Source organism: Drosophila obscura, unplaced genomic scaffold (genome assembly GCF_018151105.1).
Source record: "Drosophila obscura isolate BZ-5 IFL unplaced genomic scaffold, ASM1815110v1 contig_200, whole genome shotgun sequence".
In the NCBI taxonomy this organism is placed as follows: domain Eukaryota; kingdom Metazoa; phylum Arthropoda; class Insecta; order Diptera; family Drosophilidae; genus Drosophila; species Drosophila obscura.
Window position 1 is genome coordinate 5,849,559 of NW_024542791.1, and position 120,556 is coordinate 5,970,114.

Consider the following 120,556-nt stretch of genomic DNA (forward strand, 5'->3'; position numbering starts at 1 on the left):
TGCCAATAAACACAATTTTACGCTAATTGGGTAACAAATATAATTGCCAAGAGCAGCGTAATAAACCACAGACAAACACAGGAGAGCCCACACACACACAGATACATACATAGATACGCACAGATACATAAATATCACAATTGGAGTAGCATTTGTAGCACACTACAACTGTTTATACAAATGAGCAAGGGTATTGGAATAGAAGAGCCCATCGAAATGCCTGCCAACGCATTGTTTCTGGCCTGATGAGTGACTCGGAATGGTAGCGGGCTGTGTCTCGGGCACACAGGAATCGACCTCAACAGGTTCATTAACTAAGTAGCTGTACCGGCGTTGTCCCGGCAACTCGACAACACTCCTGCATCCTGCACTGAATCTGAAGGGCCTCCACTCACGGAAAACGATGGGGCCAGGAGGGCAATGCTATCCATTGTAATTAGCTCCAAGCTATCGCAAAACGCTTACTCAGCTATGGGGAGGCTCATCAGCGAGGGTGGATTGAAAAAGAGCAAACATAAATCTCAGATAAATCTATGAAGAAGATAAAGAGACTCTATAAAAGTTATAGCAGATCAGTTTAAGGAAATTTGTGGAATATTCTGTTCAAGATAATTTTAAATAATTTAATTAATAATTTCAAATCACCAACTTATCTTTGGAGATTTCTTTATCTATTCCCACTTGTTCCCGTATAAGATATATATTTATATTCTAATCGATTATTCAAGTATTCACCTATAAATTGTTCTCTCCACCCTCTTACCTGCGTTATTCCGTTTGTTTGCCGCCACGTAATGAGTTTCTCAATTCATTATTAATTAAAGCCTAAATAAACTCGGGCTAAATTATTATCAATCCAACCCAGAGCCATCCACAAAGTGAAAAATTCTCCCCCCTTTTGGACCACACCCTACAACATCCTGACAACTGAATGGATACGGAACGAAACCCAAGGCAAAGGCAAAAGCAAAGAGCGTAAATGTTTGTTTGCTTAACGCGGTTCGATTTATTTGCATTTGGTTAATTGAAATAATTGTCCTTAATTTGTTTGTGCCTCAGAGCAATGACAAGACCTCACTTTCTACACCATCTCCTGCCCCTGCTCCCTCTCTATCAGCGAGTCCTTTCTTGCGGCCTCTCTCCGCAATTGATTGTCTGCGATTCGCGTCGCTAATTTCAGGGAAATCAATTACTGGTAAGCACGCGGGAGGGGTACAGGCCCAACCCAAAAAAAAATTGATTAAAATTGATTTACAGCCGAGAAACCGACAAAAGTTAAATGCCACGCCAGACACAATCTTCCCACTCTACTCTGCTTCTGTGCTTCATTGCTTTGTTTGCCCCGACCCCCCATCTGGAACTGAAAGTAAAGATCTCACAGGGAAAGACGACATACTTTAAAAAGTTGAATTTTGGGGATGACCAATTCAAGGGAACCAATTCTTTTACTCAGACTTACTGTATAATTGGAGGCATATTTTCATTAAACAATGATGTTATTTTTGTTCGTTTCCAATATCCACGCAATCAATTTTTATTTCAGGTCACACAACAATTTTGCACACATTTTTAAGAACTGAAACAACGTTTCAAATGTGTATCATTTAATAAATCTAATAATCATGCCTTTGTAATTTAATTTACGCTTCTAAAATGCTCTTATGTATGCCATAAGTGCTGCATTATTGGCACCTAAAAGCAGGAGCGCAAAGCAAACAATTGATGGAATTTTAGATACCCAATAAGTTAAGTGGGCAATCAGTGCATTTCAATTGATTTGAGGGAAGTGGTAAAATCTGGAAAAGCTTCTTAATAGATCGCTTGAGTACCTAAACATTGAAAAACGCTTTGAGAGCTCCCCTTAAAATATACCCCTCCAAATTATGCCATCATTGGTGGACTCAGCCCATTCAATTGACCAAAAACATTTTCATTTAATTTCGCTGACACTGCGTCGCCCAACGATGTGTGCAAAAAGTATATTTTTCGTTTATTATTTTCAGAAATTTTCATAAGCGTGCATTATGAAAATATTTGCGGTTATTAACGAACGAGCAAATGAATCGAATTGAAATGAATCGAGTCGAATAGAAACCATTGAATGTGGCCAACGCACTGCACCCACGAAGGGCGGGAGGGGAGAACAGATCGAAATAGATATAGAAATTTGTGCTATCTAATGCATTTACTCGAAACGACTTAAAATCAATATTCATATTGATAATACTATTCGGTAGTTTTAGCTGCATTTTGTATCTGAATATCGTCATTTGTATGTGTGTCGATTTAACCGGGCAATGTCACATGCATTTTAATGTAGTGTCCCATGTTCGGGGATCTAGCAAAAACACAGCCCCAGCTTGGGACATAATTGATGCATTAGCCAGGGAGGTCGCTAAACATAGCCACCACCCAATGGCAAAACTGTCAACTGTCGCGTTCTATTTTCCATAAATCAAATAAACGAAAATGCGTTTTCAATGTTTTTTGCTGAATGTTGATTATGACTATTTGATATTTGCTGCAATTGAGTGTAAGGGGAGGTGAGACATTCCGATGGGGAAATGCTAGCCTAGCAGCATCCACAACATCTACACAGCAACCCCCTCGAAAAAGCTAACAAAATATTCATAATGCGGCTTACATGTCGCATGCGTGATGTGTTATTCTTTTTGCGGTTTGTGGGCTAATCTCAGCCCTGGATTGCCCATGCCGAGAAGGAGACTAGTGCGGTGCGGTGTGTGTGTGGGCTGCGTGCTTAGCGGTTTTGGTTGGCCACCTCTTTTTTGCTCGTCCCTGATGTCCTCCCATTAGCACTATCTCTCGTTCTAGCTCTCTCTGTCTACCTTTCGTGTGATTCATATCTATTTCGTGCATTTTTAAATTGATATAAATTGAAATGCGTTTTTGATGTTTATGCCATGTTTGTTGGGTGGGAATTGTGTGTGGGCGTGGGTATTAAGTGCGTCTGGTTCATTTGCGTTGAAATTTCAGGAGTTTTATTTAGTTAAAGGCAAACTTATATTTTAGTTAGAATATCTACCTGGTGGAAAACATATGTTACTCATTCCAACTTTATCGTACGTACATAGATGCTTGCACATTTGGTCATTCCTCTCTTATTTCATTAACTTTCTCTCAGATTAACTTAAATTTCAATAATGATTGTAAGCTTCTACAAAATAGTAATTTCGCAGTCGTTAGTGATTACAGACCAGTTTTGGATACACTTTCATCATTATTAAGCATGTTTTTTCAACGTAAATAAAAATCAACCAGTTTTGTTATTCGATTGCACCATTCACCAATACATTTACCTCAAATATTATTTTGCATACTATCCCTTTGCTGCAGTTCTGGCATTTATTCGCTTTTTATCAACTTCAATACAAATTCCTGTGCGCCATGCCAAGTGAGCTGCATAATGGACTTGCCATAGTCATATCAATGCTCAGCCATCGGGTGCTATAGTACCTAAAGGAGACCGAAGGAGAGACAGGTGGAGAGTGAGAGCAACAGTAGCAGCTGTCCGGCCGTGCCACGCCTCACTGGCTAGACCTGAAGGAGCCCTAAAGGATTCGAGGCAACCAGCTGCACAAAAATCGTAGCATACTTTTCAGCGATTCTCACTCGACACACACAAGCAGCCATGCACACACCAGTATGTGTGAGTGTGTTCGACATATAGTTATTTTCAGTATTTTGTTTTGCATATACCTAGATGTAGCTTACTAGTTCAATGTTCGCTTCCCATTTTTTTGGTTTTCTACACGGTACACGGATCTCGCAGGGGTGTGCTGTAATTGCGATATTGTATGAAGCAGGTGGAGTAATGCATTTCCGATCCCATAAAGCTTATACATTTTTGATCAACATCGCTGGCGAATCGAAATACCCACTTGCCTGTTTATGTTTGTCTTCAATTTAACAAAAGCTCTTCCTTAAGATATGATATTTTCTTAGAACCGGATTATTGATATGAATGTAATTTTTGCTATTCATCAAATATTACATCATAACTGAAATTATTATACGACCATTCCCAGTATAAAGTGTTTTTAAGTGTTTTAAACTAAAAATAAATCCGAGTACCAGGTATATGTTAGTCGCAGCATATCTTCATTGAGTTATTCACATGTTTTTTGTTTTCTATGCAAACTTTGCATGTGCTTTTCAGAATGGGAATCGGAGGGTTGAAGAGTTTCAGGTTAAAATAACCGCGGCAATCATGAACATTCAGGTGCACCGCAGCAGCAGCAGCAGGAGCGGAAGCAGAAGGCAGGAGCAGCAGCAGAAGCTACAACAAAAGCAACAGCCACAAAAACAATGTAAAGTAATAATAACAACAATGCCCCCAAAAAACAATAAAGAAAAACAAATGAAAGCAGGAAAAAAATCGGATATGAAACGAATATTTATACATAGAGAAAAGTGCAAATGGAAAACGGGATACTGAATTGTTTATTGCCGCGCTGGAGCACCGGCAACCCTCCACTAACAACAATTTTTGTTTGTCTGGATGTAGTTGGCGTTGGTGATACATACATATGTGTTGGTGTTTCCATGTATGTTGCACAATCGATTCATTCAGCCAAACGTAAAATTTTAACTGGAGTTGAAGTAGCCAAATTAATTACAATTATAAGGTTTCAATGAAGCGATGAACTATTGAAATACATATAAATTCCGAGTGTACAGCACAAGTTCTGAATTCATTATACTGGCACGATGTAGCTTTTGACTGAGTAAGTTGCATGCAAAAATCGTTGTAAAATATGTTCCTGCTTCCGATCAATCCGTGAGTCCATTCATTAGCTTCCCCCAAAAATCACTCTTTCATCAATCGATGTCAATACTAGCAAGCTTCCGATACACTTTCATTGTTTTAGAGGTAATTTGTTCCAAAATCACACTATTTTCATATTCGGTTGAACACTTTTAATTAACTTTTGCAACTGTATTTTCTGGATTTTATTTTAACTTTTAAACAATCGCCATAAGATTGAGACCCAAAAAATTTGAATTAGTTCCTAAATATTCCATGAAAACATTGCTCCAGCTGCAGCAAATACAAATACTTCATAAAGGCAGTCAATTCGTTTCATTTCATTTCAGTCCAATTGTTCTCTCGAAAAACTACACACATGGCGTATGCGTAATTTTGCTGGCTAGCGCTAGCTGGCAAAAAGCAAACAGAAATGCTGCTTAAAAATTAATTAACAGCCAGGGGAGCACACTCACTAGCCCACCCAATAGGCGAATAGTTTTTAAGCCACAAGCGGAAAGGCATTACCCAAAAAAAAAAAAGGAAAACAGTACCCCCGGAAAAGGAAATGAAATCGGAGCAGGGACTCAAGTAGAAGGCAAAGCAAGTACCCAAAAATTGCATTCAAATGCTGCAGATTGGATTGGATTAACCAGGGAGCTGAGGTACGAAAACTGAGGGAAAACTTTGCTGGTAAAGCACACACACACACCGAGAGAGTTGGGAGGTAGTAAATCAGTTTTAATTGATATTTACCAAAGTGCTCGTGTATGCAAACACTTTCCAATTTGCGTCTCTCTCTCTGTTGGGGGAAATTTTCCACGCTTTTCCTGCACCGCTTTTCCGACCAAAAGAATAACGAGGGGCAGTCGGAGCGGAAAAGTATAAAATGATGCAAAAATAATTATTCGTTACTTTGACTATTGTTTTGCGAGGGGATTGAGCTGCCTAAAGGTATATTTTATTTGTTCTATTCTGATACTGTTTAGTGGGCAGAGTCTGAGGGTGTATTAGTTAAGTGTCAAAGTATGTAACAGGCAGATGGGAATGACTAGGAAATAATATGAGATAAACCCATTGAATATATTATTATCTATAAGCGTTAACTTGTTTTCAAATGCACTGAATTTACTACAAACATTTACATATGAAAGTTTTCTCTATAGATCCACTAGCTGTCTGTGCTATATGATTGGGTTTAATTTAAAATCCATAAAGTGATACACTTAAGTGATGTCTTACCAAAGATTGTCCAAGATACCTTTCAAGGCAATGCTTCAAGTAACATCCAAGTACAGGCTATCTTCTAGTCGTAACACCTTCAACATTTGATGGTCGCTGCACGGTTTCATTGTTGGAATTGGTAAACCAAAGCTGGACGCACTTGGCCAGATTCTGTTGACAAACTGTTGAAAAGTGGTCGCTGGGAAATTAACGTTTCACCGCAAAAATGTTGGCCAGCGTGCCATTCCTGCTGGCAGCATCAGTTCGGGACCACTCCAGCTCCGGCTACTGTCCTGGTCGAGCTCCAGCTCCATTCCCAACCAGGTGAGGCGGGCTTGGGCCGTCGCGTTCAAGCTGCAATTTCAATTGCAATTGCACTGCACTTCACGCAGACCCCCCACACACAGACACACACACAAGCTGTTAACCGAAAAACTGCAGGCAGTTGAGTGGTTGTCAGTGGTTGTCACCACCACATGGTTGTGTCTATATGTGTGTGTGTGTATCTGTGAGTGTACATCTGTGTGTATGCGTGTGGCTTTTGCGGTATTGCCTTTGCACACACATTCAACGTTAATTGATCCAACAGCAAGCGGCAATAAAGGATTTGATTTTCAGCATCACAAAAGGCACTGCTCCTCGGACTCTATTATTTGCTGGCTCACTCGCTGGCCAGTACTATCCCTGCCTCTCTTTCGCACTCTTTTTTGCCATCTCCCTCTTACTCTTTCTCTTGGCATTTCTCTGTCTTTTTCTCTCCCTCTTTCTCTTTGGTGGCAATCAACTTGTGAGCCATTGCCTTGTAATTGAATTTTAAACTTTATTTACTGTTTGCTTTCTCTCTCGCTGTGTGTGTGTGCCTAAAACTGTAAGAGACAGTAACGCCCACCGCCAAAAAAGGGACAAGCTATGGAATAAAAAAAGAAAGAAGATTTGGAGGCAGTGGCAGTAAAAAAAAGAAGAATGGAAGGGGAGTTAAACCACAATCAGGCAGAATAAATACCCCTAGATAAAAAGCATGCTTCACATTAGAAACAAAGTTAATCATCTGATTAAAATATTTAAAGAAGAATCCAGTGATAAAGTGATATGATATGTAGTGTAGAATAATGTAGAAATGTTATGAAGGTTCCGGAATTATTTAAAAATAAAAAAAGCGTAGGTATAAAGGCACAATATATCTTGGCTATTAATGCCGATAAAAAATGTACGAGTTTATATTTTAAAAGGTCGGAAATGCAAGCTTCTAGTCAAAATCAAAATACCTCGTGTAAGTGTATAAGCAGGAGTGGCTTCGGCACTAGAAGTGGCGATGCCAGAAGAAATCCGTGCTGCAAATGTACTTACAGTTCAATTACCCAAGCAAAAAACACCAGCATGCAAAAGTATGCCCCCCTTCTGGAACCTACACCCCTGTCTATCATCTGTAGCCTTAGAAAAATACAAAACTCGGCAATTTTCGACTATTTCGCGCTGTTCAGCCTGTCAATCAGAAAAGCGCACAGCCAGACAACAGACGAAGGCTCAACAGAACTTCAAGCTCTCCTCGAGTGTGGGATCCAGGGAGAGTTCTGGGGGATATATGCACATAGAAGAAAAGGGGATCCATGGGGAGTGCTCGGGGATAGATATGGATGTTAGGGGGTTGCAAACGGAGGCAGTTGGCAGCTGTTGGTCGTGAGTGAGTTATGGCTGTCTACTGATAGAGCTGGGGTTTTTCCGCAGAGAAGTTGCTTATCCCTGAAACCAAAAAAAAAGATGAACTCCCCAAGTAGCGCACAGTGGAATTTCAAACAAATATTGAGTTAAATAATGATTAAAGAGACAGATGCAATAGTTAATTGATTGACCAAAATATATTCTGACTTGTTTCTGTATTTCTTGAGTGTGTTTATTCGAATTTTTATGAGTTATATTCTACTTTCTTCCTACTCGTACTTTTACTATGGCATATTCAATACATAATCTTAATCTTCTGCAGACCTACTGGCACATTTGACTACTTTGGCTCGTAATTGTCTCATTTCACAGACTTGATACATGAGGCATTTGTTCAACAATGCAAGCAGCCGTATACAATTGACAGACACTGTAAGCTCTTTTTGACATTATGCCAAAAAATAGAAACAGACAGAGAGAGATACTGTGGGAGATGCTCATAAATGTTTCGCCCTCTTTCGACATCGATACAACATAATAATTTTGTGCTGACTTCTTGTTGAAATTTGTAAATTTACGCTGAGCCAGGCCCAAGCTTCATGGAACATGTGTCAGCCAATCAGACGGAATCAGACATTGTCGATAATCGCACAGCCATTGACAGCTCCGATTCAGATTCCGAATCGAACAATAATAATACTCGTAACAATAATGGGGAGAATGGAAATGGGAATGGCAACGAGCAGACATAGACAAAATATCAACAAAATATCATACAAAGAATATTTAAATGCTTGTCTGGCCGATTAGAGAACCAAACTAACGCTAAATGGGAACGGATGGTGGGTTGGTCATGGGGCATGGTAGAATGGGATGGGGCTGCGAGTGGTTTCAGTTGGTTGGGAGCAAAATGTTTGGCCAAGCGGAGTCAGCGGGAATAATGCATTATTAATAAGTTGTTAAATTTGCCGAGTAAACAGAACATGGCAAATAAATAATTCACCAGGACAGAGAGAGAGAGAGAGAGACAGATAGATAGAGAGTGGGAGGGAGGGAGGGGGAGTGAAGCATCCACGAGCAGGAGCCAGGAGCAGAATGCATCGAACTGAACCAAAACTGAACTGCAAATTATGCACCATCGACTGTCGACTGTCGGAACGATGAAAGAGCAACTTGCCTTGGGTTCGGGACTTCGACGAGGTTCGAGCACTACGCGCCGCATTTCTGCGATTACAATATTTTGAATATTTTATGCCGCTCCGGGCATGCCGCCCCCTCTGGCATGGAAAGGGAGCGCAGCACCACGGATGGACGAGGGATGGGACGGGACGGTCGGGTAACCAAATGTTCGATGGCTATGCAACGTTCTCTATTTCTTTTTTAGCTGTCATATCGCTGTGGATGTGCAGGCGGCTGACTCTAATGCAATTTGCCCAGCATACGATGTGTTGCTTGATGTCAACGTGTTGTCCTCCCACTCTGGGTATCCTTTTTGGGTACCCTGTACATTTTGAAGATTGGGGTACATGTTTTAGTGCCGTTAAGAGTTTTCCACATACTCAATTATTTTGACAATAATTAACCTCAACCACGTATATCCCATATTTCATTCTCTCCGTTCCCATCGTCATAGTGTTGCATATTGAATATTACTGAATAATACTACTAGAAATACGAATCACTTATAATACTGCAAACGGACTTAGTATGCTTTTATAAATCTTATTATCGGGTATCCTGCAGTCGTACTCCTGAACTTTATCCTCTTTACATGCATCTTCTCGGAGAGGAGGAGTAGAAGTCGCCGCATCAGGATTCAATGCGCACAGCTGGCAATGGAATAATATCAAACTGTGTTTATGCATTTGCAATGCAGCAGGAAGAAGTGGGCGTGGAATATTCGGATGGATGACAGGAAGTGGAGCTGTGGCAGCTCCTTGATGTATGCAACTTGCCTCACTGCATGACAAAATCCCCTCTAAGACCCCGTCCACCCTGTCCACCCCTTCTGCGAGCTCATGGCTGTGTAACTCTTTATTTCCGCAGGTTTTAAAAATTCGATTTTTTTCTTGCGTGTTGTTTCTATATATGTTACATTTCCCTTATTTTTTGCTTATGTAGAATCTGTAGAATCTTCTAAGTTATAAGGTAATTATTTACGTAACTAATTTGTTTGTAGAAAAAAGGAAACTCAAGTGATATCTGCTTAAGGAAAATAGCTAACCCCCTTAAACCCCATGATCTCCGGCTGAAGAGCTTTCAATAAACCCCCTTAATTTTGATGGCAACTTCCGAACGAAAGCCCGCAGCAGGACAAAGCGAAGAAGCAAGTGTCAATTACGCCTTAATGGTCCAAGGATGACCGAAAAGGCCGCAGCAAAGTGGGGAAAGTGGTCAAAGCTTCTGCTCCCCACACTCCTGCTGCATCGTCATCCGCTTTCTATTTCGCTTTTCCTCCACGATATTTTTTGTTGCCACTGCAGCTATCCGCAGGAGGATAGAGTGAAAGTGTTGAAAAGCGAAGGACAATCAACGCTCTGGCCAGACGACGATATTATGTAGCTTTGAAGTGGCCACACCACCATCATCATGTCGATTCTGACGACGATGACGATGCTGATGATGCTGATGATGATGACAATGGTGGTGGCGGTTTGGTCTGGCTTGGCTTCTCAATGGAAGCGGGCACAAATAAGAGGAGCAACAGACACAACGACGGGAGCAAGTGCGAAGCGGAAGCCGACAAAAAGCAGGAAACAGGAAATGTCGCAAACACTAAATCAGTGAAGTGCATTAGAACATGCTCACACACACAGCGGCGGGAATAAAAATAGTGTCAGTAGAAAACGAAGTGAATCAAGAAATGCATCCAAAAATATACGAATAATAACACCCAGAGGAAAAGATAGATAGACAAGGCCTAATGGCAGGAAGCTTCTCCTTCAGAACTATGCTGTAAAGATAGTTCGATTTGAGAAAATTCTGGATAGTACTGCATAACAATTTCATTGTGAAAATTTGCCTGACATACCATTAAGTTGACCCCAAGTGTACCTATTTCGATGTGTATCAGCATGTGTGTGGGGGAGTGTTGGTCAGGAAGTGCCTTGGGTTTGACTCTTTGGTGACTCTGTTGCTGCTGCTGCAGCTGGCAAATATTGATTCCATTATAACAAATGAAATGAAAACATCCCGAACGCTTGCCTGACAATTGACATTTTATGGTGACAAGCGATGGTCATAAATCAGACAGGGATAGGATGGGTTGCCATTGCCATTGCCATAGCCATAGCCATTGCTCCCCAGTGTATTTCAATTAACTTTCTCATTGTCTTTGAAGTTGAAATTAGCTGCGGTAGAAGGAATGGCAGTGGTATGCAGTATGCTGTATCGTGGTATGGGGTAAAAGCTGTGTGTGGGAGGGGTGTGTATGCAAAATGTCTGATTACGTGCGACCAGCAACTCGTTCGTGCATCAATGCCAGAAGGATGTACCCAGCCAGTCATCCAGCACCATCATCATCATACGAGTACAGCACCAGGCTCCATCCGCACTTGTCGCTCCTCGCTCCTCATTCCTCATCAGCCTTGTCAGCGTCGTCACCCAATGTCAAATTACCCGCAGACAACGCGGTTTGCTATTGTTGACAATTTCCTGTCGCCGTTGTCGTTGCTGTTGTTTCTGTTGCCTTTTCTTTGGCATGTGTGTTGCCAAAACTGCTCCAGGGTGTGGCAGTTGCTCATTGTCATGCCCCATGCCTCATCAGCGAGTTGCAGAAGGGGAGCAACTAGGGAAAAATACAGCGAAATCCAAAAAAGTTAAAGAAACCGCATGCGGCATGCTGCCAAAACAAAGCTGCACTTGACTGTGCGGTTGAGATGTGTTCGAGGGCAGAATAGAGGCTGAGAATAAGCGTCTTTAAAGTGAAGAATATTTCAATATCATTCAGCATTCAAAACAAATCTTACAAGCAGATACATTTATGACGATTTCCTAAACATCCTTTCGACAATAACCCGTTTAATATCGGTGGCTGTTAGTTCAAGTTACAGCTACCCATGCCAGAATTTTTCGCAGAATTAGTTTGAGAATAGCTTGGCAATACTTTACACTATTAAATGTATTTCAATTAATTAAACACAATTAATTGATGCTATTTTTTTTAACATATTCTCTATTGATCTTTCCCAATTTTTATCCGAAGCTGATGTGGTTTCGGGAACCACACATTCCCTGTTAGGGAATAGGCTTATAATTAAGAAATATAAAATCTAAAAGGTTCCTTAAAAAACGTAACAAAAACGGAAAGTTCCAACGAAATATGCAGCTGAAATAGAAGGTACAAAAAGTGAGAGGGAGCACTTGCAGTCTGTAATGGTAGATAGCTGCCAACATCCACATACACTCAGAACTTTGGGGAGATTGAGAGACGAGAAAAGAGAAAGCAAATGACAAAAAGACAGTAGAGATGGTCATGTTCTGGGCTCTTAGGGCTGCAGGATGTGATTTAAAAAACCAGCACGAATATTTACTGAGGAAATTAACCTCCTAAAATATGGATAAATCGAATCAAACTCAAAAGTGTAAATTGAGAGAATTTGTGTAATTTTGGTCACACTTTTTTGGGTTTTTCAACATCCGCAAAACACGCAGCGAAAAATTGAGGTTTGCAGCACGGTCTCATCTCCAAGAGGAAACTGGCAACTTGATTCCCCTTTGTTTTGTGGGCTTCTCTTTGAGTTCAACTGCTGCAGCACGTCCCTTGGGCTGCATGTCTTTTGACACGTTTAATGGACTGCGCCTGCTGTGCTGTGTTGTTGGGCGATGGTCCCCTCTGCTTCTGCTTCTGATCCTGCTTTTGGTCGGTCATTCCTTGTCCTGCCCGTGGTACTGCTTCTGGTGCTTGTCCTGCTTCTGCTTCTGGTTCTGCCCCTGGCTCTCTCCTCGTGTTGCGGCCGCATTGCGGCTGGCAGCGGACAGCTTACAGCTCAGAGCCCGGCAGCCCAGCAGGCCAGCAGCCAGGTAGCTCCATCACACTTTGATTTTGCATTCCCTTTTACTTGCTGCTGTCTATGGATCTCCTTCTCTCTGGCTCTACTTTCTTGTGCACTGCGTTTTTTAATGGCATTCTCTGAATTCGTCTGAAAATTGGCAAAAGATTCCATCTCCTCTCCCTCAAACTTGCTTTTGGTTTCTGCGTAAGCGTAAGCAAGTGATTACTTAGCGGTTTCTCACGCGGTCAACAGAGAATGACAAACTAGTAGATGGCTTAAAGGGAAGCATACCCGGGATAAAATGGTCAGGAGGAGAAGCTTTTGAACGGGAACATCAGCGGTTAGAGCTTATTACCTACTCTGCTGAGCTGAAAGTTTTGTCGAGTGAAACTCAGTGTATCAAACTAAACATTTAAGGCTCTAGTTTTCTTTCCTCCGCCTATGAAAATTTAAAGTATTTCTACCACGAAATAAAAGATCAATGTGCACAATTTTCAACAATGCTTAAGACGCTCACATCACCATGTGCAGGGAGAGATTTAATCCTTAGCTGGTCTACTGTCTGCTGCCATCTCACGAGTCGTTTGGTTCCGCCTTCGCCAGACACATGGAATGGCTCGTTTGCGACTCCTTCCAACGCCAACAACAGCTCCTTCCGACTCCGCCCAATGCACGAGGACGAGGACTACCCTGTTACCTGCCAAGCGAAATGGCAGTAGTAGGAGAACCCAGAACAGAACCCAACTAATAATGGCAAACTAGCCGAGCAAATGGCCTGACACATAAAATTCAAGTGTGTGCTGGCATTGGCCGTTTGTCCGTTTATCCGTTGCTTTGTTGGTTACCGTTGTTCCATTGCTACTCCTTTCCATTGTACAGTCGCCACATAAAATCAAATAAATGAGCGGCAATTTAGTAAAGGGCTCCATTTTTATTTTGAACTCTGTGCTCGCTCTCCTGCATAATTGCATTATTTTGTGTGCCCGAGAGTGGGAGAGGTAGAGGGAGTGTGTGATGATATTGTTTGGTGATTTTTAGTGTTATGCTAACAGTGATTGCCCCCCACCGACCAGGCCATATGTCGGGGCGGTGGCTGTACAACAAGTTTATTGAGCAACAAAGCAGAAACGACAGAGATGGACACCAAACAACAAAAAGAGATGAATATACACATGTATTCTGTGGACACACGTGCTTGTATATGGAAGACAAAAAGGCATAACAAGCGCCCATGTAATGATGTCCGCAAAGAACACAATGGTAGGTACTGTACAGAGAAACATATGTATGGCTGTGTCGATTAGTTGGTACTCATTAAAGTATATTAGCAAATAGGTAGAACTAAACTTCTATGCATTGCACTTAACTGTACCGAAATAGATTGGACTGGACTAAATAAAATGATTAAAATTACTCCAATAACATACAAAAAAGCAATCTATTTCACTTTTAAAGATTTCTTAATTTATTACAAATTTACAAATTTATTCACATAAAAGACAGAGAGAAATATCAACTCTAACCATATCCGAATGATGATATGGTTTAATGTGTAACTAAATTTTTAAATAAAAAATAACTTTCCTCTATTGAGTTGTATTCTACTAAAATAAACTAAACCAAACGCTAAAAAACTTTACTAGTATTTTTGGTTAAGCTCGCTTAAAAATAACTAAAACAAATTTGATTGCATTAAAATTAGCTTAGCTTGATTTAGTTGATCTGTTTTGTACGGTACTTCATTGCTTAAATGAAAAAACTTTTTAATTCATGCCAAACTAAATTTGAATGATTTAAGCTGATATAATATTTATATAAATTTTACTCAACTTACTTATTATTTACTTTAATGAAGGACAATTTACTTCAGTCTTGTTCAGTCTCTGTGCCAAAACTCTTCACACAGCAAAGCAAACCTCTCTTTTGCATCATTTGATGGCAAATTGCAGCGAATGTTACATTTGCAACATCAGGAGGGGTGGAAAACAATGTGGAACAAATGCATAACTAAGATTTCCTATTTCAGTTAACAATTTGATGGCAGAAACTGGTTTTTGTGTCAGCAGAGCGACAAACGACCATTTTCTCTAGACTTTTCAGTGTGTGTGTGCATGTCTCTTGAAGCATATAGTGGTCCTTCGCCCTCTCCTGCACTGCTGCACTCGGGAATGCACTCAGGCATGACGAACAATGGCCCAGCAATATGCCGTAAAAATGAATGAAGAAACAGACGAAACTCCATTCTAATTGTAATTTTTTGCTCGCTTTGCCTTTCTTTGTTTTCGTCTCTCTTTCATTCTTGTGTGTTGCGCTTTTGCTTTTGCTCATTCGCCCGGCAAACGATGACAAAAATCAAAGCCCTGAAACGTATTCAGTTGAGAAATGGATATTAGCAAGCAATTAGTAGACTTCAACGGGTGTGTGTGGGGCCCACAATTGTCCTACATGCTACATACATGCATACATATATGACTCCCCCTGTTCCTACAAGCAAATGCAATTAACGCCTGGATGGGGAAATTGATGTGCAAAATAAATGAAGGATGAGGGGTTTCCTAGAGGAGATCGAAAGTTTTATACTCTATTTTATTCGTATAATAATTAACATATAATATAAGTGAAGGGACACCTACAGTTCAACTCTTTCTATTTATATTTAATGCAGTCAAAATTCACTTAAGTGGAGAGTATTGATTGGGATCAGAAAGAGAGTTAACGCAGTGATGAAATCACACAAGGTACTTTTAAGGGAAAATTCAATCTTTGCTATTTTTTTTACACACCAAAGAGAAAACTTGTGGAATAATGAATATGAATTGAAATTCTGATAGAGTCAAAGTTCTCTTTGCTTCCAGAATATTCTCGACAAAATGGCAGTCTCTTTATGGGAGATTTCTGTGCGCATGAAACATTCGCTTAGTTTTTCTATCGACACACTTCATTGGGCAAGCTGCTTCCTGATGGGTATGTTTGCTTGTGCCGGACAAAGCTCTCCCCAAAGCTGGCATACCCTCAGATAGGTTCTTAAATGGTGGAACAGGATAGGGTGGCGACCCCGAACTCGTTAAGTTTTAAATTCATTTCCGTACACGCAGTTTACTTCTCTGATTCCCGATGTTGTTCTTTCGTCTTCTTTCTCTTTGGTTCCATTTTATTTTTTTCGCTCTGCTTTTTTTGGCGTACACGCAATTGTCATTTATCACTTTTTATTGATTGCCGTGAATTTATCAATATCCGCTTTTGCCAAGTACAACGACAAGGGCCGCCCGCGGTGAGTGGTTTGTTGGCAGTAGGGTTTTTCCTTGAAAACCCTCCCAGGAACCAGCCACCATCCATACCATTGGCATATACCCACGCAACAATTTTTAATGCCTTTCAATGGAGTTTTTCTTTATTTTATTTTCTGTGGCTGTTGGTTCCTTCTCTTATTCAAGGCATAAAATTGATGCGCTTTATGTATAGTACGCGTGTGTGGGCGAGCGAAGGAGAGAGCGGAGGTAATATTTAATGTGATTATTTGGAACATTTTTATTGGTTAAGCGTAAGCCGGATATCGGTCATGATATGAAGAAATGCCGAATGACATGAACAGGTGCATTTATTTTCCTTGAGTGGGGCAAGAAATAACGGCCCCTTGCGGTTATTTATAGCTCTCCTTTGGCTGTAAAGAAATCCCAATGTCAGCGAAAAGTGCTAAAAAATGTTTGCCAACCTTCAACGGAAATGAGTGATAGGAGCACCAAAACACACACAAAAAAACATGCTGAAAGCGGTTTAAATTATTTATAACGAGTCTGTTGTAATTTCTATTTGAGAAAAGGGAAGCGGTGTATTCATGGGGAAGCCCTAACAAATTCAGTTAGAGTCTGAGAAAAACATTCCATTTCTGTTAGAGCAAATTGCATCAGGTTCTGAATCTCAGAAAATTATTATTTTGCGTCTTAACGGAGGAATTCCCGTACAAATGCTTTCAGCAATAGATAGTCCTATATTTGGTTTTCTTGTTCCTGGAAATGAATACAGCTGCTTAAAAATTTATAGGCTCCACTCGTATCACCCCTACCATTAGTTAATACGACAAAATCAGCTACCTGTAAAGGTAACCGATACAAAGGGTCTGCCATTAACCGATTCAACGATCGCCGCTTACAGCTGATTTGGGGGGCGGGGGTAGTACAGCAGTAAAGAGCATTATCGTAATGCCGATTAGCATTATGTACTCGCACATAAGCTTTTTTGTAGGGGTGCTGCTGCTCGTAAAAATCCCCACCCAACCACTGGAAATGGCCACAACATAATCATAAGTATCAACGCTGCTTGCGTTACCCCGTTGACCTTTTTGGGGTCCATATATCCCTAACCCAAAACCCAGAACCATACACAGACCCAGCCCCAACCCAACACGAACAATCGGGGAATCAGCAAAGAGTCACCATGCCCACCCTTTGGAGCAATGGCAGCTTAAGTCAGCTGGAATCCCAAGGAATTTACGCTAAGACCCGACTCGCATGCAATTTGGGGAAATGTATTACATTCAATTTGAATACTAAGCCGCTTACCAACACTAAAAGTTTGATGTGCACACAATAAACAGGATTTTTGGTTACAATTAGCATGTAAGCTCTCTCCCAGATAAAGCACGGGCCTCGGCCTCCCATCGCTGCTTTTGCATACAAAGGGGTTTTTGGTAAAAAAAAAAGGTCAAGTCGGGGTTGACTTGGGCACTGACTTTCCCACATCGATGCTCGGCTAACCAGCGCAATTAACACAAAGAGAATTTCAAATATACTCGAAAATATATATGTATATATCTATGTAAATCCTTTGAGTGCACGGAGGCGGAACGAGCGGCGAAAAGAAACGAAACGGATACTTATTTAAAATTTATGTAGCGTAATTACAAGCGATTTAACCCGTTGCCGAAGGGCTCCCGGAACCTTTCTGCTTCTCGGGTGCGTCTCCTCGTTTTTTTCTGGAGTCGCATCAAATTAAAAAGTGAAAATAAAATAGAAAAAACGCTGGCAGTACGGCATGAAGTGGATTGTAGGGGACAATTGCGGTCGGACAACTTTCGAGCTGTGTATAATTTTTATCGAAAACAATCTCACACGGAGTGACCCTTTGGGGTACCTTTAATTAGTTGGATGTGGTCGGTCCCCAGGGCTAAATGACGATGAAACAGCTTGATCTTTGGAAAGTGTAGCACTAGGAGATAAAACGGGATAGTCCGGAGGACCCAATGATTGTCGACCTTAACTATTTTGCATGCTAAGCTTTGTTTAACTCAAATTAGCTGAAATTATTTACATACAAGTGGGTATACAGTGCGTTTCAGGAGCATAACAAAGGGCTAGCCGATAAGTAGTTTGAATCCTCTATAATTTTATAGCTACCTAAATATTTTTATTATCGATAAACTGACAATTTTTGAAAACATTTTGATAATTTTTTGATTTTTAATGTTTTTCGATTCAAAATCTGACTCCATCGATTATTTCTGTTCCATGACTGTTCAGCAAGTAAGAACTTAACCATCCTACCAGTGTGAAACGCACTGTATGCGTGTGAGCAGAGGGCTTTACAAAAGACAAACCAAAGGCGAGTAAATTTATTGCAATAGAAGCTCTTTAATTACACCTGCGGTTGGGACAAGATTTAGTCTTGTGATGTGATGCCCTCGGCCTCAACCAGAGAACTGATTGGTGGTGGTGGTGCCGCCAGGAGGTCGGAGGCTGTGCCTCTGGTGTCCGCCTGTTATGTATATAATTTAATTAGTGACACCCACGGATGCAGAAGGAGCCCGAGCAGAGCCCGGCTAGAACGGTTTGTCTTTGGCCTAATGATTTTCATGTCTTGGCATACTAATTTCACTCAGGTAGCTCCGCCTTTGCCTCTGCCCAGCTTCCAGTTCCAAGTTCCATGCACCCATTCCACATCCTTATCGTTGGCCCTGGCTAAGTTATGGTGGCACATTACACCAGCAACATAAAGAAATTACTCACCATTTGATGCTCGAATTTATTGCGTGCGGTTGTCAAGGGAGAGGGAGGAGGAGTGGCCGTGGCCCCCAAACAGGATGACTGCTGTAAGAATGGTTGCTGGCTGGTTGGATGGATGGATGGAGGGAGGAGGACACTCTGAAGCATAGCCAGATAACGAGATTCAAATCGAATGCTGATTAATGCGTCATGCAAATTGAAACTGAAATGGTATCGTATTACCCCAGGACGGGATGCTTGTTAATGTGGCCTGTCAAATGGTTGACAATTTGCCACATTTTCCGCCACCTTCTATACAATTGTGGGTGGAAGACAATGGAATATGCAAGATGAATGTCCCCCATGGGGCAGGGACTGGGAAATCAACTGATTGGAGAGCCATCTACAGGTACTCTGGCCAATCTTAACCCGTTTAGGCAGTTAGTTTACTTATTCAGCTGAAATAGGCTACTCTACTCAAACTATTACGAAGAAATGATTCGTATAAGTATGTCTGTATATATTGTTAGTCATTCTGAAATACCACAAAATATCTGTCCCACAAAATGAAACCCTTAAATGTTTATTATCGCCTTGAAGTCCAGTGTTGGGTCACTCTGTCTTGTCAATTCCTGGAAGTGCTGGGGCATAAATACTTTTGATTTAATAATTACGCAGCGCATAAATTAATCTGTGAGAGGTCGCGCCCCAACATAAACCATCCCGTAAGCCGAGAAGAGAAGGCTCTGGACCGGGTCATGAATAAATTCCTGCGGCCGCCTACAGTTCGCCTTCGGTTATCAGTCACCCGGAGTCGTCGTAAAACCCGTGCGTCCCCAGCCGCAGTCTCAGATTCTTAAACCAAAAAGCTTGTAATCTTAATTATATATTACAAAGTGTTGGGGTCTGTGTCCTAGGGACGCAAGAGGGGATTGGGGAGGGAGCCAGGGTTCGTTTTGTCGTGAAAAATAAGCAGGAAATGAATGAATTTTTCAGTGGCATAATCCCGAAATGTGCCAATGTGTTGCCACGCCTCCCCCCGCGCAGTAACCACAGCCAACACCCATCCTGAAAGCTAAAGACGCACCACCGCCTCTTAGGACAGACCGCCCCGTGCTCCTAGCACTTGTCATAAAATATTGTCTGGCTGGGAAAAGAAAAACTTTTTCAATGCCCAGCCCCAAGACGACAAAGAGCTATACCGCCGCCCCCAATGCCGTTCCTCTTACCCTCCCCTGCACCACCTCCTGCTGTTCAGCAGCAGCCCCACAGCCCCTTCTAGTTTCAAGACATTGAAGTGTATAAGAATAAGTGTTGGGATTAGGCGCTTGACTTGAAAATTTTATAAAACAAAATTTTTGCATAAGCTCTGCGCTGGGGCTGCTGCTCTCACCAAGAGGTTGTGGGTGAGGTTTCGCAGGCGGCAGGGCTTGGGGTTTGGGGTTTGTCGGTTAGGAGAGTTAAGCGCGTTAGCTGTTCAAGGATTTAATGGAAAATCGCGTTGCTGCTCGCCCGCTGAGGAGCGGAGAACGAGAGAGCAGAGAGCACAGCAGAGAAAGCCACTTGGGATGAAGTTGGTAAAGGAGGACCAGAAGCAAGTGGAGCTGAATGAACAGAACAGAAGCCATAGGAATATGAGAAGCAGGAGCGCGAGCAGGGCCTGGAGGGCAAAGAGAAGCACGAGCAGGGCCTGCAGGAACAAATGGAGCCGAGGGAAACAGCACCAGCAACGGGGTAAATCACGCATTTAATTCCAAAACATTTAACAGTTTTTTTTTTCGTTCATGGCCTTATCTAATATTTTACAAACCATTTATATGATGATTAGCGTTAAGTGTTTTTTGTACAGCAGAATCTGAGCAGCAGAAATGAGCGAGAAAAATTCAACAAAATATTTCGAGGAAAATGTGTGCTAATGGAAGTTTTTGAAGGATATATACTAGAACAGTAACCACAAAAAATATATTCCTAAGGTATAGAAAGAAACTTAATGAGGAAAATTAAATGAGCAAAAAGAATTTAGAAATTGTTTTGCAAAATTAACGAAACAATTCCCAAAACTTATGTTGATATTGATATGAAATGGTATCTATCTTGATTCCATAATTAAATTGTAACTTGATAAATTCTTAGTTCCAAGCCAAGGCAGACATTTCATTTTATTCTTAGGGGTTAACTAACGATGAGATTAAAGCGTTTTATGTGATGAGAATAATGTCAAGTAAGAAGCATGAATAATATGCAACAAAATTCTGAAAAGTTCTTCGCTTATAGTAGTAGTACCTTCTAATGGGAATTCTCGCGGACTTAAGTTAATGCATAACTTTCCTTTCCCTTTGCTTGGGAAAAGATGTGGCGCAAAAAATATGAAAAATAATTGCACACTTTTGGACCAGCAGAAAACGGATGTCACGCCCCGGACCATGGAAATTAAGTGAAAAATTACAAGGCAACAAATAATTATACACTTCTCGCTGCTCTGCACTTGAGGCTGTCCCCTGTATATAGAAGTACGAGTATATACTATAATACGCGAGTGGTACGAGTACTACATATATGTGAGGGGTGGAGAGGTCAAACAATGGCATTTGTGCCTGCATAATTATGAAATTACTCTGCCACAGCCGAGTGGCGAAACTGTTCTCTGTGTGCACTTCCTCAGCCATTCCTGATTCTCCTTTCTCCTTTCGCACTTCTCTGTTCTTCTTTGCTTTTTCTTGGCCTTTCTTTTGTGCTTTGCTTTGTGCAATTTTATGTAATTCAAGGAGAGATTCGAGGTTATGTCTTAATGTACCGGAATATCCAATTCTTTGTGCAGGACATTGGTGGAACTATGAAAGTGTTTAAGCTTTCCATGGATCATGGATATGACATTGACATTTATCGATGTCCAGAAACATTAAATACAAGTGGATACCATCTACCAATACCAATCCACTTGACAGCTTTTCCTGCTCTATGAATTTCAGTACCAAATCTTTTCCTAAAACTTTATGCATCTTTAATCTTTGCGAAGAGGTTTCTTTTCCTTTTAGACACCATTTCAGTCCATTCTGTTCCTTTCCATAGAATTCCGTTGGGGTAATGTTCACTTTTAATTCCCCCGTTCCGCCCCGAACCACTCATTAGTCTTACAAACTATGCACATGCGAGAGTATCCCTGCCATTGTCCTGCCTTGGTTCTCATCCCCCGCCACGGTCCTGAATTCCACTCCGTGCAACTCCCATCGTGATCGCCATGAATGGCCGCCACATCCTGTTGCCAGGACCCAGACGACGACATTCAAGGACTGCGCTACGCTATGGAAAAATCCCTTTTTATGAATGAGTCGCGGTGCCATTTGCATATTAACGGCTTGTAGCCCTAATATGTGCACACTCCCAGTCCACACCTCTCCACAGTCCTTCGCTCCACCATTCTCCTCCTCCGCCGTACTCTTCTGTGTATTTGCATAATAATTTTATGGTCCGCTGCAGTGGAATGGGACTTGGAAAAGCCAAAGCCAAGACCAAGAGCCATTGTTGCCGGCCAAGGAGCCAAGGACCATATAAATGGGAGGACTTGAACTCTCGCATTCCTCCAAATGGTTCTTGAATGGCGGGGGATACTGCTGCACTCACCAAATTGCCCAAAACGGAGCAAGGCGTAGTTTATGGTAGTAGGATATTACTTTAGAATGGTTTAGGATATTACATTGGATGGGTAAAGGATATTACTTGTTAGTCCTTTATTACCGATGAAGCAATGCATTGAATCAATGCTCTCTTCAAACCCTACCCTATACATATCCCATACATCACATAATGATGAAAAATCTACTCCAACACCTACTCAAAACAGTCCAAGTGGGAGATATTCCTCCCGGAACTATTGGCCTTCTAAAATATATAAATCTATCCAAGGGTATAAAGAGCGCTGAAAATTTAGTAACTAAATAACAAAATCATTTCAATTGAAATCAGTAATTTCTAAAAATATTCCTCGCTTTTTTTAACTTTATAAATTGCAACTTAATACGAGTATACTTTAACTGTAGACACATTTCCAAGCTGTTCCCAATGGAGTGACTTCAGGAACCATCATTATATTTGACAATTTTCCTTTACTACTCGGACAGCAGTCTTTCTTCCAGGACATCCCCCTATATAATTGAGGAATTGCTGCGACGGACAATGGATGGACCAAGACGCGACAGCAGATGAGTGTGGGAGGCAGGAGCCACCCGGGTACATGCCACAAAAGTGCCGCATCAAGTGACAGTCATTTACATAATTATTAGAAACAGTTAAATGTCCACAAATTGTACTTCAGTCCCGGACACGGGGGAGTCATTACTTACTGGGCCATGGCTTAAAAGAGGGTGTTGGTAATGCGAATGGGAATGGGAATGTGGGAATGGAGGAGGATGTGCCCACGCTATCTGGTAACCAAATATCTTGGCTGTAATTTAGAGAGTCCCGGCAGACCTCTGTTCGGCTAAGAGACTCAGAGACTGAGAGCCTGGTCGGTCGGTCCCCCTGTTGACGTGCGTGCCTTTGACTATTTAAAATTGTTGCAGGACAAACACTGGGAGCAGGAAATAAAATAAAATGTAATTTTTATTAGGCTTCGTGGTTTTTATTGTCTGCTTTATCGTTCTTACAAGTTCTTCGTTTGCGCTCTCCCTTGTCTTGTCTTGTCTTGCCTTGTCTTGTCTGATATTTGTCTATGGCATGTCCTGGTCATGCCACAGGTCACAGATACACGCACACACAGATACACGGAAAACACACACACACACACACACATAGATAAATAGACTTGGCCACAGGACATGGCCCCGGACGGCCTTTTGTGAAATTTTCGGTTCGGTTTTCTGTTCTATTTTTTTATGACTTTTTTATTGACTTGATTATTATGTTGTTTGTTGTTCTCGGCCCGACGCAAGCCGAAACTTTCCTTAAGTCGTGCGCCGTGGCTGAACTGGGACTAGGACTAGGACTGGGACTGGGAATGGGAGAAATTAAAAAATAATTTAGAGCCCCTGGTTCAAGGGTTGCCGCATAAATTGTGGCCCACCGTCTGGAGCGCAGCCTGTGTCTGATTGCCTTGCCTTCTTCTGCCCTCATAAATATCACAGGAGTGATGCACCTCACGCACTTGAGGGTATCGAATTTTTGACACCTCCAGCGGGTGTGCAATAGGTACAGATAGAGGTTGGATTTGTTTGGAAACATTATGACTTCATTTTTGTATAATTTTCGTAACCATTATAAATTAGATTAACTTAATTTTTGATTCTTTATTCCCAATGAAAAAATAGGTAGATATTTTCTATCTTTATACCATTTCGATTACATACCGCTCTAGAATCCATATACCCCAGAGAGAGTGTGTATATACTGCCACTGCCAATACCACGTCAAATACGTAGAGGCCCATATGTGTACAATATATCCCCTGTGCGATTGTTATGACAGCTCGACTAATATTTCACAGGACACCGATGTGAGAGCAAATCAAAAATTTGCCAAAGAGCGTAATTCGAACCTGTGCTGCTCAATAAATTGTCAACTGAAAAAAACAAATAAAAACAAATAAAACAGCAGGGAATTTCGAGTTTTAGTCATTTAATTGGAAAATGTGTCCAAGACACCTTGACAACAGGCCTTGACAATTTATGGAATCCATTCCCAAATGAAAGTTTTCCGCTGTCGAGTATTTCGGGGGAAAAACTAATAATGAAAAGTGTATCGGATGACCATACATGGAAGGCAATAGCGAGGAACAGAGATTAACTTCGTTGGGATTATCTTTCCAGTTAAGTGGCTTTCCTTAAAGCTGATGTTTAAGAACCCATTTTCAGAGGCCATTATGCTGACGGCGGCTTATATTAACTGCCACCAAAGCGTCAAGGGCGAAGCGACCCACAAAAATGCAAAGGAAATCAAAACAAACTGAACCCAAAGACAAAGACAACGAAGAAAAGAAACCACAAAAGAAGAGCAAGTCTCATAATTAAAAATTAAGCCATTCGCCTATTAGTTTTAACCCTCATTAACTTTAGATAAACTAATCTCCAAAGTAAACCACTCGCATTCAGGACCCGAGCGGAGCTAAACTGACACGACCCTTGCCACAGGGCCCGGCCCCCATGCACAGCATCAGCATCAGACGCTGGGTTTTTATTCCGCGCGCGCCTACAATGCGTGAAAAGCTCATCAGCTCGTGGCAACTGTTTCGGGGATGTGCAGCGGCGAGGAGCCACACAAAATGATGTAGAAACAGAAAGAGCCTGAACCTAATATGCTAAAGAAAAGAAAAAAACGAAAAGAAAAGAAAATAAAAGAGAGAAGCCGAATGAACCCATCACATCGAGCAACCAGAGAAAGGAAAGATAATTAAAAACGCAACCTTGATGGAAAATGAAATGTTTACAAAGAGACACAGGCCCCAGCCCCAGTCGTAGTCTCAGGCTCAGCCTCAGCCTCCGAAAAATGTAAAGCACAGTGACAAGCTCAGAGAAAAAGAAAATGTTGAAAGGCCCCCAGAAAAGACGAGAGCAAAGCGAGGAAAACATTTGCATTGCCGCTCAGGCAGCACCAGAGAACGAAAACAAAAACGGATACACGCAGCGGATCCAAAGTTTACTCAAGCAACACACAAAAACACACAAAAACTGGGCAAAGTTGTGGGCGTGGAAGGGTCTAAGGAGCCGGATCCGGCAAGGCCAGAAAGGAAGCGGATTGGTGGAGCGTTGGAGCAGGCAAAGTCAAGCGAAAATTAACTGGAGCATTTTTTTTTCCTATGCCTGCTGTACAAGGGCATAGTGTAATCGTGGAATAATTAGGCAGACGGAAAGTGATTCCGTTCCTCAGAAGTTCAGTAGAATTACGCTAAAAAATGTCTGCTATAATTAAATATCCAAATATGTATTTTTGATTCTGCTCCGATCGTTGCTATGACATAGCGATCCTTTATTAGCATTCAGCCTTCAACCTATACATGTGGATACACAACAACTTGTCTCCCTTTTAACTCAATTAGGGAGCATTTTTTAAGCATCTTATAGTGGTTATTAATTTATCGGGCGGGCAATGCATGGCTTAGTCCCAGAAGAGCGAGTAAGACCATCTGCAACAGTACCAACTTGATGTTTGGGGGATTAATGAATAAGGAATTATATTACTTTATAGCAACATATTGTATAGCAGATGGTATCATATTTAGATTACGTCATTCAGGGATCATTATTAATGTAATATACTACGATATTTAAATTAGTTTCGAAACAACAATAAGCATTATACGGTATTTAAAGTAAAACAAAATTAACTTGTTAACTATTTGGATCACTGACGATCTATCTGATTCGATAACATAATCGACAGGTAGTCCTTTTTGTAAATGTGCTTTTATTATACAATAAAATCTAAAAGACGGCGGTCTGAATTGTCCAATCCAAAGTCACAAAGTTCTTTACTTACTTGGCTTAACGCCAGGAAAGCAAGAAATACCGTCTTTAACAGTACCAACTTCATGTTCGGGCGATTGGAGAATACTATTGGTTAATAGCCACACAAATTTTGAATATAAAAAGATCACATCCTACTATGGATCCAACCAAGATATTTTAATTGATTCAGGAACAACAAAGAACATTATACGGTATTTGAAGTAAAACCAAATCATCGTAACAAATGAAATATGCTGGGAAAACGAGGTAAAGATATATTAAGACATATCTATTTATTTTGTTCCCCACATAGACTTTTTGCTCGTGCGATCGTTAGTATAGAAGCTACATTACTATCCCTTACTCCTTGCATTCGGTTCAGATGAGATAAAGCGAATAGGCTGAATGATGGCTTGGCTAAACGATAGGTAAGCGAGGAAGAGCAGCTGCAACAGTACCAACTTCATGTTCGGGCGATGGATTCATGATAAATTCTATTCAATAACATTTAGTGTACCATATCAGATGATAAAAATAATACGATTACACGGATCATTGGTTATGGATCAAACTAAATGCTTCTGGAAACACACAATAAAAAAACGAGAAAGAACGTCTGAGTCGCTTCTGAGGACGCGACTCTACTTTTATACCCGTACTCAGTCATTATCTAAATTTGTGAGCTTATGATTTATGTAGAATGAGTAGCGGGTATCTTGCAGGTCTCTTGGGGGAAGCATCTAAAAATTAATTTCTTCATTCTGGCTATAATTATGATCCGGGTATGGATATAAAAACTAGATTCCACAAGAGAGATTGATGTCAGGATATCCTTGCAGATAATTATTTGGGGGTCTGCTTAAATCTGCCACGTACATCCAGTGTATTTCAATGGGAAAACTATAAAATATTCTCATGTTTGTTTGGTTTGTGCCCAACCGTATCGTGTCATGCCCTATTAGGTTCTGGGAGCACATCATCAAATGAAAAATAATAAAATATATTCGCAGTTTTCTGTTCGCATTGTATATTTCTGTATAATCAATTAGAGCTACTTATAGTTTAAACACAATTGCTTTGCTCATTGTTGCCTGATATATGTATGTATGTACGAGTATCTATGTATGTAGATCCTTAAAACAACAAAAACCTGTAATGATAATTACAAAGCGCAAAAATTGAGCAAATTACACGAAAGCACTTGACTTTACACACACCTATAAAATGAGTATACTATTACGCTTAAACAATAGAGATGGGGAAACGAGAGCAAACCATTTACAATACAAGGATATACATATGTGGGTAGTAGTAGTAGAAGAAGCCGCCTTATTGGCCAAATAAAAATAATACCGCGAGTAGAAAGCATACCAAGCCAGGACGAGAGATAGCCGGGACAATAAATTATGTAAAACTTTACATGGGTGAAGAATCTATACATTTCTACTTAACTTAAACGAACGAACGACTTGGATAATTGTCACTTGTCATATATAGACGCCATGGATGCTAATTCGTTGGTGGTCGATGATTTTGCTGTTGCTTGCCGTTGGCGCTGCCACTGCCACTGCCATTGTCCCGCTCCCTCTCCCTCTCCACCTTATTCTCCCGCACCATCAAAAGCAACTGGAGCATCATGAGGGCCTGCACCTTGTCCAGGGGGTCCATGAAGCCGCGTTGCAGCCATTTGGGTATGGTGGTGCGGGCATGACTGAAGCCCAGCTTATTGAGTATGTAGTCGACGCCGTAGGGCTCGATGGACTTGCCCGCCCAAGAGAGCAGCCGAACTGTTGGCTCCAGATGCCACGTCTGGCACTCAAAGTGCCGCCAGTCGCGCACAAACGATTCCAGATCAAAGCTCGGCGGTGATGCCTCCAAGCCACCAGCTGCTGCTGCGTTTGCCTGCTGCTGTGGCTGTGTGCCTCCATCTTTGACATCGTTTGTAGGTGCCGTCGCTGTCGTTGTGGTCGTCGTCGATGACGATGCTGATGATGATGCTGCTGCGGCTGCGGCCGTGTTCGCCGTCGTATTTGTTGTCGCTGACACATTGGTCGTTGAGTTCGCTAGGTTCGTGTGGCTGCCCTGCAGCGGCTCCAGGCTGCTCTTGCTGGCGCTCATTTGCCTGCCCTGGGCAGTTAGGTTCGTGTTGGAAGAGCTCCTCTTCTCTTTGAGTATCTCGTCCGTCAGATACGGCTTCAGGTTGGTCTTCTGCGAAAGATTGGGCGAGGCAGCTCTCGCCGATTGAGCTCCAATCTGGCAAAGAAAGGAAATACAAATAAATAAACTGCTAGACCCAATGTAAAAATCTCCCTAGGAAAGTCTTACCACCTTCTCTTTTTCAGTCACATAGGAGGTGATGAGATCGTGCAGGAAGAAGAAGGCATCCGCATCGACGGTCACAAAGATGTGATCATCGAATTCGGTTATGAAGCTGCACAAAACCTCTGGCTTCGTTTCTGTAAGAAAGATAATCGAGTTGCCAGTTAAGGATTCATATCTGAGGATTCAAAGTGGATGCTTACCACTTGGCTCTGGTGTGGTTGGTCCCTGTTTGTGCTCAGTCTTGAAATGCAGCTGCAGGCTGGGCAAAGCGAAGATAACCTCCCGATTGTGATTGTGCTCCTGTGCCTTGGCGGAGCTGTTGCTGCCAGAGGCGCGCGTTCGCTCAATCGAATTGGATGCTATCTCCCGCTCGCATTCCATGATGGGGAAGCGATCCACAGCTACAAATGGAAGAGAAGACAATCAGAAGTGAGTGACATTAATTTGCGAGGGCACTCGGCACTCACCATCAATCTCACTGTTGGCAAACGCATAGTGGAACCACTCGTTGAGCGTCTTGAACTGTGGCGGGAAGATGATGTTGCGCGTGATGCGACTGACGATGGCCATCGAGTGGTTCTGCTGCTGCTGCACCTCGGTGCTCTGGCCCAGGCAGGAGGTGAGCGTCTGTGTGACCAGCACCTCATGGGAGCCCGATTCCTCCATCTGTCGCGCCTCCGTGGCAAAGTTAATCGAGGGAGACCTCAGGCTGAACAGCGCCCAAGACTTGGACTTGAAGTTGATGCCATGGAAGCAGGCCAGCGAGATGTTCTGCCCGCGCAGCTCCACTGTGCCGCCCAAGACGTTGCCATGGCGGGGCAGACGGGTGACCAGGGAGGGCACCACCAGACCCACAGCCTGGGCCAGGGGTTTCTGCCAGTGGCGGTGGTGTCGGGCATCCGTGTTTTCACCAATCATGCCCGTGGGCACGCCCTGCGGTGCTGCCAGCTCCCCGTTGGGCTTCTTCTTGTGCTGCTGCCGGCGCTTGATGCTGGCCGTGCGATCCTGGAGCCGCGGCTCGAGGCTGGAGAAGACCCGCTTGGAGGACTTGAACTGCTGCGTAAAGAACTCCTCCAGCTTGAAGTACATCTTCAGCATATCCGCCGTCGTCGACTTGGAGATCATGATCTGCAGCTGATCCCAGCTGAGATCGCCGTGGATGAAGATCAGAGCCCGCGGCTGATCCTTGCCATGAGCGGGTGCTGCCGCTGCCTGGGAGGCGGTACGCCACTCGTCCTTCATGGCCGCGGAGAAGCTGCTGATGCGCGTCATCAGCACCGAGGTGCCCATGTAGTCGAGTCGCAGCTCCAGGGCCATGAAGCTCAGTCCCAGCGTATGGTAGGGCTCCATGCCAGCCTCCTCCTTGATGTGGAACCGCTTGTTGATCTTGTTCACCTCGAAGCTACCGCCCACAATGCCACCCTTGGCATCCAGCGCTGATCCGCCCAGGTAGATGCCCGCGTACATGTTCTTGTAGCCGGTGCTGCCGATGGACAGGCGTCCGTCCGACTGGAAGTCCTTTGTCAGCCACACCACGTTGCCGCACACATTCCCGATGTTCATCTGGACATTCAGCTTCGTAAAGTTCACGGCAAACAGGACGAGCGTCTCCCAGGACGTGATCTGGTTCTTCTCGGAGGGAGGCGTGCCCGAGGACTCGGCACTGGAAGATTTCCCCAGATTCTTTAGCTTGCGCACAGCTCCAAAGTGTCCCAACTGCTGCTGCTGCTGCTGCGTCGGCTGGGCATCAAAGTCCAGACGCATTTTTTCCTTCGCCCGCCCTGCATCATCGCTGGGTGTGGGCGTGGCTGGCGCACAACCCGTGGGTGTCTCCGCTCCACCTCCGTTCGCCTGCTGCTGCTGCTGTTGCTGCTGCTGCTGCTGGTGGACACTGAGATCGCCCAGGAAGAGGCGTCGCACAATGCGGCGCCTGTACCATGCCTTGGGGAAGGCCAGGATCTCCGTCAGCCGCCGCATGTCGTACTTGAAGCTGGCACTGCCAATGTCAACGATGGTGGAGAATCGAATGACGGCGCGCGAGTGGTCGAGGCCTCGCTTGGAGCTGGGCAGCGGCTCGATGTAGACCTTGCGGCAGCGCGTGATATGGAACTTGACAAACTCCACATTGATGCTGAGCGAATCCTTGCGCTCGCTGTCGCTCAGGGGCGAGAACTGGGTCTCCTTGGAGGTCTTCTTGCCGCCGTACGGATGGAAGATGAACACATTGAAGTCAGCCAGACACCCGGTGACACTCAAGCCGCCCGTCGGCAGCGGCTCCGGGTGCGTGTGGGTGCCAGAGCTCTCCTCCTCGCTGCTGCGCTTCGAACTGAAGACAATGTCCAGACTGGGCAGCTGCAGCATGCACTCCACGCGGGACACAGGCAGGCAGCTAAAGCGGAAGGTGGAGGGCTGCATGTGGAAGTAGACGATGACATCCACTGGGAAGGAGGCATATGTCACATAGTTGGCTGGCAGAATATCCAGATTAACAGCCGCATTGAGGTTGGGCGTCTGGGGCACACTGCTGGGCTGCCGGGCGGGTATCGGCTCCAGTGTCTGCTCCAGAAACTCGAGTATGTGCGGCGAGATGATTGTCTCCTCGGGTATGCTCTGCAGGGTCATCCAGGCGCAGAGCGTGGCCCGCTTGCTGCCTATCCGTCGGGGTCCGTGCGGCGTGGCTGCTGTCGCTGGATCCGGCTGATGATTCGCCTGCTCCGCCAGGGTCTTGGACTGGTAGTGCAGCTTCACGTCCAGTCCGGGTATGTGGAAGATGGTGAGATCCGCCAGCAGCGCATTGGCATTGTAGCGCAGCTTGCTCTTGTCCCGCTGTCTGCGCGATGGCGTCGGACTGCCCCAGTCGTTGCCAATGCTGCGCTCCCGCTTATGCGACTTGACGCTCGAGGCAGCCGCTCCAGCAGCTCCGGCTGCTCCTGCCGCCGCATAGCCCTGGCCCTGGCGCTCCTCTCCCGTGTCCTTGGTGTGCAGCACACACTTGCCAGAGTTCACCAGCACCTTGACGTCCAGCTCAAAGTCAATGTTCGGCTCGGCCTGCTTCTGGCCGTGTCCGTGCTTGCGTCGCATCTCCACGGATATGCCATCCACATCCATCTCGCTGGGCGTGCAGTCGCCGCGCCAATCCAGCTCGTTGTCCGCCGTCTCCGTGTCCGTGTCCGCATTGGGCAGCGATGTCTGGCGCATGGCCTCTGTGAAGGTTACTCTGCCCAGCGCATTGACAATACTTCCTCCTGCTACTCCTCCTCCGCCGGCCGTCTTGAGGGAAGCGCTGCGCGAGTGACAGGAAGCGGGTGTGCTCTGCAGGCTGGAGATCTCATCGTTGGAGGCAATGGTGTCCAGTCTTCGGCCCGCATAGCTGTGGCTGCCGTTGTCCAGCGTTGGGGGCACTCCACCCACTCCGGGAATTCCCACTCCCCCGCCAATATACGAATGCGAGCGACTGTAGTTCTTGAGGGATCTCCGCAGCGAGGGGCGCTTCCACTTCTGGATCATGTCGCGCCGGAAGTACTTGTAGCAGATGGCCTGCAGCTCCTGCAGCCGCCGCTCCTCATGCGCCACCGTATTGTGGGATGCGCCCAGCGTCCTCAGATCATTGATAATCTTCAGCTGCTCGGCCATCTCCTTCTCCATCATGAACGAGCGCTTCTTGGAGTCGATGGTGGGATCAAATACGAACGCGGGCAGGTTGTCGAACTCCCCGCGACGCCTCACGTACGTGTCACGGCAGCTCTGATCCCCCTCATCGCTGTCCGGCGACTCCATCTGCGTGTCCTCCTCCTCGAAGCCCGTCAGCATTGTCAGCGTGTGCCCCAACGAACTCAGCTGCTTGCCAATGTTCACGTCCAGATGGATGTCCACGCCCTCCATCTGCCACTTGACATTCAGCAGCCACTTGGCATTCTCCCCCTTCTTGGCGGCGGTGGTGCGGGAGCAGACCTCGAAGGTGCCCTCGGACACCACGCACACGTTCATAATGGGCTCGCCGCTGGTGGGCTTCCAGTCATCCAGATTGGTCTCAAAATCATCCGCAAATCGGAGGCACAGTCCCTGGAACTTGCCCTTGGACACCAGTGCGCCCGAATTGCACGCCGAAATGATGGTGTTCTCCAGCGTGATGACAACGGCTCCCTTGGCATCGAAATCCTGATACGAACGGGAGCCAAAGGACTAGAAAGAGGAGTTGAATAAAATTAGGAAATGCTTGAAATGTAGTCCGGAGGGAACCCACCACAGTATTCACTTGTTTCAGGGGCAAGCATATGCCCATATCCTCGACAGTTAGCTGCAGGAACAGCGTGGACAAGTTCGATCCTGCTATCTGGCCAAAGGCGACGCGATCAAAGACCTGCTGCTGCTGCTGGGCCGTCGCCTGGCTGTGCTCGTAGCAGAGATTGGCCCGCTTCTCGGCCCAGTACTCGTAGGCGTTCTTGTAGTTCAGCCACACCAATATGGCCTTGTCCACGGCTATCGGCTGGATGTAGACCAGGGGTCGCTTCAACGTGAGCAGAATCAGCTCCTTGTCCTCGTTGAGCAGCTCGTCCTGGAAGGCATTGCGCAGGCCGATGGTCGTGTGGAAGAAGGCATATTGCTGGAACTCCGGCTCCGCCTCGTCAAAGATCACATTGCGGATGATCTGTCCCAGCGACAGATTGAAGTCAATGTGCGCCTTGAAGAACAGCTTCCGATTGCTCATGTCCCCCAGATTCTTGACGCGATTCGACAGCTGCAGCTCCAGGGTGCCCGTCTCGAAGCGCACTGCCGACGAGCAGGGCGTGGTGGCCGTCAACTGAATCCTCTTCATCGATATATTGATGGAGAAGAGAATCCTCTTGAGCGTAGATTCCTGCACGCTGGCACTGTCGCCACTCTCCTCGGTCCACAGCGGCACGGGCTTCTCCCCGCCGTACACCTTCTGCAGCACCTCGTTGATCTCGCGCATGAAAACCTTCTGCACAAACACCAAGTGGTTCAGCAGATCCGTGGTCAGGCAGCGCTCGAACTCGCCAATCTCCGCACTGGCATTCACATAGCCACCCTGCCGCAGCACAATACCCTCGATGCTCTCCGTCTGATCCTGGCGATTGTCTGGAATGTACTCGGCCAGCACATGGACGGGCGGCAGCCCAATGCAGGCCTCCGATGGCAGATTCATTTCGTTCTGCAAGGAATTTCAAATTGTTATCGACGATCTGAGCACAGAGCTATCCCCCGCCCTCCCACTCACCTGAATCTTCGTGTTGAAGCTCAGCGTATGCGTGGGCAAGTCGATGACAAATTTCGCCCTCTGGCCCGTGACGCCCATGGAACTGACATGATTCATGCGATACTGGGCCTGCAGCGAGGGCAGCAGAGCGGCATTGATGGACAGGCTCTGCAGGAGTATATTGAACTGCATGACCAGCGGCTGGAGCAGCCCATTCTGATGCTGTGCCGCCGCTCCACCCGCCCTCGATTGGGCCATGTGAGCGGCACGTCGTGCCGCCTGCTGCGGCTGCTGCTGTGCCCCCCCGCCGCCGGAGACGGTGCGTTCGCGCATTTCGCTGGCCACACCCGCGCCACTGCTGGCGCCACCCGAGTTTCGGGCATGGAATGGAGACTCTGGCTCTTCGGCCGTAAACGAACGCAGTGTGGAGCGACCCGAATTGCGTTTTACTCGCAGCTCTTGGATGGTGGACGACAGCTGCTTGGAACTGCGCGTCATCATGCCGTGCAGGGCCACCGGATGCTGCGGGATGTCTATGTTAACAGCACCGATCGAGAGCAGGCCGCTGTTCTTGTCCTTGCCACGCTTGGAGAGGCTCGAGTAGAGCGTCTGGCTCTTGCCCACCGTTACCTTCACCACCGTTCTGCAATCGAAACAAGAGTTAGCCATGCCCTACAATAAGGGGGTGTCCTTTTGCTATACTTACTGCTGACTGGGAGCCACACCTTCCAGCAGGACAATCATGGCGCGTCCCACTTGTCCCGTGAGTGAGCATTCGAGGCTGACGGGACGCGCCTTCTTGCGCCACGTGGCCGTGCTGTTCAGCGTGGTGATCTCCGACTCGAGCTTGAGCCCGGAGAGGGTGGCCAGCAGTCGGGTCTTGTGGATCTTGGCCACGCCAAAGACAATCAGACGAGTTCGCTCCTGGGACGGCCCATCGATGATCAGCATCTCGCGATGCTGCGGCAATGGAGTGGGCGCACTGGTCAAATCATCCTCATCGTTGACAAACGCCGACGGCTTCTTGTGTTCATTCAGGGAGCTCCTCTGGACCACAGTCTTGGTCTCTGGCATCGTGCCGTACAGCTCCAGCAGATGGTAGATGGTCTTCCAGCAGTTGGGCGTCTCCAAGAGGGGCGCCATCGAGGACATGCCCTTGGTCAGAGTGTTCTGGTAGTCGCCGCTCATGCTGGTGGCACAGCCGCCGTTCAGCGAGGCCTTCGATTCGGTGGCCAGCTTGAGGATGTTCTGCTCGTGCAGCGACATGGTGGGACTGTCCCGCAGAGGCGACGAACTCGACTCATTGAGATTGGTGTAGCCCAGCTTGCCCTTCACCGACTTGCCCGTGGAGCGCAGCTTCTGGGCGAAGCTCTGTGGACGATTCTTGGCATTTGGCGACGGAGTTAACTGTATGATGGGCGCGAGGCCACCCGGACGCGTACGAGCCGCTGGCATTGTGGGCATCGTCTCGTTGAACTTGTCGTAGCGCTCATCCGAATAGCTCTCGCCATGGCCAAACCGTTCAGAGACTGAATTAAAGCCGAGGATATCCGTGGGCTCCGAAGCTGCAGGAGAAGAAGGAAAACTCTTAAGGAACTGCTTTAAATGTTATGTGCATAATGAAGGCTCACCCAAACTACATTCATCCTTGGTCTGACTCTTTTTGCTCAGCTCTGGGTGATCGTGGAACTCATTCTGGGCATCCTTCACATTCTGATACATGTTGCAGATCTGATGGAGCAGCCGCAGCAGCGGCATGTTCACCTGCTGCGAAATGAACCTCACATTGAGATTGAAATTGATCACAGTACTCGTGTGCTTCTTCAGCTGTCGCCGCGACATGTAGATGACATTCTGTCGGGCCTGATCCACCGCTCCATCGGACATTTTCAGCACCTCCAGCTCAACGCCCACGCGCTCGCACAGGAACAGCGGTGTGTCCATCATAATGGAGGCCCTGCCATTCGATTTCTTGTTCAGTTTTGCTGGCTTCTGGGCTGGATTCTTCTTGTCGCCCGCCTCGCTCACGACAATGTCCACGCGAATGGAATCGAAAGTGCCGATGAGCGAGAGATTTGTGCCGAAATTCTCCAGCGAAGAGATGTCTGCATTCGAGAACTTGTTGATCATCTGCTGGGGCATCACGCCCAGGCAGGTGAGCAGCGGCTCAAAGATCAAATGAGCATCCAAAAGCTTGATCGAATCCTGCATAATGCCACTGCGCGTATGGGTTTGTCCAGGGATCTTCGGTGGCGCGGGACGAGCGTGCTCTTTCTCGGCCAAGTGCTCTTTCTTTTTGTTGTCCTGCTGCTTGGCCATCCAGAAGTAGAGATCCTCCTTGTGACTCTCGGCACCCAGCCAGAATTTGTTCACCGAATTGGTGGAACTGAGAGAACCCTCCTGAAGCGCTCCATACTCTGCAGAGGGATTTATGTATATATTAGCAAGGAATCCCTTGGAGGATGTTCTTTTGATACATACCAAATTCAGGCACTTGCTTCTCCACCAGCCCCGAGATAATGGGCAACATTTGTATGCTGGAACGAGATGAATTGCCGTGTGAATAATTCGAGGCTTTGCTGTGCACTTTGTTCAGCCTAAAGCGTAGCGCGGATGCAGCAGGAATGCAGGGTGCAGGGGTGCAGAGATGCAGCGCAGAACAACAAATGGCAGGCATGAGAAGCAATTGTGAGTAAGCAATTCCCGATCATGTACTGGGAAAGATGAAAACTTACCCACGACGCGGGTTATGGATGTTCGGTGAGGTTGAGGTCGAACGCTGGGAGGCAGCTCCATGGTGGCCTCCCGCTTCATGGCTATACGAGAGTCCGCCATATTGATTGTTTTCTATGGATGTGAAGGATATAGGGAATTTGATGAGTAATAATTTGGCACACATTTCCGATTTCTGATATTTTTCTTCACTTTTGTGTTTGGAAGGTTGTACAGTAAACGAACGTGTTAAAAGAGCACACATACATATATCACATGTACGAGTATACGATTATAACGCCAGTGTACCAAAACATCTGTAACAGTATCGGTACCATTCGGTATATATATATATATATATATATATATGCACCATTGATAGAACTAGCTATAGAACTATATAACTTTCTGCAAGGCCTTTGGCTAGGCTATGTTCGAGTTGAGCCGCGTCATGAGTGCATTTGACTGGATGTGTGGAGACCTGCTCTCACACATATTAGCTATGACTGCTGGCGGTGGAAACTGAAACTAAATTTCATTCTCAGTTTCTTTGCTCACATGCCCTTTAGAATTGTTTAGAGAATTATGACACATTCAGAAGAAGCTTGCCCCAAAGGCCTATGGAAGGAAGCTTTACTAGAAAGTTCTGTTTTACTTTCCGTATATAAACTGGCACATCTACATGCTGCATACTTGGTGGCGAAACTGAAACGTGTAAAAGTATCAAAAACTATCCGAAAACTATAAAAATATTAATCAATAGTCGCTGTTCGCAGGGAAAGTTAAGCTCATAAAAGATTTTTAGCGATATATGTAAGTGATATCTCTATGTGAATGCGCTTCACTCTATGGAGGAAGAAAGCACAAACAGTGCCGCCTCACAGGGTCGTATTATATCTTTAACAAAACTATTCTAAGATTGTAGCCACATATCCCACGTTTTAAAGATATTTTTCAATAATTTAGCGAGACGTTAGTCGTCGCTTGGTTTTTTGTTCGCCTAATGCTATATTCTGAGTTCGTTTGCAAAGTTTTACCCATTTCAAAGTCCTTTTACGAACATTTTACGATAGTTTAGTTCGTTTTTGTGTCCACTGAGAAGTTCCGTTTAGTGTACAACACATTTATAGTTATAAATTTAGTTCTATATAGAGGATAGATTATAGCCAGAAAGGATAGAATAGAGTATAGTTTGTATTGTAGTACGAGTACGAGTACGAGTATAGTGCAAACGCAAAAGCATCAAACAACATATGAAGTGTGAACACTTAAAGCATTTGACAACGTGTGTGTGTGTGTGTGTGTGTGTGTGTGCGAGAGGGGGGAGTGTAAAAAGAGAGAGAGATTTAGAAGTAAGGAAAATTGAAGGGAAAATAGTGGGCAGAGTAGATCAAGGCTAAACAAAGGAGATATAAACAAAGGGAGTAACTAGAGAGAACACACATTCAAAAAAAACGTGCAAAAAGAGTGGAAATAGGAAACAGGAAAAGGAGGGATAGAGATAGAGGGACACAGGTTAGAGAACTATACATATAACTAGGTTAAGAGGAGAGAGAGAGAGTAAACCAGAGAGAGAGAGAGCGTTAATCAAAAAAATACCAATGTGAGTTCGATGATGCTGTGTTTGCCCAAGTAATAAAGCATTCTCACTCTCTTCCGGATTCTCGCCGACGCCCGCATAGGCGCCCATTTCAACATCACCTTCGCACTCATCATTCTCCGCCTCCTCCTCGTTCTGCGGAAACGAGAATGTCACATTGATGGGACGCGCCAGCTTGTTCTTGTACTGATGCTCAAAGAGTATCGGATTGTACAGGGTATTCTTCCACTGGCGACTCAGCACAATGATGCCCTGCAAAGGAATCGTGTCATAAAATTGCTCAGAGAAAAGAGACACTTCCCATTGAGGGCGGCTCTCACCTGTCGCAGGGTGTTCAGATGCGGCACATCTCCCTGCTTGAAGATCGGCTCAATGCGCTGCACGCCCTCGTCCAGGACCAGTTTCTGCATAATGTAGCACAGCTGGCAGCTGGGATCCTCTTGCAGCGTCTTCGACAGCAGCGTATAGTTGTTGGCATAGCGACTCTACAGAAGTATTGTTGCAGTTTCAGGTCAGTCTCAAGCATAAAAAAATGTTGCCTCACCTTCTTGATCTTTGGATTCCGTTGGATCTTCTCGTTGTCCATGGCCTCTGCCATGAGGCAGGCAGCCACTGCCGTCTGTCGCGTGTGCAGCGCCTTGAGCACGGCTACCACTTTGATGGCCAGCCGATTGCTGGGATTCATCCAGGCGGTGATGGCGGGCGAGGCAGTGCTCAGCAGGTTCCAGTCGAGACGCGTCAGATCGATCTTCCGCGTGATAGGCACACACGGCGGTGCCGCAAAGTTGAACCACACGGCCTTCAGTTCGATCACACAGGAGGAGGTCTTGTCGGTTTCCTTGACGTTCGAGAGCACCTTGTCGTAGGCATCCTTGGAGTTGCTGCCACCGGCTGCCCCGCTCTTGGGAGCACCCGGATTGCCTGTCGTCGTGGGTCCCTTTTCCACATCCTCGTCTGGCGGTTTGGGTGTGGATTTCCGCTGGTCAGCCCCAGAGGTGGAGCTCTCGCCCGCTATGACGTTGTCCAGGCCGTGGTGGAATTTCTCCTTGGGGGTCTTTGGTGTGGGTGGCTTTTTGGTGATCATGCGCCAGGCGGCCTCCGCCTTGGATGTGGCACCAGCATCCGAGGAGGCTGCTGCTGCCCCTCCCTCGTTGCCTGACCCACCCTGACCCACAAGATCGTTGAGGTTGAAGCCGCCGCTGGCGGACACACCCTCGCCCCCTGCGCCCGCCATCTCGGCCAGCTCTTCCTTGCTGTTCTCGGACTTTTCAAAGTGCGAACGCTTCACGATCTTCACGCCCACGCCCTCCAGGCCGCACTCGAACATGATGTAGCCGATGCTCTCGATGCCCGTGCTCTCGGGCATCTTCAGGCACTCGAAGAGCACCTTGCTCTTGTGCTCCGGAATGGCAGTGACAATGATGGGTGAGTCCTGGGCACAGGACTGGCCCTCCGTCTTCAGGCGACGCAGCTGCGCATGCGCCCGTCCAATGTCGAGGGTGATGACGAGCTCCTCCAGCTGCTTCTCGGATGTCTCTATGAGAATGGGCTCCCCCTGGACATTGTCCGGACGCGTCTGTGAGGAAAGGTGCGCCAGCAGGGCACGCGTTCCCTTCATAATGCCGCCCTTCTTGTGGCTGTTGCCCGACTGCACCGTCTGCTGGATGTACACGTTGTGCATGGAGGCACGCGTCGTCTTGCCCAAATGGAACTTGGTGGAGATCCCCTCCATGTAGAAGGTCAGCAGCGAGACGCAGCTGAGATCCTGCCAAGCAAATGTTTAATTTGTTTAATTCTGTTTTCGTTTCGAGAGCGCAAAAACTCTCACCTGAACATTGTCCAGAGCTGCCACGGATATCACTTCCTCCACAATGGAGGACTGCAGCATCGTAATGCTGACTTTTGGCAGCACAATCAGCCCCTGTGTCTTGGTCGAAATGCTCTCCTCGTACACATCGCTGAGGAACGAGTCTCCGGGTCCCTGCAGATGTCGCTCTGTGGTGGATCGCTTCGAGTTGGAGTGCACCTGCGACCAGTAGCTCAGGCTCTGGTCTCTCTTCAGTATGTTGTCGTTGTTCACCTTGGCAATGCACGACGTGTGAATGAAGTTAACGACTGAGAGCAGGTGCATTGACTGTATGGTGGGTATGGCAGCCTCAACCATTCTGGAAGGGGATATAAAAATAGGATAAATATTTTAATACATTTAATACATAGGAAATAGCTAATGGCGTAGCCTGAAGTAAGAACCGAACTATTGTCACATAAGAGTCCTGTACTTTTATCGTTCGCTTTCAGCTGGCAGCAGCATTCCAGCTGCTCTGGCGCTCTTACTTTTTCTATCTTTTGCTCTCATTCTAAGCTTCGTTTGCATTGAGGATACGCGTAGGCCATCGGCTCGCCTGCTCTTGCAATTAGCCTTGAATGACTTTGTCTTGAATTCGATCGAAACCTTCATCTGTGAACTAATTCTGGAACCTATCTCGATACCTAACAATAAACTGCAGGTACTGTAAATATATTCAACTGAACATAAATCGAATATTAATAACTAAAAAGGTTTACTAACTGAACCGTAACTTTTTCAACGCACAAATAATAAAATGAAATCCCAAGTAGGCTTTGCAATTAGTCATAAGATATATAAATTCAGGTTTCATAAATAGAAAATGCTTTTATTGCGCATTTATTTGCTATATTCCATAGTTCCTTTTTTATTACTGCACGCGTATCCCATGGTGAGTATCCATCCCATGTTTGGAGGAATCTCTGTGCCCAAACTAATCCATGGACTCAATCACAGGCACAACATGCTCAGCGATACTCTGAACCACACAACTATCCTGATCTGACAGCAGGCCTAACCGATGGCGAGGTTCAGGCTGCCCTGGACGGTCTATCCCTGGAAGATCTGAACCGGCTGGACAGGCTATTGGATGAGCATAGCAATCACGATGAAGATGCCAACACGGACTCGGAGGGTGAGTGTTTGCAGATGAGAATGAGATTTTATCACCTGTTGGAGAGGCCTTTCAAAGCAAGCAAGTCAAGGAAACCAGTTCAGGCAAGCTAAGGGCTCGAATGAGCAGGTCTTTGACGATCTTCTGGCCTCGGAGGACCATCTCGATGATGGCTGCAAGGACGAGGACGAGGGTGAGGAGAAGAAGCCCAAAAATCTCTGCACCAAGCGACCGCCTTGCCCAAATTCCACACGCTTGAAAACTGGGCAAACCACCTGTGAACCCCCCGATTCAACATCAGAGTGCCCCCATAAGAAAACTTCCTCCAAGAACAAGCCGGACGACGAAAACATGGATTCTCCCGTCGACATGTCCAAGTGCCAGAAGACCAAGAAAAAGCCGAGCAAGCCCAAGCCGACGGTCAAGAGCGATGAAGACTGCAACGCCGATGATTTCGAGTGTCTGGAGAGATTCCGCGAAAGAGATTACCCCAAAATGTGGAAGCACTCGCCACTCGACTACGACGAGGAGAGGGCCGATGGGTCCTCGGCTTACGTTCCCCCCCAAGAGCTGGCCGGCATCGAGCAACTGGATGAGGAGATTCTCATGCCATTTCTGGATGGAGAACTAAAGGAAGATCCGGTCGAGCAGGGTGAATGGAAACCTATGGCTGCCGAGGGGGAGGAGGAGGCGGAGGCTCCATTGGAGCATACAGAAACCTACGAGCGGCATCGTCTCTCGCGAATGGCACACAGAAAGCGAAAGCATGCCAAAGCACAGCAGGAGAAACCGATCCCTTACGATCCCATGGAAGAGAGACCACAGCTCACTGCTGCCGACAGGTTGGCCATTCACACACGTTTCCATTTGCATTTCGGTACTAATTTTGTTGCAGTTTCCTGGCCAGCAATGAGCGGGAGCCGATGCGCTACCTCATCCAGATGGAGAACGGCAACATCGAGAGCCCGAACGAACTTGGCGAGCAGAGGCTACGGGAGGATCACAGCCAGAGCGAGAATCTTACACTGCAGAAGCGTACACAGGAAATGAACAGCGACAGCCAGGGGGGACAGGATCCCAATGAATATTTCGACTTCAGGCGAATGAAGCGAGAGAACAAGCGAACGGACGATGCGCCAGATGTGAGTTTTGATCCTATATCTGTCCATACTATAGACCACGCCTCTTTAGAACTCTAAGGAGACCTATATGAAAAAGCTAATGGACTCCTTTCCACGCGATCAGGGCGGTCAGAGCAATGACGATATGGAGGCCCTGCAAGAATCGATTTCCGCTCACTTGCGCGTCAAGCGAAGTTGAGTTTTATGTTGATGTTTAAAACCGTGAAGCGTAATTGTTTTTATCACGATAATTATAAATGTGATTATATTTTTTAACCCATAAATTGATAAAGCAGAAAGCTTGTTTGTTTGTCTACTCGTGAATCGATTTTCCATGTGAATAATGAACCAAATGATTGATGTTCTCTGTACAACATTTCCTCAATATACGAACCTTTGCAATCCCTCCAGCAGAAGCGGCGTGAGAAAGATGTTTAGTTGTCCCTTTAGCCTGGCCACCACAGATGTACAGGCTGCGCCTCCTTCCGCCTGCAGACTCATAAACTCGCCATCATCAAAGCCATTTGTGGTCTTGTCCGCCTCCTCTTCCTTCAGCAGAACACTGGGATCCCAGGGATGGGACTTGGGTCCACCCATGAATGTGGCCGAGCTGTTGCTTCCCGTGGCATTCTCGTAGCGTGGCACCACCTTGATCTCACGCCAGCACGAGTACAGATCGAAGTGGGGCAACATTTTGCTGCCAATGTAGGTTAGACCTCCATCTTCGTTCTCGCTGAAGAGCGGCGTGGAGAAGACATCCGGGCCGAGCGGAAAGGAGCAGGCATTCCAATTGAAGCACTTGACCTGCGACAAATGATTCAGATAGCTGGCCATCAGCAGCGGCGAGTCAATGATGGGTCGATTGACCTGCTGATGGAGATTCACCAGAGCCACATCCTCCTGCGATGACATGGCAGAGATGAAGGAGTTGGACGACAGCGATGGAGTGCCCGACGAGGAGCCGCGAGAGTCCGCCTGTGGAACAGTCAGTGGAAAAGAGAACGTAGAGATTACTAAAGGAGTTCGCTTTGTGGTTAATCTACAACTAAATAATAGCCAGAAGGCAGAAGCCAGAAGCCAGAAAGTGGCGCAAGCACAAGAATTATGGAAAGAAAATTTCATGTAAGGTTGCGAAAAAACTCAACCTAGGACTAGTTAGGATTAGGATTAGAGATTAGACCAGAATACCAATCGATGCATGCACTAAAACTGTCTGACAGACATTCCATGCAAATGTCCATCACCTGAAAATCGTATGTAAATTTTTTCGGAAAATCTATAGATATGAAAATCTTGCACCAAATTAATAAACATCTACAGATACATTGAGATTTTGTGGCTCTACTGTCTAAGAGGTTTTCTTTTGTTTCTTTGTTTGTTTCAGTTGGAAACTAAGAACTACTCACATCATGAACAAAATGTCGGTACTCAGGTCGTGATGAGATATTTGTTATTTGTTTTCTTATTGGTGTGGCAAGACCGTGAATGCGTCTCGCGTCTTCGTTCTGGATGAGTTTTTTTGTATTTGTTTTTGGTTTTTATTTTTTGTTTGTTGGTTAATTAATTTTTGATTTAAGATGAAGATCGAGGAATTTTGAGGAGAGGAATAGAATTTAGGTGTGTTTTATAGTTACAGATTTATGGCACGGTTTCTCAATGTTCAGTTAAGAGAAGTAAGGAGATTGAATGTTAACTGAACATTGAGAAAACGTCACTTAAGAGTTATATACCAGCCCTGTTCCACTGAGACACGCACATTCGTTGAATGACATTGATTCCGTGTACAAATTTCCACTAAGTGAAATGCTACACAGTTTTTGTACGCTGAGTTAATCGAAAGTTATCGGAATTATCGCTGAACGACTTTTGTTGTCTTAGAAAATTTCCCATTAGTGAAAGGATACATTCGACACGAGCAAACCCCATGAGTAATTCTAGTATTTTTACGATGTAGTACCGATGTAGAATGACGTTGATTTGCAGTAGAAATTTCCCATAAGCGAAAAGGTAAATTTGCAATGAGTGATTTTGGTATTTTTCGCAATGAAATACTAGAAAGTTTTGAATATAAACATATAAACATGATTTTAGATGAATATTGATAAAAAATTTCAACAGTTATAGCAGCAGTCGTTTTATAAGACACGAACAAAGAGCACTCGCCTCGAATAATAGTATTTTACATAGAAAAGCTCGATCGAAATGATGCATAGTTGATTTTTCGTTTCTATTAATCAGAAATATCAAGTATTATAGGAAAAGTACAATTAATAGGTGAAAATCTATCTTTCAAAAGGAATGAACCGAAAGTACTGCTTTGAACCAAAATCATCCACGAATATCCAGTGTTCTGCTAATGGAACTGTGGTATTAGATAAATATAATAATACTAATAGATAGATAGTTAAGATAGATCTTAGGTTTAAAGACCAAAGCATGCATTGGACAGAGTTATTCAGAATCTCTTTTTATGCCGCTTTCTTTTGCCGAGTGAGATTTTTGGAGAAATGGTGACACAGAAAGGCAGATACAAAACTTGGCTTCAAAAGCAGCAAAGCGAAACGCGGTTCGTGTATAAATGTATGTATATATTATAGTTAATGAATAAATCTCCCTAGCATATAGGACACATAAACGCTCTTTAGTTTTACCAGTTCTGTGGTGCTCTGCGGCCGCTTGGGCAGTGTCTTATTGCCATCGGGGGGTGCATGGATCTCCAGATCGCTGCGATATGTGGGTAGCGTGTGGCTGCCATTCTCGTTTTGAGCACCAATGCTGCACGAAAAGGAAAGGGAAAGCGGATTACATTTATTGATACATGATCCTCAAGTAATCCTCGTAATAATCAACCTCAAATCTGAAGAGAAACGCTTTCTGCCAGAGAGCACAACGGATCCGCTGTTGGCACTGTTTCGCTGCTTCATGGATCCACGCTGCGACATCACATTCGATATGTCCTCCTCGGCGGAGAAGAACATCTCCGAGGGATTCTCCGACGTCAAAGATATGGTGCGCTGCACCTCTCGCGGCAGCTGCTCGCCCAGTGCCTGGCAATGCAGGGCGATGTCGGCAATCTCAAACTCCAGGGGATGCGAATGCGGTGCCGAATGCGACATCTCATCGGGCATCTGCAGGGGAACAAACTCAAGTTTTAGTTTCTTTTGTGTATTGAAGGATTGACCCACCTCATGCTCATCATCCAGCGCCTCGCCCGTCAGTCGCGAGTCCGAGATGCTAGTCTTGGGCGGCGACACTCGCAGCCTGTTCGAATCGGAGCCGCGTCGCTTGATGTTTACGCCTGCATCGCCTGCAGCTGCCTCATGCTGCTGCAGCTGTAGCTTCTTGGAGGGGCTATCCAGCAGGCGGGCATAGGGCACTTCCACGGAGGTCTGGCGCGTGCAGGGATACCGCTTGCTGCGCCTCTCCAGTGTGTTGGGGGATCCGATGCTCTCCCGTGACTTGTGGCGGCTGCTCAGCTCTGGTTTCTCCACAGCGGCACTGGCACAGCCTCCGATCTTGAACTTTGTGCCGTCTGGCATTGAGCAGTGCTCCGATTTCTTGAGGCTTCCGCCATTCCGCAAATCCCCCCCAGCGGGCCTGTACAGCCGACCCTTGCCATTGAAATCGGCCGCATCGTAGAGTGAGACACAGTGCAGGCTGTAGGGGGGCGTGTGGAAGACCAGTTGTCCTTGGTGGAGTATACTCTCGCCGAAGCCAAAGTCCTTGTTGTTATTGATGATGCTGTTGGGGCAAAGGGAAGTAAGTAATACTCTGGCTCATTCTTTCGATCTGGTCAGGGACACTCACAAGTAACGCGCTATGTTGTAATTGTCATGGACATCCTGTGCCGTGGGCTTAAAGAACTTCTGACCATTCCGATTGCTGCCAAAGAAAGCACAGCCTCCGATGCAGCCACAGCGTGAGATCTCTGTGCTGGAGGACAAGGCACTGCCGTTGTTGGACCACAAGAACCACAAACGCTTGAACTTGGCATCGTGTTCGCGCAGGAAACTGGACGAGCGAAAAATGAAGGAAAGGCTTAAAAGGATGACCACTAAATGTAAATTTCCCACTCACTTGTGCTGCACCAGATGCAGCTCATGATCGGGTATGGGCAGTGCCGATGCTCCCTCCAGCAGTATGGGTCCCAGGGAGGTGCAGCCCACTTCCACCCAATTCTCGGACAGATCTGCCGTCTCTGGGGTGCGCTTGGCCTGCGGCTCCGAGAAGCTATCCCGCAGCCTGCGCGTGGCCTCATCTCGTGAGTCGCGACGCGACTGGGAAAACGAATTGGAGCTCCTTTTACCCGCAGCCTTGGCATGCGGCGGCGCATGATCCTGAGACTTCAGCGAGTCCTGGTCCGCACGACGCAGCTTGCCCGAGCGATTGCTGCCCGTGGTGTTGGTGTTGTACGATGGCGTGGTAGCATGCAGCATGAACAAACGCAGCAGAATGGAGGGCAACAGACCAGAGATACCCGACTTTACCCGCTGGCCGTGCAGATTGCAGTTGGCCAGGCGAATGGGCGATATCCAGGCATGCAGTGCCGTGCCGCTCTCTATCAGATAGACATCGACGGCATCCACCGACACCCTCGTCATCTTGTACTTGATGTCCTCCGAGGAGGGGCACTTGTACTTCTTCTCCTCCTTGGTTTGGGGACACAGATTGCTCGGCACTCCGTGGTGGCAGTTCCGCACCGTTTTCGGCGACTTGAGGCAGTTCTCGGGGTCGATGGCGAGCAGAATGAGCGTCTCCAGCCCCGTTACAACATTCACGAGCTGCGGAAGCGTTAGTTTGCCGGTAAGCTTGCCCAGTTGCACTTCGACCAGCCACGAATATTCCAGCGTGTCCTCGTCCAGGGCGCATCCCTCGTTGCTGAACATCGCATGGCCACGCACCTGAACGGCCGAGAGCAGCAGGTGTCCCTGATTGATGTGCTGCTCCCGCTGCGGCCGCTGGACACTGTCGGATGCCAGCAGATAGGAGGGGCTGACGAGCACCTGGAGCGTCGTCTCGTGGTAGCGTTTGTTCATCTCGAAGCCGAAACGCTCGATCAGCACCACCGGGCAGGGGGGATCGTCCTCGTTGCAGTTCTTCATCACATGCGCCTGAATGTCGTGCACAATCACGGACACCATCACCTCCAGCGGCCGATAGAGACGCGGATCGAAAGGTTTTCGCTTCTCCTCGGGCACCTGCACCTCCGAGATGGACTTGTTGGCCAGCTCCTTCTCTTTGGCCAGCAGCTGATCCTTGGGATTGAGTGCTGGTGGCTCCTTGAGATTCACATTCGACTGCTCCATGTCCGTGAAGCTCTGATCCTCGCCGAAAATGTTCTCCTTCAGGCTGATAAAGTTGCGCAGCACATTGCCGTAGGCCATCAGCACAGAGCTGCCGATCTCCAGCTCCACGGTGACATGATCCGCCGGAAGGGTGCCCGGATCGAATTTGCTAAACTGCTCCGGGGGCTGCTGCCAGCTGCTGACTGGGGACTTTCGCACCTTGGGTATGCGCATGGGACTGAGGAGTATCTCCTCCTTCTCGGGCGTGGTGATGTCCGCCTGAGGATCGGGTCCCAGCGGTGGCACCGGATGATACACATACTGAATGGACAGCGCCAGGATGGGCACCGCCCAGCAGTCGATCCAACCAGCGGACCGCTGGCAGATCTTGCGCCACTTTTTCGTGTAGAGCTCCGGCCGACGGCAGAGCTTACCCTCGCGGGTCAACAGTCTTGCATTCTCGTCTATGGCTAAAACTATGGGACGCACCGAGGAGACCTCGGGCACGTACAGACTCAGGTCGAGGCCCTCGCCGTGGATCCAGAACTTCAGCGTCACCGTCTTGGGCAGGAAATCGTCAAAGGGCAGAGCAAAGCTCATCTCGAAGACATCGCCGCAGAAGGCCAGATGATTGTTCTCCTGATTGGCGCTGCTGCAGTCGATCCAGTTGTACTCGTTGCACAGCATCAGGATCTCGAACTCGTGCAGGCGGATATTCAAATTGCACGTGTACGGCACAAAGCTGAGGATATCCGGCCGCGCCTTGTTCGCCCAGTCCTCGATGAGGTCCTGGAAGAAGCACTTGTGCTTGTACACAATAAATGCGCTCGTCTTGCACCCGGCCAGCGATACGCTCCAGTCCTGCGGTGCATTCCACTTGGTTGGATAATGGATGCGCACCTTGTACTCCAGGGATTCGAATTCCGCGAGACTCCGATACTGCAGCGAGGTGGTGGCCTCCACATGGAAGAGCTGTCCCTGGATCTTGGATGTATATCCGTCGGGCAGCGTGATCCAGGGGATGGTCACCTCCACATAGGAGGCCGGGCCCACAGTGATGTGCATGGCATTCGTCTCCTTTTCCTTCGAGAAGAGTATGTCGATGGTGGCCTCGTTCAGGACACACAGCGTCACATCGAAAGACTGATAGCTGCGCAGCTCCCCCGGCTGGGGTGTGGGTGTGATCTCCCCCTCCTTCCAATCGGATGGATAGAAGTACTTGTACAAATGATCCCGCTGTCGGTCGGCCCATGGGCCGTAGCTAAAGTCCGTGCCCTTGAGGCAGTGCGCATTGATGCCCCAAACAGGCGGCGAGGGCTCCACCACATCGCCATTGGGCAGCATTATCTGCACGGGCTGCTCGGGCACCACACCCGGCTCATCCATATAGAAATAGAGATCCATTTGGTTGGACATCATCACCACAAAGCCCTCGCCCATGTACCGTGGGGGCTCGTCAATCAGGCCCGTGTACTTGGGACTCGGACAGAAGAGCACCTTGGCGTTCTCCACCTTGGCCTTCACAAAATGCATGAAATGATCGAGAGGACACACAGCCGGCTTGGTGCTGTACGTGCAGTGGGCCTCCTCCACGGATATGGACAGTGTGGTGGGCGTCAAACGATTGCCAAAGACAAAGCGACCCGAACAGATGTCAATCTTGATGACCGGTATGAGATCCCGCCACGTGGTGGCCTGCATAGCCTCCGAATTCTTAACACTGTTCACCCGCTGACTCTGACGGGCATTCTCCAGATTCATGTTGTGCTCCTTCAGCTTATTCCGCTCCTCGTTGCTCAGCACATCCGTGGGTATCAGCAGCGACGGCTCCAGCCCGAAGGTCTTCTCCAGCTTATCGTAGAGATCGGATCGATTGTAGATATGCAGTTCGTAGCCATTCAACTGAACGGACAGACGTGTATCGGAATGCGAGAGATCTGCGGGAAGGCGGAAAATAAATAAATATATTTAAGACATTTTTGGACTCCTTTGCTTACCCTCGGACACATCCTTGGGCACATAGGAGCGCCACCAGCGGAATATAAAGTATCCATCCTGCGCCCGCACCGTGTAATCGTAGCTGATGTACACAAAGTCCCGGAACATTATCTTCCCCGCCAGCGGATTCAGTGACACGGATCCGATCTTAAAGTATGCCCCCTTGATGAACCATCGATTGGCTATCTTCGTTATGAGCATCCCGATCACACGATGGTTGTAGAACGTGATGTACGTCACCCAGGTGATGGTCGTCAGCAGCGAACAGAGTAGCCATATCTAATAGAAAGGATCAGAGGAACGATCGAGGCAGTTTAAATAAAGAAAAGCAAATATATATTCCTGAAAGAATATCCTAAAAGAATACCGGCGAATGCAATGACTGAAGCTGTGCGACATGCCAAAGGTCAACCAAATCGAACTAAGAGTATGAGAGCGTCCGCTTTATCGTTGATGTCCGTAAGACCTCTGAGGACGTGAACGCAATAACGACCACATAACACGGCTGACCCAATAAAATAATTTAAACATCGCAAATTCTTTTTCAAAATATTTATCTTCAGTAATTCATATATATTTAATTTCCTTTTAATTAAATCCAAACTTGGTTGATTCCGTGGTTGCGCTCGATTTCAAAGATAATGGGTCCGAACAGAATGAGAGGGACTGTGGCTATCATCCATGAGCCACTGCACACTTTCTGGACGCCCGTCACGGTTGCTTTGGCGACTTTGGAAGCCGTGTTACGAACCGACTCTGGAAACAATTCTGTCAATCCCCAGAGCCGCTCACCAGCCGACTCGTTGGGCTCGTCGTCGTAGTTCGAATCGGACATTTTCCTTAGTTTTAGAATTTTTTTTCAGCCTGGATAAAATATTCTCAGTATTTTGAGCAAAACGATAGCACACAAGTGCTTGAATATGATCTAAAACTTAAAGGCAACTCTTTATTCGTTTTTTGTTTATTATAACCGAATTCGAAGAGTTAAGTGGTATATTAGATTTGTGGTAAAAGTGGATGTGTTTAATGCACAGAAGGAAACGTTTCCGACCCCGTAAAGTATACATATTTGATCAGCATCAGTAACGGAGTCGATACAGCCATGTCTGTCTGTACGAGGAGGAGGAGATGTAGATGAAAGATGTAGCAACAAACATTTTAACAGATAAAATATTTAAAGATTCCACACAAATCATATGATCACATATATATGTGTATGCTGCTGATTACGGGTATAAAAGTAGAGTCGCGGTCACTGCAGCTACTCTCAACAGGGAACGTCGTTTTTTGTTTGTTTTTTGTTCATAAATTTGTATTTTACTGGACATATGTACGTACATAAATATACGTACATACTGGTAAATTTCTTACAGTCACTCGGCTTTTAGTGATTCGGGGTGATCTGAATCTGACTGAAGGAAGGACTCATGATCTTCCTGCAGGGGTCTAGTACGCACTCTCGACGGTCTCACCGCCAGAGTGTGGGCTTGACCAGAGGACACACAGAAATGAATATAAAAAAATATAGGTAAATAAGATCTTTTTTGAAAATTTTGCGAAATTTAATTGACAGAAATTGTTTGAATTACATTTGTGTCTTCGAAGGGCTACAATCAATTATCAAGTCCAGGTGAGCAAAACGAGAATACCTAACCATACTCCTAAATATGTCTGTTTGTTAAAATCAAACTTACAGATTGACCAGATCTTTCAGATCAAGATCACACTTAGAGCAACACCATTTCCGTATGATATGTATGGGGGCATCGGTGTAAATGGTGCCCGTAAATTCATTCTCGAAGCCGTCCTTGATGATGGTGCAGCCATTAGCAATCTCGTAGTTCCAGTGCTGGCCCGCCAGTCCTAAGTTGTGCCAGTTATAGAGTTCCGGGGCGGCAGGTGCATTGTGTGCCCGTCCCGTGTACGGATTCACAAAATCCACCCAGTAGTTGGCCTCTGCGAGGCTCATCGATTCTTTGATTGCCAGCTCGAGGAAGCTCTTGATGGCTAGGTCCACATCGCAGTTGAACTTAAGGCTGATGGTGGTGAAGTTCATGGAGTCCCTGAATCCCTGATAGCCCTCGCAGTTGCGGTAGAAGATTGACTTCAGATAGGAGATCAGCAGCTTTGGCATCGGCTGCACCGTCAACTCAAAGTCTCTGCACAGGCGCTGCCCATTGCGGGACATCACACCGTTCTTCTTCAGCAAGAACATCTGATCCGTCTTATTGTGGTCATGGTTAGCCGGCGCCACCAATTGCGGGAACAGGAACATCTCCGGACACTGAAGCGACGGAAAATTGGGATGACATGGACCGATTTTCTCCTCATCCGACAGTTCAATCTCCCGCGGATCGTCCACCACAAAGGTGGGTTCTGGTAGGCTGCTTTTTCTGCTGGCCAAGCGGCAAAGATTTGTTGAGGACTTGCTGCTGCTGCAGACAGCACGGCCCAGCATACCCTTGGCGTTGCAGTGCACAGCCCACGATGAACCTCAGTGACATCATAATTTACAATGAATTTAGCAAACAAACAAAAAACGTTTAAAGGTAAGAAAAAACCAGAAATTTAGGCGCGTTCTTGAATGAAACGTAGCGCTAAATTAAAAGCGTTCGTTCAGCGTTCGTTCTATTGTTTGTTACTCGATTTTTGACATTCGAATCATACTTTTTTGATTGTAAATAAGGGAAAAAATTTTGACGAATTAAATGTACATGAACATCAGACGGGGTTTGAGTTGAACTGAGATTGAACTGAGATTTTTCCAGCCTAGATATTTCGGAGTTGCTAGCTGGCCCGTTTGACAGTATTTAGTCTATAAACTGAAAAGGAAACTATGTAACAAAGTTTGAAATTAGGAGGTGGCGTTAACCCGCATCAGACGTGGAGGCCAAATAAATCTTTCAACTAATCACGGTTAAAAGTAACTTAATATAAAAAAAAGGGAATATCAACCGCTATGGCTGTTATCTATCCTGTGCTTAAAATAAATAAAATATGAATAATACAGATCTACCTTCATTTAATCATCATCATTCTGATTTTTCATAGGCAGAGCCTACAAGTCGCTTTCAAATGAAAACATTTTATGTTATTCATAAAACTAGATTCATTTGGACATCTTTTACGGGGCAAGTAATTTCCTTTAATCGTGGCCAGAATTCCTCATGACTCGGGAATGTTCTCTGTTTGTGACCGTATGTAAATGGGAACTTTTTACAGCGAGCCAAACGAATGACGCCTAGGGAAACATGAACTCTAAACAGATATCTTCAGAAGTGAGGCACTAGTTTCCATAGAAAAAATCATCAACTATATGGCCATATAATTTTGAAACCTGATCTACATATATTGTATGCATAAATAGACATTGATATTGTGCTAATGTCCAAAGGAAAATATGCTTCGTTTTATAGTTGGAACAAAAGGTTATGACTGGGCGGGAATATGTACATATATTCTGAATGACTTATCAGCGAGCAACGACTGGGTTCTGTTCTGGGTCTTCTGGGATCTATACAGCCAGTGGGGATAGTACGAACAGAGAAGCAGCAAGCACTGTGTGTGTGTGTCAATGACCAAATCACAATGATTGATAAGCCCACTCGCCGGGGCACAAAGTGAGAGCTCCAACGGCCTAAGGGACTGCCGACTGCGGCGGGGAATGTAACCGCTGGAAAGTGTGACTGTGACTCTGACGGTCTGACGGGGTCTGGGACTATTAAACGGCAGCAATCAGTCCATGAGCCGTGCAGATAAAGCCATTCGTCGGTTGATTCATATACCCATACCATCGTATATTAATCAGATTACATACATAAGAATACACATATTATTATTATTCTGTTTTGAGGTGTGTTTGTGTGCAGTCGACCTAATTGAGATGTATGTAGTGTATTGTATCTCCCTGTATATGAGAGTGACAGTGGCACCACCTTATCCTGTTCGATAGATTGCTGGACTGAAAGAGATCTTCCATGGTATGGGCGCTATCAATTCTGAATTCAGCCTAGCCAGCAATCTTTCAAATTCCGACAATCCCTTGTTCATCTACCGAGTTTAACCATCCAAGACTCGCTCATATTGTATACTCTACTATTCATAAATCTTATTTTTATACGTAATTCCATACCATTCGCGCATCCAGATTCATGTCATTGAAGGCAACATTGTGGGTGTTGTTCCAGGTGCCGACTTCCAGAAATCCCAGCGGGAAGACATCGTCGCTTGTTTCCTCCACTTCCATGTTGTGTGTGTGTGTGTTCTGTGTGTGGATGGATCGAATTACGACCTCTCTCGTTGTTGTTTTTGTTGCTGTTGTTGTTGTTTGTTAATGGAATTTTGCACTTATCGCTGTTGATTGCTCATCATCATTGTTGCACATTATCGATTCACACTATATGTACATATAAACACATATGTATAAGCAACATCATATCATATTTAGTGGCTAGTATAGCATTAATGGTGTACTGCAGTGCCATGCATTTGATTTTAAATTAAATTTATTATTTCTATGGGGGCACGCATATACAAAAACACACACACACACGCACGAACATATACTGTTCGATTTTTCCCACTTTGTATTTGTATTGGAGGTCGTTGTCGCAAGTGTCTTAAATTTTCCTTCGACTTTTTCGTGCACTTTCATTGAATCAGCGGTGCTGACGTTTTGTTTGGGATGTGTTTTAACTACTCAGATCACGTTATAAACTAGATTTAGTAATAAATGGCTAGCTATTTAGCGCGAAAGTAATACAAATTATTTCGCCTCAAACGAAAACACTCCCATCTTGTCGCGCTTCTTCTTCTTTTTTGGAACAGCTGTTCGTTAGCAGTGTGACCGCGGACTTATCAATAAAATATACCGTTTGACGCCCAGAAATACCGAAATGAAATATACTTTGTCGAAAGATACTAGAAAAGTAACCGTTGGTATGTTGCTTGTCTTGTCTGATGGTGCTAACATTTGTGTCCTGACTATAGATCCCAGATCACATTGCAAGCTAAACACTTTTCATTTCAAGGCGCTCTGGAATCCACATTTCTGAATTTGTTTACTCTTTGTACTGTTAAGCGCCAAATTTACTGCTGTTATACCCAGCTCATACAAAAATGCCTCTGTTATGTTTAACAGAGATTTATCGATAGCCAAATCGGGCTGCCAAAGCTGTTAAGATGAATTCACTTTTTGTTCTTGCCCTGACCAATTTGTTCAGATGCAGGTTGGTTTAAATAAAAATTATTTATAATAAGGGCACAAGCTCAATTGCCCAGGGAATGGTTTCAAATTCATGTCAATGCATCATTAGTCATAATTTTTTTCCTTTTACAATCAAGAATTACTTTTCAATTCGGCGAAGAATTTTTTGCCGTTTTAAAAACGGAAAAGTCTTGCGTTTTACGAGTGCGGGAGCGACTGACTTTTCGTTTTGAAAAGTAAATCACTTTTTTTTGTGAAAGTGAAAACCGGAGCCTGCCTGATACAGGCGGTTAAAATCAGAGTCTGAAAAACATTGCACAAACAATTTATTATCAAAAATATTATTGTAAAATAAAGAATGTACATTAACTTACTGGTTAGGCAAGCCAGAATCGGTATCAGGTATCGTTTAAAAGGATTCCTCGACTTTCGCCTGGATATCCCTTCCGCGGAATTCAAATAGACCTAAATTAAAAGAGTTTTTGCACTGATGTTGATGAAAGCCCAAGACGACGTAAGTTTTATTATAGTAGTAGTTATTGTAACTTTTATTTAATGTTATTGGAATTGGCTTATGATTATGTGTATTTGTATGCGTGTAGTTTGTGATTTGTGTGGATTGATGGTAGTGTTTGTGAAGCTCGCGAAACTCTGGCACCGACTGACGCTGACCACTAACCATACAGTATATACTGTATACTGTATGGTTAGTGCCCTAGCGGAGGAGATGTAGAATCTAAATGGTACATGTACAATCTACATGTTAGATGTAGAATAGACATTGTAGATGAGATGTAGATAACAAATGTAGCAAAAAAATGTAAAATGTCAAATGTTTTTTTTTTTTTTTAATTCTAAATAATTATATGCTCAAAAATGTAAATGCTGACTGAGTACGGGTATAAGTAGAGTCGCGTCCCCAGAAGCGACTCACACGTTCCTTCTCGTTCCAACTAAAATTACTCTTAAACTCTTCCAATTACAGTTTATTATTTTGCCAACTACAATTGCTCCAAAACTCTGCTGCGCGTCGCTTCTGAATTTCACAATTCCACGAAATTGTCGAAAATTCTTTTGACGCTCCTTCTCTGTCGCTGTCCAACAATTGTCCATTAACACTCTTGACTTGGTTAATGCAATTTTGAGATTTATGACCCGAACTCCACTACAACACAACACAATTGACCACAATGACGACACTTTTTTTGGTGTTTTTATACACGTTTAATCAAAATTCAAATCCCGGTTGAGCCCCCAAATATGTGGCCCAGGGTTTTTGCACTGATGTGGATGAAAGCCCAAGACGACGTTAGTTTCTACTGTTGATGGTCTTGGGGCTGTGCCTTGTCGAAAATGCAAAAATATTTTTATGCAACCCACCCACCCTGGCCATTCTTCATTTATGTTACGGCAGGTCAGGTCCATAAGCTGAAACATAAAAACAAAAGCGAAACGAGTGTGAACGTTGCCCTACGTGAATGAAATTCAATAGCTTCCACCGATTGAGTAATATAGATTTTTATATTTGCTTGTTTATAATTGGGCTTGATTATGTATATATGTATGTATGTATGTATTTATGTATATATATTGTATATGTATATAGTGTTAAAGTGCATTCCCGAATAGGGGGAAGTCCCTGGATTCCAAAAATCACTATAGAACGTTTACATTCATATCTGCCATTGTTATTTCGCCGCGTAAATTGTACTTCATGAGCTAAAATCCATATGGTTAAACGAGTATTCTATGAGTCGCTATCAATTGTAGCTTACCTCCTTTTTATGATGGTTCGACACATCAAATGCCAGGACATAGGCCAGCTTGGTATATGCTGCCACAGAAGTCATATCCGAACCGGATAAAACGCCCACATCGTCAAGCACTGCTCCAGCATCGTAGATTGAGGCTACGGAGCCGGACAGGCACTGTGTGCAGTTGACGATGATAACTCCGCGATCAACAGCATTCCGTAGAAGATCAATTATTTCTTTCCTGTTTGAGGGTATATTACCACTACCATAGGACTCCAGGACAACGCCCTTAATAGGCTCCGCCAGAGCCGATTCAATCAAATCCAGTGACATATCCGGAGTTATTTTCAAGGTGGCCACATTCATCTCCAATACGCCTCCCACAGTGAGTAGCTTACCACTGGGTCTTGGGCGTATCAGGGAACTATTTATATTTATGACATTATTAAACGTGCCCAGCAGGGGAGCGTTGGGCGAGTCGAAAGCTTCCAAAGTGTTGCAATTGACCTTGACCGTTCGATTGCCACGAAGCAGCTTGTTGGCAAAGACGACGCACACTTCCGGTATATTATAGCAGCCAGCAATGATCAGTGACGAGACTAAGTTGATCCTGCCGTCGGTGCGTGTCTCGTAGATGGGTATCTGCGACCCAGTAACGACCACCGGTTTAGCCAAATTATCCAGCATAAATGACAGGGCAGAGGCAGTGTATGCCAGCGTATCGGTGCCGTGGAGTACAACAAACCCATCGAACAAATCGTACATCCTCTGTGCGTTAACAATTTCTGTGAGTTAAGGTTATTTCCTAATTATTTTTAATACTTACTTCAATGTCTTCGGCTATGCGCTTCCAATCGCTCCCAGCCATATTACTGGAGTCCAGCAATGGATCGTACTCCATGAGTTTGTAAAGAACCCGGCCTGACTCACCCTTTACTGGGGGCAGCGCAAAGAGATTCTCTTCCGCCGGGACCTGTAGACTGGCGACATGCAGGCTGGGTTCAGTCCGGAGAAACACTCCTAAAGCATTTTCCACTGTGTCCAATGCTAAAATATTTCCAATGATATCACTGAACTGGGGCTATTTGGATGTACTTACCACCTTGGTCGTTGGGCTTCATGCCAATGGTGCCACCAGTGTAGATGACAAGAACTTTTTTAAAAACTTTATAATCAGACATTTTTTCCCTTTTCTGAATTTACTCGACCGATGTCAACTAGGTGCAGTTCACAACTAAATGTGGTATGGATTTTGCATTTCTTTTAAACACTAATGCTATGAAAATATGTATGTATATTTTCAATAATTTTGTGCTTTCCCTTGAATTCGCTATCATTTTTGTTGTGTGCGCTTTCTTTGGACTCCGATAAGACCGTGTTATAGTCGTTGTTGTTATATTATCTCACTCCACAAAGAGTTTTTTTTTTTTGAGAATGAAAACCTATAGATCAGACTTTTTGGTCAAAACGAACGATTTATTCGGACCCCAAGCTTGCTTGCATTCAGTAGTTGTTCTATTTCATATTTTTCCTTTTACACTTGGAAACTTCTCTTACTTTGGGCGCCTTTTGGCCAGAACATTTGGATTTCTAATTTTGGCATCGTCGAGCAAGAAGCGTGCGATAGTATCTTGAACCCAAAACAAAAAACGGGGAAACTTAATTAACTTTCAATCGCTGTTGTTCTGGCTTACTTCATTATTTCCCACTTTAAAAGTCATTGCATAATGTGACTGGCTGAAAAAATATTTTTATTCGACAATTTTTTTTTTTTTTTTTTTTTTTCCGGCAATTAAAATATACTCGTATGTACATACATATTTACGTAGACATATATTTTATATATGTATGTATGACGTCTTCTTTTTTTAGGCTTTTTTGACCTTGCAATGCAGTGGAAGTTCGGAAATTAGAACCACATTGTTCTTGGGGAAATCTAATTTCTGAAAAGTTATAATTGCTGGACATTTTTTTTTTTGCGCAGGAAATGATAAAATGAAAAGAAAAAGTAGTAGTAATAACAAGCATCATTTCAACACAAAAAAGTTTTTCTTTATTTATATATAAATACATTGTATATATAATATATAACATTAAAATTCACGAAAAAACATTTTAGTTATTTTTAAATTTTTAATATTAGTTTTTTAATTTTCACTTTGACCTTCAGTCATCAACTAACAAAAATTTCTACAAGCGAATCAAATGACACATGCACCAAACCACTAAATTAGATTCGCTAAAGCTCTGGAAAATGTTCTACTAGATGAGTACATTTATTTTATTCACAGCGTTCATAAAATATTTTTTAATTTTGCCACCTCCTTCCGCCCTGAGGCCCAATGTAAATACACACAGAACAAACAAATAACAACTTTAAATTTTAAAGTTTAAAACAAAAATCGACCTAGAATAAAATAAATGTACACATCTAGTACAACATTTTCCAGAGCTTTAGCGAATCTAATTTTCAAGATAATATTAGTTTAGGAGATATGAGCAGAGATAACATCCTTTATTTTTATATATTGTATTTATTTCCCACACCCACCCACTCTGCCCATTCCTCATTTATGTTGCGGCAGGTCAGCTCAGGTCGCTACATCAGCCCTCAAAACAAAACGAAAAACCAATTCAAGCAGCCAAAAATTGTAGAGCCCACACACAAGCACAGTATGTGTGAATACATGGCACACACACATTTACGAAACTGAAATAAACTGAAATCTCAAGCAAAGTCGCTTCGGCTGCTAAAAATTATTCTATGCATACAATCATATATTTTGGAGTGTTACACGTACACATCACATGCATGCTTGCTGCCAGTCGGCTCGTGAGACGTCATGAGCCAAACGCGGCCATTCCCAGAGCCGAAGATCTGGGAACATACGCTGCAAACTCAGCTGCGCCCCTTTCGTTGTATGAACTGGCACATCTATTATACTCTATGGTTAGTGTACACACCGCGAATAACTCGGGGACTCCCATTTCAATTTTTTAGTCAACCGAAAAGGCAAAACTGCAGATAGTAAGCAAATTCTTCCAGAAAGAGAACCACAGGTTGTAATTTCAGTGTCGCCAATGCAATAAAAAGCATGATTCTAATTTCTGGATAGTTCTAATTTTTTGGGGTTATAATTTCCGAGCTTCCACTGTATTGTAAATTTAACAGAAGTTTCTAAATACATTGTACCTACTGTACTCTATATCCAAATGTATGTACATTTTATTTAACTATATAGTTACTAATAATGGGATTGTTTATGATTACTATATAATTCATTAAAATGATTATAATTTCATAATTCGAAGTGATTACTGACTGTTTCTGTAATTCCACTGTGCCCTTAGATAAAGCTGAGAACATTGATAAAGATTCACTTTTTCACTCAATGAGAAATAACATTTGTCGCGGCCTTATCTGCTAATGCAATAATCGACGTAAGCGATAGCAATACAAGAGTTGAAAAATAAGCCTATGATATGCTAATAAAAAATGTAATATTATTCAACCCCACAAAGTATATATGTAAATATTTTCTTGATCAGCATCAAAAGCCGAGTCTCTGTCTGTCTGTCTGTCCCAGAGACTACAAGAGCTAGAGCAACCAAATTATGTTTCCAGAATGTAATGTGATATCACACTGTTACACTGTTTCGCCCCGCCCCCTTCGGCGGAGAAAATGTATAATCTACATTGTAGATGACAGATGTAGCAAAAAAAATGTAAACTGATAAAATATTTATGTATGTATGTATACTGACTGAGTACGGGATTCGTACTTATAAAAAAGTATATATCTAGAGTCTGTACCAGCAGTGCTTATGATTATGCCGGTGATCTCATTGTTGGCCAAAAGAAGCAGGCGTGCAGAATTATGCAGAATTTATGCTGTATAATTTGGCTAAACCGGTGGTCGTTACTGGGTCGCAGATACCCATCAACGAGACACGCACCGACGGCAGGATCAACTTAGTCTCGTCACTGATCATTGCTGGCTGCTATAATATACCGGAAGTGTGCGTCGTCTTTGCCAACAAGCTGCTTCGTGGCAATCGAACGGTCAAGGTCAATTGCAACACTCCGGAAGCTTTCGACTCGCCCAACGCTCCCCTGCTGGGCACGTTTAATAATGTCATAAATATAAATAGTTCCCTGATACGCCCAAGACCCAGTGGTAAGCAACTCACTGTGGGAGGCGTATTGGAGATGAATGTGGCCACCTTGAAAATAACTCCGGATATGTCACTGGATTTGATTCGATCGGCTCTGGCGGAGCCAATTAAGGGCGTTGTCCTGGAGTCCTATGGTAGTGGTAATATACCATCAAACAGGATCGAAATAATTGATCTTCTACGGAAAGCTGTTGATCGCGGAGTTATTATCGTCAACTGCACACAGTGCCTGTCCGGCTCCGTAGCCTCAATCTACGATGCTGGAGCAGTGCTTGACGATGTGGGCGTTTTATCCGGTTCGGATATGACTTCTGTGGCAGCATATACCAAGCTGGCCTATGTCCTGGCATTTGATGTGTCGAACCATCATAAAAAGGAGGTAAGCTACAATTGATAGCGACTCATAGAATACTCGTTTAACCATATGGATTTTAGCTCATGAAGTACAATTTACGCGGCGAAATAACAATGGCAGATATGAATGTACACGTTCTATAGTGATTTTTGGAATCCAGGGACTTCCCCCTATTCGGGAATGCACTTAAACACTATATACATATATATGTACATAATCAAGCCCAATTATAAACAAGCAAATATAAAAATCTGTATTACTCAATCGGTGGGAGCTATTGTATTATATTTCATTCACGTAGGGCAACGTTCACACTCGTTTCGCTTTTGTTTTGTAACGAACCATGGTTCTAGCCGTCACAAACGGCGGAGTGTCAGCGCATCCACGCTAGTCGGTAACAATAATCAAACTGATATACACACAGCCAACAAAAGAGGCCAAGAACACAAGACACTGCACTAGGCAGTCACAAACGCAAAACACCACAGTACGCAGTCCACCAGCGCACCACAGTACTGAATAAACCAAGAACAACCAAAACCAAACTCTCGCGTCATCATTTCTCCGTTGCCTACTGCATTTCAAGCCAGCCCGACACCTGAAGTCACCTGCGATCTACAAATTTTCTTGTAGCGGCCCCTGGACAGACTGAAGCATACCTCAGCCTGAGAAAGGACCTCACAGTTTTTATGTTTCAACTTATGGACCTGACCTGCCGTAACATAAATGAAGAATGGCCAGGGTGGGTGGGTTGCGGTTAAATATTTTTGCATTTTCGACTAGGCACAGCCCCAAGACCATCAACAGTAGACGACGAAGGCAGCAGCTGGCAGTGGCACGGATGCGGATTCGTTTATTTGTTTTAATCTATCTATCGATGAGGTGCACTTTAGCTTACCTTGTAATTTTGCTTTAAGACGTAACGCACTCGGCTTTCAAAATCCAACTTATTTAATGAACTTCTCACTAACTTTGACGCTAAGATCCAGAAACACCTAATAAAATAAAAAGCAATAAAAGCTGTCCAGTGCCCCCTCTCTTCTATCTTTCTGTTCAATGGAATTTTCAAAATTAGATAGACTATATTCGAAATTTTGGAGTGTAGGCATGGTGTTGTCTGTATTCTGTATTTTCGACTACAGACAACCTAGGTTCTGCTGTCACCAATGCGAGACTAAAGCTTGTGCTGGAAGCGGTCCTTATTCACGGAATGTATGTCCGGATGCTGGCGGTCATGTCAGACCATTGTAGGTCGAACCATTTCGCATTGGACTTTGCGGCCGTCATCTGGGATATTAAATATTTAAGGGACCGGATGGTCCGATACAATACCTTAGACGACGCCTAATTAATGTATTAATATATGATGATTATTTTCTATCTGAATGCTACTTGTTAAAGGTGGTGCCTGTGTTTTTCACCTGTAGGTACCGTTTTGAAAAAGCATGTCCTTAGTGTGACTTTTTTTCAACATCTGACTGTTATAAAGTTGTTGCGGACTCTTTAATTTTTAAGTTAGTTAAAAGTTTTAAATTTGTATAATATTATTTTTTTTATTCTTATTTCTTGAATGAGATTGATTTGAACAATTTTGTGTTCATTTTGACGAAGGTTATGCTTTCCACGTACTAAAAATAAACATGACCATCTAGGGGTTAATATTATTAACTTAATAACACGCTCTTTTCTTATCCCTTTGCCCAGGGTGGCGGCACAAAATATGAATTTATTATTAGATTTAAAAAAATGTTGCTACTATTTTGGTTTTGTTATTAGTTTATAGAAAACAAATAAACTAATTGGAAAAAATTTAGTTTGGGTTGTAAAAAGTCGTTTTTTTATTTTTCATATTTTTCTTTTGATAATTTTCGATATATTTTTTCGATACTTTTGTGCGATAATCTCAACGAATTCGGCGGAAATTTACCTTGATTTTCTAAATTATATAAAATAATAACATAGCTTTGCAATCGAATTTCGAAATCTTTAACCCCAGATCCCAATTATACAAATTTAAAATTGTTCACCAACGTAAAAAAGAAATAAAATAAATAATTTTTTTCCTTCATGAATAAAGAATGAAATACAGTATATTCTGTAAAATTAGAACCACTTTGTATCTAGGGTGATTCTAATTTCATAAAAGTTATAGTTTCTGTCAGAAACTTTCTGAACATATTTTTTTGCACAAAAAATGATTAAACAGCCGGAGAAATAGTTACGCAAAACATAATTAATTTAACACATTAAAATTCATAGAAACATTTTAGTTCTTTTTGAATTATTTTATATTTAAGAAGCGTATCAAATGACTTATGCTTATGACCGAAATGTGGAACCCACAAATAACTCGGGCATTCCCATTTAATTTTTACTTCAACCGAAAAGGCAAAACTGCGTAGGTAATACAAAAAATCTTCCAGAAATTGGAACCAACGGATATAATTTCAGAGTCGCCAATGCATTAAATTGGAATCTTCTAATATCTGGACAGTTCTAATTTGTGAGATTTTACTGTATATATTTAAAATTTCCTGCGCAAATTCAATTTGTTTTTTTATTGAGAGTTGAACTATAAAATAAAAACCTTTAACATAAAAAAAAAACTTTTTATAAAAAAAAAAAAATTTTGTGCTCACCATAAAGATGGTTTGTATGAATGGGAAAAAAATCGCACAAAATCAAGCGTTTTACAATTTATTTTTAAAATAAGTATGTACAGTAAGTATTTAAAATATAAAGGGACTCTTGCTCATTAAATGACTTCGAGCAGTGAGAACATTTATATGGTCCATCAGCTCTGTGCGTAAGGGCGTGTGAGTGAAGATTGGAGGAAAGATGACTTAGGGCACAGCTCACACTTATACGGTCGCTCTCCAGTATGAGTATGGATATGTTCCTTGAGATAGTATTTATCTGCAAAGGATTTTTCGCAGTAAGAGCATTTGTAGGGTCGTTCAATCGTGTGCGTACGGCTGTGATTCCGTAGAGATGCTTGCAAGCTAAGTATCTTTGGGCACTCGGGTCATTTAAAGGGTCGTTTACCCGTGTGCGTACGGGCGTGAACTTTAAGACAGTATATTGTTGTGAATGACTTTGGGCAATCGCTGCATTTGTAGGGTCGCTCACCAGTGTGCGTCCGGATGTGAAGCTTTAGAGTTCCTGGCAGGCTAAATGATTTTGAGCATTGGGAGCATTGGTAGGGTCTTGCATCTTGTGGCGAATGACTTTGTGCAGTCGGTGCATTTGTATGGTCGCTCACCAGTGTGCGTGCGAATGTGAAGCTTTCGAGATCCTAGCTGGCTAAATGATTTTGAGCAGTGAGAGCATTGGTAGGGTCGTTCACCCGTGTGCGTACGGATGTGGCTTTCAAGATAGAATTTGTGTGAGAAGGTTTTAGAGCAGTAAGAGCATAGGTAAGATTTTTCTTTTTCTTTTTGAAGATGGGAGCTTTGAGGGTTGTCCGCGTGAATTCGCGTGTGATTTTTAAATGATTTTTTTTGCTTAAATTACTTCGAGCAGAGGGAACATTGGAAAGATCGCTCGGCGGTATGCTCACGGATATGATACCGAAAAGATGTGATGTCGGGAAAAGTCTTTGGACACTGAGAACACTTAAAGGTTCGTTCCCTCGTGTGAGTACGCATGTGCTTTCTGAGTTCGTTTTTCTGTTTATATGTCTTCGAGCAAGGAGTACATTTATGTGGTCGCTCCGTCGAGTGAGTCCGGATGTGTCTACTGTGTTGGTATTTAGTTTGAAACGATTTTGGACAGTCTGGGCATTTGTGGGGTCGTTCTAGATGATCCGCTTTATCGGTATCATTTTTATTTATCGTTGCATCGGATTTTAAATGGTTTGACTGCTCACTTCCACTATCCGACGGTTTCCAATCAATGTCTTCCATATTATCACAGATGTCTTCTTCTCTATCCTCCTCCATTCGTGCGAAAAAGAGTTTGTGGCTCTGCTCGCAGGATTTCTTCAGATTGAATGCACTCACTGCATCCTCCAGGCAGGGCGGACATATGTTTTCTGGTAGTGAATCCCCTCGCCTAACCACATATCCTGTGCAGTCCGATATCATGTCAGCAATGCAGGTGTCCCATTCTTGTGTCTCATCAAAAATGTTTGTGTATGCTGTGGGCGTTCCCATGCAAACCCTGCACAATTCCTCCATTGTCCTGTGATTAAATTAATCTTTATAAATATTACACATTTGAAATGAGTGGAATCAAACCCAACACCAGCAAAATTTCTTAGTTTAAAATTTTGTTTGTTTGCTTGAATATTGGGATGTGAAACAAGCGATAAAAGTGTGTGGCTTGCTTCATGCGATAGCCATCGATATTTCGATAGCGCTAAGCTAACTTAAATGAGAAAATAAAATAACAACGCCAGGAAGATAATTTTACACAAACTTTAGTAACAACAAAAAATAGCAGATACAAAAATACTATAATCCAATTCTCATTCGTCCAATTTCCAGCCGTCTTGGTTGCTTTCCTCGTCATCAAGTAAACAAATCAGCTATGTGCAGTACACAATATCTTGCGTCTGCCAGTGTAAGCGACTACATCAGTACTGCATAAAATATGAAACTATCGCTGCTATCGGTAGTCGTATTGATTGGTTCCCCATCTCTGTCTGATTCACTTGAAATATTGAAAGCAGAGCTGCACTAAAGCTGCGGAAATATTAGTTAATACTTTGCATTTAACAAACAAACAAATCTCGCCGAGCTCTGGTGATGTCACAGCTGCGCTCCAAAGTTATCAGCCTCTACAAGCACGTAAGTTCGCTGCAGCAACCGCCCATGCCGGCCACGTGCATTCCGCCGCATTCCAATGGGAAAACAGCGCAGCGCAGCACCCCCCACCCCGCCTAAAAAAACATTGCGTAAACACTATTTTTCTTCCAGTTGCAATACCTGGGACGTGAGTACCCTGGACCAAATGGGCCTCAAAAGTTCCGCAAGCAAATCCATGACGCATTCATAAATCACAAGGATGAGAGCGATCCCAAGAAGATTGTGGCTCTGTTGGCGCAAGGACGCTACCTAGCCAAAGAAGTTGAGGCACTCTATTCTTTGAAGAAGTATCGGACTTTGAAGAAGTATAGCTACAATGAATAGATATGCGAGACTACGTTGGCGGTGTTTAAGGTTATGCGGATGTTGAAATTCAAGGACTGTCGAGAAGAGAGAGAGAGGGATATGATATGCCTTTTGCTTTCAATAATATACACACACGCACACCCATAAATAATGCATATTCTTTTGCCAAAGCAAAGCGACGCAACTCCTAACACACCGCACACCCTATAAAATGTTTGCACACTCCCATATACCCTACACAAAAACTATTAATTCATAATTTCGAATGTCTTGTCAATGTCTAACTTAAAGTTTGTGATTGATGCAAAAACCCAACAAAAAACAAAAAAAGCGAAAAACGGACGTAGCGAATAAAAGAAGCAGTCATTGAATAACCAAAAACCAAAATAATTGTATTGCGACCTTGAACTGGCGGCGCTCTTTTGTAGAGGGCGGGGAAGAAGGCCGGTCGCGCATGTGATGTCGTTATTGATGTACCCTCTGCAGGGGTTAATGCGTTCTTTGCAACAATGAAGAGACTGGGCTTCATAAGATACATATATATATATATATTCTATTGTATCTAGATCCCAATAACTGTAGAAAATGGCATATTGACATGTTTCTTTATAGCTTTGCCAAACTGAATACAATTCAAATGATCATAATATATAGCCATAGCCGTAGAAGCGATCCATATGTAAAGGGTATCAAAAGCTTCGGCTTAGCTGCTACCTTTCGTGTTGATGATATGTCGCCCGGATAAAAATACACACGAAATAATAACACGAATGCGTTTGGGCGCCATCTCCGTTTCTCTTATTGACAATATTGCGTATTTAAATTCATCAGACGGTGGCTGATCATGGGGTCGCCTTCAAGGCGATAAACAACTTCCGACGCCATCGGGTTGATTGAGCTTTAATTTTACGCTGATGAAAACAAAAAAGCTTGCGCGCAATCAAGGGGCAAAAGCAATGCGATTTTCAACGATCAATGCAGTACGGGTAGAAATTTTAATGGTATTACTTTCCGAGTGTTATCAGGAAACTTACCACTGATAAGTGTACCCAGGGTTCAGGTGATGTCAATGTGAAAATCGTATAAGCTCATTCAAATGTGATCGTCATTTGCAGGCATTTCATTACATGATTCCATTAAAGGGAATTTTCAGATTGACGTACTTACTACTTAAAGGGTTCAAGCTAGATTTATATAAAACGCTTATACGATGGATTGACTCAACTATGGGACACTTTTTTATCCAATCATTCTTTCCCCTCTTACTTATTCATTCTTCCTTTCAATCGAATTCAATAAAGAATCGCTTAATACATTTATTTACGCTGTAACCCACGGAAACTACATTTAAACTCGAATCGGTAATCCATTAAGAACTTGGTAGAATCGGTACAGAAAGAAGAAGAAGAAGGATGTTGAAGGATTTTTTTCCCAAGAAAAAAAATATACAGAGTATCCTACACACCATTTAAGAACAGAACTATACCAATTATAAGACTCAGTAATTATACTATTTAAGAAACACCATATAAATAAACTAAAAAATATAATTAAAAAGTTCGTTTCCCTCGCAAATGTAATGCGAGGATTCAAATATTTACAGAATTATTCCACACACCATTTGAGGATTGAACTATCATAGAAATAAACAGGTCCATTGAGTCCCACAATGTAATTCTTATAGAATAAAATATTCACAGAGTACACAACATAAAAGTTGCGAAGTATAATAATTTAAAGGTCGTTTTTCCCCCAGAAAGTAATGCTTACAGAAGAAATTATGCAATAATTAAGCATCTAACTACAATAACTTTAAGGATTTCTGGGCTCCACAATCTAACATGTAAAAATTATAATATACACAAGGTGCCCAAAGGTAATGCTCAGTGATTACCATATTTACAGAGTATTCGAGACAGATAAGCTTCGAAAGTTTATAATATTTAGTGTGCTCGGGCCTTAAAATTTAAATTGATTACCATATTTACAGATCATTCGAAGCTCTAATCATCCAACTGAAATAATTCCAATGTAATGCTTAAGCATCAGACTATAATAATAATTCTTACAAATTAAAATATTTACAATTATCCTTCAAACCACTTAAGCATCCAACTAAGACTATAATCTAGCCCCATCAAATACTATTCTAAAAATTATCACTTATTTTAATTTAAAGTCAAATTTCAATGGATTTTTAAATATAACCGAATACATTTAATACGTTTATACTACATTTGGTGTACAATTAAAATCAAATAAAATAAAATTATATATTTTAAAATATGTAAACGTGTAATTACAATATGATTTCCGTAACAAATTAACACTTTGATTGCTTTAATAATCTCTTAAACAAAGCAAACACAATTACTACAAGTAATAATCGATGAATGTTGGGGGATATTTGTGTGTAGAGGGTGAATGTAAAATAATATTCGCATGGCGCTTCACTAAACGTTAACTAAAAAAAATATTTGCTAATACGACTCCTATGATAAAATCACAATCTTTTCCAGTGGAAAGCGTTATGGTAGTGACTCGGAAATAGCAGAGAGCATTCACATGACAAATTCATACATTCAGCCAAATTCGAAGCCCAAAACATCGTCCATGCCGTAGTCGAAGAAGCGAAAGTCCTCTTCGTAGATCTCATACAGCTTGCGTATGGCACCGATTGGAAGGGGATCAAAGTATTTCCGGAGATTGGCACGCGTGCTGGATGGCTTGTGGCCGGTGGGGAATGTAAGATTTGTGGCACCGGCCAGATACAAAGCCAATGCGGAATCATCCAGCAAGGTGTCGTATTTGCCTAAAAGAAAAAGAGAGACACGTTCAAAAATGGATTTCAAATGAAGGATGAGCTATCCTTATACGCACCCACAACATTATATTTCATCACGCAGGGATTGCACAGCTTGGCTATTACCTCCCAGTGTTCATTGTACGCCGATTGATTACTCCTGCTGAGCTCTGGAGTAAGCAGATAATCCACGAATTCACCAAACGTGACATCGTCTCCGTGCTCCAGTGACTTGTTGTTGGCTCCCGGACGCAGTTCTCGTACAATCTGCCGACCTACTCGTGACTGAAAGTACCGGGCACTTGGGGAATCACCCTCTAGTTTGTTGCGATATGCGGAAAGCAGCCGCTCGAACGGATGCCGCACCAGGATGAAACGCGTATAGTCTTCGCTGAGCACCTGCTGCTTCTCCTGATCGCTCAGGTCGTAGAACTTTGTGAACATACCCACCGAATGGGCTAGAGAGCCAGGTATCTGCAGGGGATCGGTGCCATTATGCCACTTCCCCGTAAGCAGCATCAGCACGCGCTTCCAGTTCGTGCACGCAACCTGGAAAACGGCATACAGGAAAGCGGCATTAACATTTGTTCAGTTTCAAGAGGTATTCAGCAATTTAAACCAAATAAACAAGAAATATAAAGTCGAAGTGGCCACAAGAAAAATACAATTATTCGTTTACATTTTTCTTATGAAATATTTTGCCAGAAGGTCACGGGGTATTTTTGATATTTCTGAGGAATGGTTTCTTTGGTTTTGGAATGAATCATCGAATTCTGATACATTTCACAAAATCACTAAATTCATAGGAAAACTTAGATAAGCCTATAGCATATCTTTCATTCCTTTCCGGGGAGTACAAATACCCATGAGTGATAGATAGAGGTCGAATAAATCTATTTTGTGCCATCATTTTGAACACTCATTGGGTAACTATTCGAAAAAGATGTTCAACAAAAGGGAAAACAGTATCATTGTCATTATTATCTTCGATATTTGTGTTATCGAATTAGCTTTATTAAGTAATTTGTCTAGTTTATTTACTTTTTAAAATAATATAGCTTATTTCTTTAGCATGGGATATATTTTTAATTAACTATAGTCATGGAACTTAACGCGATTTCAAATAGTTATTTTTATGGACTAAGGCTGACTATTGCTGTACAAATATCATTTATAGCTTTGATAGAATTTAAATAGAATAAGTTTATGCGACTATAAGTTGTTGTAGGAGACTAAGGGACTATTTTATTTCATAATCGATTCTGATTGTGATTTGAAGTGTTTGAAATTTCTAAATTCAAAGTTTAATAACTTTACTATATATATTTTTGTGTATCTTTTCAATTTTCAAATATTAAGAAACCATCTCCCATTGACACAATGAACTTTGAGCAGGAAATTCTATACTTTTTTATCTGTTCTCCTTAGTCATAATATCAATTTCTAAAAGTACATATAACAGTCGCAAGAAAATTTCGCTCCACGAAACTCGAACTAAATAACCCAGTCAGCGATTTTCGTAAAGGAATACTCGTGCTGTTGTTGGAACGAGTGTATGTACTCGCAAAAAAGATATCATATTCTTGGGATCGAAATTCAGAATAGTTAACCCTACAACTGTCTGTGTGTATGGCATTTTCTTGCAATTCCGCAAGTGTTAATCGTCAAATGAAATCTCTTTGGAGACCTCTGGTCAGTCAAGTACTTTAATTTTAATTGCCAACTGCAATAAATTATAATTTTCGCCAAGAGGGAAAGAGATCTGCCTGGGGGATAGCTGCCGGCCGAATGGGACACACACATTGGGCAATAGTCAAGTCGTTGAAGTCAACTAACGAAAACTATGCACAGCCCGAAAGCAGCACATAAACACACACACACACACACACAAAATACGTATAACCAGAGGTAAACGGGTACTCGCGTATAGCTCGAAAAAACAATTGTATATAAACAATTTGGTTGGTCAGACAGATAATGCCGACAGCAATTAAACACCGCAAAAACATTGCACATTACAAAAGCAAACAATTCCCGTATAGACAGTGGAACTACTATCCGAAATAAAATGCCGGATGGGGTTCAAAAAGATCAGATCGGTGGAATAACTGACGCGTACATATGCCAAGATGTCTGATGAAAGTGAATTTACTGAATGCTTCCAATAGTCAATCACTATTGCTTCAGTGTGTCTGTTTCAGTTTCATGGTCCAAGTCCAAGTTTTGGTTTGTAAGTACGGTTCAGTCCGAAGTGTCGGATGAAAGAATGTTTACTCAGTAATTGCAGGAATACGAGTACTCAGGGATATGTCTAGATGTCAGAGAAAAACGAAATGGAAACTTTGAAAAATGTTTAAGCATTTTAAACACACCACTTGATCAAGTCAAAATAAATGTTTGGAGGAACTGCCAAGTAGAAGTCTAAAAAGTGAAATGTGAATGTTTTCCATCAGCCTTATCTTTTTGGCCTTTCTACATATGTTTCACTTGAACCAGCCTGAAGGCTTATAGTGTTAGTGTTCAATCAGCACTCAAGAAGTGAAATTTCAACATTTCTTGTCATGTTTGCAAACAATCTCGTCCCACTGTCATGTTCGCTCTCAAACACTGAGGGGATTCGAGGGGCCAAAGTTCGGAGTAATGCTGAAAATACAAGCAAGTATAAGTATACTCTCAATACGTAAGCAATCATAAACACAACTATGCGAACTTAACGCAATTTCTTTATAGCCGTTCAAGTAACACGCGTTGGCCGCATACTGGTAATGAGTAGCTGCCTCTCTGGTCGAGCCTCCTCTCCAGCAGCAGCAGCAGTGCAGGTGAAGTATGGGGGGTATATGAGTATAAGTATGTGGAGAGGGTTTATTGGCCAAGGGTAAATATAAACAATTTACGACTTCATGGAAGAACGAGCTGGGAAAATGCTTGACCAGCGCACGCGTGTGGCAAATATGAGAGAGAGGAGTCGAGTAGAAATAGAAGCTTGTAATTATATGATTTAAGAGATCCCCCCTCCTATTGTACGCCCCTGACAGATGATAGACTTGGCGTGGAGGCAATACCTTGATAAGGGGAACGTGTGTCTAGGCACTCAGGTGGCATGTTCGCTGACACGACACAAACTCCCTCAATAGTCACATTATAGCCACAAAGTTATTCAATGTCTAACTAAATATCTAGATTTAACAATGATTGTTGGTCTTTCATCTCGGATAATGATCGGATAATGCGATCTGTTATACATATATACTGAGGATATCAATGAACTAAAGTTAAACTGTATTATACTCTATTTGGTACAGATACAACTTCATTTATTATATTCTTATCAAAAATAGAATTTATTTTCAATAATCCAATCTTTTCTAGCAATCATTTTTTAGAGGAATGTTTAAACTCTTATCGGGCTTGTATTATAAATAAGTTGAACCAATGAATCTATGATCTTTCCACTCTCAATCGAAGGTCTGCCATATTTTTGGAGGGTATACGGAATATCTGAATTCTTACTGGACATTCAATTATTATTATTTGTGTATGGGATATGAAATTTTGTGTCCTATAAATGTTCTAAGTCGTTGGTCTATTAGAATACAAATTATGAGCCTTTTAAGTTTTGTTTGTGATGAAAGAATAAATTAATTCACGTGAGATTCTCCCAAATGATCTGAAGAGACCATCGATAATTATCTTTAAAATACTTTGAAGTTGATTTTTTTTTTTTTTGATTTCCTAAACATCCATCAGTGAACTTCTATAAGTAGGTACTACAGCCATATCTCTCACACATTTAAAGGCTTCAATTGTATCTTGTAGAAAAAACAATATAATTCGAATTTAGACAACATTTTTAAGTGTGTGTTTGAGATGACATTTCCTCCACTACCCCAATGAGCTGATACTGGTATACCAGAGTCCACAATCAAGGTTTGTATCGCATTGATAAGTCGCATAGAATTCCCGCTCTCGTTATGCCGCATCATTCATTGGCCATTACTCAATTGTGTGTGTACTGTGGAGGAGCGGAAAGAATTTGTTTAAAGAACTAAGAAGGGGTTCAAAGGTACACCGGCAACATGAAACACAAATCTATTTTTATGTCAGGAACCTCACACCATCACACGCTTCACTGTTTCCCAAGCAACCGGCATCGAGGGGCCACCTATGACAATCTAATCTTATAGTTTTGGTTTTAATGTTTTCCAATAACTTATTGGCCTGATAAGCGGTTGGTTTTGAAAAGGCCATTTCCTTTCGTTAATTTCCACTATAGGTAATTCCCTAATCCAATTAGTTAAAGCAATCAAAGGTGCATAGAGCTTAAGTTAATTAATTATTTTTAATAAATTTATATAGATTGGATTATCTCTGAGGAAAAGACGTCACAGAATCACATTCCACAGATAATCGAAATATATTTGCAAGTATTTCTAAATTAATCTCTAAGCTTGGGTTTAGGTCTTATCAACTAGAGAATGAGGACACTGGCACTGAGCGAGACCCATTAAGACATTGACATTTGACTCCCGATCTAGGCTGATTATACCAGTATGAGTAGTTGTAAGTAGTTTTGCAAGTTAATGCCAATTAAGTTGGCAATTCAGCTGTGGCTTAGATCACAAATTACAAAAGTTTTATATTAGTGCCTATCATTACAAGCCATTTAACTGAGTTACCGAGGGTCGGATGTTGATCGAGAACACAGTCGTTTAGAGCTATAGTAATTGAGCATTTAATTCCAGTGTAACCAGCATTTTATTAAAGGAAAATACTATATACGAATATATCTTCCATATATATGTATATAAATCTCGTGATGCATTGTGATTCAAAGAAGAAACAATGGTATTGAGTTCATCGCCGACATATTATTGAAACTATTAAAATCACACATGCATAAATGGGAAAACGACAATCATCAGTCATCAATCCTGGTAAAATGCCAGATGGTGAGCACATTAGTAGATTCAAAGTTCCTTTTATTGACAACGTTGCTGGATTCATGGTTGGCGATCTTACGAGAAATTTTGATTCAAAGAATGAACAATGATATTGAGTTTATCGCTGACATACACCGTTCATACGACGCGGGGTTGGCAAACTGGCGAAGCAAATGCGCAGGAGCTTGCCCCCTAGTACATACTATTCAAAGTTATAAACATATGTTTAGTTATGTATGTATAGTTCCAGTGTAGTTATACATATATGTGGTATAATGCTGATATGAGTGCGGAAATCCCTTTGGATAAGACTTGTAAGTCTCGATAGAACGGACTGCTTCAACGTGGACCCATTTCAGATGTATTTGTATTAATATATATATATATATATATATATATATATTAAACTGCTGATATGAATGTGTTAATGGAATTTCTACAAACTCAAGAAGTACTTTTGAATACACTTGAAAATCTCTATAGAACCAAATGGAACTAAAGGCTGCTCAAAGCTACTTAAATATGGATTAACTTATATTAAAGAAATATGAAATAATCCATAATATTGCGCAAGTCTCTTTGATAAGCAAAAAGTGGCTACGAATGAACTTGTAGGTCTCTGTAGAAGAAAATCGGATGGTAAAGGGTACTCAAAGCTGCTTAAACGTGCACCTCCAATCCGTTTGGTGAAAGACATCACTCAACTATAAGTATAAATTGTGGCTAAGCAAACACACACACACACACAAACTGATTGGATGGATCTTCTTCGCTTGTCACTGCCACAAGCTGCAAGATCAACAAAACAAAAACCTCAACACATGCTCTGGAGTCTCTGATACTCAAACCAAAACGAGAACACGTGAGACAGCAGCAGCAAGACGAAACAAGTTTTTTTTTATAAACAAAGCAGGGCAGGAAAAGAGACCGTGATATATATGCCGATTTTTGACTAATGCCGACGCCTTTTTTTGGGACAGCACATGGCAACCGCAAAAGAAATACATCATTCGACTTTTAAACATTTGGCTGACCCAGCAGGAAGCCAGCGGTTGACACATACCTTCGGCACATAGCAGTAGAGCAACTTGTGCTGTTTGTCCACAATCATATGATCCATTTGCAGCTCCGTGAGATCCTCCTGGGTTTGGGTGTGCTCGCCGAGTAGCTCGCATTGTCGCTGCATGTACTCCTGCCGCTGTATATTGATGGTCTGTGTCAGCTCCAGGCTACGTCTGGTGATCTTGACATTGTTGTTGTTCCCATCCTCGAACGGCATGCAGCGGGTGAGAGTGAAGACGGTGGTGGCGGCGAGTGAAATGCAAAACCAAAGCGAAACCAGTCGATGCATAATGCAGTGCAGGTGGCCTCCTTACGACTGACTTTCCAATCAAATTGTTTATGTTACAAGAGATTACTGCTGTCATTGGCTGTCAGTGGATGCTCGCTCCGCTCTGCTGTCTATCTCTGCCTTTGGCAACCAAAGTACTTGACGCGATGGACAAACTTCAGGGTGGCAGCGTTCTCAATGCCCAGCTCTGTGAGGGTGGCACGTCCGTTGGAGCGGTCGTCGATCGGCTGATTCGTTTCCACGTTGAAGAGGCCAAAGCAGCGCCATAGAAAGCGCCAAGAAACGAACGCGCGATGATCGTGCCCGTTGCGCAAAGCGGAATGAACTAACTCGCCGGTGGAGATCGGCATGGCTCCACCAGCAACTTGTTGCTGCCTCTGCCGCTGTCGATCTTCGTGTCCGCCGTCGGCCAATCCACGACGCCTGAGACTCTCTTCGTGCCGCTCGCGCTGTCTTCGCTTGTGCTCGGCACGAGAGATCACAGCAATTGCCTTCTTGAGCTGCGCGATCGTCGGTACGGGTTGGTGGAGCTGCAGAGAGAAAACTTTAGAGAGCGAGAGAAAGAGATGGGGTGGGGGGGAGAGTTTTGTTTGGAGTGGCATCAAATTAAACATTCCTTGCCTAAGCATTCAAAATTTAATGTCGAAAATTGGTTAGCTCGAAAACTTAAATAGGATATGAGAGTCTTCTCCCTGCTGTATGGCGTCGTTGTCAGGAATTTAGACAAGCGTGTGCCGGCCCTGCTGAGACCCTTCTGGACCTCACCCACGGGTATGCTAATAGTTCGGCTTCGACTGCGGATTTTCCCCACTTAAAATTCTTCTGTTAAGGTCCGCAGACGGTCTTCTTTTGGGGTCCTGTCGTCAAGTGGGTATGTCCGGATTAGATCCATACTTTCCATGTTTTACTCTCTCTTTTTTTCTCCTACAGTGTGTAGTTTTGGCTGGGCTGGGCGATTTGCTTAATCGACAGCCGCATTTGATATCAAAAAAGCAGACTCTTGTCCTGGCTTTGAGTGGTGTCCTATGGTCACGCTGGTCTATGGTTATCAGGCCCAGGAACTATAACTATATGGCCTGCAATGCTGTGATGTCTGCTTCCCAGACCCTGCAGCTGTGGAGGAGCATTAGCAATGATCTGGGCAAGGTGTGGCAGGACTTGTCGTCGGCCCGTGGAGTGTAACGCAATGGCACTGTCCCACTTTCTAAACAAGACCATTAAAGGGCCAAAGCATGCTAACAAATAAAACCATTGAGGCTGCTCTGGTTTGTCATTGCGGCGCCAATATTTCACTCGTGAAATATTGATGGATTGGTTGATTAAATCAAGGCAATAGATAATTGAAAGGCCGCAAAAATGCGAGTGCAAACAGCTGCGTTTCCCCTTCTACTAACCACGATTGTCAGGGTGCTGAGTCCGTCCCGCTCCACGTAGATCGTTGTGGCGCTTCCCTCCGCGATGGCAATCTGAAATTATGAAACATATTCAATATGTGTGCACGCTGGCTGCGCATAACGGTAGCCGTTTCTCACAATAAAGCCATTCAATTAGCATCTCTAGAGTCTTTAGAACGCGCAGTAGGTCAGTCATTGAGAGTGACGACATCAATGATGGTAGACCCACCCAACGGTGTGCTAAGTGCTTGCCTCAACTGTGCAAAATTGGGGACACTCTTACCTCGCCCAGCAGCTCAGTGGCCGTACAGTCGTAGGGGATGTCCGACAGTTCACCAAAACTCTCCAAGATCTGACGCAGTTCTTGCTCTGTGCTGGCCACCAGGTCATTGTGCTCGGAGCGTTCGGCGGCGTTGCACTGCCGTCGAGCAGTGATCCATGCTTTGGTTTTTCTTTTCGTTCCCTTGCGATTGCTCAGTATCTCCTCGTTTCGATTGCGTGCTTCTCTGGTTGCTTTCTTGCGCAGATTTACGGGCATCTGCAGCAACTTATTGTAGGTCAGAACGCTGGTTTCCGTACGCTCCTTATGTGGGAATCGTTTTGCTCTGTGTGGAGATCGTTCCCTTCTGTCTGGAGATCGTTTCCTTACATGTTCTCTTCTGTGTGGGGAACAGCGCTCCCTTTTGTGTGGGGAATACACTTTTCCCTGTGGCGAGCGTGCCCGTCTGGATGGCGCGCATTCCTTTCGGTGTGGCGATGGTTCAGTTCTATGTGACGAGCGTTTTCTTTTATGTCTCGATCGCTTCCGAGACTCTCCCAGATTTGACGCAGTGTCAGACACTGGGGAGCGTTCTTTGTGGCGTGACGAGTGTTTCCTTTTATGTGACGAACGGTGTGAAGAGCGTTCCCTTTTCTTTGAAGAGCTTTCTCTTCTGTGTGGAGAGCGTTCTTTTCTGTATTCCTTTCTATCCATTGTTTTTACTTTGTTTCCTTAATTTGTTGAAAAATAAACAGGATCAGCTGTTTTTCGATACAACCGATAGCACTACAGCTACTATCGATGAATGGTGGGAACTTACGTAACGTAACGTGGCAACGAACGTATCGATGTATTTTTCGACGTTTTGGATATGGAATCAATATGCATTGATTTTTCCACTAATTTGGCGGTTTGCAAAAATTAAAATGAACAGAATTCAATGCTGCAATAAACTGAAAAATTATTTGTTAGTGTGTCTTTTACATAGGAAAGTAAAATATTGGCTGTAACACCCGTAATATTTTGAAGACCTTTACGCTATGATAGACTGCATGAACGTTACGTTGTTTGCTATCGACAGCACTGTCGATTACCATCAGCTGATAAGAAAAGAAAATAACTCTTGTGAAATTATTTAATTATTACGAAAACTAACGAATTTTAGAGAACAAATTGAATCATGCAGAAAGTGCTGGGACACGTGCAAGCGCACGTTCTGCGCACCAGAGCCACAAATGTAGCCGTGTGTGTTGTGCGTCACGAAGCCACAACGGCAGCGGCCGCACAACCAGCAGTCAAATTCGCTGCAACATCTAAAGGTAAGTGCTGTGGGAAAATCATTAGTAGTTATGCATGCTGTAAGATGGTAAAATATTTGCAGAGTTCCGGGACCGTCAAGTACGTTTCAACATAAAAAACGAGCAGACAACTGGTCGGCCCCTGTATCTGGATGCCCAGGCCACAACACCGATGGATCCACGTGTGCTGGATGCCATGTTGCCCTATCTGACCAACTACTATGGCAATCCCCACTCTCGCACGCACGCCTATGGCTGGGAATCGGAGACGGCTGTGGAGAAGGCACGCGAGCAAATTGCCAGTCTGATTGGCGCCGAGGCAAAGGAGATTATATTCACATCAGGGGCAACAGAGTCCAATAACATTGCCGTCAAGGGTGTGGCAAGGTTCTATGGCACCAAGAAGAAGCATGTCATCACCACACAGACGGAGCACAAGTGCGTCCTGGACTCTTGCCGCGCACTCGAAAATGAGGGTTTCACTGTCACTTACCTGCCGGTGCAGACCAACGGCATCATCGATCTGAAGCAGTTGGAGGCGGCCCTCACGCCAGAGACATCCCTGGTGTCGATTATGACTGTGAACAATGAGATTGGCGTAAAGCAGCCCGTCGAGGAAATTGGCAGGCTCTGCAAATCGCGCAAAGTATTTTTCCACACTGATGCGGCCCAGGCCGTGGGCAAGATCCCCCTGGACGTGAATGCCATGAACATTGACCTGATGTCCATATCGGGCCATAAGATATACGGACCCAAGGGTGTGGGTGCCCTGTATGTGCGTCGCAGGCCGCGAGTTCGTTTGGAGCCCATTCAGAGTGGCGGCGGGCAGGAGCGCGGCCTGAGAAGCGGCACTGTGCCAGCGCCCTTGGCCGTGGGCCTGGGAGCAGCTGCCGAGCTGTCCCAGCAGGAGATGGACTACGACAAGAAATGGGTAGACTTTCTGTCCAACCGGCTAGTGGAACGAATTTCGAGTGCCCTGACCCATGTCATCCGCAACGGGGATCCAGTGGCCACCTACAATGGCTGTTTGAATTTGTCGTTTGCCTACGTTGAGGGAGAGTCTCTGCTGATGGCCCTGAAGGATGTGGCTCTGAGCAGTGGCTCTGCTTGCACATCGGCCTCCCTAGAGCCATCCTATGTACTGCGAGCCATTGGCACAGATGAGGATTTGGCTCATAGCTCCATTCGGTTTGGCATTGGCCGCTTCACGACCCTCGAAGAGGTGGACTACACAGCGGACAAGTGCATCAAGCATGTGGAGAGGCTGCGCGAGATGTCGCCGCTCTGGGAAATGGTCCAAGAGGGCATAGATCTGAAGAGCATACAATGGTCCCAGCACTAAGCGAGATCCAATATTTTAGCCGTTACTGTTACCCGTTACCCGATACAATAATTACAAAAACCCGAAAATAAATTAGTTGCAGCGCCTTTGGGAAAAAAGTATCTACATAGTTTATTTGTACACAAAAACCACTTAATAGCTAAAGCTTATGCGTCAAAATCGAATGTGTTTGTGCAAGAGGTGAGGTAAGAGAGCGACCCCAAAAGCGTGCGACGACCGACTCCAAAGTGCGACGGCGAGCGTTATGCAAATTGAAGCCGGAATTCGTGTCGTGTTGCTTGTGGGCAAGGTTCAATGCGCTTTCTTCTTGTTGTCAGAGGCAGCGCTGCTGCCACCTCCGAGGATCTTGCGGCGCTGCGCAAACATATGCAGATACAGCTGGGGGAAAATGGGAATGTAGGCGAGCATCACAATCCACAGGAAGGCAAAATAGGAGAAGGTGGCATTCCATCTATTCGGCATCACAGTGCTCCACACACTGTTCTGACGGGCATAGCTCTGAGCCCACCAGAAGCACAGGAGCTCGCCGGTGACGCCAATCGGGTACAGGGCAATGAAGGTGGTGTAGCGCAGGAAGACCACAAAGTGTGGCACCACTTTGACAATGTTCAGCGCATAGTACCCATAGCGGATGATCTCCGTGATGGCCCAGGCAAAGAGGGCGATAGGCAGACCTGGCGATACCTTGCCCGTGGGCGTGGCCATGACCACTCCAACGACAACCATCATGCGGCTGAATACTTGGAATCCGGTGACCACCGGATTAGATTTCACCAGGCCAAAGGCTGCGTTGAGGATTTCCACAAAGGCTGCATTCTGGAAGATGATGACAGCCACTCGTGTGTAGTCCCAGAGCGTTGTCTGTGCGCGGAATTCGGGGCCCTGCAGCAGATAGTAGTTGACCAACTGGTACAGGATGTAGCTCCAGCCGCCCACCTGCACGGTATTGTAAGCGATCAGGTAGAGTTTGGCCAACGCCGACGGCTCTTTGGAGGCGGGCTTGCTTGACTTGGCTACTTTTGCGGACATTTTCAACGTGAACTTTCACCTCACCCTTCCACTAAGTTAATGATTAGTTAATCAAAGTCGTCAAAACTTATCGCCCGATGAGTCGCTTTCACCTGTTGACCGCAAAATCAACCATCGATAGGTACGTGTTTTCCCCCATCGATATATCGTTGGGTAAAGTAAGCGCGCCTAAATAGATTGTGCACTATCGCAAACATCGATGGCTATCGCAAACCACAACCAAGCCAAGCCACACACTGTTATCGCTTGTTTCACATCCCTATATTCAAGCAAACAAACAAAATTTAAACTGAGAAATTTGGCTGATTTTGGGTTTGATTCCACTCATTTAAGATGTGTAACATTTATAAAGATTAATTTAATCACAGGACAATGGAGGAATTGTGCAGGGTTTGCATGGGAACGCCCACAGCATACACAAACATTTTTGATGAGACACAAGAATGGGACACCAGCATTGCTGACATGATATCGGAGTGCACAGGATACGTGGTTAGGCGAGGGGATTCACTACCAGAAAACATATGTCCGCCCTGCCTGGAGGATGCAGTGAGTGCATTCAATCTCAAGAAAATCTGCGAACAGAGCCATCAATTCCATTTCAAATTCATGGTGGAGGATAGAGAAGAAGACATCTTTGATAATGTGGAAGACGATGAATGGGAACCGACGGATAGTGGAAATGAGCAGTCAAACCATTTTAAAACCGATGTAAAGATACATCAAAATGGTACCGACAAAGCGGATCATCTAGAACGACCCTACAAATGTCCCGACTGTCAAAAATGCTTTAAAAAAAATTTCCAACTCAACAGACACATTCGGACACACTCGAAGGAGCGACTGCATAAGTGTACTCAATGCTCGAAGTCATATACACGAAAAGACAAACTCAATATACACCTCCGTTCTCACACTGGGGAAAGACCGTACAAGTGTACTCAGTGCTCGATGTCATATAATCGAAAAGACAAACTCAAGTTACACATCAGTTCTCACACTGGGGAAAGACGGTACAAGTGTACTCAGTGCTCGAAGTCATATGAACAAAAATGCAAACTTATTATACATCTCCGTACTCACACTGGGGAAAGGCCGTACAAGTGTACTGACTGCTCGAATTCATATAACCAAAAATACAAACTCAATATACATCTCCGTTCTCACACTGGGGAAAGGCCGTACAAGTGTACTGACTGCTCCGAGGCCTTTGCTAGAATTTTCCATCTTAGAGTCCACCAAACGGAATTCCACACAAAGGAATTTAAACAAGAGGAAACTCTAAACTCTGAAATCTTCACATGCCCTTACTGCTCTAAAGCCTTCCCATACGAATGCAATCTTCAAAGCCACATCCGTACGCACACGGGTGAACGACCCTACCAATGCTCTCACTGCTCAAAATCATTTAACCAGCCAGGAACTCTAAAGATTCACATCCGCACGCACACTGGTGAGCGACCCTACAAATGCACCGATTGCCCAAAGTCATTTACAACAATATACTGTTTTAAAGTTCACGCCCGTACGCACACGGGTGAACGACCCTACCAATGCTCTCACTGCTCAAAATCATTTAGCCTGCCAGGAACTCTAAAGCTTCACATCCGCACGCACACTGGTGAGAGACCCTACAAATGCAACGATTGCCCAAAGTCATTCGCCAAAATAGCCAGTCTTAAATATCACGCCCGTACGCACACTGGTGAGCGACCCTATAAATGCAGCGATTGCCTAAAGTCATTCATGGCAATAGGCAGTCTTAAAATTCACGCCCGTACGCACACGGGTGAACGACCCTACCAATGCTCTCACTGCTCAAAGTCATTTAACCAGCCAGGAAGTCTAAAGATTCACATCCGCACGCACACTGGTGAGCGACCCTACAAATGCACCGATTGCCCAAAGTCATTCACAACAAAATCCTGTCTTAATATGCACACCCGTACGCACACCGACCCTACCACTGCTCTCAATGCAATACGACATACCAACGATTAGTTAATCTCAAAACCCACATATTACGTGCTCACACTGGCAATAATCAATTGGAATGATGTTAACGGGATATAAAAAACAAAATTATTTGTAACTGATACGTTATAGAAACAAATTTCGATTAAATGTAATGTTTTTAATGAATTAAGACGTGATGGCATAGAATCACCTAGCGATTCTGGGGCGGATGGATTGATATTCGTCCTACCCCCATTTTCAGCTACATTAACATTGCTTATATTAAAATACGCAAAACGCACATATAAATATTTTTAATTTAATTTTAATGAACAATTTTTAGGTATAAATAAATTCACAATAAAACAATATTTATTGATCTAGAAATACACAAATTTGGCATACAAATTTAGCAATAGACTAAAAATTTATAGATTCTTCCTTCAACTACAATTTATTTCATTTAAATAAATGTATGCAAGGGACGAAGCATGGCTAATACTGGGACTTTTAAATGTTTTATCTACTTTTGTGTAGTCTAGCCTTCTTTTCTAGCCTTTTGGACAAAATAATTTAAAAAATTATGCCCAATGTCCAACATTCTGTATTTAAAGTTAAAAACGGCCCTTTTTAAATATTTTCATATGTTAGTTCCAATAAAATATAACAGATAGGAAAATAAACAAAAATTGTGTGAAGCTGCACTCTAATATGAGCTTTTACAAAGCATTTATTTAATTGGTTTAAAAAATGTACATTACCAACTGCAGTTTGAAAAAATATCTTCACTGCGTTAATTAATAAAAATGAAAATCAAGAAAAAATATTTAAAATACATACATATTTTAAAAGCTTTTGTCAAACACACGATTAGGTGAAAAATTTTTTTTTCAAAAAGAAGTTGAAGTTTTTTATTTCTTAGTTTAACTTAAATAATCCAATTCATTCTTCATTCATGAAGAAAAAAAGTATTTACAAACAATTTAATTTTTAAAGTTGGTGAACAAATTTAAAATTGTTTATTTTTATATTCAGGTGATGAAATAAAATGATTTCATTATATTTACTATTTTATTCATATTTAAAGACTTCGAAAGTAAAATTTAATAACACAATTAAATTGTTCAAAGCTAACTACAGAAACACCCATATTGTTACATCCGATAACACAATGTTTTCATTTGATTGGAAGTGTTTCGCGCTTAACATCACATTGCGTGCATTTATTATGTCAAACAATAACAATTCACTTCAAGGAATAATTTATAATTTTCAACTCAGCAACTTAAATATTTAGCTGATTTATGGTTTGATTTGATTCCGCTCACTTCAAAGTGTAAGATTCATTGATATTCATTTTCTTGCAGGACAATGGAAGGAATATGCAGAGTTTGCATGGACACTGGAGCATTCACAAACATTTTTGATGAGACACAAGAATGGCACACCTGCATTGCTGACATGATATCGGAGTGCACAGGATACGTGGTTCGGCGAGGGGATTCACTACCACAAAACATATGTCCGCCCTGTCTTGAGGACGCAGTGAGTGCATCAAGTCTCAAGAAAACCTGCGAGCAGAGCCATAAACTCTATTTCGGACGAATGGAGGAGGATAGAGATGAAGACATCTGTGATAATCATTGGGAACCGTCGGATAGGGAAAGTGAGCAGTCAAGCAATTTTGAATCCGATGTAACGATACATCAAAATGATGCCGACAAAGCGGACCATCTAGAAAGACGCTACAAATGCCCCGACTGTCCAAAATCCTTTAAACAAAAATACCAACACACCAGACACATCCGGACTCATACGGAGGAGCGACCATACAAGTGTACGCACTGCTCGAAGTCTTTTAAAGAAAATGATGAACTCATAAAGCACATCCGCACTCACCCATGGGAGCGACCGTTTAAGTGTTCTCAGTGCCCAAAGACTTTTCCGCACGCCACATCTCTTCGGTATCATATCCGTGATCATACCGGCGAGCGACCCTTTCAATGTGCCCAATGCTCGAAGTCATTTAAACTAAAATCCCAACTTAAAATACACAACCGTACGCACACAGGTGATCGCCCCTACCAATGTTCAGTCTGCTCGAAGTCGTTCAAGTATAAATGGTACATCAACGACCACCTCCGTACTCACACTGAGGAGCGCCCATACAAATGTACTGAGTGCTCGAAGTCATTTAAATTTAAGATATCAATTAGAAATCACACCTGCAAACACTCGTAAAACGATCGTTGGAGCCAAGCCCAAAAATCTCCCTTCCCATAGTCACGTGAGTACGGGAATCTGCAGAACAAGTCTTCATCTTCAATCAAAAAATTTAAAAATCTAAAGACGTTATCTGTAAGATAAAAATAAAAAAGCAAAGCTTTTGAAATGAATAGTGATTCTAGACGTGTAAGACCTTTACGTAGCATTAAAGTTAAACACTATAGCCTGGTTTCTGTAGAAATGATCACCATATATGTATGTACCTGCCATCCTGGACGGGGATCTAATTTATTATAAGCATTGCACCTCAATAATTGAATTCGATAACTTGTTCCTACAATTGCCTTTCGCGCCTAACAGCACTTTATGTTTGTTATTGCAAGTATTTGTCGTGCTACATTTCGCGTCTAACAGCTCAATTTAAATTGTTTTGTTGTCAAAACAAAAACAATTCGTGCCAAGCAATTGCATATTTTGCAATTCCGGAAAGGAGCACAGGTTGGCTTATTAAAAACATAAAACAAGTTTGTTTAATATTGTTACTTGTAGAACAATGGAAGGAATATGCAGAGTTTGCATGGGAACGACTGGAGCATTCACAAACATTTTTGATGAGACACAAGAATGGGACACCAGCATTGCTGACATGATATCGGACTGCACAGGATATGTGGTTAGGCGAGGGGATTCACTACCAGAAAACATATGTCCGCCCTGCCTGGAGGATGCAGTGAGTGCATTCAATCTGAAGGAAACTTGCGAGCAGAGCCATAAACTCTATTTCGCACGAATGGAGGACGATAGAGAAGAGGACATCTGTGATAATGTGGAAGACGATGATTGGGATCCGTCAGATGAAAGTGAAAGTGAGCGGTCAAACCAATTTAAAACCGATGCAAAGGGTCCAAGTGATAAGGATGTCGATCGTCTGTTCAAATGTAGTCTTTGTCCAAAGAGCTATACGCTTAAAACGAATCTAAATAGACACAAGCAGTTACACACAGTAGAACGACCGTTCAAATGCTCGGACTGCTCAAAGTCATTTAAGCTAAAATGCTATCTTCGAACACACACGAACGCACACTGCTTGAAGTCACTGGAACTAAAATCCCATCTTCAAGATCACTCCCGTACGCACACAGCTGATCGTCCCTACCACTGTTCCCACTGCTCGATGTCTTTTACACAAAAATGCAATCTTCAAGCGCACATCCGTACGCACACAGGTGATCGCCCCTTCCAATGCTCCCACTGTTCGAAGTCATTTAAACAAAAAAGCCATCTTCAAGAACACACCCGTACGCACACGACTGTTCGACGCTTCAAATGTTCTCACTGCTCGATGTCATATAAATACCAATACGAACTTAAACAACACATCCAATGTCACACGGAGGAGCGACCATATAAATGTACTTACTGCTCCCAGTCATATCAAGAAAAAGCCCATCTCCAGGAACACATCTGTACTCCCACCGAGGAACGACCGCATAAGTGTTCATACTGCATACAATCTTTCAGTGATAAATCTAAATATGACATACATACCCGTACTCACACCGGTGAGCGACCCTATCCATGCGCTCACTGTTCAAAGTCATTCAAAGGAAAATCTAGTCTCCGGGTACACATGCGTTCCCACACAGGGGAGCGACCGTACAAGTGTACCCACTGCTCAAAGACTTTTAGATACAGGAACAATAGCTACCACGCCCATATACTAACTCACACAAGCAATGACAAGTGTGCAATTCCGGCACCATTCGAGATCACATCCGTAAAAACGTTGAGAAAGGAAGACACGATTGCTCCTACTGCAGAGCAAGATATTTAAGCTTTTTATACATAGATGGACGAATCGCTTAAATATATGTATGTACAATGTAACAATAAACCCAACCAACTAATTCACATTTTTTTGTCGATTGCTTGAAGTATTTCAGCCCATATCAGCAGAAGTCTCCAAGTTCTGCTACTCCATCGGGTCCTTAATACTCTTCTGCATGTGCTTGCAGTATTTGGCCGATGCGTCGCTCATGCACAGTGAGTATGCAGAGTCACTCTACAGTGATTATTCGCCAAGACATACATGCTATTCATAATCCTATGGAATAACCAGTTTTCTATTCAGCAGTAGTGGCGATCCCAAAGATAACAGTTCGGCTCACAGGATTGACGAGGCCAATGTCATTTAAGTAGTCCGCCACTGACATATTGCATTAATACATATTTAACTTAAACTTTGCTGACGCTGAGATAATGTCGAGATTTCTTCGCACTTTGCTTTGTTTCCATAAATTTGTTGGACTATGATTAACGTATATTTTGAAAAAATAATGTGGGCCGGTGGAACAATATGCTAGTAAAATATCATGGCCAATAAAACGAACGGCAAGTGTTTGATCTTTTAATGGGAACTACATATATAAACCTTTGCGATTTGACAAAAAGAAATATGGTTTAATAAACATAATGATAGAATATGTGAAATATGTGTGCGAAGAAATCTCGACATTATCTCAGCGTCAGCAAAGTTTAAGTTAAATATGTATTAATGCAATATGTCAGTGGCGGACTACTTAAATGACATTGGCCTCGTCAATCCTGTGAGCCGAACTGTTATCTTTGGGATCGCCACTACTGCTGAATAGAAAACTGGTTATTCCATAGGATTATGAATAGCATGTATGTCTTGGCGAATAATCACTGTAGAGTGACTCTGCATACTCACTGTGCATGAGCGACGCATCGGCCAAATACTGCAAGCACATGCAGAAGAGTATTAAGGACCCGATGGAGTAGCAGAACTTGGAGACTTCTGCTGATATGGGCTGATAGGCGCGTGGATGTCGCTGGTCATGTAGGATAGTGTGGGCAGCGTTACTAGCGATACGAGGGTTCCGTTCAAGACTGGGCGGTATACCTTTAGAGAAGTATACGGCATTAAGAACTTTTATGCACTGCTGGGACTGCACCTTAATACAAAATATGTATACATACCTCAAGTTCTGGCAACGTTCTTCAAACGCTTATCCAATGTCTGATACAATACAACCTTAAGATTGAGGGGATATAGTTGTGGTTCATATGGAACCATGTGCCTTGCCCTACCTGGTTAATGATAGACAGTAGAGGACGATTGGTGAGCTCAGTCCAGTTGAAAAAAAAACTAATATATCTGTTCTAAACATAATTTACTGTGTTGAGTGTCCAAATGTATAGACAATAATAGGTTCTTCTCCCACAACTATTTTTAGGAAATGGTCTCGAAATCAAAGAGCAACTTTGTTGTGACAGTTTACTATTCTATCATTATGCTTATTAAACTATATTCCTTTTTGTCAAACCGCAAAGGTTTATATATGTAGTTCCCATTGAAAGATCAAACACTTACCGTTCGTTTTATTGACCATGATATTTTACTAGCATATTGTTCCGCCTGGCCCCATAGTACTCGTTCCGACTGATGTTTTCGCCAATGCCAGCCGGTTTGCATGGCCAGGTGGAAGAGCTGCCGTTGTTTCTGTTCGCCTGGTGGAAACCGAACCGAAAACCGAACGTGTCTGAAAAAGTCCGCCACCACCACGGGGACGCGGCCACGTCCGCACATGTCAGCGCGCGTGTGGTGGGGTAATTTCTTTCCCCAGCTTTGGAGCGATTCGTTTCGTTTTTGTGGCGCTTTGTCGCCGTTGTCGAATTTCATGCCCATCGGATCGGTTTGAAAAGTCGGTGGGAACTGGAGAACTTTTGTTCCGATTCGGTATCGACGGCACGTGTCCGTGTCAGCCTTTGGCTATGTACGGGTATGTGGGCGGAGGCCTACAACCACGCCTACCGTGCAAATTAATTTGCTGGGCTGCACATTTAACGCAAATTACTAACTACTCCCCTAAAAATGGAAAAGAGACAGCAGCAGCAGCACCAGCACCAGCAGAAGCAGGCAGTCACATAGAACGGTATACTTTCAAGAGAGAGAATCCAGCCAGTCAGACGGACACGACCAGGGGAGGCAAACCGTCGCCCGTCGACGCCTTGTTATCAGCTTATCAAGAATATGCCATCATTGCTCGGACTGGGCCTGGCGGAGGGCGAGGGTGCGACAACGTGTGTGTGTTTTGTTGGACGGGCGGAGCGGCAGTTTCAGACAGCAGCGCCCACAAAAGGCCGATTGGTTTGGACCAGGAAAAACAAGACCCCGCCAAAAGTGAATTCCCTCTTTTTCACCAGGCGGCCAGAGAGTATAGCGGGTGGCAATCGAAGCACATTCAAGCGTCGATGGAGAGCGCAAATGCACACAAATGCTGTTGGTCCGCTCATGCCGTGTGCCGGAGCAAGATGGCAGTAGTGACACAGTGGCAGGGGTTTTTAACGGACTGCCATGTGACGACTGGTCGTTGGTGTGTGTATGCGCCGTCTGCCAGATAGCATACCACCTCCAGTGGTGTATGTGTTCGTGGGCTGGCAATGAAATTCTCGCATACAAAAACCTGACAAATTGCAGCAGTTTAAAGCCACAAACTAACGGTTATTAGAATGAAATCTGTAAATTGAACAGAACACACACTCTTGTGCTCTCACTCTCTCCAGCTCCGTCTCTATTATAAGGAGGAGGGTAATTTTAAGCACAATCCCCACGGGGGGCACGGCATTCCACCTCCACTCGACTATAATAAAAAGGGCAATTGAATCCAACTATACGGTTAGTTCAGGGTTTGGACGACAGGTGGTGCCACACCAGATTGGCGAATAATGAAGCTCTGGGGGGGCCAAAGGCAAAAACTCAATGCTACACGCCCACAAAGTCGCGCTCTCTCTCACTCTCACTCCCACTTCCACTCTCTCGCTTCTATGTGTGTACTTTGCAACAGAAAACATTGTTTGTTTGAACTACAATTTCTAATGCAAACACATGGTGAACGGGAGTGTCGCGAGCCCTGCCACTCCCCTAACACGCACAACACTCGCTGCAATCGCTCGAACATTTTGCTCAATTTTGAGTAGTCATTTTGTTTGCTCACATCACAGGCCAACAGAAAATTGCCCCCAACGTCAGGGTTTGGTCTGGTCGGGTCTACGGACCATGCCATCCATTCGATTGTGACTATGAGCCACATAGCTGCCACTTACGATAAGATGGCGTTTTGGCCTGCCTCTGCCTAGAAACTGCATGATGAAGACTATGATGCATGATGATCATCATGCAGAGCGCCATCGGCGGAAGTTGCGGGCACCTCTACTCCGGCCGGACATTTTGTTTTGTGCCCGTCATTTTGCTTATTGCACAAATTTCTGCTGGGGCCGCAGCAACCAGCGCTCGTTGCGGCCCACAAAACTATTGCCTAACCACAATGACAACTAACAGCAAAGCCAAAGAAATGAAAGGAAAAAAGCATCTATTATTGTGGGCGTTCAACGTTTTCTCACATGCATCATAACAGGCAAGCAGCAGAAACGAAACAGTGGGGAGCCACCAAACGAGAGAAGCATGCGGCCCCAAAAGATAAAAAATTAAAAAAAAAAAAAAAAAGCAGCAGAGAGCCAACTATTGCCTGCTCGTGTGTAGCACCGGTATGGGGAAGAAGAAGCGACCCAAAAAGGGGGGGGAAACCAGTTTGTTGGCACGGCTCCAAGAGCCTCTGCGAGAGTTCTGGCATGGTCAGCGTGTGGTCAGCTTTTGATGTTTGCCCTGGCTTTTTTTATTGTGAGCAACCCTACTGCACGAAAATGGAGTGCTTAACAGGCGCAAATTGAGCGGAAATACTATTCACAGATACGGTGTGAAAATGAATATTAAATACGCCTCGGGGAAATGTATTTCCGAATGCCATTAATCTTTGAAATATATTCTGATTGGGTGAGAGACAATATTCCATAAGCATGAAAATTTTACTGAACAGTATTACCAGACAATCGACCGTCGCTATAAAATGTATCTGTAAAATGTAGTTTAATACGAAAAATAAAAATCACCAAGAGATACCTTTATTCCAAGATTTCCCATTAAAGATTGCAAATTAAATACAACACCTTGACATGGCCTTAAACTGCGCATAAAATAAGGCAATATGTACCAGGATTAAGTAACCCTGAACGTGGCGACGCACTGTATTACTTCATTCCCTGCCCGTTTGGCCGAGTGCCAAGTGAAGCCAACGCCCTATACCCCATTTCCCAGCAGACCCCCATCTCCACAAACACAATCTCCAGCAGTCCCTTTGGATCCCATCGACTGGTCGGCCGGCCAGACCACGCCCTGACCAAACACAAAATACACGGAGAGAAGTGGGGGCCGAGGGCAGTGCGCGTTTTTGATTTGCGCCACTGCTGATGATGACGCCAATGCCGAGGCGGCGTCCACTTGTTGCCGCATTGTGCGCGCCTGTTCCCGAAACTGGATTTTGGGGCCTGACTGACCGCACTATTAAGAAACGGGACGGACATGCAAGGCGTTGACACGTTGCGACGGCTAATGTACCAATCAACCATCGAATCGAACCGAGCCCCAAACCACCACCATCGGCGGCGGCAACCACCCAACCAACCATCAACCACTCCCGATCCGACTCCGATCCACACGGGTGGACGTTGACTGTGGTTAGTACCGCTGATGTGGCCTGCTGCTGCTGTTGCTCTTGCTGCTGTGTGGCAATTAGCGAATAACCTTAACCTTAGCTTCCAAAAAAGCTCAAATCACAACCTGTGCTATGAGGCGCCCAAAAATGTTTAGCTGGTAGCTGTGGCACCCAAAATGCGCTGTGGCCCCCAAAACACCACCAGCCGCCGACGAGAGTTCAACGCTACGCATCGAGTGGATATCACATACACTCACAAACACAGAGGAACTTGTTTCGGCGGCGCTCATCTCAATGCCACTCGAAAATTATATGAACTGCTTATGTCATCGACAGTCGACAGTAAACCCACCTCACCTCACCCCACCCCCACTTCCCCTGCCATATAGCACAAGCTTCAATAACGCTTCGAGCGTTGTGCAAAAATTCGCACATGACCCACATTTCGCCGAAAAAGTTTGCAAAATTTCGCAAAATGTTGAAAATCCTTGAGTTTCAAGGTGCGTTCTTCAGTTGGCAATGAGGAAAATACGGTCAAGGCGAGACGAGAACTCCGAAGGCAAAAACCAGAACGAGAACGAACGAGTTTTGTATGTCTGGTTGGTCTCGTTCTGGCAAATGCCCTAATAAAATTAGCCTATGTCATAGTATTATATGGTATGTTATATACATATGTTTGATGGATATATGGAATAATTATAGCATAATAATACGAAGAAAATATGTTGAATTAGGAATTTGAATTTTAGAACGATGCTGTGTAGATTGGCAGCGGTGCATAAAATAATTATAAATAAATATTACATTTGTACATCATCAATTATAATGACGGTATACTTACCCTACATTTATACCCATACGCTCACAATTGTAAGTGTATTCATAATTCGACCTGCACCCATACTTTTCTGCACACTCACAAACACACTCATCTAAATGAAATACAAACATGATTCCGCTTCGCAACAAAAGCGAGCCAGACCAGCCGTATATCCACTGTGCTCTGTTGTTCTTGTTGTTTCGCTGTTTGTGATGATTTTTCTGGCCCTGCCCTGTTGTGTTCTTCTTGTTGGTACGATATTTTCTGTCCGCCTAATGAAAATGTTGCTGTTTTTGTTTTTTGTTGTTGATATAATAAACCAGAGTCAACAACGGTGCGGTGCCAGGTTCGATATGTTTGTTGTACAAACAACAATCGGAACAACAATCAGAAATCGCGCGAAGGCAAAGGCGATGAGATGAAACGCGAAGCGACGCGTTTTTTGCCGTCGCTGTCAGTCGTTCGTGATGTGGGTCATTGTGAAATGAGTGCGCCGAACCAACCAGGGGCCCAGAACCCAGCCAAAGGCAAATTGGCCAACAGAGAGAGTGAGAGAGAGCGAGCGAGAGAGCGTCAGTGAGTGACAGAGCCAAAATGAGACAGCTAGTGGGGGTGTGTGCAGTGGTCTATAGTGTGGTCTCTGTCTGGCGCCTGCGCTCTGTCGCCTTTGCTGGGCGCCGGTCCGCATTTTTGCGTCTGAAAGAAACAGGTCGACTCGGCCAAAAGACCCGCGGAAATGGAGATTAATTGTGAATGCGCCATGCCACAACGAGTCACAGACCAGACTGTCGTGTCAGCTGCTGCTGCTGCTCGAAGCTGACACCCTGTGCCGCCGCAACTGAGTGTCAGATTTCGTATTTCGTACACGACAGAGCGAGAGCGAGTGCAAGAGGCGTAGGAACTTGAATTTCACCTGACGTTGGCATTCTTAATTGTCTTAAGACGCGGATAAGGCGAGGATAATCCCCCAAAGGTATGCACACGCACCGCGGTCAAGACATTCCCACCTGATAATCCGTCTTAATTGAATTTCTTAGCCCTGCTATAAAAACATCTTGACCGATGGCTCCACAGGCCAGTCAAAGGCCAGCATGTGGGGGCGCTCCAGAGCAAATTAGAGGCGGCAGGGCAGTGGTTTGTGGAACTCAAGTTCCACTCAAGTTCAAGTGCAGCTGCCAGGATGCATCTCAATGACCCGAGTGGGCCGCAGGCCCTTGTCAACGACAGCTCTGGAGATGGTGGCGGCGCTGTCTATCCCATAGGACATGGCTATCCGGCGGAATATCAGCATATGGTGCATGCCCATTGGCGGGGATTTCGCGAGGCACCGATCTATTACCACGCCGGCGTCTACATTGCCTTTATAGTCCTCATGTTCTCCAATCTGTTTGGGAATGGTTTGGTCATATGGATTTTCTCCACGTAAGAATATTCGACTCCCGAATCTTAATTTTTTACCCCGAATTGTTTCTCTCTCTCTTCAGCTCCAAGTCCCTGCGAACGCCATCCAATCTGCTGATTCTGAATCTGGCCGTATTTGATCTCTTCATGTGCAGCAATATGCCGCATTATCTTCTTAATGCCGCCGTCGGCTATATAGTTGGTGGGGATCTGGGCTGCGATATATACGCTTTGAATGGCGGCATCTCCGGCATGGGTGCGTCCATAACGAATGCCTTCATTGCCTTCGACCGTTATAAGACCATCTCGAACCCGATTGATGGACGTTTGAGTTACGGACAAATTGTGCTTTTGATTATTTTCACCTGGCTGTGGGCCACGCCCTTTTCGGTTCTACCCTTGTTTCAGATCTGGGGACGTTATCAGCCGGGTTAGTTGATTTTGCATACAACAGCATACGGGTACGAGTACGAGTATCTTCAGGAATTCACACGAATCCATCCATTTCAGAGGGTTTCCTGACCAGCTGCAGCTTCGACTATCTGACCAACACTGATGAGAATCGCCTGTTTGTGCGCACCATCTTTGTGTGGTCATATGTTATACCTATGACCATGATCCTGACCTCTTACTACAAGCTTTTCACGCACGTCCGCACCCACGAGAAGATGCTCGCCAATCAGGCCAAGAAGATGAATGTGAAATCGCTGTCGGCGAATGCCTCCAACGACAACATGAGTGTGGAGCTGAGGATTGCCAAGGCAGCCCTAATCATCTACATGCTGTTCATCGTGGCCTGGACTCCGTACTCGGTGGTGGCGTTGATCGGTTGCTTTGGGGAGCAACAGCTGATAACGCCCTTCGTCTCCATGCTGCCGTGTCTGGCCGCCAAGTCGGTTTCCTGCCTGGATCCCTGGGTGTATGCCACCAGCCATCCCAAGTTTCGTCTTGAGCTGGAGCGACGTTTGCCTTGGCTGGGCATTCGGGAGAAGCATGCCACTTCTGGGTCATCTGGCGGTCAGGAGAGTGTGGCCAGTGTCAGCGGCGACACGCTGGCTCTCAGTGTTCAAAACTGATGATGCATCCGATATACGTACATAGTCCCCAAAATTGTACTACTCTGATAAAGATTACGAGTTGATTAGTTCTAAGTGTGCAACGAGCTACAAAAGTTCCCAAAAATATAAAACAAAAAAAGTTGGCATTTGAAAAGTATGCCTTTGAAGTGCAAAAACGCAATTAGCTAGGGCATATAAAAGCCACAAATAAGATTAGGAAACGCTCTTGCAACTGTGGTTAAAAAATCTATATAAATGTTGTCATAGTCCCCAAATAATGCAATACGACAATCGCGGAACTTAAGTGAATAGCCGATTGAATTGTATCGATCCACAGTATTTTTCAATAAATAAGGTATTGAAACTCCGCGCGCCCGCCCCCCGCTCACACCAATACAACTGATTCTGGCCACCGACAGGCTCCGTGGACGTGGAGCCAAATCTCTTCTTACGCTGTTTCAACCCCATCCCTGCTACCGCGTTCTTTTGTTTTTTATAGCTAGTTCTTGGGTGTCGGTGCAAAATTACCCTTCCCGCATACATGCGCAAGGGTAGCCATGGGCCCCAACAGAAACAAAAGCAATGAACTATATGGAATTGATAGATTTTCAATCATCTAGTTCTGCTTCATTGTGGACTACAAATTCAACCAAAATCAAGACAGTATAAGGACAAAGACATTAAACACTTCTACAACACAAGACGCAAGTTCTAGTGTGGCTTTTCGCCCGTCATCCAGCGTTTGTTTCAATTCATGTTCAACTTGGTAGCAGGCGAACAGCGTCTACTACGCCCGTATTCAATGGTTGAAATAAGTTCTAGTTCTATGTTGCCATTAAGCAAATTACGGATCTCCGCAAGGCAGGCAACCACGGGGGTGAATGCAGTGTTCCTTTTCAATTTGAATGTTCAACTCGGTACCCATTCCACCAGGCGAGCAGCGTCCGTAGCAACAGAATAATTGAAAGGCAAGATGGAAACTTTCCGTAACGAATATTTTCATTGCCATCGAGCAGGCGCAAGGCGAGTTCACGCCGAGAAAAATGGATGTATTTAAAGTAGGAAAGCTATAGAGCATTAATTGGACTATTTACGATTCACAACTAGACAAATATGAAAAAGCAAGGACCACTTAAAAAGTAATTTTAAATGGCATTAAACCTAAATTTCAATGAATTTTTTACTAAAAGCTTTTAGAAATGCTTCGGTTCAAAATGCAATCGATGATCGTCAGCCATAGCTGCGATACGATTGATATGTATATGTACGTACATACATAATAGAGCGTATATACATATGTAAGTACATATATTGTAAGTGACACCTATTAATGTGTTCGTGTACTGTTCGGTCTGGCAACTTGGTTGCAAAAACAACAAACTGATTGCTCGATTGACTGCTTCGTTGATGCTGATGCATTCAAACAAAAAGACCTTGGTTGAAAGCAGCGCGTTTCAATTCATGTTCAGCTTTGGGACAGGCGAGCAGCGTTCGCAGCAGATGATTCAGCGGTTGAACGAAACGCTGGTTCTTTTCTACCTGGCACACACCTAGCAAAAATACGGTCTTCCGGCAAGCAGCCACGGGGTTGAAAGAAGCGAGCAGTGCTATTCAATTCGAACGTTCAACTCGGTACGAATCCAACTAGGTGAACAGCGTCCGCAGCAGTTGATTAAAACATCTCAACAGATACACTCCTCGACACTTGAATATGCCAATAAATAAGCCCCATTGCTAAAGTAACTAAAAGAGCTATCATGTTATGCCCCAGTTTATGGGTAAAGAGTTTACATACAAGAAAAACCTAAAAGGTTGAAAAAAAGTGTACCTAATAATGCGTGTAGACGACTTACAAGTATATTAAGAAAAACGCCCAATTTGCACGATTTTTCGGCGAAATCTGGGATAAATGTGGTGCTAAGGAAATTGTAACAACAATGTCCAGAATTATTTCGAGTCTAAACAAATAAGAAGCCTAAAAATAAAGAAGAAGTCGCCTCTTAAGGACCTAAGTTTTTGTCGCGCACATGCAGCATCGGATGGCATCTCATACTAAACATATTCAATTTGGAAGGTCTTAATGAATATAGCAAATATTTTCCCGGGCTCTGCGAAGAAACCCATCATTTAAATAAACACCTTAAAGGCCTGTCTCCAGCACCGCGGAATGCAATTTTTTTCCACTACTATGACTGTGTTGTCATATAATTTTTCATTGAAAGAGGCTTTTCTACTCTTTCAAAACCTCTGTGGTGGATTTATCAACATTATAATATGCATACACTGATAGAAAAAAGGCATAGTAAAAATAAGTACAATCATATTTGAATTTAAAATGCAATTTTTAAATACAAACATAGTAAAATTTGATAGAATTCACTTTGAATCAAATATAAATGTATTAAAAATGCTTTTTTAATACGGTCATATTTAATCAAAATATAAAACACTTCAAAATAACTATAATAAATTAAATTTGTAGTTTAATATGTTTCATATTTAAATTTTTCATTTAAAATCCAATGGAAAAACTTGTTATTTTAAACATTCCATATTAAATGAAATCAAATATTTTTTGTATTTATTTTAACTATGTTTATATTATTTTTTTATGTCCCTTGAATTCCCAACTGATTCCAGCTGCTGCCGCCTTGAATACACAGTAAAGTTACACTACTCGACAAAATTGAACTTTTTATTTAGGCTGTGAACCAAAATGACTTCTTCTGATAGATTTCTGGATTTAAAATTTGTTTAGTACTTTATTATTTTTTTTATGGTGTAATTTTTTCTAAAGAATTTTTAAAATCTGGTATTTTTTTCATTGTTTTTTTCAGAGATTGTGCTTCTTTTTTTCATATAACTTGAGTATCTTATATCTGCAATATCTATCTTATAGTTGCAAAGAACTTTGCAGTTCTGAAAAGCTGACAAATGCAACTATACATCGTACCCAGACACTTTGTATCTGCAGCTTAACGCCTGAAAGATATTAAGCTCTCAAATTCAAATTCTATTATTTTCTGCGGCATTTTTTTCTCGAAATTTTGATTTAAAAAACTCGGGAAAAGTCGAAAAAAAAATTCTTGACCAACATTTTTGGTTTTAGATAGACGCATTAATTAGGCGTCGTCTAAGGTATTGCTAATCAAAATCTATGGATAAACGGTCAACTTGCAGCCGTTTCACCAAAACGACTCATAACTAATTTACCTGAACTTAGTGCTTTTATTTTTCAAATAACTTAAGTATCTTATATCGGGTTGCATAGAACTTTGCAGTCCTGAAAAGCTGACAAATGCAACTATAAATCGTACCCAGACACTTTGTATCTGCAGCCAAACCTTAAAAGGGAAAAAATTGACAAAAAATACTTTTTGGAAGGTTGCGGGCCCAACAAAGCAAAGGAAACAAAGCAAACGAAAAGGGGTTGAATTTTTGGTAAAAAGTATTTTTTGTCTATTTCTTCACTTTTGAGGTTTGGTTATCGAATTTTAGCTCCACCGTTTATCAATAGATTTTAATGAACAATACCTTAAAAGAATTTTTTTCTTTCGATTTTTTTCCGAGTTTTAAAGTCAAAATTTAAAAAAAAAAAAACAAAAAAAAATCGCAAAGAATGATGAAATTTGAATTTGAAAGCTTAATATCTTCCAGGCGTTAAGCTGCAGATACAAAACGTCTGGGTACGATTTATAGTTGTATTTGTCAGCTTTTCAGAACTGCAAAGTTCTATGCAACCCGATATAAGATACTTAAGTTATGTGAAAAAAAGCATTAATTTTAGGTAAAATTATTTTTGAGTTGTTTTGGTCAAACGGCTCCAAATTGACCGTTTATCCATAGATTCTATTGAACAATACCTTAAACGACGCCCAATTAATGCGTCTATCTAAAACCGAAAATGTTGGACAAGAATTTTTTTTTTCGATTTTGCCTGAGTTTTGAAAGTCAAAGTTTCGAAAAAAAATACCGCAGAAAATAATAAAATTTGAATTTGAAAGCTTAATATCTGTCAGGCGTTAAGCTGCATATACAAAAAGTCTGGGTCGGATTTATAGCTGCATTTGTTAGCTTTTCAGAACTGCAAAGTTCTTTGCAACCAGATATAAGATACTTAATTTATGTGAAAAATAGAAGCACAACCTCTGACAAAAACCATGAAAAAAATAGCAGATTTGAAAAATTCTTTAAAAAAAAATTACACCAAACAAAAATAATAATAATAAAGTACTACAAAAAAGTCATTTCGGTTCAAAGCCTAAATAAAAAGTTCAATTTTGTCGAGTAGTGCTTATAGTGCATGTCTAGTTCAACTTCAACACATACATCCATAGCTTCAGTGTGGGCTGGATGCCATGTGAATGGGTGTGAATGATTTAGATAATGGGGGTCCACATCCATTGGCTGAGGCCTGATTTTGTTGTGAGTTTCAACACAGACATCCATAGCTTCAGTGTGGGTTGGATGCCATGTGAATGGGTGTGAATGATTTAGATAATGGGGGTCCACATCCATTGGCTGAGGCCTGATTTTCTTGTGAGTTTTCATGACTGAGAACTTTGGATTTCGCTTTGCGCGTTTCATTAGGGCTTGCTTGCATTCGGTAGATACCTTCATTTCAACTTATAAGTCAACTTATACTATTTATTACAATTCAATAGTGGCTGACTGACAGAGATTGTTGCCCAGTTTCGTAGACACAAATTATTGCAAATTCAACTGCCGGCCGTGTTTTATTTTTGTATCTATATAAAGGGAGGGAATAGCGCACGGCAGCATTAGAAAATCGAGATTCAAGCTTGGCTTTGGCTTTGGTTGCTGGGGCCAACTGATTGCTCGACACAAATTATTGCAAATTCAACTGCCGGCCGTGTTTTATTTTTGTATCTATATAAAGGGAGGAAGGGAGGAATAGCGCACGGCAGCATTAGAAAATCGAGATTCAAGCTTGGCTTTGGCTTTGGCTTTGGTTGCGGGGCCAACTGATTGCTCGACACAAATTATTGCAAATTCAACTGCCGGCCGTGTTTTATTTTTCTACCTATATATAGGGAGGGTATAGCGAACGGCATTAGCGAATCGAAATTCAAGCAGTGGAAATCGAACATTTCAGCGTGCGCCCGGCGGCCCTATTTTGGCTTTGGTTGCTGGGGCCAACTGATTGCTCGATTGAGTTGCTGCGTGTTCAACGGTGGAATAGGTGGTTGAAAGAAGTTCTGCTTCTTTGTTGCCCGCGCACATCCAACCAAAATCCTTGGTTGAAAGCAGCGTTTCAATTCAGCGAATGTTCCACTCGGTATCAGGCGAACAGCGTTCGCAGCACATGATTACAACATTTTGACTCAAAAGTTGAGAGCGTGATTGGCTGAGAAGGCGATTGGTGTGCGACTGTGTGGGTGAGCGGGGGGGCATCATCGAATCCAAAGCGAGTATAGAAACATTGTTGCAGCCGAGTCGGGGCGAATGAGTCCAATAGACTAAGTACAGTTGTGTGTTAGTGGCGTGGCGGCCAAATGTGGTGTATGATGCGAGTGGCTTGTGGCTCTGGTGGTTGGGTGGGTCGCTGCGGCGGCAGTGGTCGTGTGGGGCTTCTTCTTGCTCTTTAAGAAACAACAAACATTTTTACTAGGCCTCCATGAGATTTAGCAGCATGCCAGCGACAGAGCGAGCGATTAGATTTTCAATGAAAACTCAATAGAAATGTTGTTAGAAGCGTGAGCAACAGGTGCGAGCGAGATGAATATACACTGATGGGGATGGTCCGGACGTATGTGTGTGTGAGTGCGGGATTAGAGAGATAGAGAGATGTACTGTACGGTGGCTGGGTATCTTTAAATTGATTTGAATGCCAGTGCCTCCGGTGCGAGTGCGAGTGAGTGCGCCCTTTTCCCCACTCTTCGGATAATCCAATTTGTTCACTGAACACTGTCGAGCAGCAGGAGGGGAGTGTGGGCATGGCATTCGTTTGTTTGAACCATTTTCTGTGTCGTTTTCGACATTCCTCTTATTGTGTGCGGAGCGACTTGTTGCATGTAATAATAATAATAACGAACGAAACGGTATCTCGTAGCTGTTTAGTGGATGATTAAACTGAATTTAATCGTTTGCGAACAGGCGCACAGCGCCGGCCAGTTCCGCGCCCGGCCATTATTGCTGCATACCGTTTCTCGAAATGAAATCCATACGATTTTAAATTGCCTCTTGCCTACAGAAGGGGCGCAAACACACAATACTGTTGTCCCGCTCACACGCTCGTTTGTCTGGTGACGTCGGCCCGGTGGCGAATTAGCTATGCACTCTAGAATGGTTCTAAAATGAGAGAATGGAGTATAAATACTCTTTAGTCAAGTATTCGACTGTGTCTTGTCGTTTACCATTTCCTCCCAGCATGCATGGTTAGCAGATAATGTTTAAGAAATTAACTTATCTTGGAGAAAATATTATACGGAAATTCTATTTGAATAGGAGCTAAAAGTAGGGAAATAAAGAAATACCAACATCAATGGCTTGAGCTGTAGTGTAAGAAAACACAATACAACGCATTATAATATAACCATTATTATGTACTTTAACCTAAAGTTATTATGCAGTCAGCCAATTGGCAACCGGGCGGAAGAAACTAACATATAGTATAGCCATCTCACTTGCTCTCGCAGAGACTGAGGACTGATGACTGAGAACCAAAGTGCCTCTCTCAGCATTAATCGTCTTGCTATGATTTTGGCAATCCTAATAATGCCATTTCATGGGGTGGGCGCGCCTGTTAACTAGCAGCAGGAATTCAGCATTAAAATGTCGCAAAATCGATAACAAAACTGTGCGGCGCCAAAAAAACACGCACCATGCCACCTGGTACCCTTCCCCCCCGTTTAACCCATTCAATAGTTGCATTGCTGCCTCTTGTGGAAATGCTCATGCGTCGCTTGACGCGATTCGTGTGCGGCAGCAGGCAGCCTTGGCGGTGCATTGACAGGCAGGCCCTGCCAATGACTAGGAACGAACGCCGTCCCGCGCTCAGCGACAGGGCATCGTAGAAGAAATAGGAGCCGGAATCGGGTGTCAGAATGCCATCCGCCGCATTGGCCACATCGCTGGTGGAACGTTTGAGCTTCGGAAATTTGGTAAACAGTCGCCAAAAGCGAAACACATCACGAAAGACACTGAATTTTTGGTGGTCCTGAAAAGGACCGATTTGGGGAGGGGTGAGTGGCGTCTATGGAGCACGATGGACCGAGCTCGGCTTGCGGCTCAGGAGCTCTGCCACGCCCACAGTCCGGGTCATGAACCGCACTGGTGCCGGCTGCATCAACACGACTCCATGCCGCTCCAGGACTTTGAACACCACGTTCACTACAACCCGACCACACAGCTCCAGATTGGTACTGTTCAAGCGCTCCAGGGTGGTGAAAGGTGCTGCCGAGAAGGCAAACTTCCGCTCTACCAAGCGTCGGATGCTATCGACCTCGGTCTGGATCCGTCCGTCCTCCAAGTCCTGCAGCACCGGCGGATAGGCAATGGCTTGCCAGTGCTCGGCATCGAATTTCAGGCAGTAAATCTGATCCAGTACCGTGTCGGTAATTCCATGATTTTGGGCCAAGTTGGCCCGCATGTGAACGATGTCCCAAAGGACAGGGAAATCATCGATGGATCTAATCCTTCCCTTCAAATTGGCAGGACAGCCATCGGAAATTATCGCCATCAAGCTGGTGGCCAGTCCAGCTCTCCGGATCAGGTGTATGACGTGTTCCAGGCCGGCGTCTATAACCTCACTGCCCAGAATATCCCTGTTTACGCAGACCTGCAATTATTATACATATATACTTAATTTAATACATTCATATAATATGGTTTATCACATCACTTAACTTACCACTTTCATGTGCAATAAATGGAAATTGCTTCCGTCCAGATTGAAGACCGCTATCGCCAGCACCTTCCACTTGTGCAAGCTCTGATAGGCGGGCCTGGGCAACCAGGGAATATGGAACTCGTCAAAAATTATGGCAAACGGCACAGCAGATGAGAAATGTGCCAAATTTGAGATCTGTTCGATCGCACCAACATTCAAGAGGTGTGAATAATGTACTTGCGTGACGACATCGTCGGCAGCATTAATCACTGCCTCTGACTGTGGAACGTGGCCTAGGAATATCGACATTGCACTATGATGACTATATATTACTTTATATTAGTATGGTTGATCTTATTTTATTTTTGATACGATAACAGCGGTACGATATTTTTGTTGCAAATATCATTTAACTCAAATACTTAACAAAACAAATGTAGGTTTCTGCTTGAAAATGTAAAAAGGTTTTTAAAGTCGCTGGAAATTATAATATAAACTAACTGAATATTTAAAAATTGATATATTTGATATGGCGATATTTATATATGGCAAAATTAACGGGCTAACGAAGTTTAAAAAAGTTTTGTTGATGGAATTTTGTATATAAATAGGGTATTTCCTTAAATTAATGAAAAATTTGTTGTTCCAAGTGTTGCATTCGAAGGAGATCGATAGGCAAAATACCGGATTTGGCAGTATTTTTTTTGGAGGTTGGCAGGGCGATAATTGAAGGGGCAAGGCGAGCAACGGTGCCGGTGAGAGAGAGAGGGGATAATTTAAGAGAGGCTCGAATAATATTGCGGGATCCACGGCCAGCTCACCCACACTATCAAGAATGCCATGCCATGCCCTTGAACTTGGTTGAAGGGCAATAGAAGAGATGTGATCAGCAGCGAGGAGACTGCATAGGGCAGCTACGCTGACAATGCAAGGGGTTGAAAATTAAACATCGGCAGTGTCAGACCGTGGGAAAAAAATCGGGAAACAAAGCGAGAAGAGAAACAGACCGGCGGGAAATTTAGAGGACTTATTTTTTTGAATCTAAATAAAAAAAGGATTACTTGAACCTGTTGGCCTCCCGCATATGGGCAAAAACTCCATCCACCCGGCCCGCGAATCCAGGTCACGCCCCTGCCCGGGCGCGAGCCCGCCTCAACACCGCCGCCAACAACAGATAATTAATAAATTAAATTACATACACCCATGTATACATAAACCCCACATATATGTATTAAATTTAATATTATTTAATTCTTCTTCCTGTAACCAATTATTGTCCACCCATAAATTAAGTTGAAGAGGCGGGAGTAGGCGGACGCGCCATCAGAATTTAGTGTAGGGATTTATGTTTAAATATGTGTTAAGTTTTTGAAGTGAAATTATAACGTTTGATATGAATTGCTAGTGTGTTTAGTATGGGGGGGGGGGGCAAAAGGGGACCACAACGGCGAAGTGGAGATCGGCCGCTGCACTTGGGGAAAAGAGGAGATTTGTAGTTGTTCTGCGTCGGAGAGATGATTATCCGTGAGGTTTAGAGTAAAGTCCGTTGGTTTGTTTTGAATCGTCGTTTTGTTATCATATTTGTTCGAGATGCCCGAACAGCTGGTTTGTTGTGCGACCTGGGGGCCTGGGAAAAACCTATCCCTGAGATGACTGGCTAGCCGGCCTTGCCCCACCACCAAAACAGGTTCGTAACACAAGCTGCATTGAAACTGCATTAATTATGAATGATAGACATATCGATACCATCGGTGGTTCCATCGATATTTTCTTGTCGAAACCACATTCACTTCTCTTAGTTTTCGGCTTTTTTATATATATCACTAAAGCCTAGTACTCAGACGACCTAAATTTTCCGGCGACCGAAAATGCTATATATTCCGCTCGGTGCCCAGTGAAACCAAAGTGGTCAATCTGCATGCTCTATGGTTATACTGTTTTGTCTTTGTTTACAAACAGAAATTTGTTTGAATTTCAAATGTTGTTTTAAAGTAAGCCGAAATGTCTTATTTTTGGGCGCTATGGAGCTGGAGGACGATAATGTGCGATCCTGCAGGACAGATATGCAATCAACATGGCTTTTATCTCCTTTTAAATAATTAAAATGAGTACCGGATATAGTATTAATAAATAATAATATCCATATAATCTGTTTTCATTCTACAGCCTTAATTACATTTTATTTGTCTTCATTATTGCACTTTGGTAGCTGTCTTGCACTTGTTTTAATGTGGGTGTGCTTTCGGTTGCTTTTTATACCCGTACTCAAAAAAGAGTTAAGGGGTATATTAGATTTGTGGTAAAAGTGGATGTGTGCAACGCAGAGAAGGAAACGTTTCCGACCCCATAAAGTATATATATTATTGATCAGCATCAATAGCCGAGTCGATATAGCCATGTCCGTCTGTCCGTCCGTCCGTCCGTCTGTCCGTCTGTCCGTCTTGATGAGCGCCTGGATCTCAGAGACTATAAGAGCTAGAGAAACCAAATTTGGTTTCCAGACTCATGTGATATCACACTGCTACAAGTGTATTTCTGAATTTCGCACCATTCGCCGCGGCAATGGACGAAAATCTGTGGCAGGCACAATTTTTAAGAAACGATAAAACTACAAAACGCAGTATCTACCAGATTGCCGAATCTGAATCAGATCGGATCATAATTTTAGCCAGAATGAAGACAATTAATTTTCAGTTGCTTCCCTGGTTCACCTGGGAATCTCTCTTTCTCGCTCGCACACTCTGCCTCGTTCAGTGCGCGACTGCCGGTTGGCGGAGGAGATGTAGAATATCAATGGTACATGTATAATCTACATGTTAGATGTAGAATATAAATTATATTTTTAAATTCTAAAATTCTAAAAAATCGAATGCTCAAAAATGTAGTACTTGCAGTGAAATTTACTTTCTGCTTAATGCATTTTTAATTTTTTGATTTGTATTTTATTTTTTATTAGTTATTAGTCTGTCATAGATTTGCTTGCCCAACGACACTACAAAACGAACCAAATTCAGAAAATGGATGCAAACAATACCAATCAGGCTAATAGCGTGCCTCTTCCACCCCAGCCATATCCCCAACATCCACCACCCCATCCATATCATCCATACCATCCATACCCACCACAGCCATATCCATATCCACCCCAGCCCCAACACGCAACAGGAGCCGCAGAGGACACCACCACGGCCGAGTCGGTATTTTAGAGTCCTCTAAATTTCTGGACAAACCTCTCAACACTCGCTTAAAGGACGAAGAAAGGGGAGAGATTGTCCAAGCTATTGTACAATACTATTTTGAACACAAATTGGACCTCACCGTGAAAATATCCAAACGGTATAATAGAGAGATCATCGAACGCTTCCCCGGAGAAAAGCTATTCAACTGGTTTGACGCTTCGGGCGGGTTGCTGTACCAGACGTTCAACATAGAAAGGTTGGACAAAGGTGACAGCACTCTGAAATGCGAGTAAGTTTCTATCGCTCTTTCGTTTTATCGATCGCTTGTACTCGGCTCAGCAGCAGCCCCTGACTGTGGTCAGGATCCTTGAAGGTTGTGTGGAGCGCCAAGAAAAGACAATTGCCCTGCTCCAAATAGCAAAAATGAAAGAGATGAACGCAGCCATAAGTGACAATCTGGATGAAAAATTAAGCCAACTGCAGCCGATCTCCTTGCGTCTTCCTACGTGTGAAAGCATAGTTGTGGCCACTCAATGGCCCTGTAACTGAAAACTCAAAGCAAACGAAAACGATTCTAGTAGCGACGATGCGACTTTGTGATCCTGGGACGTTTGGCCAGACCTTTACGGGGGCCAATATGGGCACCCATCTCAGGCTGGAGTTTGCGACGGCGTCTGAGACGAGCTTGGCTCGGTTTGGGTTGCATGCTGAACTGGACCGTAGCGGGGGTTGGACCACCTCTTCGCAAACATTGCAAGCGGACACAGCGCCAGGATCGTCGACTCTTTTGAACTCAGGATTGCGGTACCGGACCTTCGCAATCGTATTGGCCTCTATTTTTTCTGGCGGCAGGCGTCAAATACGTCGAATGATGGAAGAATTAAGGGATTGCGCTGGCTTCTGGTCATGTATCTTTCTTACGAACTTCCGCTTTGGGCAGACGGGTGCATCCTGCTTCTTGTCTGATGAGGAAGAAAAAAAAGTGAAATGAATGCTATGAATTTTCTGCGATGCTTTTGGAAGAAAAAGCTACACTGAAATGATTTTTCCAACATTGAAAGTAACCCTAGAAAGTATACAAATATCTCAAGGCCAAGTCCATCTACAAATTACTGTTGTTTTGACTTTCATGAAGATTTCAGGCTACAGTATTTTTGTTTAATCCTAGTACTCAGATCGAAAAAAACACCTAGCGAACAGAATCAGGGTTGATATTCTTATGAAACCGATAAGCAATTTTTTTACGGCAAATACTGTTTTCTAGGCTCTGTACGGAAGGCAGTACTCAGATCGAAAAACAAAAAGGTCGGTATATACTGGAAAAGTATCAGAAGTATTTGCTTGTTTATTTTGTATGTTCCGACCAACCTCGAAAAACATATCAATTTGATATCTTTTGCCAGCAAACACGAAGCAAACAATAATTAATGCAGCATTATATAAAGGACAATTATATGGATAATATAATATAATATTTTTATTAATTTTCATAAATATAAAACAAATATTGCTTTCAAAACAGTTTGTCTTCACGGTGGTCAGCAAGGGTGGCGTCGCCATCTGCTGCTGCTGATAGTCAGACACATTACCTTGCCAATAAAATATTGGGGAGCCCAGGATATGCCTGGGGAAGAGCGGCCCCAGCCGAAGAAGTGCAATTTGTTAACTTTAAACAATACCAAGCAGCGGTCTGAGCAGTGTAACCGTTCGGAATGCAGTGCACACCTCTGGTCACACCACTGGTCGCTCGAAAAATATATGACACCTGTTTGCTAGCAAACAGTTTTTCGAATGAGTACTAGGCTTTAGTATTTAAATTTTTAAGTAATTTAAGTTATTTTTGTTTAGTATTTTAACTTAACTTAACTTAACTTTTTCCTAAAGCCTAGTACTGCGTTAATTAGATTCTAATTCTTCATTATTTAAATATTTCATTTGGTTTTTTGGTCTCATATTGCAATGTTTGCTTCGTGTTTGCTGGCAAAATATATCAAATTGGTATAATTTTCGTTATAGTTATAGAGTCTTTGATACGAAGCTGCCGGCCTCTGATTTAAGTAGGCGAAATATGGGGTGTGTAGTAGCGAAAGTAAAAGTGAGATGTACCGGTTGATCAAATCAAAGCGATGAATTGAAGACGCAGGGTCTGTTCAATATGCGAGAGAAGTGAGTGATAGATCAAGACGGTAGAACGTGAGTGCGATAATGATGACGATCAATTAAAGACTGACAAAGGGCAGGCGGGCCGAATTGCCCGTGCCCTAATGCAAGCAAGAGAGAGCAAAATAAGCGATAGAAGCTCGGGCTGCTGCTGAGCCGAGTACGAGCGATCGATAAAACGAAAGAGCGATAAAGCGAGATAGAAAAGTAAAGGAGAAAGGCGCGAGACGAAGAGACGAAAGAACGTAAAAAATCTACTTACTCATCCATTTTAGCACTTTCAAATCAACAATTGTTTATTTTTGACTCGTGCTGCGCTCGCTTACAAAAGAGGAATGAGAAGGATAGGATAGGCAAAGGCAAAAAAAAAGCGCGTATGCATGTGTATACATGTATATGCATATACATACGTCGACGTAAACAACGTTTAAAACGTAAACAAATGTAAACAAAAGAATTTCTTTTGTGATTGAACCACATACAATACACCTAATAGATATTTAGATACCTAATCCATGACATCAAATTTGAGTGGCGGCTCTTTAAAAATCCGCCTCAAAAGGTTGTCGACCATTGTGTCCTTTCCTAGGGAAATATCGGTACCCTACCCATGGTCAGGTAGTGAAGGGGTTACTTGGGAAAGTCCAGTCCCGTGTCCCGTAGTTGTGCAATTTCCTGAACGGCTTGAGCGCCGAAAAAGTATGTAAACTGGACATCAAATGAAGACTGATCAGTGCTGATACAAATCCACTATGGACGCTATGGAAACTTTCGGACCGCACCGTCCCAACGTGAGCCCTGAAGTGAATATGGAAGCCGAATACCAGGTCTTTCGATTGCCGCATTTGGAACATGGAGTTGTGGACCTTTCCAGCAACTTGGACCATTTCGACAACGACGAAGAATTCGTCATTGTATATGACGAGATTCATATGCCGCATCTGCCAACCCCTCGATTCATCCTGTACCGTTGGAAGGTGCTGGTCGTTGCCGCCTTCAACATAAAAGGAGGGAACTTCCATTTTCTCCACATGAAGATTGCATCGGTGGAAGTGGAAGTGACGGGTAGCCGCGTCATCTCTGAGGGCGTCCAAACGGTGCTATCGCTGATCGAGGAACGGGGATTCTCGGCCAGATTACTGGCAGTGATCTCGGACAGGTGCCCTGCTAACCTCTTGGGAAAGGTATGGGCCGCGCAGGCATACCCAGTGCTGTGGGACGTGACCCACTTGCGGAAGAACCTGGTAAAGCATCACATCGTGGATACCGTGCTGGACCAGACGTGCAACTACAACTACGCTTGGCAAAATCTTGAATTTCCTAAACATGGAATGGGACCTTATAATATCCATAGTAGTGGAATATTTCAAAAAGAATGATTTAGAGCTGACAAAAAATATATCCATACAATACAACAAGGAAATAATTAATCTTTTTCATGGAGAGGACCTCTCGAACTGGCGCGACATCTCGGGTGGTATGTTATATGACCAAAAGTCGAATATAGAGGAAATCAAGTTAGTGTATAATTATATGAATCTATATAGTATATGTAAAAATGGAGAAATAAAAATGTATAGTATCATCACATGAGAACGGCTGGGCAGATTTGGTGCAATCGCGATTAAATTTTGCCTCGAAGACGCAATTGTCATAGTCGAAGATTAGTTCTAAACTCGAGATAGGGCTGCTATTAGACGATCAAACCTTGGACAAAAATCCAATAAGTAATCGGAATGGGTCTATTAATTTAACATTGTATTCGTTTCTCTATGAAATTTCTAATATATTAAATTTGAAATTTTTTTTGTATTATCAACTAATAATTAAACTCCTTTGCTAGCTCTAGCCTGCGTACTTCCCATGAGCTCTATAAGCACGGAGAGCGTCAGTATAAATGTGACGTATGCCCCCTCAGATTCGCAAAGAAGTGCGATTGTTTGCGAACAGGCGCACAGCGCCGGCCAGTTCCGCGCCCGGCCATTATTGCTGCATAGCGTTTCTCGAAATGAAATCCATACGATTTTAAATTGCCTCTTGCCTACAGAAGGGGCGCAAACACACAATACTGTTGTCCCGCTCACACGCTCGTTTGTCTGGTGACGTCGGCCCGGTGGCGAATTAGCTATGCACTCTAGAATGGTTCTAAAATGAGAGAATGGAGTATAAATACTCTTTAGTCAAGTATTCGACTGTGTCTTGTCGTTTACCATTTCCTCCCAGCATGCATGGTTAGCAGATAATGTTTAAGAAATTAACTTATCTTGGAGAAATATTATACGGAAATTCTATTTGAATAGGAGCTAAAAGTAGGGAAATAAAGAAATACCAACATCAATGGCTTGAGCTGTAGTGTAAGAAAACACAATACAACGCATTATAATATAACCATTATTATGTACTTTAACCTAAAGTTATTATGCAGTCAGCCAATTGGCAACCGGGCGGAAGAAACTAACATATAGTATAGCCATCTCACTTGCTCTCGCAGAGACTGAGGACTGATGACTGAGAACCAAAGTGCCTCTCTCAGCATTAATCGTCTTGCTATGATTTTGGCAATCCTAATAATGCCATTTCATGGGGTGGGCGCGCCTGTTAACTAGCAGCAGGAATTCAGCATTAAAATGTCGCAAAATCGATAACAAAACTGTGCGGCGCCAAAAAAACACCACCAACACCACCATGCCACACAGCCTACATCTTCTGTGGCTCTGTTACCATTTGAACGTTAAAAATTCGATTTTATAGAATTCCAGCAACGCCCACAAAACCTAAAGCCAACGACAGCGACATCCAAAAAACGAGCAGCGACCTGTGGAAGAGGCGTGTTGCTTTCTGCTAATTATACAAATACAAACACCAATGGCGGCTTTTCGAGATGTTGATGATGGTGTGTTGGTTGGGGCCCTGGGGCCTGGGGAGTTGGGGCTCGGTTTGCTTTCGCCTTGGCTTTAGTGGTAACAGTGTGTGGGTCGAGCGCTAACAGTACTGCAGCTACGCATTCTGCGCGCCTTTTAGTTATTATGTCAGATCTGCAATACGCGACTATAAAATACGTATGCGGCCGGCGAGAATTTATTGACTCGTCGCCCCCGGCTGTGGGTGTGAGTTATAAAATTGATGGCATAAACTGTCTCTCTTGAATTTATAAACATGGGGCGCTCTGTCTCCATCGCCTGGATGCATTTGCATTTCCTGTTCGCCTATTCCGGTTTTTCGAGTGTATGGTAACATTTTGTAGTCATTTTCATGCGCGTTTGCACTGCCACCAGAGCAGACCAGGGTCCACGGATGGATGGTGGCGCCCAGGGGTAAGTTTTACACTCGGCCGCTCTCTCCCCATCCCATGCTTACGATTTGCATTTTCTGTTCGCCTGGTGGGATTTTTCGGTTGTATGTTGGTAACATTTTGTGGTCCTCAAAAGTGTTTGCTCTGGCAACGCTCCTCGTGCCGTCTCCCTCGCTCCCGCTGGCATGTCGCGAATGTTAAGCGGCGGCTGAATGTAAAAAAAACTCACACCACACGCCACACACGGACGGACCGCATTCTTTTTGAAATATTTGGAATGACAGCATTCTTGCATGTGTGTGTGGGAGGAGCGTGGGGTGGGGGAAATGGGCAGACAGGGTTGTCAGACCTCCTGTTGTGATCTTCGGGCGTCCGGTGGGCGCCACCAAAACCGCACTCTGACAACCCTGGACACTCGACTGAGCGCGCAACTGACAAGCATTCCAAGCATAACAATGCCGTCTGCTTTTTACGCTGCTTGCCTGTTCGGGCAACTAAGTGAAATTTCATGCAATACAATTCTCGGAAATTTCGAATTCCCCACATATTTTCATGTCGTGTCTGGCATTTTTGTTATTCGTTCACCGCGTATCGTGATCATGATGTTGGCGTCACTGGTGGGGTTGACTTTTGATGAGTGTATGGTTGGCTGGAACGGTTGGTTTGTTTGGGATGTCTGGGGCATTTTATCAGCTGTAATGACGAGCTTGAATGTTGGGGAAGGTCAGGTCAGACTGTGGGAATTTCAAATGGGGGTAGGAATTCATGAAGGAGAATAGCGTTTGCACAGTAAACAGATAAAGCAAGAAAATTTAAAAGGAAGCTCTTGATATTTATTTTTTGCATTTTATGGATCAACTCTTATGACGTTTGATATTTGATGTGATAGTTTTAGATAAGTTACAAAATTCGCAAGGAAATTAGTGTTTCCTAAGAAAATGGAAGAGAAAACCCATTAAGGAATAAGAACATGCAAAAAATTCGACTTATACGTGTTCTTTTTTAGTAGAAAAAGTTAAATTTCAAATGTGTAAAGGATAAGATTTAGTTCATCAGTTTCAAAAAGAATTTAAAAAATAATGTTTAATTTTAATTCCATCTGCCTTCGCCTCAGATTATCTCCTTGAACTTTTGAGCAATTTCAACGTTGACTTGTCGCATATATTCGCAGGCATCGTCCGAGAACATACGGCGCCAGAATGACAACAGGTCCAACTAGTTTCAATCGGTGGAGAGTAAGGGCTCGCGCCCCTCCTCATCATCCGTCCACGCATTCAATTCACTGCGTACGCACTACAACCACAATACGATACTAAAGTTGAGTCGACTCGACTCCTTAAACTCAAGGTGACACAGCCTAAGCATCGTATCGCGGATACCAGTGCAGTCCCGGAGTGCAGTGCAGCTGGCGGAGCACACGCCAATCCCGAAATGGGTGGAAGTGGGGGCCTCTGGCTGGAGTTAGACGCACTATTGTCCTCTGTAAATCCTCATTGTAACAAGCGCCCAGAATCATTGTCTTACGCATACGTCGACGACCTGACTCCAGAAACTCGGAAAGTGCACCCGACAACAACAACCACAGCAACCACAACAACAAAAATTCCAATGCAAAAAAGTTGCCATAAAAAGACGACAACATTCCCCCATCTCCACATCGTTGTCGGGGGCATCGCCCAAAAATAAATGCAACGCGTTCGAATGGACGATCTTCCATATAGTATACGTCCTCCACGCATACTACCAGACGAGTGCCGCACTCTCTATCTCTCTCTCACACACTCTCTGTTTCCCCATACAGCCTCAGAGATCTCGGATGCAACCAACGTCCGCTGTTTGCTGCTGTTGCTGCTGCTGCTGCTGCTCCCGTCAGTAAGTTCAATGGCCCAATCCAAGGCAGTGTGCAAAAGGAAATCAAGAAATAAAAAAAACCAAGGCACAAAAATCGAGCGAGCAAATCATTCTGATCGCGTCCCATAAACTGGTTTGAGGGCAGCGCTCCAGTCAGTGCTAAAAGTACAAACCAAGTCGAGTAGAATGTTCGTATATTTCTATATAAATATGTTTTACCTCTTTCCAGCTTAAATAAATACTTCTAAATACAAATTTATGTTTCGATTTGTACCTAATACTAATGCAGAGAAGTACTATATCTCAGAAGTGTGTTTTTTGCAATGGAAACCAAATGATAATCCATTATTGAAACACATTCTCGACTTATACATATAAGGGTATACTATCTGGAATGCTTTCAGTTTATATTCGCGTATAGTCATAATTTGGATAATTTGAAATAATTTCATCATATTATAGGGACACGGCCTCCACTGACTGACTGACTTTAATTGTGCGAGAACTCTTAAGCATACCGAAGTAAATTGTAGTAAATTCTATAATTTTACAGCAAATATCTAAATATCTCTATAGGCAGTCAGTGGAAATTGAAGCGTGTGTCGCATTAGAATAATATTTGGTGCCATTGAGTATATAGAGTGTAAGCCTATTATAGTATTTAATGTCATATTATAGTACAGGCATTGCTTCCACTGAGGCTAGCAAAGCAGGGCAATGTTTCCGCTTTCGTTGCCAGCGAGAATGGCTCGATTCAGTGGCAACACAGCCAGGGAGGTGAGGACGCCACGGAATGTTTCCGAGCGAAGTTTTGTAATCGTATTGAAGGCATGCGAGTCGGCCACATCTGCATAGACACCCACACGATTACCGGTGGTGGCATACACCAAAGAAGGACCCACACTCTGCAGAAAGTGCGCGGGTTCCGGTGGTGGTCTGTGGAAGAGTGTTCTCAGATTAATTTCAAAAATCTAACTGCAAATATTTATGAAACTCACTTGAGCTGATAGTGCATTATGCCATCCAGGGCATGCCACACTGCCAGACTGTGATCCAGAGCGGAGCTAACCAAAAACTGATCACTTGGTGCCGTCAACTGGAGCAGGTCGCATTCCATGGGCCGCCAGGAGTTCAGAATCATGCCGGTTCGCGTGTCCAGCATCACAATGCCGCCAGAAGAGAGACCAGCGGCCAGCCAATTGCCCGAGGGAGCAACGGCCAGGCAGCGAACGGTGGCATTGGGCAGTGCCGGATGACAGACGCGCCACTCGTTGACGTACTCCATAGATCTGGCATCGATAACCTTTACCGTGGACTCGGCTGTCCCGGCAATCACCAGAGGCGAGTGAGAGGGCAGACATTTGACCACGGTCACGGCACTGTGTCGGGGTGCATCCAATATTCCCAGAGGTCGTCCCATAAACGGATCCCAAAGATGCACTCCCGAGTCGCAGGACACCACGTAGCGCAGCGATTCCAGGAAGCTCAGCGAGTGTATGGACTTCTTGTGGGTCGTGTAGGTAAACTGGCAGGCGGTGGTCTTCCTGCCGTCTCCCTCGCTGCGTAGCGACCACAGCTTCACCGTCTTGTCCTTGGAGGCGGACACGAAACTGTTCTCGTTGTCCAAGGCGTAGATGGCCCGCACAGAGTTCGTGTGTCCGACGAACGATTGCAGGCGGATCTGCTTCAGATTTAGGGCCTGATTTTCCTTCTCGCTGCGCGTGGTCTCGTGCCTCCAGTAGGCCAGCCAGTTTCCCTTGAGGTGGCGACTGCTGGGCAGCTGATCCAACTTGTAGGCCACCATATCCAGGAGTTCCATGCTGCTTCTGGCCACCTGCAGGCGATTGCCAACGATCTGGGTGCCGAAACTATTGGCGGCCAGCTCGCAAGATGTGTCCACGGTGTCCTCGTCTTGACCGGCTACCACACTGGCCGCCAGATTGGATTTGCTCTGCCCGCCGCCACTAGGTTGCTCGAATTCGTGGCACAGGGTCAGCACAAACTCCAGATTGGTGAGCGTTCTCTGCATGATGGCCTCGCCCAGAAAGCGCAGGAACGCCAGGTAGGCGGTGTGTGCTAATTCGGGGCCAAACACATCCCTCAACTCCTCCAGGGCTCGCTCCCGCTGGATAGCACCGCCCACCAGGGACAGATTGGCCAGGTCGCAGCCAAACTCGTTGGGCAGTCCAAAGGCCTTGTTGAATATGAGAAAGAATGGACAGAGCAGCGACTGGCTGAGATGCTCGCGCGTCATGTCCGAACCAAGGCGCACACTCAACGCATAGATGGCATCCAGGAACTTTCGCGCCAGCAGCGAACGGCCCAGATAGCCGCTCGGCATCAGCAAATTGGTGGAGCTGAGCAAACGCAGAATTGGCAGCAGAATGGCGTCCAGCAGTATGTGCTGCAAATGCTCCATTATGCTCGAATCCGTCAGACAGGGCACCATATACTTGAGCAGCTGCAGCGAACTAATGATGGCCCCCTCCAGGCTGCCAGTGATTCGCTTGGAGCACAGTCCAATCAGTTCACTGATGTGAGGGAAATACTGAAGCAGCAGAAAGTTTTCTCCATATAGAGCTGAAAGATACATATGTACGTATGTGTATGTGATTAGGAGGAATGTGTCTTGACTTGGCTTGTCAGGGATTCTCACCAGCTATCGACATCAGGCATTCCAGTACACGTGCCGCACTCCGATCCCCCACAACACGGGCGTTGGCAATGCTAAAAAAGTTCAGATTGGCCGCTTCTGGGGTGGAGCTAAAGCCCCCGTCATCCATCTCCGGCAACAGGTTCTCCTGCCCCACATAGCACAGGGAGAGCAGCTTCAACAGATTCCTCGTTATGTGCTGCGATGTGAGTACCGGCCCCAGTCGATGCGACAGCCACACCAGACTCTCGGCACTCATCTCGCTAATGCGATTATTTTGCAGGGCCTTCGCCTCGGACATCCTGGATATAACAGAAGCCTGCAAGGAGTCGGATCCCTCTCTTGCTTCACCTTCGCTTGCCGCTGCTGGCTGTGCTGCCTCCTGCTGGACCGCCTGAGTGATCATCTCGAAGCTGTCCACGCTCTTCCGGGAGCCAATGTCGCAGTCGATGGCGCTCAGCTGGAAGCTTCGTCGAATGCCGATAGTTGGATTGGGGATTTCAATGGTGGGCGAACGCGGTCCCAGGACGGGTGGGGAGGCCAGAATTGTCGGTGTTTGACCCTCTCGGAACGAGAGTTTGTCCGGCGAGAGTTTGGCACCGTAGATGAGCTCGTTGATGACCAGCTTGTCGGGTGATCCGCCGCCATCTGACTCGCGCGCCTCCTCCGCACTGGTGGCCGTGGCCGGGCGCATGTCAAACGAATCGATGGATTTGCTCTCCTGACTGGAAATCCTATCCTGATCCTCCTCGAACGTGAAGAGCTCTTCGATGTCCGGCTTTGAGGCTTCCACATCCGCTGCTGTCGGTGGCTGGCGCTCATCCTCCACGGCGGCAAAGTTGAGATTCTTGCTGGTCCGTCGACTGCCGCCACTGTGGTAGTGATAGCCGTTGCCCTGCTCCGGTTCCTTGTATCCGCCCACCGCCTCGATGAGGGGAGCGATAAAGTGTTGCAGGAAGCAGCGTAGACCGAAGCGCACAATCAAGCGGAGGAGGAAGCTGTGGTGGTACAGCTTCACCGACTTGCGCGACTTAAAGGAGCTGCTGGAGGAGAAGCGCAGGTGTCCGCCCGTGGCTGCCCCCCCAATGGAGGAGCCATCATCGGTTACACTCGTTCCCTCCACATCGTAGAGGTTCAGAAGGGGCTGCAACAGATGCTGCTGGGTCTGCGACACACCCAGCGCCTGGGCAATCGAGTCAAAGAGATTCCAGGCGGTCAGTATAGAGGTGCGCTCATCCCTAAGCAGATCAATAATGTGGGGCAGCAGCAGCTCCACGGGCGTAAACTGCTCGTAGGCAAAGGTCACGGGCTCGAGCAGCCTGCGGACATGGGCATAGCATGACATGACCTTGCATTCTGCTATCTTTCGGTCGAACAGCACTCGCTGGCGATCCATCTCCGTGTAGCGCGCACACTCCCGGCCGCCCTGGCAACTGAAGTGTGTGTGCAACTCCAGCAGGGTGGCATTCAGTTCGAAGGTGTGCAGAGATCTCACCAGAGCGTAGACGGCTATGTAGTGACTGGGGAAGGGCAGCAGCAGGTTGGCGAACATCGGCTCCACCAACTGCGCCGGGCTGGGCGGTTGCGGCAGGCCTTGATCCGCATCCTTTTCCAGCTGCAGCAGCAGTCGGACCACATGGCGCACTGGCTTTGGCAGATCCTGTCGATGCAGTTGGGCCACGGTGCGGCAGGCGGCCAGACGAGCCTCAAAGGCGGCCGTCAATCCGCTGCCCATGAGCAGCGGCCGCAGTCGTTGCATCGCAAACAGCTCCACAATGAGGCAGCCTAGGACTTGCAGCTCGCGTTCCCGGCGCACACCTATCAGATGCTGCAGCGAGCTCTTTTTTTCTCTCAGGAGATTCTTGGATTTTGTGTGGATTTCGGCGCCGGCAAAGAGTTGATTGGTGAACGAATGATCCGCCGAGTTCTGCTCGAACATGAGATCGCTGCTGATCATTTTCTCCTCGGGATTCGCGGAGGCCCGCTGCTGTGGGAATGTGCGGGCATAGAAGGCCTCTAGCGTCTCCAAGTTTTGTAGCAGCAGGGTGGGATTATAGTTATCGGGCAGGTCTATAAAGTTGGTGATGGCATAAAAGTTGGAGGCGGAGGCTGAGGCCGAACTGCTATGGACGGAGGCGCCGCTCGACGAATCGTTGTTGGGGCGCAGTGACGTGCTGGAGGAACTGGCATCCGCATTCAGGTTCTCTGTGCTCTTGGCCAGACGCTTGGAGGGGCTGCCATAGAGTTGACTCATCCGCGGGGCTGTCCTGTTGAACCACGGCGTGGCATAGCGTCGGGGCGGATGGGCTTGCGTGAACAGCTGGACAATGCCGCGCTGGCTGAGATTCCGATGCTGGTCCACCAGAGTGAGGCAGACATTCTTCGACTTGACGGCCGCCTTTCCACTCAGCTTGTAGCTAAAGGAAGCCAGGAAAAAGTTAAAGGAAATCTTTTGTTAAAGGTGCGCAAAACTCACCCAAAGTTCAAGTCGATCCAGTGATGCAGTCGCTCGCTCACATACTGCGACTCCAGGGCTTCGCGATGCTTACCGATAAAGTCCTCCGGGCAGGAGGCCCATGCAGGCAGCTCCAAATCGGGCAGATCCTCGTGTATGCTTTTGAAGATCATCGGATCCGAGTAGAATTCTGGTATGCATTCGTCTGGGGTCCACTCCTGTAGTCGCTGAATGGACACCGGATACTCTGCCGGCACCCAAATGGGTCGCACATGGGCGCAGAGTATGGATTGTGGCGTCCGTCTGGCCATATACACAAAGTACGTGATCTCGGAGAGAAAATCCGAGACATGATGGGGTACTTGCTCCCCACCCAAGCCATCGACATGCTGACTGGCATGGGCATACATGAGATCAAGGTGAACATCGCCCTTGTTCAGCCGGTACTTGCTCCTGGACAGATCCCGCCAGTTGGCTCCATTGCGTCCGGCAAAGTCTGTGACCCAAGGCATTATATGGTGATGGGCGGCATTGGTGAGGCTGCGCCCGCAGGCATTGTTCAGGATGGTGAGGTAATCAAAGTTCGACAGCTGCCCACTGCACCACATCTCCGCGTACTCCCGTAGGTTGAAGTGGGCGGGATCGTAGGCCAGCTTCAAGTCAAACACGGTGCTGCTCGAGGGCAGGTGCAGGGGCGGATTAGCCAGATCGCCTAGCTCTGGCGTGGCCAGCGGCGTGAGGGGCGACATGTCCATCGCCGCCCCAGCTGTGTCCTCCTCTAGCAGATTACACTGAAGCCGTGGCAGGACCTGAAGCCAAAGATTCTCCCGCAGGACAATGTGCTGCAGCCGAAGGTCGCCCAGAAAGAAGCCCTGGCTCTGGAGCTGCTTGGAGAGCTGGAAGATCTGGTAGATGATGAATAGCGTTTTGTTGTAGCCCTTGCCCAGCAGCGCCGGGCTGTATGTGATGCAATCATACAGGCTGCACTCCAGTGCCGGTGGGTAGAAGAACACACTGAAGTGCGTGGAGGACTCGATGGCCACCAGAGCGGGCAAAATGTTGGCGTGACAATTGCTGGAAATATCCGTACCAGCGGCAGTCGGTGCATCTGCCCCGGCTCGATCCACCTGACAGTGCAGCACGGGGCAGTGGTAGACGCGTTGAATGAGCTCCTTTAGCACCATATCATGCGGCTGCAGCTGTCCCTGTCCAGCGATGGGCTTGGATGACGACAGAGTGGATGCAGATCTGCATAGTTTGACATGGGCTCCATTGTACTTCTTGTAGGCCTCCTCCCACAGCTGCTTAAAGTTGCTGTTGGCCACAAAAGCCACCGCCTGGGAATAAGACATCGGCAGCGCATCGGGAGTATGTCCTTCACCGCCCACACCGCCACCAGAGCATCTCGGTAGGGGGTAAACCCTGCGTTGCGGCTGCTTTCGGTATGTCTGCACCAGGATGCGGGTCCATGGGTGCTCCAGCTGGCCCGTGGGATGCGCTCGTCGGTCCAATTTGGGCCAGCTGGAGAAGTGCGTCAACTTTCGCTGCTTTTCCAGCGCCTGCAGCCACGACTTGTCGCATATGAGCTGATAGCGCCCCTCGTCGCTGCCATCGCCTGACTCACACACATGCTGCGGATCAATGCCGATTTCTTGCCATATCTGCTCATCATTATCGCCCATCATATTTTTGTATTGTATTTGGGTCTGCTCCAATGCTCCAAACCAATCACTTTTATTACACCACACTCAATATGCGGGTGCGCTGCTGCCTGCCAAAGCACTGAGATCACATTTTTTTACTGTGCAGTCTTCAATTTGTGGGCGGCATGGCTATAGGCTATATAATCCACCGATTTGTTTGGATTAAAAAAAACATAGTAACTAATCATCTGAGGGCACTATCGATAGTATCAATATTTTACTGCTAGCCTCTACTATCGACAGTTTTGCGACTATCATGATAGTATCGATTGTTTTTTTCAAGACATTCAACGTCGATATTCCTCGAATTTGATATTCTGTTGAATATTACTAGCTAGTTGGCCCTCTCAGCCCTAGACCAATAATTTTCTCCAATTTATCAATAAATTTTCTACAAGATTGGCAATTTTTCAGAAGTCCTTTTTATTTGATTATTTACATATTAAGGGTCAAACAAAAACAACATAAAACGAATGTGACGTAGTTTTGTGGCGCTGCCAGACTCGTGCAATTCGTAGTTGCTGCGGGCTGCCATACCGTGATATTTTGTGATATGAAATTCGTCAATTTTGATATTCAGTTTAATATTACTAGATAGTTGGCCCTCTCAGCCGTAAAAAAATAATTTATCCGATAGATACATCATTTTTGTTCAGGATTGGTTAGTTTTTAGAACTCTTTTTCATTGGATTGTTTACATATTAAGGTTCAAACAAAAACGGCCAAAGCATAAAACTTAAATGTTGACTAAATGTAACGTCATTGTTGATGGTCAACCAATTTTCTTCTATGCGTATGGGCTTTAGTATACCTTATTTCCTTTAATTGATGTTAAATTTGTTGTTTCAGGCTGCTTTGAAACATTAATATTGCATTTTCGTAAGATTGAGTTATTTTTTACCTATCTATGCATATGTTTTGTGTTTTATATATACATTTATCCCGGTTCTGATACCTATTATTGGTACCCATGAGCTACAAAATTTCGTTGATGTCTTTTAATAAGAGACTGAGTAGTTTCTGCATTACTTGGAGCCTGAAATTACAAACAATATCTCAAGTCCATAATATCCATTTTCCCAAGG

At 44.2% G+C, this 120,556-nt stretch overlaps 16 protein-coding genes and 1 long non-coding RNA gene across 30 annotated transcripts; 9 read left to right on the plus strand and 8 right to left on the minus strand.

Annotated features, from left to right (window-relative positions):
* Positions 1 to 26,162: 26,162 nt before the first annotated feature.
* LOC111073366 lies at positions 26,163 to 26,720 on the plus strand. The gene is made up of 3 exons (XR_002607694.2): positions 26,163 to 26,323; positions 26,399 to 26,484; positions 26,569 to 26,720. It is a non-coding gene; the product is annotated as an uncharacterized LOC111073366 (long non-coding RNA).
* Positions 26,721 to 27,057: 337 nt separating this feature from the next.
* Positions 27,058 to 54,097, minus strand: LOC111073363 (transmembrane protein KIAA1109 homolog). Of its 5 annotated transcripts, none has more exons than XM_022365643.2 (22): positions 53,405 to 54,097; positions 49,272 to 49,551; positions 46,067 to 49,211; positions 45,797 to 46,000; positions 45,175 to 45,730; positions 44,840 to 45,117; positions 44,641 to 44,764; positions 42,384 to 42,964; positions 39,737 to 40,073; positions 38,453 to 39,673; positions 38,229 to 38,393; positions 37,959 to 38,160; positions 36,332 to 36,443; positions 36,078 to 36,193; positions 35,228 to 36,013; positions 34,303 to 35,161; positions 33,618 to 34,239; positions 32,622 to 33,551; positions 28,846 to 32,560; positions 28,579 to 28,779; positions 28,382 to 28,512; positions 27,058 to 28,309 (listed from the first exon to the last, which is right to left on the minus strand). In XM_022365643.2, exons 1-22 carry the CDS (start codon positions 53,516 to 53,518, stop codon positions 27,566 to 27,568), a joined length of 15,423 nt encoding a protein of 5,140 aa, XP_022221335.2. In that variant the 5' UTR covers positions 53,519 to 54,097; the 3' UTR covers positions 27,058 to 27,565. The 5 variants fall into 5 exon arrangements, with proteins under 5 accessions (XP_022221335.2, XP_041449891.1, XP_041449890.1 ...); XM_041593957.1 differs by having other exon boundaries at positions 36,078 to 36,133; positions 37,908 to 38,160; XM_041593956.1 differs by having other exon boundaries at positions 32,625 to 33,551; positions 37,908 to 38,160.
* On the plus strand, positions 40,508 to 42,305 carry LOC111073364. Of its 3 annotated transcripts, none has more exons than XM_022365647.2 (5): positions 40,508 to 40,646; positions 40,712 to 40,889; positions 40,936 to 41,710; positions 41,764 to 42,010; positions 42,114 to 42,305. In XM_022365647.2, the coding sequence occupies exons 1-5, from the start codon at positions 40,578 to 40,580 to the stop codon at positions 42,186 to 42,188; spliced, it is 1,344 nt and encodes a 447-aa protein (XP_022221339.2). In that variant the 5' UTR covers positions 40,508 to 40,577; the 3' UTR covers positions 42,189 to 42,305. The 3 variants fall into 3 exon arrangements, with proteins under 3 accessions (XP_022221339.2, XP_022221336.2, XP_022221338.2); XM_022365644.2 differs by having other exon boundaries at positions 40,509 to 40,646; positions 42,060 to 42,304; XM_022365646.2 differs by having other exon boundaries at positions 40,510 to 40,646; positions 40,951 to 41,710; positions 42,060 to 42,303.
* Positions 50,152 to 52,014, minus strand: LOC111073365. Of its 2 annotated transcripts, none has more exons than XM_022365648.2 (2): positions 50,967 to 52,014; positions 50,152 to 50,203 (listed from the first exon to the last, which is right to left on the minus strand). In XM_022365648.2, exons 1-2 carry the CDS (start codon positions 51,728 to 51,730, stop codon positions 50,152 to 50,154), a joined length of 816 nt encoding a protein of 271 aa, XP_022221340.2. In that variant the 5' UTR covers positions 51,731 to 52,014. The 2 variants fall into 2 exon arrangements, with proteins under 2 accessions (XP_022221340.2, XP_022221341.2); XM_022365649.2 differs by having other exon boundaries at positions 50,152 to 50,197; positions 50,967 to 52,013.
* A 1,993-nt stretch (positions 54,098 to 56,090) lies between the features above and the next one.
* On the minus strand, positions 56,091 to 57,456 carry LOC111073348 (L-asparaginase-like). The gene is made up of 4 exons (XM_022365622.2): positions 57,332 to 57,456; positions 57,059 to 57,279; positions 56,254 to 57,000; positions 56,091 to 56,197 (listed from the first exon to the last, which is right to left on the minus strand). Exons 1-4 carry the CDS (start codon positions 57,411 to 57,413, stop codon positions 56,135 to 56,137), a joined length of 1,113 nt encoding a protein of 370 aa, XP_022221314.2. The 5' UTR covers positions 57,414 to 57,456; the 3' UTR covers positions 56,091 to 56,134.
* Positions 57,457 to 60,121: 2,665 nt separating this feature from the next.
* LOC111073349 (L-asparaginase-like) lies at positions 60,122 to 60,971 on the plus strand. The gene is made up of 2 exons (XM_022365623.2): positions 60,122 to 60,787; positions 60,844 to 60,971. The coding sequence occupies exons 1-2, from the start codon at positions 60,122 to 60,124 to the stop codon at positions 60,904 to 60,906; spliced, it is 729 nt and encodes a 242-aa protein (XP_022221315.2). The 3' UTR covers positions 60,907 to 60,971.
* A 2,461-nt stretch (positions 60,972 to 63,432) lies between these two features.
* LOC111073379 (zinc finger protein 791-like) lies at positions 63,433 to 64,962 on the minus strand. Of its 3 annotated transcripts, none has more exons than XR_005968010.1 (3): positions 64,026 to 64,728; positions 63,893 to 63,925; positions 63,433 to 63,829 (listed from the first exon to the last, which is right to left on the minus strand). XR_005968010.1 is itself a non-coding variant. In XM_022365675.2 (3 exons), exons 1-3 carry the CDS (start codon positions 64,939 to 64,941, stop codon positions 63,789 to 63,791), a joined length of 384 nt encoding a protein of 127 aa, XP_022221367.2. In that variant the 5' UTR covers positions 64,942 to 64,962; the 3' UTR covers positions 63,447 to 63,788. The 3 variants fall into 3 exon arrangements, 2 of the variants coding, with proteins under 2 accessions (XP_022221367.2, XP_022221366.2); XM_022365675.2 differs by having other exon boundaries at positions 63,447 to 63,829; positions 64,632 to 64,962; XM_022365674.2 differs by having other exon boundaries at positions 63,448 to 63,925; positions 64,632 to 64,962.
* Positions 64,963 to 65,402: 440 nt separating this feature from the next.
* Positions 65,403 to 66,263, plus strand: LOC111073385 (electron transfer flavoprotein regulatory factor 1). The gene is made up of 2 exons (XM_022365682.2): positions 65,403 to 65,553; positions 65,683 to 66,263. The coding sequence occupies exons 1-2, from the start codon at positions 65,512 to 65,514 to the stop codon at positions 65,893 to 65,895; spliced, it is 255 nt and encodes an 84-aa protein (XP_022221374.1). The 5' UTR covers positions 65,403 to 65,511; the 3' UTR covers positions 65,896 to 66,263.
* A 914-nt stretch (positions 66,264 to 67,177) lies between these two features.
* On the minus strand, positions 67,178 to 75,071 carry LOC111073382 (carbohydrate sulfotransferase 13). The gene is made up of 3 exons (XM_022365677.2): positions 74,684 to 75,071; positions 68,758 to 69,229; positions 67,178 to 68,689 (listed from the first exon to the last, which is right to left on the minus strand). The coding sequence occupies exons 1-3, from the start codon at positions 74,969 to 74,971 to the stop codon at positions 68,460 to 68,462; spliced, it is 990 nt and encodes a 329-aa protein (XP_022221369.1). The 5' UTR covers positions 74,972 to 75,071; the 3' UTR covers positions 67,178 to 68,459.
* Positions 74,984 to 77,400, minus strand: LOC111073381. The gene is made up of 3 exons (XM_022365676.2): positions 76,649 to 77,400; positions 76,366 to 76,437; positions 74,984 to 75,501 (listed from the first exon to the last, which is right to left on the minus strand). Exons 1-3 carry the CDS (start codon positions 77,336 to 77,338, stop codon positions 75,082 to 75,084), a joined length of 1,182 nt encoding a protein of 393 aa, XP_022221368.2. The 5' UTR covers positions 77,339 to 77,400; the 3' UTR covers positions 74,984 to 75,081.
* LOC111073384 (mitochondrial pyruvate carrier 4) lies at positions 75,576 to 76,518 on the plus strand. 3 transcript variants are annotated; one of them, XR_002607697.2, is made up of 3 exons: positions 75,576 to 75,742; positions 75,802 to 75,838; positions 75,902 to 75,956. XR_002607697.2 is itself a non-coding variant. In XM_022365681.2 (3 exons), exons 1-3 carry the CDS (start codon positions 75,649 to 75,651, stop codon positions 76,151 to 76,153), a joined length of 375 nt encoding a protein of 124 aa, XP_022221373.2. In that variant the 5' UTR covers positions 75,576 to 75,648; the 3' UTR covers positions 76,154 to 76,518. The 3 variants fall into 3 exon arrangements, 2 of the variants coding, with proteins under 2 accessions (XP_022221373.2, XP_022221372.2); XM_022365681.2 differs by having other exon boundaries at positions 75,810 to 75,838; positions 75,902 to 76,518; XM_022365680.2 differs by having other exon boundaries at positions 75,577 to 75,742; positions 75,802 to 75,842; positions 75,902 to 76,518.
* A 304-nt stretch (positions 77,401 to 77,704) lies between the features above and the next one.
* On the plus strand, positions 77,705 to 79,362 carry LOC111073377 (cysteine desulfurase, mitochondrial). Its single transcript, XM_022365666.2, has 2 exons — positions 77,705 to 77,943; positions 78,006 to 79,362. Exons 1-2 carry the CDS (start codon positions 77,805 to 77,807, stop codon positions 79,262 to 79,264), a joined length of 1,398 nt encoding a protein of 465 aa, XP_022221358.1. The 5' UTR covers positions 77,705 to 77,804; the 3' UTR covers positions 79,265 to 79,362.
* Positions 79,351 to 80,397, minus strand: LOC111073383 (very-long-chain (3R)-3-hydroxyacyl-CoA dehydratase hpo-8). Its single transcript, XM_022365679.2, has one exon. The coding sequence runs from the start codon at positions 80,291 to 80,293 to the stop codon at positions 79,556 to 79,558; it is 738 nt and encodes a 245-aa protein (XP_022221371.2). The 5' UTR covers positions 80,294 to 80,397; the 3' UTR covers positions 79,351 to 79,555.
* Positions 80,398 to 80,520: 123 nt separating this feature from the next.
* On the plus strand, positions 80,521 to 82,616 carry LOC111073378 (gastrula zinc finger protein XlCGF57.1-like). Of its 3 annotated transcripts, none has more exons than XM_022365668.2 (3): positions 80,521 to 80,605; positions 80,662 to 82,166; positions 82,295 to 82,616. In XM_022365668.2, the coding sequence occupies exons 2-3, from the start codon at positions 80,666 to 80,668 to the stop codon at positions 82,348 to 82,350; spliced, it is 1,557 nt and encodes a 518-aa protein (XP_022221360.2). In that variant the 5' UTR covers positions 80,521 to 80,605; positions 80,662 to 80,665; the 3' UTR covers positions 82,351 to 82,616. The 3 variants fall into 3 exon arrangements, with proteins under 3 accessions (XP_022221360.2, XP_041449893.1, XP_041449892.1); XM_041593959.1 differs by having other exon boundaries at positions 80,662 to 81,746; positions 81,810 to 82,615; XM_041593958.1 differs by having other exon boundaries at positions 80,662 to 82,614.
* Positions 82,617 to 85,005: 2,389 nt separating this feature from the next.
* LOC121404436 (zinc finger protein OZF-like) lies at positions 85,006 to 86,386 on the plus strand. Its single transcript, XM_041593891.1, has one exon. The coding sequence runs from the start codon at positions 85,029 to 85,031 to the stop codon at positions 86,307 to 86,309; it is 1,281 nt and encodes a 426-aa protein (XP_041449825.1). The 5' UTR covers positions 85,006 to 85,028; the 3' UTR covers positions 86,310 to 86,386.
* Positions 86,387 to 93,027: 6,641 nt separating this feature from the next.
* LOC111081642 (opsin Rh5) lies at positions 93,028 to 94,480 on the plus strand. Its single transcript, XM_022377753.2, has 3 exons — positions 93,028 to 93,289; positions 93,352 to 93,698; positions 93,779 to 94,480. Exons 1-3 carry the CDS (start codon positions 93,048 to 93,050, stop codon positions 94,342 to 94,344), a joined length of 1,155 nt encoding a protein of 384 aa, XP_022233445.1. The 5' UTR covers positions 93,028 to 93,047; the 3' UTR covers positions 94,345 to 94,480.
* Positions 94,481 to 112,832: 18,352 nt separating this feature from the next.
* On the minus strand, positions 112,833 to 119,653 carry LOC111073347 (WD repeat-containing protein 81). Its single transcript, XM_022365621.2, has 4 exons — positions 117,790 to 119,653; positions 115,317 to 117,730; positions 113,659 to 115,240; positions 112,833 to 113,596 (listed from the first exon to the last, which is right to left on the minus strand). Exons 1-4 carry the CDS (start codon positions 119,451 to 119,453, stop codon positions 113,362 to 113,364), a joined length of 5,895 nt encoding a protein of 1,964 aa, XP_022221313.2. The 5' UTR covers positions 119,454 to 119,653; the 3' UTR covers positions 112,833 to 113,361.
* Positions 119,654 to 120,556: the final 903 nt, after the last annotated feature.

What these genes read in the sequence shown, in the direction of transcription:
- LOC111073364 (XM_022365644.2), top strand. Translation starts at nt 40,578, where the DNA reads ATGCTTTTATTGCGCATTTATTTGCTATATTCCATAGTTCCTTTTTTA. An exon ending in CAGCTCACTGCTGCCGACAG is followed by an intron (nt 41,711 to 41,763) that starts GTTGGCCATTCA and finishes ATTTTGTTGCAG; the next exon opens with TTTCCTGGCCAGCAATGAGC. An exon ending in GAACGGACGATGCGCCAGAT is followed by an intron (nt 42,011 to 42,059) that starts GTGAGTTTTGAT and finishes ACGCCTCTTTAG; the next exon opens with AACTCTAAGGAGACCTATAT.
- LOC111073365 (XM_022365648.2), bottom strand. Translation starts at nt 51,730, where the DNA reads ATGCTGGGCCGTGCTGTCTGCAGCAGCAGCAAGTCCTCAACAAATCTT. An exon ending in CTGAAAGATCTGGTCAATCT is followed by an intron (nt 50,204 to 50,966) that starts GTAAGTTTGATT and finishes GTTGCCTTTAAG; the next exon opens with TTTTAGATCATATTCAAGCA.
- LOC111073363 (XM_041593954.1), bottom strand. Translation starts at nt 53,518, where the DNA reads ATGGAAGTGGAGGAAACAAGCGACGATGTCTTCCCGCTGGGATTTCTG. An exon ending in ATCCATAACCCGCGTCGTGG is followed by an intron (nt 36,194 to 36,331) that starts GTAAGTTTTCAT and finishes GCTACGCTTTAG; the next exon opens with GCTGAACAAAGTGCACAGCA. An exon ending in TGCCAACAGTGAGATTGATG is followed by an intron (nt 28,780 to 28,845) that starts GTGAGTGCCGAG and finishes TTCCATTTGTAG; the next exon opens with CTGTGGATCGCTTCCCCATC.
- LOC111073348 (XM_022365622.2), bottom strand. Translation starts at nt 57,413, where the DNA reads ATGTCTGATTATAAAGTTTTTAAAAAAGTTCTTGTCATCTACACTGGT. An exon ending in GAAGCCCAACGACCAAGGTG is followed by an intron (nt 57,280 to 57,331) that starts GTAAGTACATCC and finishes GAAATATTTTAG; the next exon opens with CATTGGACACAGTGGAAAAT. An exon ending in CGAACCATCATAAAAAGGAG is followed by an intron (nt 56,198 to 56,253) that starts GTAAGCTACAAT and finishes TATGGATTTTAG; the next exon opens with CTCATGAAGTACAATTTACG.
- LOC111073349 (XM_022365623.2), top strand. Translation starts at nt 60,122, where the DNA reads ATGCTGTATAATTTGGCTAAACCGGTGGTCGTTACTGGGTCGCAGATA. An exon ending in CGAACCATCATAAAAAGGAG is followed by an intron (nt 60,788 to 60,843) that starts GTAAGCTACAAT and finishes TATGGATTTTAG; the next exon opens with CTCATGAAGTACAATTTACG.
- LOC111073379 (XM_022365674.2), bottom strand. Translation starts at nt 64,941, where the DNA reads ATGGAGGAATTGTGCAGGGTTTGCATGGGAACGCCCACAGCATACACA. An exon ending in GAAACCGTCGGATAGTGGAA is followed by an intron (nt 63,926 to 64,631) that starts GTGAGCAGTCAA and finishes TTAGCCTGCCAG; the next exon opens with GAACTCTAAAGCTTCACATC.
- LOC111073385 (XM_022365682.2), top strand. Translation starts at nt 65,512, where the DNA reads ATGTCACAGCTGCGCTCCAAAGTTATCAGCCTCTACAAGCAC. An exon ending in TTATCAGCCTCTACAAGCAC is followed by an intron (nt 65,554 to 65,682) that starts GTAAGTTCGCTG and finishes TTTTTCTTCCAG; the next exon opens with TTGCAATACCTGGGACGTGA.
- LOC111073382 (XM_022365677.2), bottom strand. Translation starts at nt 74,971, where the DNA reads ATGCATCGACTGGTTTCGCTTTGGTTTTGCATTTCACTCGCCGCCACC. An exon ending in TCTACTGCTATGTGCCGAAG is followed by an intron (nt 69,230 to 74,683) that starts GTATGTGTCAAC and finishes GCCGTTTTCCAG; the next exon opens with GTTGCGTGCACGAACTGGAA. An exon ending in GATGAAATATAATGTTGTGG is followed by an intron (nt 68,690 to 68,757) that starts GTGCGTATAAGG and finishes TTTTTCTTTTAG; the next exon opens with GCAAATACGACACCTTGCTG.
- LOC111073384 (XM_022365680.2), top strand. Translation starts at nt 75,649, where the DNA reads ATGAGAGTCTTCTCCCTGCTGTATGGCGTCGTTGTCAGGAATTTAGAC. An exon ending in CTTCTGGACCTCACCCACGG is followed by an intron (nt 75,743 to 75,801) that starts GTATGCTAATAG and finishes TCTTCTGTTAAG; the next exon opens with GTCCGCAGACGGTCTTCTTT. An exon ending in GGGGTCCTGTCGTCAAGTGG is followed by an intron (nt 75,843 to 75,901) that starts GTATGTCCGGAT and finishes TTTCTCCTACAG; the next exon opens with TGTGTAGTTTTGGCTGGGCT.
- LOC111073381 (XM_022365676.2), bottom strand. Translation starts at nt 77,338, where the DNA reads ATGGATAGAAAGGAATACAGAAAAGAACGCTCTCCACACAGAAGAGAA. An exon ending in CCACTGAGCTGCTGGGCGAG is followed by an intron (nt 76,438 to 76,648) that starts GTAAGAGTGTCC and finishes TCATAATTTCAG; the next exon opens with ATTGCCATCGCGGAGGGAAG. An exon ending in TCAGCACCCTGACAATCGTG is followed by an intron (nt 75,502 to 76,365) that starts GTTAGTAGAAGG and finishes TTCTCTCTGCAG; the next exon opens with CTCCACCAACCCGTACCGAC.
- LOC111073377 (XM_022365666.2), top strand. Translation starts at nt 77,805, where the DNA reads ATGCAGAAAGTGCTGGGACACGTGCAAGCGCACGTTCTGCGCACCAGA. An exon ending in ATTCGCTGCAACATCTAAAG is followed by an intron (nt 77,944 to 78,005) that starts GTAAGTGCTGTG and finishes AAATATTTGCAG; the next exon opens with AGTTCCGGGACCGTCAAGTA.
- LOC111073383 (XM_022365679.2), bottom strand. Translation starts at nt 80,293, where the DNA reads ATGTCCGCAAAAGTAGCCAAGTCAAGCAAGCCCGCCTCCAAAGAGCCG.
- LOC111073378 (XM_041593958.1), top strand. Translation starts at nt 80,666, where the DNA reads ATGGAGGAATTGTGCAGGGTTTGCATGGGAACGCCCACAGCATACACA.
- LOC121404436 (XM_041593891.1), top strand. Translation starts at nt 85,029, where the DNA reads ATGGAAGGAATATGCAGAGTTTGCATGGGAACGACTGGAGCATTCACA.
- LOC111081642 (XM_022377753.2), top strand. Translation starts at nt 93,048, where the DNA reads ATGCATCTCAATGACCCGAGTGGGCCGCAGGCCCTTGTCAACGACAGC. An exon ending in GTCATATGGATTTTCTCCAC is followed by an intron (nt 93,290 to 93,351) that starts GTAAGAATATTC and finishes CTCTCTCTTCAG; the next exon opens with CTCCAAGTCCCTGCGAACGC. An exon ending in CTGGGGACGTTATCAGCCGG is followed by an intron (nt 93,699 to 93,778) that starts GTTAGTTGATTT and finishes CATCCATTTCAG; the next exon opens with AGGGTTTCCTGACCAGCTGC.
- LOC111073347 (XM_022365621.2), bottom strand. Translation starts at nt 119,453, where the DNA reads ATGATGGGCGATAATGATGAGCAGATATGGCAAGAAATCGGCATTGAT. An exon ending in ATGCCTGATGTCGATAGCTG is followed by an intron (nt 115,241 to 115,316) that starts GTGAGAATCCCT and finishes TGTATCTTTCAG; the next exon opens with CTCTATATGGAGAAAACTTT. An exon ending in ATAATGCACTATCAGCTCAA is followed by an intron (nt 113,597 to 113,658) that starts GTGAGTTTCATA and finishes ACTCTTCCACAG; the next exon opens with ACCACCACCGGAACCCGCGC.